Below are 144179 nucleotides of genomic sequence, written 5' to 3'. Positions count from 1 at the left end.
CTCCCCTCCAGCAACCCTCAGTTTGTTTCCTAGAGTTAAGAGTCTCTTGTGGTTTGCCTCTCTCCCTGATTTCATCTTGTTTTATTTTTTCTTTTCTTCCCCTAATATGCTATGCCCTTCATAGACTTTCCTTTATTACTGACATCCTACATTAGTGTGGCATCTTTATCACAATCAATGAACCAATAAGTATTAACCTATCATTAATTAAAGTCCATAGTTTATTCATATTTCCTGAGCTTTACTTAATGTCCTCTTTCTGTTCTGGGATCCCGTCTAGGATCCCACTTTACATCTAGGTGTCTTGTCTCCTTAGGCTCCCCTTGACTATGGCAGTGTCTCAGACTGTCCTTGTTTTTTGATGACCTTCACAGTTTTGAGGAGTACAGATCAGGACTATAAGGAGTCCCATTATTAGAATTTGTTTGATGTTTTTCTCATGATCAGACTGGGGCTGTAGACTTTTGAAAGGAAAGTCACAAATGGCTATTTTCATCATATCATGTTAAGGATACATCTCAATGTAATATATGACTGTTGGTCTTGACCTTGGACACCTGGCTAAAGCAGCGTTTGCTGGTTTTCTCTGCTGTAAAGTCGCTCTTTTTGTCTGCCTTCCTGACTCTTAGGTTTTGAAAAATCTTGTTCCCATGACTGAACTGTGCTACTTCTGTAAGCAAGTGGATGTTTGTGTAGACACAGCCAGCCTGGAAGGTCTGAATGGCCTTGCTGCCTGTTCAGCGGTGCAGCCGTCCAAATGTAGGCAAACAGGTTCACAGGCTGTTTGTGCTGAGAGCTTACCCACCCTGCAGCGGCGTCCACAGGGTATGACCCTCATCCACTGAGAAACAGAGTGCCTGCTGGAATGCCAGACACCTTCCCATGAGTAGCCAACATTTCCTATCTGCTTGAATTCTTATTTATAGCTCTTCCCAGTTTCATCAGTCATGAAATCATAGCCAGTATGAAGAAGAGCATGAACGCAGGAGCAGATAGCAGAGTCAAATCTTCACGTAGTCATCCAACATTCCCTACAGTGGGCACGACATTCTGCAGGGGTACTTTATCTGGATAGTTAAGCTACTTGCAATGAACACAGATCGTTCCTCTACAGAGTCACACACAACCGTTAACAGAGGGAGGGAATCCATTTAATACATGGCAGATGATGGAAGCCCTGAAAGTATAGCTTGAAAACCTACAAAAATAGTTTCATTGTCACTTACATGAAAAATCCAGAGGGACTTGCTCTGGGCTCTTGACACTTAGATTTAGGACTATGTTTTTGGCTGGATGTTTTCAATTAGAGACGAGGTAACAAGCTCGATCCAGATGATGGAGAGATGATGCCCACGGCCCTCCTCATTATATCTGGTGACACTTGAGGAGTCCTTTTGTGAAAACCCCCTTGAATTTAGCACATGAAAACTTCCGAAAAGAGAAAAATATGCACATCTCCTCATCAGATGACACTGAGGGGGATACAGTTATCTGGGTAATTGGAGGCTTTCTGCAATTATATAGAAATGAACTTTCTCGACTGGAAGCTTCAAATGTGCAGGACAGTGCAACTGGAGGGGTTGCCAGGTAGCAGAGGCGAGTGTGGTCCTGACTCTGGACTCCAGGGCACTGCTTTTTCTCTCTCCATCAAGTCACCCCTCTGGCTGCAGCCCTGGAGCATGAGGGCAGAGAGAAGGGAGGACAGAGCACGTGAAGGCAGAGGATGTCTGGCAGCAGTATTGGGTAGGTTGGGTCCAGGGGAGGCTATTCTGGGCGGCATTTGAAGGCACAGGTGGCAGATGACAAGCAGCATACAAAAGGCGTTGATTGGTAAGCACACTTAGACAGTTGGACAAGAGGAAATGGGTGTTTTTAGTAGAAGAGAGAAATATCCTGATGATCGATCATCATCACCAGTCATCGCAGTATGAGCAATCTGTCCAGGGCATTCTGCTCGGCAAAAGCTGTCATGTCCGTTTTCTCAAAGGATCTTTTTGAATGGGGATTTAAAATCGGTCACTTCCTCCACTTGAGTGACATAACTGTTAGGGACTGAATGCTTGCGTCTCCCCCAGTTCCTATGTTGAAGGCCTAACCACCAGTGTAGCTGTGTTTGGAAATGGAGCCCCTAAGGAAGCAATTGAGGTCAAATGAGATCTGATGGGATTAGTGTCTTTATAAGTGACACCAGACAGCTAGCTTTCTCTCTCTCTTGCTGCACACACACTGAAGAAAGGCCGAGTGAGGACACTGTGAGAAGGCGGCCATCTGCAGCCAGGAGGAGAGCCCTCACCGGAAACCGAGTTGGCCATCACCTTGATCTTGGACTTCCAGCCTCCAGAACTGTGGAAGGAAATGTCTGTTGTCTAAGTCGCCCTGGTCTATGATATTTAGTTACAGCAGCCAGAGCAGACTAAGACGGTAAGTTGTGGTCACAGAGTCATGTAGAGGCACGTGAGCCTTTCAGCCGGAGCTTCATGCATGCGTTGTACTTTGAGTGAAGGTGAGGAAGTAGACTCATAGACTTGCATCAAATTCCTTATAGTCGAATACTTGGCAGTTGCTAAGAAGTACTTCAGTGTCTTAGAAAAGAGCAAAACGAGCTTGCGTGGGGTTCCAGTTACTGTCTCTGGTCCACTCGCTAGGGTGACCAGCTTGTTCAGATTTGTCTGGCGTTAGCACTGAAGGTCTGAGCTCCCGGAAACCCTATATCCCTGACAAACCAGGTGGGTCTTTCACCCTGCCACACACCAATCTACCCTGGGCCTCTTCATTTTAATAACTTGGTTTATGAATAATCTGGAGTCATTTTAGCCTGAAATTAGTAACTGACTTTCAGAGTGCATTCCTGTCCCCCCTCTCCTAGGGCATTCTGATCAAGAAGTAGGCTGCAGACACCAGCTCCAGTGGGAATGGTCTTAACATTTCAAGGGTCAGATATTTTTCAGGGACCCTGTGTGAAACCTTGAAGGCCATTGCTAGCATTCATTGATCCAGTAACACCATTGTTCTGACCGGCTGACCAGACTGACTCTGGAGAAAGCAAAAATATTTGCAAAGCTGGGACTTGGGGCTGGAGAAATTGCACTAAAAATATCAGAAAGCCCCCAGACCTGTGGCTGAGTTAGCAAATCCCTGAAGAGGAGCTCCTGGGAAAAACTGCACTGCACGGGGCGGAAAGCTCAGAGAAGGACCTGCACCGACAGGCTGGCCAAAGGGCTCAGAGAACGAAGATACACTCCTGCAGGGGGAGTGGGGAAGGGTGGTCTCTTCCCATTTCTAGTAGAGTCTCCATCGGGACTGTCACTGCTCCTGTGACCCTAACAGCTTTGATCTCTGGGACAGGCAAAATGGACCCCTTGGATCTCCTTGAGGCTGTGGTATTTATTTATGTTTCCATCCTATCTGCAGACATGTATTACATGGGTTTCCTCTACTGTGTTTCCTCAGCTGCACTTCCATAATTTATTCTGCTAGGCCTGGCCTGGCCTTGACATACCAAGCCATTAACTTGAAATCAGAAAAGTTCTGTGAGGTCTCTAAATTCTTTCCTCTGATTATCAAGCCCTATGCTTGCTGAAAATAAAGTCACTGAGCTGAAAGAGGAAAAATAATTGGCCTAAATGGTCATGGAAAAAAGTTTAAACAGAAGATTTTCTTTCTCTCTCCACTTGCAATGATTTATTTGCATGGTTTTATGAGACTTTAATGAGGAAACCTTATCTATATGCCTGGTAATTATCAACCAAATTCCCATTTCCTGTCAGAAAATCCACAAAAAATAAAACAAAAATGGCGGAATTGGGAGAGCCTTTGGCCTCCGACCTCAGCATGGCTGAGGAATAACTTACTGCTACCCAGAGTATGTGACTAGGAAGCATGTCTGTGGCTTCTCTGACACACTACTGCTTAAACTAGATTGTCGCCTTCAACGTAGGAGACCTCAGTGCAAGGAAACTAAAAGGTCATGGATTACCCCCAAATACTGCCCCACGAGCTAGCTGATCTGACCAGGGGAAAGTACCGTCCCCCTCTCTGTGACTTAATATAATTTCTGGTCTGGGTCCAGTTCCTACTGCTGGATAATGAGGTCACACCTGAAGCAAAGGCCTGACAAGATGCTATGAACTTTGCATATTTTGAAAGTTGAGGGTTTTATTTTTGGGTTCGTGTGTGTGTGTGTGTGTGTGTGTGTGTGTGGTTTTTTGTTTGTTTTTTGCGGTGGTGGTGATGGTTTGCTATGAACTACAGCTCTTGCCTGTTACAACTTGGGTCACTCAGTGAGGTTACCAGGGCCACTGGCTTGAGACTTAGGCTTGGCTGACCCCCAGCATCTTGTGATTCAAGCAGAGAGCTTGTCGGGGGTGTGGCAAGTGTCTCTCAAACCTCTAGGACTGAAGGCACAAGAAGAGGAGTTCAAATGAGCTCCCCAGAAAGGAGGATGGTGAGAGTGTTAGTATGTTTTTAGAATTTTCGGGTGCCATGGCACCCAGAGCAGCCAGGAAGGCAGGACACATCTGAATCTTTATTTTCAGTTCTAGTTTAGTTAACAGGGTGAGAATATCTTCCTCTTACACTTTTCTCAAGGTGTAAAATTTGTCATGTTCCCAAATAACCTACAAATTTATCTCTTATTATTCTATCATTTGAAAAGAATTTTGTTAGCGTTTTAATCATATCTTTATTGGCATCTAGGCCAATGATAAAGAACCTGAATAAGAATGTAATGATTTGCTTTAAATTTAAATATATATATATATATATATATATATGTATATATAAATTTTTTTTTCAAGTCACTGTGGGTAGGACTGATTGGATAGGCTTGTGTCAGGTGCAAGGTCTACACCAGGGAGAAGGGAGATGGCGCCCATTTGCTCTTGGCCTCTCTAGAGCTGAAGCACCAACTCCCTCATCCCCTCCCTGGGCCCCCTCCCAGCCTTCCCTTTACCATCGGGATAGGTAGGAGCAGGACACCAGGAGATGGAGCTCCTGCATAGCACTCATGGTCACAAGCTTTGGCCATTGTTGGGTTTCCATTATCTTTTCAGTTATTAATTGATTTATGACCTTTGACTCACCACATTGGGGGAGGGGAGTTATTTATATCTGGCAGACTTTTTGGACCAATCAGTAAGCTGGGTCAGGTCTGTCTTGTTTCCTCTTTTCTCTGGAGGGGTCATTACGAACTGGTCACCCTGCTAAGACAGCAATGAAGAAGGGACTCTTGGCACACCAGTACTGTCCAGAAGGAGCACACTCCAAGATCATGGAATTCCATAAATTAAAACCCAGGCAGCATACTGACCTAAAACAGTGCAGTCCAATGGAAATATAATGTGAATAACTTAAATCATTTAAAAATTTCTAGTAAGGGGCACCTGGGTAGCTCAGTGGTTGAGTGTCTGTCTGCCTTGGGCTCAGGTTGTGATCCCAAGGTCCTGGGATCGAGTCCCTTATAGAACTCCCTGCATGAAGCCTCCTTCTCCCTCTGCCTGTGTCTCTGCCTCTCTCTCTCTGTGTGTCTCTCATGAATAAATAAAATCTTAAAAAAAAACTTCTAATAACCTCAAACCAGGCAAAATGGCTACTGCTTTCAGAATATTTTTCCATGAGCAGGTTACAAGAGAAGAAATAATATCCTCTTTCTGGCCAATTCAAGGATAATAGGAAAATAAATAATATAATTTGGCCCTGGGGGTGAGAGAAAGAACTTCTAGTAACCACGTTTAGAAAAGGAAAAAAGAAACAAGTGAAATTAATTTCAATAATATATTTTACTTGATACAGTATTTCTAAAACATTACTTTAGCATGTAATTAACAGCAAACATTAAATATTTTATATTCTTTCCTTTTGCACACTTTATTTTTTAAATTTAAATTCAATTAATTAACATATAATGTATTATTAGTTTCAGAAGTAGAATTTAGTGATTCATCAGTTGCATATAACACCCAGTGCTCCATGTGTGCTCCTTAATGTCCATCACCCCGTTTCCCCATCCCCTCACCCCCCTCCCCTCCAGTGACCTTCAGTTTGTTTCCTATGATTAGTCTTTATGGTTTATCTCCCTCTCTGATTTCATCTTGTTTTATTTTTTCCTCTCTTCCCCTGTGATCTTCTGTTGTATTTCTTAAATTCCACATATGAATGAAATCATATAAATGTCTTTCTCTGATTGACTTATTTTGCTTAGCATAATATCCTCACATCATTGCAAATGGCAAGATTTCATTTTTTTGATGGCTGAGTAATATTGATATACACACACACACGCACACATCACATCACATCTAATTTATCCATTCATCTGTTGATGGGCACCAGGGCTCTTTCCATAGTTTGATTATTGCGGCTATGGGATGCAAGTGCCCCTTCAGATCACTACCTTTGTATCTTTGGAATAAATACCTAGCAGTGCAATTGCCAGGTTGGAGGGTAGCTCTATTTTCAACTTTTTGAGGGACCTCCACACTGTTTTCCAGAGCGGCTGCACCAGCTTCCATTCCCACCAATAGTGTGAGAGAGTTCCCATTTCTCCTCATCCTCACCAACATCTGTCATTTTCCTGACTTACTAATCTTAGCCATTCTGACTGGTGTGAGGTGGTATCTCATTGTGATTTTGATTTGTATTTCCCTAATGCAAAGCGATGTTCAGCATTTTTTCATGGGCTGGTTGGCCATTTGTATGTCTTCTTTGGAGAAATGTTCATTCATGTCTTCTGCCAACTTCTTGATTAGATTATTTGTTTTTTTGGGTGTTGAATTTGGTAAATTCCTTCTCTTATTGTTTCCCTTATCTTTGGAGACGTGTCTAGCAAGACGTTGCTGCAGCTGAGATTACAGAGGTTGCTGCCTGTGTTCTCCTCTAGGATTTTGATGGGTTCTTGTCTCACATTTAGGTCTTTCATCCATTCCTGAGTCTATTTTTGTGTATGTGGTAAGGAAGGGTCCAGTTTCGTTGTTCTGCATGTGGATATTCAGTTTTCCCAACACCATTTGTTGAAGAGACTGTCTTTTTTTCCATTGGATATTCCTTCCTGCTGTATCAAGGATTGGTTGACCATAGAGTTGAGGGTCCATTTCTGGGATCTCTATTCTGTCCCATTGATCTTTGTATCTTTTTTTTTTTTTTTTGCTCCAGTACCATACTGTCTTGATTACAGCCTTATAATAGAGCCTAAAGTCTGTGATTGTGATGCCACCAGCTTTAGTTTTCTTTTTCAGCATTTTGCACACTTACAGCATGAATATAGACTATTTATCTACTCCAACAGACTACATCACCTCAGCCAGCTACCATTTGCTGCTCTGGGCACACAATCATCTGTATTTTTTAAAATTTTATTTATTTATTCATGAGAGAGAGATTTATTTATTAACGACACACACACACACAGAGAGAGAGAAAGAGAGAGAGAGAGAGAGAGAGAGAGAGAGAGAGAGAGACAGGCAGAGGGAGAAGCAGGCTCCATGGAGGGAGCCTAACGCGGGACTCAATCCCGGGACTCCAGGATCACACCCCAGGCAGAAGGCAGGCACTAAACCATGGAGTCACCCAGGGATCCCCACAAGTGTCTGTATTTAATAGTAGTGTGGTATTTGCCCCAGAAAGTTTTACTCCCCGTGTCCTCTCCACTGTCTACTCTGAAGCGAAATTTAGAACTTGGATAGCTCCGTCCCATCTCTGCCTTCAGAGGTGTCAAACCTTCAGACCGTAAAATTTAGACCAGTGATTCTCCAAGCTTGGGATGTATTAGAGTCAGCTAATTGAAGTGCAGGGTCCTGGGCAAGCTCCACATCAGCTGATGATCATTTCTGGAGTTAAGGCCTAGGAGTTTGCCTTTTCTCAAAATCGCTAGGTGATTCTCCTACACCCCAAAGTTTGAGAACCCAAGCACAGACCCTCGAACAATGCATGCTGTCTTATCCAGGAACATCTGGTTTTCCCCATTCAGACCAGGGGACAGCCCATGGGCATGCACATCCCAGGCCTGTGGAGCCTGCTCCAGAGGCTGCTGATGGTCTCTGGCCTGTACTTTATCAGCACTGTGCTCTCAGCCATTTGCATCCACTGACCTAACTAACACCTGCCACGATCGAGAAATGGTGCTGAGGTGTATTTTTAAGCCTCAAACCCCCCTTTTGAACTTCCTCCCTCTATTTTTGTGCACACTGAGAGCTATGTGTGTGTGACGCCTTCTGCATATACAGCCACTTTCCCCAGAGCCTTGAGGGTATTTATAAACACCTTCTCATAACCTTCACTGCAGCCCTGCAAAATGAATAACAAGTGAGATGGCCTTCATTTGGCAGGAGGGAAATTGAGGCATCTAACAGATAGTCAGCAAAGAAAATTGGGGTCTAGATCACTCTCTCTTTGGCAGCCATTCTTGTGCCTTCACTTCCTTGACCTCAGGCATCTGCTGTGGTCATTGAAACCCACTGGGAAATAATAGATCAGATAAAAGTGTTTTATGGGAGATGTGCCCTGTGCCAAGTTCCTGCCTCAGTTGAAGAGATGGGATTATTCTGTGCCCATGTTGGCAGACTTCAGGTGGGAGGTGAGTTCTTCCGTTTCACATTTATTTAAAATACTATGCCTTTTGGAAGGAAATAACCTATAGATCCCAATCCCCAGGAACCAAGTGATAAGCATTTGGAGTGAAAGCTGATATCTTACCCCACCTACATTCTCTTGCTCACCTACAAAGCTGACGGAGCGTTATAGTTCAGGGATGCAGCAGGCCCATGCAGAGCTCGGAGTCTCACACCACAGGGCTGCGTGTTGCATAACGTGGTCCCCGGCTAGCTCTGCCTATGGACTTAAGGGATCCTTCTGTCGAGAGAGACCAGTGTGTGCATAACTACCTCAGAGCAGGGCTCCCTTAGAAAAGATTTTGAATTGCTGCCTTTTGGCGGCCTCGTGATCTTCTTTCAAAACATACACTTTAATGTACTTATTTTTTAAAAGATTTTATTTATTCATGAGAGACACAGAGAGAGAGAGAGAAAGAGAGAGAGAGAGAGAGAGAGGCAGAGACACAGGCAGAGGGAGAAGCAGGCTCCATGCAGGGAGCCCGACGTGGGACTTGATCCCAGGACTCCAGGATCACTCCCTGGGAAGAAGGCAGACACTCAACCACTGAGCCACCCAGGTGTCCCAAATGTACTTATTTTTATATGTGGGCTTTCATAACATAATTTTGTTTGCTCTCTTTTTATTTTAGAGATCAATTTTTTTCAATCATTGGTTCATTATAAAACATTTATAAAATACAAAAAAGCATACAGAAGAAAATGAAAATCACCTACAGTACCCAGAAACAACTGCTGATACCTCGCGGAATTTTCTTTAGGTTTTTCCTTGCCCCCTTTTTTTTTTTCTGGTGTGCATTTGGGATGACATGAAACCGAATTTTCTTCAAGAAACACTGGTTTGATATGGTGGGAAGTGGTATTTTAAAAAACCACAACCTAGACACTAGGAATGTTGCTGGATATGTAAGTCTTTAGTATTCAGAGCTAGAAAAAAAATATTTTTTAAGATAAAATCGCTAAGACTTTTTACTGATACTTCAAATTGATATTCAGGATATGCAGGTTTTATTTAACCTCTTCTAGTTTTTATCTGCATCTCCTTTCTTCCACACAGAGAATCCTGGTTCTCAATACAGGAATGGAAGAGTTAGAATATCCCATATTGATTCATATGCCTTAAGCTCCATTACTTACATAGTAGTCTCAGAATAGCAATCCGAATATCCCACCGCCAGTAAGATGGTTGATAATAGCTAAATTAGGGGGAGAGAATATGCCCTCCAAATACCTTCCCCCCATTTGAAAACCACTATTCCACACCTACACTGTCAAAGCACATGGCCACAGCATGTGCATTATCCTTTTTGGATAGTAACTGTTACTTAATGTTCATTCCCAGGCCTATGTCAGTGTTCAGTGTTTCCCTGGCCATGTTGGTTGTTTGAAACATGTTCTCTAATGGATCCATCAAGAAAGACTCATGGGCTCAGTGTTGCCTAAATTCAGTCATAATGACAACAGTTCGAATCTCTCATACTTGAAAGTCAGTTTGGCTGGTTATAAAATCATTGGCTTACATGTTCTTTCCTTTAGTGTCACAAATATGTTAGTTTGTTTTCTTCTGCCCTGAGTTTTGTGTTTGAAAAGTCTTTTTCATTATAAATTACTTCCTCTTTTTTGCTTAGATAGCTAAAAAAAAAATTTTTTTTGGTCTTAAAATCCGGTATTTTCTGCTTTTGATATTCACAGTTCTGGTTGACACTCTCAGGTATGTGAAGTGTTCCTTCAGACTACGGTGTCAATTTTTCCTTAATTTATTTTCTTTAATTTGCTTTGTAGTTTAAAGATTTGTTCCATCCCTTTGCTTTCAGTTTCTTCTTAGATTCCTATTACTGTATGTTACATTCCTATTACATGTTTTTTACCTATCTTCAGTATTTTGTCACTTTCTCTTGAATCTTTTAATCTCTTAATTTAATTTTGATTTTTAAAAATTTCTCCTTTTACCTTTCTCTTACTTTAGGAATATTACCTGTTGTATTAACTTTTTGCTCCATCTAGTTTAGATTTCAGTTCTGAAATGATTTTTCCTTGTCTCTTATTCTTTAAGTTTAATCCTTTCTTAGTTTTTATAATTTGATTTATGTTGTTCTTTCATATCTCATATTGTTTTCTTCATGTATTTTAGCTCATCTTGAAATAGTAAGTAATGGTTTAGATCTGTTTTGTGATTAGACCTTTCTAACATATTTTCATTGATGGTTGCACTGTTATTCTGCTTGTATCATTTCAATATGGTATCTTAGTATGAAATTTGACTTTAATATTTCTCACTTTTTATATGAAATTGGTTTTTCTACATTTTAGGAGATGTGGTTCAGGATTATTTTTTAAATTTCATATGGTATCTTTTGTTGCTTCCATGTAATACTAAAAATATGGAGGCTTGCTTTCTTAGAATTCCTGGCTCTTTTTTCCTGCCCTACTTATCTGAACCTTCTATTTCCCTCATTTCTATTGTCCCTATCTTGCCAGATTCTGATTGAACTCTAAGCAGATTCTCCTCAGCTTTGAGCCTTGTCCTAGAAGTGAGCCTTGGCTCATCAGTTTCAAGGATTCATGGTAGATAGATTTCACTCCTTCCCTCCATTGGATTGGCCAAAACCTAGTCAGTCTCATCTGTTGACTTCAAATGGACATTTCTTGCTTTTCAGTGAATGACTATTTTAACCTTGTTCTTAGGTCCATCAGATGCTCCCTTGCTTCTGTCTCCTTCTTCCTTTGCAAACACTGGCATGATGCAGGTCTTAGAGGCATTAGTCATTTGTCCCCATCCACTTGAATCTTGGAGTTCCTGAAGATATTTTGTAACCTCATATTATTGTAAATGCCCATGGGTTGCTGATTTTGCTATCCAGTTGTCCTGCCTTGTTAATGTGGGGAATCAGAGGATGTAAAAAAGCAAACTGTCATCTGCCATCTTCATTTTCCCAGAATCCTTCTCAACCTAAAGAATAATTTTAAGGGATGCCTGGATAGCTCAGCAGTTGAGCGTCTGCCTTTAGCTCAGGTCGTGATCCCTAGGTCCTGGGATCTAGTCCTGCATCGTGCTTCCTGCAGGGAGTCTGCTTCTCCCTTTGCCTATGTCTCTGCCTCTCTCTGTGTGTCTCTCATGAATAAATAAAATCTTTAAAAAAAAGAAAAATTGTAAATGTGCTCAGAACTCCACTTCCACCTGTACTGTCTTGGTGCTCACCCATAAGCCACCATTTCATTTTCACATCTTTTAAGCAGCTTCCAGCCTTTTTGAGCTACCCACCTGGATTTTTGGTGAAGGTACCAATTACTGATTTTGCTACTACTCTGATTATAAAGTTGCACAGGTTTTGAGATGGTTGCTCATGTTCACATATGACACATGGGGAAAGAGCACTGGGAAATAATTAAGGATCAATATTGTGAAACTGAATGAAGGAAACCTCATTTGAAATGGAGTCATGGGACTAGCAGGGTGCACTTTCATGCACTATCACTCTTTGCAGCCCTTTACCTACCCAACAGGAAGAGACTGTAATTTACTACCCCAGCAGGTAAAGAAAGATTTTCTCTTTGCCCAGCAACAGCCCAGCCAATGAGAGACTGTCATAACTCAGCCAACGAGAAGCCACTCCAAACTTCCAGTTTACTCCAGTGAACTTTTTGTTTATAACAGCCCCTCCCAACTCCCCTTTCTCCTTTATAAAACAGTGTTCCCTTCCTTTGTTCTCTGGACTTGCCCATAGTTTTGCCATGGCTCACATGTCACAAAGTGGAACTCTATTCCTGGATGGACCCATTTTTGCTGGTAAAATAACTAAGTTTTATTTTATTTTTTATAAAGAGTTTATTCATTTATTTGAGAGAGAGGCAATAAGAGCACCAGTAGGGTGAAGGGCAGAGGGAGAAGCAGATTCTCCTTTGAGCAGGGAGCCTGATGCTGGGGCTCAATCCCAGGACCCTGGGATCATGATCTGAGCCAAAGGCAGAAGCTTAACTGACTGAGCCACCCAAGTGCCACCTAACAATTTTATTTTTAAGGTCAACAATGTACAGAAAACTGTGTAAGTGAGAAAAATAACAAGACAATTGTTAATTTAGGAAAAACACATGGCTATTGAGAGAAGAGATAATATAGCAAAGTAAACAATGTCGACACAATAATATTCTAAACACTGGTGATCACTGACTAAAACCTGTGAAAGAATCACAGGACAGGAAGGCAGGTACAGTGGGCCCAAGAATTCAATAGAAACTGTCTAAAAGCATAGAGATGGTGTTGTCAACATAATGGTTACAGATAGAATATGGAGATAAATATTAGAGAGAAAAAACTGCTGAAAGATCAATCCTAGGACTGTGAGCCTGGAATCAAGCCCAGAGGACTAAAAAAAGGACAAAGCACGGGGTTGCTGTTTTTCATTATCATCCCTTTTGCACCTTTTGATTTTTTAAACATGTGCATGCATGTACATGTTTGGCCTGTAGATATTTCTGATTAGGATTAGTTGCAAGCAATCCATAGGAGGCTCTGAGTAATCTGTGATCCACTGGAGGGAGAGTGTTCATCCTCATTGTGGCCTGGTTCAAAACTGAAGCCATTTTCCAGCTGATTTTGTTACTTTGATCTTTATTATAAAGCACTAAAGAACTTCCAGCATACTGACGGAGATGTATTTTTTGTAATATAGCAGAATACAATAAATTTCCTAGTCTAGATGGATTCTACTATTAAAATTAGGCCAACCATACAGGCTTCCTTGGGATCCTTAAAAGGCCCTAGTTTCTACTCACATTTTTCTTCTTTTATCGCATTTTTTCTTACTTTTGGGTGCTTTTTCATCTGTTGTGGAACATTAGAATCACTTGGTGATATTAAAAATTACCAGTACATGAGCCCCCTCCATACAAGAATCAGAATCTCCAGGGCTGGGGGCTGGACATCAATCCTTTAAAACAATTCCTCAAACCTGGGTGGCTAGGTTTGAGAACCTGTGGCCCAAATCAAAAACTTGAAAATTAAAAACTTGAATTTGGGGATCCCTGGGTGGCTCAGCAGTTTGGCGCCTGCCTTTGGCCCAGGGCACAATCCTGGAGTCCTGGGATTGAGTCCCACGTCGGGCTCCCGACATGGAGCCTGCTTCTCCCTCCTCCTGTGTCTCTGCTTCTCTCTCTCTCTCCTCTCTCTCTCTCTCTCTCATGAATAAATAAATAAATCTCTCTAAAAAAAACTTGAATTTGCCAAGGCTGTTACACAACGCACATCCGTAAGCATAGTATTCTGTCTTAGGAGCTTATAGAGGCTGTATAGTATGGGCTTTGGGGTCATCAGTGGCAGCTCCAGAAACAGGGTGAGAGATCTTGGGGTATCAGCGCATGGCAGGGGGTTCCTACGAGAAGGTCTGAAGCTATTTGCAAGACAAGCTCCCTTCTTTGCCTTGAGAGAGTGCCAGCGGAGACTGGTGATCTAGGGCAGGTTAAGTAAGCCAGTGCTTCTCCCCCAGAGTCATGCTGACTTGCATCTGTCTTTCCTAGCTGTGTGACCTTGGGCAAGTCATTTACTCTTTAGGCTCCTTGGTGGCCTACAATAAGCAAGGGACCTTGTGTATAAAATGCATTTATAAACCAGGCACCAAACAGGTAGGCAGGCACTGGTTTTAGAGTTGCAGATGCAGAGAGCAGCCTGGATCATGGAATGCTCAAATCTTCCATAAGCCATTTACCACTTCATGCAGATTCCCAACAATGGTCCGGGGAAATAATGTTTACTGCTCATTGACCCCAAATACCTTTTGCTTTGTTGAAATGGACTCTGATAAGCTTCCAGAGTTCCTTCTGCTCCTTCATTTAAGAACAGGCAAAATGGGTTCCTTGTCTCCTTTTTTCTACCCTTCCAATCCCCCCACCCCATCCCAGTCCTGTGCCTCAGGCCCTTGTCACTGACTGTGGGAGTGAAGGGGTGTTCTGGAACCCTCTTGTCCTCGGATGTAGCAGAAATTCAGCTCCTGCTTGTACCCTGACACCACTCTGAGGCCAGATGATCCTAAAGCAGCCGAAGGGCAGGAGAGAGAAGAGAGGTATAAACAAGACTGCCCAGGAGGGGGCTTCTTAAACACCCCTCCCCTCCCTCTGGAAGCTCTTCTCCACTTCCTCCTGCCACCCACTGCCCATTTCTCCGAAGCAAAGGCAAATCGGACCCAGAAGGCATTGGAAGGAGGAAACGGTAATTGGGATCCTTCCTCTTCTTCCATATGCTATGTCTTGGGTGTTCAAGGCTCTGAACTCCCTTCTGTTGTCTCCTCCAAGCCTAGGGAAGCGATAGTACAAGTGTGTTAGTCTTGTTGAAAAGTCAAATTAAACGTGGTGAAGACAGAGCTAATTTATCTTTTCTTCCTTTCTTCCCATCTGTTCCACTTCCTCTTGTTCATGGTTAAGAGGGGGCCTGCTGAAAAGCTGAAAGAGAAACGCCTGCCCTCTGGATCCCATGTCACATAGCTAGTCATTTGTCAAACCCTGCTCCTTTCTGCAAAACCTTCCTGCACCTGGCTCTTCCAAGCCCTCGCTGCTATGAGAAGCTCTGTCCAAACTCTGGGGTATCTTCTGATTAGAGTGTCCTACCTTCTTCACTCTGTACATTCCTTCCTTCTTTCATTCAATAATTCATTCATTTATTCATCAGACAATTATCAGCTATTTTGCGGTCGACCTCATGGGTGCTGCACACTTTGAGGGCTCCCAAAATGAGAAGACACAATCCCACTGTTCTGCTTCACTTACAGAGAAACTTGCAAAAAAATACCACACTACACTGTGACTTGCTTTGTAATAAATGAAACAATAAGAGGACATGAAGGTACAAAGGCCTCACAGAGAATCCAGGCCGTGAAAGGTAAGTATAAGTCCACTAGGGTGAGAAGGGGCGTGCTGGACAGAGGGCCAGTGTCAGAGTCACGGTGCTCAGCTGAGGATTTGATATGGAACACGGAGAGATGCAGGGAGACCCCTAAACCATGGGAGTGGTTTGGAAGCAAGGTTTGGAATTGAATTCTAGAGGAAGGAAAGACACAAGGGTGGTTTTTAACCAGGTGAGTTAACATGATCATCCTTGCTTTTGCTGAGGGTTAATTATACAGAGAAGGCAAAGAGCAGATCATAGAGGGGACGTCCAATGGGCGAGAGTAAGATGCCAAAGGAGGCAATGGATGAGGTGCCCTCAGGAGCACAAGCAAGTGAGCTTCTGGCCTCCAGCTCTCCGCTCTAGAGCAGATGCCTTCTTTCACTGTGTGGTTCCTGTTTTCTCTGAAATTCTCTCTATGCATTGCCTGTAGCAACCGAAACATTTCGTTCCACAGAACGGAGAATTCAACTCTGCTCAAAAATGGAAGAAATTAAATGATTACATTGTAAGTTCAGTGAGGACAGAAATGGTATCTTTTCTTCAGTGTGTTCCCAAACATTCACAGTACCTGGTATGAAAGAGGGGCTCATGAAATCTTTGATGAGCTGGATTGGCTCCAAAAGCAATATGAAGGGTATATTAGTGTCCCATGACCGCTGTAACAAACCACCACAAACTAGGTATCTTAACAGAAAGGCAGCCTCTTATAGTACAGAGGCTAGAAGTCTGAAATCAAGGTGTCAGCAGCGCCACGCTCCCTCTGAAGGCTCTCGGGGAGGATCCTTCCTGGCCTCTTCCAGTCACTGGTGGTTGCTAACAATCCTTGCTGTCCCTTGGCTTGTAGATACCAGCATTCCTGTCTCTGCATCTGCTGCCATGTGGCCTCTTCTCCATGTCTCTGGTTCTAAATTTCTCTCTTCCTACAAGAAAACCAGTCATCGGAGTAGGGTCCCCCTAATTCAGTATGACCTCATATTGCTTGATTCCATCTGTAAAACTCTATTTCCAGATAAGGTCACATTCATAGGTACCAGGGATTGGGGCTTGGACATATCTTTTTTTTTTCTCTGTTTTTGGAGTGAGGTGAACAGTTCAGTGCATAACAAAGGGTGTGGTATGTGCTATTCTTCTATGTCTAGCAGTCTGAACTTACTCGGAAGGGTCTCATTCTATGTGGGGCAGATTGTCCCCAAGGAAGCTTCAGAACTTCAAATAACTGTGTGACATAGTCAGTATGCTGTTTTTTTTTTTTTAATAGAGTCATCCATTCTTCAAAAGTCTGAGAACCTACTATGTGCCTGACTCTGTTACAGAATCTAGATATGCAGAGATGAATAAGCTGGACCAGGACTCTGCCCTGATGAACTAAAATTATTTGACTGTGTTTTAAACTTGCCAAGAGTATAACTCTGTTGGCAATTACATAACTAAAAAGTTTTTTTTTAAAGGAATGAAAATCATTATTTGGCCAAGAGTTAAACTATGACTCACAGTTGGGAGAATGTCATTTCATAGAACTATGCCGTATCTACAAGGGCTTCTGGCAAAAATGTGAAACCGATTTGGAGTGCCCCAAGTCCGATTGCAGCAGAGAGGCCAGGGAAGCCAGGTGGGCTCAAACAAGGGCAAAGTGAAGTGAGCTACCTGGAGCTCGTTTCCAAGGGCCAAGTTACAGGCAGTTCTGTGTGACCTCACCATGGATCAGGCCACACTGGGTCCTCCTGAATCACTTTGGTGACCTTCAGAATCACCAGAGCGATCCTCCTTAAGAGCCTGTCCCGGCCCAGTGAACGTGCTGGGTGGCAAAGAGAAGAAAAGTCCTAGCAGGTGTTTAGTGTTCAGGGAACTGACTCCAGAACTACTGTGGATTAGTCTCTGTGCTTTTGGGCTTGACGCATCATTTGCTTCCCTTTTTGTAGGCTGCAGAGCACTTACAGGTGCAGTGCCTTGGTGGGCCACTCTGTGTGATTCAAAGGTGTGGCACTATAAGCCAAATTGTTCAAATTACAAGAAAGGTGATGTTTCACTCTCCACCTACCAAACCCTGGGTCTACCTCAATTATATACAAAGTTAGGAAGCAGAAATGCTAATTATTAGGGTCCCCTCAAATCCTCACCTTCCAAAGAAGGAAGGGAGGGAGGGAGGAAGGAAAGAAAGAAAGAGGCAGGGAGGGAGGGAGGGAAGCTCTCTGCTTCCAGGAAAACTATAATCTAATGAGACAGAGAAGAAAAATGTAATTGTTTCCATATTTAGCATGCAAAACAAACTCATTCAAAATAGAATGTGTATGAATTCAAGGAAATAGAAATAAAGAGTAACTGTGAGGTGCAACATTTCTCAGTGCTAAAGGAAAAGCAAGATAAATAATGACTTAGGAAAAGTGGGGTTAGATAAGAATATCAGAGGTGAGATTAAAATGGTGAAGCAGGAGCTTTAAAAAGTACGTGTGATTTCTGTGTGGGGGGAAGGAGGGAGCAGTTATAAAAATGGGGGAAAATGCAATATAATGCAAAGTCATTTATACATTCAACAAATATCCATTGAATACCCATTGTGTGCCAGGCACTTTGCTGGGTGAATAAGATAGACACTGTCACTACCCTTCTCAATGGAAATTCCAGTGAAAAGCAATATTAAACAAGAACTTTAATTACTGTATGATTAGAATTTTGATCAGTATGACAAAGAACCACAGGGTGTGTTATGTGCAGCTAGTCTGTAGAGGGAAAGACCTCCTATAGCGGAGGTCTAGTCTAGTCAAAGGGAGTATGAGGAAACAACACTGTATTGCAAATCCACTGATGTGTAACCTCAAGCACAAAAAAATTCACATTTCTGGAGTGATTATTTTTTTAAAAATGTTTAGGTCCAACAGAATAATTTTCACATTTCTCTAAAAAGTCAATATGCTTTGCAATAAACAATTATGGGACAACTGGATATCCACAGGCAAAAAATGCATTAGCATCACTTCCTCACACCATAAACAAAAAATTAACTCAAAGTGGATCATAGACCTAAATATAAATTAAAACTGTAACACTCCTAGAATAAATTAAAGGAGTAAATCTTCACCATCTTGGGTCAGGCAAAGCCTTCTTGGATAGGTCATAAGAGCACAACTGATAAAAGGAAAAATAGATTAATTGGACTTTGTCAAAATTAAAAACTTGTGCCATGAAGGATACTATCAAAGTGAAAAGAAAATCCAAGGGATTGGAAAAATTTTTTTGCAAAATATATATCTGCTAGGCGACTTGCATCCGGAATATATCAAGAATTCTTACAACTCAATAATTAAAAAGCAAAAATCCAGTTTAAAAAACTGGACAAAGGATTTGAATGAATATTTCTTCAGCAAGGATTTGCAAATGGCTAATAGGCACATGAAAAGATACCCAACATTATTCAGCATTAGAGAAATGCAGATCAAAACCACAATGAGAGCTCACATCATGCCTGCTAAGATGGCTATAATAATAATAATAATAATAATAATAATAATAATAAAAGACATGATTCCAAGTGTTAGTGAGGATGTGGAGAAACTTGCACTCTCTTCTGCTGGTGGGAATGCAAAATGGTGCAGCCAATTTGGAGAATGGTCCGATAGTTCCTCAAAAGTTTAATATGGAGTTAGCATATGACCCTGCAATCCTACTCCAGGTATATTCTCCAAACAAATGCAAACATATGTCCACAAAAACTCCTACATGAATGTCCAGAGTACCAATGTTCATACTATTAAGTGAGAAAAAAACCCAATTGTCCATCAACTAAATAATGGATAAATAAAATGTACCCACTCCATACATGGAGTATTATTTGGAAATTAAAAAAAAACGAAGTACTGATTCATGCAAAAACGTTGAAAACCTTATGCTGAGTAAAAGAAGCCAGCCACAAAAGACAGCATAGTGTTATTCCATTTTAATGAAATACTTCAAATAAGCAAACCTGTAGAGACAGAATGTAACTTAGTGGTGGCCCAAGGTGGGTGGTGGTGGTGGAGTGGGTGGGTGGGTGGGCAGGAAATGGGGACTGACCCCCTAAATCTTGTGGATATAGAGTTCTTTAGGGGTGGTAAAAATGTTCTCAAATTGTGGTGATGGTTGCACAATTCTGTGACTCGACTCAAGCTGGTGACTTGTACACTTTAAGTGGATAAATTATATGAATTAAATTTTGGTAAAGCTATTATTCTAAAAGTAAATATGCTTAGTATATTCAAAATCTAATCTCCCTTCCTTCTTCCTTCTTTCCTTCCTTTTTTCCTTCCTTCCCCCCAACATCAAATTCATAAGCCTGGGACTGAATATGTTTAATCCATGGATCAAAGGATAATTATATCATCAATTGAGTATAAGAAAAGACAGCAAGCCAAAAATGAATCATTCTTTTAATTTGTGGAACTATAGACAGAATATCTGAGGTGTAAGCAGGTCTCCTTAATGAGATTTATTCTTTTTTTCATTCAACACATATTTATGGAACATTTATTAAACATTTGAAGCACTGCACTAGGTGCTATTTTATGATTTCAAAGCAACACACACAAAAGTACATTTTTCACAGCATACACCTGAGACCGAGTTTCACATGTTTTTTAACCAGTCTGTCAAGGCTACCACCTCCTTTCCTTCTAGCAAATAGTTTACAAGAGCTGACTTTGGTCTATCACAAATTGTTTAAAAAGATTAAACACACAACCACATTAGGAAATCTCTTGATATTTACAGAAATGCAAAAACACTTTTTTAGAAAATTCATAAAATATGTCTATGAGTTTGTTTGATAACACTCTTGGAAATCTTAGACTCATAGGAATGGGATGGAGAGAAGCCAAGTTTGCCCCTTTGGGTGCCTCTCTCCATCCCTGGGGCTTGCAGATCTGCTTTGGTTTAGAGAGAGCTGAAGCTTGACCCGGCTGGGACCAGTAGCCGATGCCAGTTCAATGGCCTCTGGAGAAACTGGTGGATTATGAAATTGCTGTCAGGAGACTCAAGTCTACCAAGGTCAAACCAGAACCCTTTTCACCTTCAAGCAAACCCAAACCTATAAGTGTTGCCCGAGGTCCCACCCAGATCCCCTGAATCCACATCTCTGGCAGCAGGTCAGATGATACCTATAATCCCAGAAGTTTGCAAACAGCCGTCGGTGACTGAACTCAGATCAATGTGCATTTCCAAGTTCTCTTTAAAAGTAGAAAGAGTTGGGACTCTCTAATCAGAGCTCTTTGAGACGAGAAGCAATTCCCTGGGCCTGTGCTAATTTATGCTTAGGTCTTCAGAACTTAATTGAATTGGGTTTTGGAAATTAGACACTGGGCAGGGAAAACTAGCCATTCATCTCATCTTTAAGGTAAGGATCATTCCTTTGGTTTATCTTCAGTATTTTCAGGTCAACCCAATTATCCTCCCCCTGGAATTAGCAGTGAAGTCACAAAATAATCCAGGAGAAAAGGCGTCTACATGTACGAGATTTTACTCCAAAGGAACAGAACACGTTTAGAGATAGAATTTTCCTGGGAAAAATAATGTAACTTTAAAATAAAGTTTTAAAACAAAAATCAAAGGGAAAACATTCTAGCCAAATAATTAGGCTGCTAAAATGTATGCATTACTTTAGAAAAAAAGTTTTTTTTTCTCCGCTTAGTGTCTGAATTTTCTTTATTCTTTACCAATATTCATGATTCCAAATGTATCTTACTCTTATTCATCTATTTAAGATTATTTATTAGGTACACTTTGTCAGACAAATATCTGAGATTTTGGTGTGTAACTTGAAGTTTTTAAAGATGAGTGAGGGGAAAAGGGTAGAACAGAGCAAGAAAGGCAAATGTAAGACCATATGCGTGTTTGTACTCTTTTGATTTTGATGATCCACTTTGAACTGAATCACTTGGATATTTTCTCTAGCGATCCTTCCTTCATAAGGGAGGAAGGTGGGCTCCACTGAATTCATCAGGACACCGTCCTTTCGGGAGAAAGGACACTTTGAACAATGGATGCCTTTCAACAGCCACTGCCCAATGTTCTGAGAGCACCAGTTTGCTTTCAGCCAAATAACAAAGACTGATTTGCCTTCTTTCTAATCGATTCGATGGTTTGTTGGCACTTATAAAACATATTACATAAATCCGTAGAAATCTTTTGTTATGACAAATTTGGTATATATATATATATATATATATATTTTTTTTTTTTTAAGTAGTGATTTTTTGCTCTCATGATTTAAGGTGCTGAGATGCTCCCAGCCTTCTCGGATCAGGGTGAGTGACGCTCATTTCTCAAGGCAAACACTATAAAAGGGCTTCATTATCCTGTGGGGACCCGATGTGCTGTGTCTTCCTGACAGTCTCTTTTGCAGCTGTGCCCCATTTAGTGCAAACTCACTGTTAATGCAACAATATGTGTATGTGACTCTGATCACTTAAACATGCAGTTATTCTTTGTTTCACCGCAAGATTTCCTACAGCAAATCTGGATGACTAAACTGAAAACATTCAAACTCCGGCTCAGTGGCTCTTAGGGGTTTCCAAAAAATGTAGGCCCCTGAGGTGGCACTTTGACCAAACTGTTTCCTAATCAGATGGCTAATTGGTTAGTGACCAAGGGTTCCATCGTGTTCTCCTCCTTCCCCACCCCACCCCCACTCCCACTATTTTCCTTGGGACTCTGGCTCCCGCAGGGTACGCTTTGCTGGGATTATTCAACAGGCCTTGCTCCAGGACTCCTGGTGCATAAAACTTATGTTTAATGGTTCACCATTCCAAGCAGAGAACGGAGACTTCTGCAAAACATGTCCACAAGTCATCAGCAAGATGTGTAATGACTATCCGACTGTAATGATAGGCCAGGTTTTGCTATAGGCTGTCTGTCTGGGGATCATTAGTCCACCCACACATGCAGGGCCTGCCATGTGCAAGGTCCCATGTTGTGACAGATTTGTGATAAGCCTCACAGAAGCCTGGGTCCACTGCAAAATTTTCTGCCCCTCAAGGCAAGGGAGAAATTTTTCTGCACTCAACACTGGGAGGGCACCCACATCTTTCCCCTTGTTCCATGAGTTCTTCAATCCTTAGTGCTTTTGATTGGTGGTCCAAGCTAAAATATGCCTTTTCTGGGACTTGATATAAAATGAAAAAACTCCATGAGCTGGACCACAAAGAGAAGACAGCTATTGTTTTTATATGGACTTCCTTTTTCTGGGATGGAAGGAACAGTACAGGATTGTGGCCATAGACCCCAAGGATGGCTCCTGAGAGTGGACCGGACACAGACGAGGGCCTGCTTTGTGCAAGGCAGGACAGAGAGGAGCCCAAGACTCCATGCAATATCCACTTACAGTCTTTTTGCCCCAGGGATAGGCTCCTACTCAGACAGTTCATCTGAGTAACTGCAGGAAAAGGATGCAGAAATGACATATAGTTAAACCAATGAAAAGCTAGAATTTTCCTTACCTCCAGAAAAAATAAAGCTTGGGGTTTTGGTGCTTTCTTTTCGTTCTTTTCTTTTTCTTTCTTTTTTTTAAGAAGTAAGGACTTTTATGTATGGAATCATCCAAGAACAGTATATTTACAATTTTTGTGGCCTTGATTGTGTTAATGAAGCTATTATTCAAATAGAACATGAAAACTGCCCCGCCGTGGAGGCACACTTGGCTGAGTGTTTGGAAACGACAATAGCAGCATCTATGCAAATAGTAGGAGGAGAATCAAGACCAGAACACAGCTGCTCGGTTGGACAGACGGAGCCGAGCTGGCCTGGTCTTTCAGCATGCACATCACCCTGGACCAGGACCCATTGTTGGGCAGGGGAGTGATGCCTGCCACGTTGCACATGACGTTGTAGACATCCACGGATTTGATTGGAGCAGCTCTGAAGTTGGATTTAAAATCTGCAAGGGAAAGTCAAGCAAACAAGTTGTCACAGCCACTTCCTGGGCAGAAAGGGGCTGAGTCACAGCACAGGGAATTACACTCGGGCTCCAGGCAGCTTTGGGACTAGAAATCAGCTCTGTCGATGGGGCATGGCCAAGTCATTGTGAACTTAGGAGGGTATCTAGAAGGGGTATAGCTTATAAAAGGAAGCTGCTATCTATGCCTCATGGAGATGAGTTTCTTTAAAAAGACAAATCAGCAGACTGACTGTCTTTGTGAGAAACTGTGGTCCCTTTCTGACAGCAGAGCTATCTCAGAGAGACAGAAGGGTCTCCATTTTTGCTGCTTATTCCTGCAGAGCACTGGAGAGCAAGTGTGGTCTCAGAAGGTTGACTGTCTTGCTGAGCTCCTCAAACCCCAATCACACGGTATGCTTATCTTCCAGGACATCTATCTAGCAACAACTGGTTGGCCAGGGGCCCCCATAGCCACTCAGAAACATTTCTTCATTTTCCTGCCACATCAAGGTCTCAGAGCTTTAATAGAACGTGAACCTGTAGGGTTTCCTCTGTGCTGCCTAACTCAGAAGCAAGAGCAGTGGTTTCTTAAATATGTCTGGAAAATCCACTGAATACTCCTTTAGAGTCTTTCACTGGCAGATAAAATAACTTAGCTGAGTGGAATGTTTTCCAGCAAACTGGTATTGGAGCTAGGGACCCAGATGAAGGCTCTGAGAGCTCTGGTGGACAAGAGTGTTGTGCTTCCACCCAGAGGCTGCTCCAGGGGTGATGCAGGAATATAAAGGTCAGGGCTAGCTGGTCACAGCACAGGAAGTACAGAGGGGTTTCAATCAAGAGAGTGCACCTTCGCCTTCTCTACAGGAGGCAGAGAAGGGTCTGGATGTGAAGTACTTGTCTATTCAAAGAGTGAGTATAAGAGGTTAGTAGTGTACATGGCAGTTTCCCTCATGGGCCCCAAACCAGAGTTCCATTGAGCTTGAATTCAAGGAGGAGAGTTTATCCATCAATAAAGGGCTCTGCATGTATTTTTAGTTCGTGCAAGACTTTGAAAGGAAAAGGGTAGTTTGGGGGCTGTAAAGCCCACTTTTATTTTCTACCTTAGAAAATAATCCTTTATAATTGCTTTGCTAAAATGATCACACATACTTTATTTAAAAAGCAAACAAGCGCCAATGGCGACATAATCCAGAAGTGCCAACACCAAATCCTGCTCTTATATTAACCCTGAAATTACAAATACAGAAAGTCATATTCAGAAAGCTGCCATAGAATATGTTAGATCCGGGGCAACTTCCCAAATGATGGGTTTTGTTCCCTTTGGAGAATTAATGTTGACTTTAGTATAAGAAATTAATAGGCTCTACCACCAGCCCACAGTCACCTACTTAGCTCGATAAGCTCAGGAAATGGGCATGAAAATGGTACCATTTTATTTTATTTTATTTTATTTTTTATTTTTTTAAAATGGTACCATTTTAAACCATAGTTCCAAGCGCACCACATTCACTCAATGACTGGTAGTTATTCTTATTAATAAGCGTGTAGAATAAACACCCAGCAAGGGCAAACTAGGGACTGAAAATATTCATTTAAATTATTTGGATGGTTCAATTCACTTTTGAGGCAGGAAGGATAAGGAATAAGGCAATATCACCTCATGGTAAAAACTAGTTAAAATCCAGAACCTCCCTGGAGAGGAGCTTTAGGACTGCCCCAGAATCCCAGTCCTTAATAGCAAGGCAATTACGATTAGGTAAGAACAGTGGTCAGACTTCCCCAGAGAAGAATCAGCTGTGGTATGAGAAATCCATGGAAAGGTTGTCCCAGGAAGGTGGAAGCAACTCCTCTCTCTCCTTCCTACTTGCCATGGACTTGGATGTGACGACCACACTGCCCCAGCACATGGTGACCAAGTCCTTGTGGGTGGGAGGGTGTGTGGTTGGCAGACAACAGTAAACCCAACATATCCTTCCCCAGCCCTCCAAATACCCATGTCTTTAACATATGGCAGGAAGAACTGAGATCAAGCTCTGCTGACAAAAAATTTTTTAAAAATTAGAAAAGATTTTACATTGAAAAGTACAGAAGTTAATCCTATGCACGTAAGCAGGAAGCAGAATTGGGTTTCTGTCCCACCCCATCTGGTTCATGACTTCCTATGCTGCAGCGCTGGGACTTTGGGCCCAATGACTAGAGGATCCAGGCTAGAATGAGAGCTTCTAGAAAATTCCTGCCCAGCGAAACAATACCAGATCCAGTTGCGGAGGACCTGGCCGAGCTCTGCTAACTCAAGGTGGCATTTTGCACCTGGGCTGGGAATCCAGGTTATTTCCATGAATTTAAATTTTGTGGATATTGAAACTGTTTCTCCTAAAGAGAAGAGGTTCTGCAAGCCCATGCCATGCCTGGCCACCTTGGGCTGCTTTCCGGGGGAGGCTTGCTAGCTCACAGGCAGCTCACTGAATCACACTCCTGCTGTCTTATCTTAAAATGTGGAGTTCTCCAGGGCAAGATTAGGTTGTTCAAATTAGAAACTGGGATTAACCAGAGAGAGGCTATCTTCCAGAATTATTTCCTTTTCTTTTTGCTGGACCAGACTTACTGACGTCTAAAGCTGTATCTGGGCAGCCGCAATGATGCCCAGCTTCCTCCCTAAGCGAGAAGCGCATATAATTAATCAGGAGGGATGTACCTTTATCTCAAAGTGCAGCTAGATAGCTATTAAAGGCCTCACTCTTAGATTTCCTTCTGAGTAAACAGGCAGTGTGTAAAGCTGTTCAATCTTTCATGAGAATTGGAGCCAGAAACGTGATGGTTTGTGGGAGGCTCTCAAGGCAGTATCTGCCTGGAAACGTTTTTGCAATTGGCCCAGACCATTTTCATCAGGGGTCATCTACCTGTCTATAAAAGACTAAGGCTTTTAGTTTTAAAGTAGCATATGATGGAGCCCTTTGTTGATGGACAAAGTTTCCCCTCTGAATTTAACTTTAAACTAATGTGGCTTTGGGTACTTTGTTTTAAAATTTTGGTTTGAGGCTAGATTTTCTTCCTCTTTATGCCTGAGACTCTTGTTTATAAACACTCCTTCAACTGACAACTGTTTGCATTCATGATCTCATTTCTCTCCTCTAAGGAAGAAGGAGGTGATGCTTTTGAATAGCGCCCTGAAGTTTAATGTTCTTCCGTATAAAGGCCAAGGCCCTGGAAGGTCTCCAACCTCATCTAACCAACAGTTGACCTCAACAAAGTCCTTAAGGCTCCGTCCCACATTATGTTTTTGAACTCTTTGGAGAATTAATGTTGAATTTAGAGGTTATATTAATTAATGCTGAATAAGAAGTTATATCTGACCTGAGGCTTGGTTGCCAGGGAGCACCTGCTAACTATCATTGCTTGATGGCAATCCACTTCAGCATCCTCTGAACTCTCTTAGACCAATGTTGTGAACCTAGTCAGCACTCTATAAATGCCTGCTGCTACTGTTCCTGATGCTTACTTACTTCAGGACTTGGGAACTTGGAGCACATGTGGGAAAGGATCTGGAGCAGTGTGTTCCCTAAGCTCAGGAGGCCAGGGGCTCCCAAGGAGAATGCAGAAATGGACACCCAATTGTTCTCAGCAGCTATTTTGTAGTAAATCACCCAAGGCAGATGGAATGAAAGGGGTTGACATGTATCTTTGTCTTGCTACATCAAAAAGAAGAGCAGACCTTCTAGGCATGACTACTAACCTATACTCTGAAAGGAAAGCATGGGCTTTCATGGGCTGAAACATTCCGATCTATGTTCAGAAAAACGGCATTTGGAATATGGATGTTGGGATAGTTTATTACATACAGTAAGGAGAGTGGACAAGTAGTAAGAGAGAAGACCAGCTTATGATCCTGTCAACTGATGGTTGCTAGCTGTTGACTGTCTCTCCCACATCTACTTTAAAAAAGAAAGAAGAAGAAAGAAAGAAGAAAGAAAAAAAGAAAGAAAGAAAGAAGAAAGAAAGAAAGAAAGAAAGAAAGAAAGAAAGAAAGAAAGAAAGAAAGAAAGAAAGAAGCATTTGGGTCATAGAATGATCTCCAGAGTGTTTGATAAATTTTTCCACAATGTGAATTTACAGTCCTCTGTCAGTTAAAGCAAATGACCAAATAGACCCTTTACATCTTCCCTCTATTCCAGCCTCAGAAGTTTATCTGGTCTAGGATGGCAGAGTAAATTTCCTTTCATCCAAGATACCCCTGGGCCTTCTGGCTCTTTCTCAAAGTCAGTCTCAAGGTCATTTTCTAGGCTAGCTTTGAGCACATCCCAGCTTCTGGTTGGGCCCTAAATTGAATGACCCCACTGAGGTGGGTGCTCTAGACAGGAACTGTGGAAGAGTCAGACCCTGTGAAGTGATCACGTCAACTCTGAGACTCACAGCTGTCAGCAACCTGGGGTATGATAAGCTTTCCTGGACATCAGATAGCTGTGAAATAACATTTTGATGAATTAAGTCAAAAATGAATCACAAACATGTGGAATACATTTTCTTCACTGCACTCAAGATTTAAAATTTACAAGGAAAAGTATTTGGCCACATTTGCCAAACCTAAGAAGCATTTGAAAGCAAGCCAGCCAGCCAGCCAAAGATGTTTCATGGAGACCAGCTGGGTTTGCTCAGCTTTGCTCATAAAGAGGGTCCATAAAGAAATCACCTCGGCCTTTATTAGTGCTATTGGCCCCTACCGGAGACACTTCCTTGGGAACAGAGGACAAAGAATTGGGTCATTTCTTGCCTACCGGGTCCAAAGGCCAGGAAGATGCCCCGCATGTCCATGAGCTCGTTGTCATAGCCGTGCCACCCATGCTGCCAGCCTTCCCTCCTGCCAGTGCTGTTCATCCAAAAAGGAAGTGTCTCTCGATTCTGAAACCAAGCAAGGCAGTTATGTCACACCGTGCCCCAACCATCATGAGGAGTGAGCATCTGGCCCAAACTACCCCCAATGTAAGGATTTCCTCCTCAGCATTCTCGACTGGGGTCATCCAACCTCAACTGGATCACTTCCTACTTAGGTAGCTCAGACCTCTGGAGGCAGCCCATGAAATTGCCAGAGAGCTCTGGTTATAAAGGTATTTTCTTACACGAAGCAGAACTGTACCTCGTAATCAGTTTTAAAGCCACTAAATATATCACGTTAGAGACAGAAGGGATGTTAAAGTGTATCTGTGGTACAGTGAAAAATATATTTGGCCTTTGTCCCAGGTTCCTGGCCCAGAGCTCTTAAAACCCTTGAAATTTCCAGAGTGATGGGGGTTTCTTCTGTTTATTCATAATGGGTCCCTTTTTCCCCTACCTGAGTGTATGTTAATGAGATGGCTGACTGGTGGCTCCAGAAGGTCACTGGAGGAACCAACCATGTGATGGAGACGTCCTCTGACCTCTAAGCCTGCTTTCAGTCTTGTGGCCCACGATGAAGTCACCCATGCCTAATGCAGTGAAACCCGCATAAAAACCCTGGAGCAACGTGGTTCGGGAAGCTTCTGGATCATTGGACAAACTGATGTGCTGGGAAGGCTGTGACCCCAAAGACAGCATGCATGCTCTGTGCCCCTCAGCCCCCATGCTTTGCCCTATGCCTCTCTTCCATTCGCTTCTTCCTGAGGTGTAGCCTCTGTAATAAAACTGACCATAAATAGAGCACATTTCAAACCTGAAAAGGCTCGTGAGAACCCTCCGGTCTGTAGCCAAGCCGGACACTTGTGTGGGTAGCCTGGGGACCCAGGAGCTGGCTGCTGAAGCGAGGACAGTCTGGTGGGCCCGAGCCCCCTAACACACAGGGCTGCTCTAACTCCAGGAGGTCTGTGTCAGAACCGAGCTGAATTGGAGGACACCCGACTGCTGTCAGAGACTTATTGGAAAACACGGTGTCTGATCTAACCACCTTGTTTTTCACACAAAACCTCGAAGCCCAGAGGCCTTTCTACCCACCCCATCCCACACCCATCTTTCCTTTTTTCTAGCTCCACCCTCAGGAGCAGCTCGGGATAAAGGAGTCTCCTGCTGTCCCCTTAGGCAAGCATTTGAAGAAGGCACTACTGTTCCTCTTCTCCAGGTCTTTTCCATCTTTGTTTCCACCAATAGTCTTCATTCGGGATGGGCTCCAGAACCATCACTGCCCCGTCACCCTCTTTCCTAAGGAACTCCATTTCCTTAGACTGCAGGTGCTTGCTTGTGCGACCGCCATGGGTCCCGAGGAGCCACCTGGACACATTCCTAGCCCTTCAGCACAGACTCTCACCATTCGTGCCAGATGTTCCAACCTCTGCTGAGCAGGGTGTGAGATCACAGACATTTCAGATGCAGGAAGCATCTATTGGTCATGCCCAATGCATGGCAGCAACAGTACCGGCAATTTGCAGGATGGCCCCTGAGAGTCATCATAGGGCCATCCGTTTAGTTCGCCAAGAGCCTGCCCTGACATTCACTTGATCGTCACCACATCCCAGTGTGGATGATGTCCTTTTCCCCCCTGTACAGTTGAAGGAACTAAGGCACAGAGAGGCTAAGGGACACCCCTAAAGCCACACAGCTGTTGAGAGGCAGGGCTGGGATTGGAACCCGGGGTGTGTGCGCGGGGGCTGTCTCCTGGTCCTTGTGCACCTTCCACGACCCCACAGCCGTAGGTCACTGCAGTGCTCCTGCCTGTCCCTTGCCTCTCCACTCACCGAGCAGTGGCCAGTTATAAAGTATGGAAGAGGGGCTTTAAAATCGGATTCCAGGGTGTTGCTCTCTGGTTCTGCAGGCTGGTTCTGATCGTGGGCAGCTTCTCCAAGCTGCAGCTTCCCTGCTGGATGTGATATTACCTGCCTCACAGAGGTTCTGGAGGAGGGCAGGACCGTGCTACAGGCCCCACATAATAGATGCTCAATAAATGGCTGCGGGATGGTCACCAGATGCTGCTGGCTGTGAGGCCAGGCCTCTGGTCCCGTGCAGCCGGGCAGTGATGGCTGTGGGGCCTGAGGTCCCCTTTGCTTATTTAGCTGTCATATCGCATCGCACAGCCATCCAGTCTCACCCCATAAATCGCTCCCTGGCGTTACCGCTTTCTAAATCACACTATTTCCCTGACTCTCCGTTTCCTGAATTTCCATCATCCCTGTCCCTCCTCCTCCAGCTGTAGCTTGTATTTTTCCATGGGAATGTTTGTATTAACTTACTGCATTTCTAAGCCGTTAGGCCATTTTTGTTCTTTATCTGTCTACGGTGATGATCACAACACATCCCAACTTAGCTTTGTCAGCTAATTGGAGGTGTCGCTTCCCCTCTCGGGCTCCGGGCAGTGATTCCTACAGCACCCAGTAGAACATTCTGCTCCTAAAGACAGCACTAATTGTGACCCCCGCAGGACACATGTGCCCCCATGACAAAGGGACAGATGAAAGGGAGACGGAGACGGATTACCTGGTTTATGAATTCCACAAATGAAACCCTCGGCCTGAAGGTAATGGGACTTTGTCAGATCACAGGTGAATGTGTTTGCTTTTATTAAAGTGACAAGTTGCTCCAGTGAAACAACAGTTCTTAACTGATTTTTAAAAGTAATAAACTGGCTGCTTATGTGAGAAGCTAAGCATCTCCCCTAAGTGACTGAATGGGTCGCATTTCGTGCACAGCATTAACCTCAAAATGGCATGTTGATTTTCTCTCCCTTTCCTCTCCTGGTGGCTCCCTTTCCTTTCCTGTCGTTGTACCCCACATTGTCATCCTCGGTGCATACAGATGAGGTCTTAGTGATGAATGTGGGTCCCAGACCTGTCAGCCTCCAGAGCTGAAATCCTCAGAAGAACTAACCCCACCCGGAGTCCACCAGGCCCAGGGATGCCACATAGTACCACCTAGTGACGTCCTGGGGAGGCGCCCAGACCCTTCAGACTTGGTCAGAGCTGAGACCGGGGCTGATGGGTGTGTGTGCGTGTGTCCGTGTGGAAGCCGGAGGACAGTGCTCCTAAGTTTGGGTCACTAAGAAAACTGGGCTCGTGGTAGGGTTGGGAGCCATTTCCTAGGGTTGCAGGAAACCCCAGACCCTCCTGCAGCAGGTGGTGGGAGGCCAAATAAGGGACCCACCTGGAAGGGGTAGCTCCCCTAGTACGGAGGTGAAGGAGGGAACCTGCTCTAGGAAAGCCATGTGGGAACAGGGTCTCGTTGGTGAGAGGAGCCCCCAGTGGGGGGATGCCCTTAACCACCCATGTCAGGAGGCAGTGATTGAAGAGCCTGCTCATTCGGTTCTGCAGTTAGTAGACACGCACGGAGCTCTGAATCTGTGTCCGGCTCTCTGCTAGGCTTTGGGCTGAGAGGCGCAGATGAGGAAGGCATTCCTTCACCTAAAAGAGCTTATCTTTGGTGAGGAAAAATGAAGGGTTATGGCTTCTGTGTGTTGGTTCCTGAGTGGGCTGGGACAGGCAGTGAGGTAGGATTAATCACTGGGGAGGCCTGCAGTGAAAATCCCTGTCCATGGGGTGGGCCAGCGTGCGTGGTGGGGGATCCCCTGTGAGAGGCCACCGAGTGGCTCCAACGGAGTGAGGGCAGGTCCCGAGGTGCCCTGGGAAGGGGACCCCTGGGAGCTCTGGTAGTGGGGAAGGCCTGGCACCGAGGAGGCCATGCCAGGCAGGGAGAGCTTGCACAACCTCATAACAGGATATGCATGGGAAGGGAGAAGCCATGGGACAGAAACCATTGGCAGGGGTGAGGAGGAGAGAAGACCTGGAGTCCTCCGGGCTCAGTGCCTGCATGAGGTGGTGCCCGTCAACAGGGTGACCAACCATCACGGTTGGCCCATAACCAAGGGGGCGCTAGGGACACGAAGCTTCCAGTTCTGAAACCAGGACAGTCCTACACCAACCAGGTCATGTTGGCCATTCTGCAGTGAACACTATCTTGGAAATTTAAATAAAATCTCCAGCAAGTGTAATTCATTCAGAACTGTCCCGGACCCCTCCTCTAGACACAAGGAGAAAGCAATGCTGGCACCTTCCTTTGATGAGCCACTAAACTAATTCATCATTTCTAACAGGAAGGAACCAGAAGTAGCTCCACATGAGGAAACACTGAGAAGCTTTCCTATTAGGTTTATATACCTGTGTTCTTGTTTTAGGGCCTGCCCTCCACCGCCAGCTCACCGTGGACAGGCCTACAGTCAGCGTGCTTGACTTTGGGAAGCCAGGGGATATTCATGAGACAAGGGTTAGAGTTTCTAGACTAGATCTTTGTCTCAGTCATCCTTAGAATTCAAAAAGGGAAAGAAAGAAAGAATGTTCACTGTTTAGCCCCAAATCAGCGAACGAGTTAATGAAGTTGGTTCAACACACGCCTGGAGGCGTCTCGGAGTTCGCCGAGATGGGGGATCCAGTCCTCGAGGGTGCTGAGCTGAGAGGTTGAGGGAGCACAGTCAGATATGGGGGTAGGGTTGGGACTGAGGGTTAAGGTAGACGAAGGGCAAGAAGAAGCAAGAGGCAGCTCGAACAATCTGTATCACTGGTTTCTGTTTGCTCGTGGCCCAGGTACTTGCTTTTGCAAGATCTCAAGGCATCTACTAGGTTTTTGTTGTTGCTGTTGTTTTACTGTTGCATTTTTGGAATGCGCTAGCATGTATACCTCTCCCCCCTTCCTTCTGATTTCCCCTCAGAGTACATCAGAAAGTGGTTGCTAAGCCCACAGAGAAAACTATTCCTGAGGAGACAGGAGGGCCTCCAGCTGCCAGGACAACATCTGGGCTCCAGCTCATGCCATGCACCGCGAAATCACTTCGTGTGGATGTGGAAAGCTGCCCTCTGGGATCTCCTCCCCGGCCAGTGGAGCTGTTGAGGGTTTCGTCTGGTTCCTCTTGCTCTGTTGGACTTCCTGTCCAGTCTCCCCGCACTGGAGGCCATGGTGGGCACCCCTGCCTTGAAACCTGGAGCGCTCACTGTCTACACTGCTGGATCCCAAGCCGGGGTATGCAGAGACTGCCCTGAGCTTGTCCTGGGCCCTACTTTTGGGTATTTGCATTCAGTTGGTGAGGGTGAGGCAGGGAATCTCTCTGTTTAATGATCTCTCCCCAGCTGATGCAGATGCTGGGAGACCCCTGGCAACCATTCACTCGGTACCCATCATGGGCTGTGTTCAATTATCGGTCCTTTTCTAAGGACACTTCTTATTTATCCTGGATTACCATGCTGGGTCCAAGTCTGTGTCTCAGGCCCTGAGACCCTGAAAGAATTCAGGGCCTTGGGGGGAGGGGGGCACAGAATCCATCATGCAGTTGGCTCACAGAGGACTATTTCCCACAGCAGGGGCTCCCCATAGCAGGGGGGTTCACTGGCTCATCCAGTCTCGTTGGCCAGTGCCTGTGGAGTACTGGGTGTTAAACTTTTTGACCATCACCCCTCTTTTCAACCGCTACAAGTACAATTCTTCCCGGGAAGTGGGGTCAGGCACCCAGGTTTGCCCCTTCCCTCTCTTGGTGAGGCATCTCACCAAATCTCCAGGGCTCTGGGGAACACAAGTGAAATCTGGTGAGATTAAAATAAATAAAATGTGAACACCTATCTAAATTAAATCTACTTTATTGTCCTAGGACACAGTTATAAGAGGAACCTCCCAGATCCTAGAAAATACAATATAAGCTTCTGACATGACCTCAGGCTGAAAGAGGCACCCAATAATGTCCAAGTCAGGGGTGGCTTCAGTTCAAACTCTTATGGCAGTGATGACAATTTGGCTGGCTCTGGTGGTTTCGCTGATAGGGTTAAGTCTGAGCGACGGTTCCTATTACAAACCCTTGCTTCTTAGACTTCCCCCATTGCTATCCTGAGTGGCTTCCTGTTGGCATGACTCCTCAGAACCCCATGGTAGTGGTGGTAGGGAACACCCCAGTGCAATGAGACGTCTCCCTAACGGTGTCTCCTTCCGTGTCTTGGGAGGCTGCTTTCCTAAAACAGAACCCAAATGCTCAGGCCTCAGGCCCTGTTCAGACCCCAAAAAGCCCTCTTGCCACACACAGACTAATCCCTTTGAATAAAAAATGTCAGAGAGCAAAACCAGCCAGGCTCAAGAGAAACAGAATTCCTTGGAGTACAGTGAACGGTTGGAGAGCACTGTGTGGATTGGGCTCCTTTTTTTTCTTTCTCCCCAGGATCACGTTTCCTGAAGTGTGCCAAGGGTGAGGAGGGGGTGTGTGTGCTCCCAGAAGACCCTAATCACCCCCAGAAAGTAAGCAGCTTCCAGCCCTCCACATCCGACTTCCTGAGGCTCAATTAGTTGGGCCTGGACAACACCACTCTAGCTGCCACTAAAACTCAGAAGCCACGTTTTCCAGACTGTCTTTATTTCTCCAAATATTTTGGGTCCAAGCCTAACTGCCATTCAACCACAGGTCTTAGAATTGAGCCTGGCATTTCATATCCTTTGCCAGTTTTCAAAATAAATCTTTCCCCTGGAGACAAATATTGGCCTCCCTTAGAAGCCTGGGCCTGGCTTAGCTGCGTTTCCCTCCACTCAGACAAGAGTCCAGAAGATCAAGAACGACCACCATGTTTCACGATCCTTCACCAGGCTGGGGCCCTATCCTCCCTTTCTGAGCACCGTGGTGTGAGGGGGGACACCGTGTAGGGGAGGCTCCAGGGAGGCCCCCTGAAGCAGGGGTAGGGGGGCAAGGGGGCTGGTGAGAGCTGGCCTCCCCCACACTCCTGGCCCCCAGCTGGAGCTAGGAGACCTGCCATCGCTTGGTTTGAACACCTCCTCCTTATTGAAATCTCTTCTCGGGCTGCCAGTAATGAGCCCCAAAGAAAGGCTTTCCTGACTCAACTTACCTCTGTGTACTTGGTCACTGATTGACAAACCCGCAAGGTGAACAATAGCCTGTTCATAAGTAACCCAGAATCAACTGTCTTGATATTTGCTAATTTGTTTATTAATTCACATACTGAGCCTCTGCCATGTATCAGGTTCCACAAGGAAAAAGAAGGCGGAGATGCCACAGGGCTGCCTGCAAGGAGCCTCCCCCCCAGGAAGGAAGAGTAAAAAAACAGATGAACAAACACAGTAGCATGAGAGGGAGGGATTCCAGCTTTCAGGAGAATTCCAGGATGGAGGAAATGGGGAGAGCTGGTGTTTCAAGGGAGGGATGGTGTTTGAGCTGGGCCCAAGGAAGGTGGTAGCCTAGAAGGAGAGGGCACCCCAGGGGTTCTGCATAATGCTACTAGAGCCCACGGATTGTTTTGGGTACAGGTATCCCCCAATTTTTGAAAGTTTGAGTTACACCACTTTGGTTTTGCAAAAGACCTACTATATCAGTAGCTAACTGAAAGAAATCCAAGGAGGATTTTCACTTTTATGGAAGAAAAGGGAAAAAAAGATGGTGCTTGGCCTTGGTTTTTTGTAGAGGCAGCGGGGCCCTGAGCAGGGGAGTGGCACCGACCAGCTCCTTCCCTGGAAACCACATTTAGCATGAAGCCACCAGAGCTCTGAGCTGTCTCTGTGAGCCTCTGTGCTTCAGCTTGATTTATTTTGTGTGTCCAAAGCAAGATGTGACCTAAGGTATCCGAAAAGCCTAAGAGAGGTGGCTTTCTGGGTCTGGGGATGCTCAAAAATTTTTTCAGATGAATTAATAATAACTGCTTCTTCACTTTGCACCATTTCTGCCCACAAAAGTTTTCAGAAGACCCTGGCTTCTGGGTGGGGTTGGGGGGAGCCGCATGTAGATGGAGGTGGAGGATGGAAGGATGCACTTGAGTTTGGCAGAAACTACCCTCAGCATTTCCCCCACTTTGCCATTTCCTGTGTTGTTCCTGACTACCCATATGCCAAGGACACGTAGCATCCCCGGGCCTCCCTCCTGAGGGTCCTTGGACCCCCCGCATTGGGGTGACGCCACGTCCAACCTCATTGAAGGTGCCCCTGGGGGAGTTATGAGTGTAGGGCATAGGTGAGTGAAACCTCAGGAGTGGGGAGTCAGGGGTGGCTCAGAAACTGTGTGGCCTTTGACGCCTGGCAAGTACAAGCAAAGAGGTTTCCAGAGGACAGTGACCAGGTCTTAGGGAGACAGAGGGGGTGGGGGCATCAGTTAGGCAGCCCTTGAAGAAAGGAGCCCAGCAGGTGTGATAGGCCAGGGCTCCACCTAAGGTGGCTTGGATTTTTCCACTCTTCGTGTTTAGTCGGTCCTCTGGGAATACGAGCACCTTGGATTGCTGCCCTGTCCATATACTAAAGAATGCAGGAGCAGAAGCAAACTGTGGGGAGCCACTGGCCAGGGAGCTTGCTTTTCTGTGACAGCAACAGCAGTCACACTGGGTAATTGTGCAATTCCAGGTGACAGATTCAATCTGCTTCCCTGTCTTTATCTTTTTCAGTGACAGCTCTCTAAGTGACCATTAAAAAAAATGAACTCAATTAAGTCTTCCCAGTAGAGCAGCTGCCTTAGAGTCTGCAAAACTTAAATTGGTAGCAAAAAGTTGGAGTTTATGTGGGAATGGCATTGTTGCCAAGGAAGCCAAATCTTGCATGTTGCAGAATGGAGGCCATAGAGAGGAAGAGAGTCTATTTTCTTGGCCTCAACCAGCACCAATCTGTCCTGACTCAGCCATTTTTCTTATCATGTCTAAATCAGAAAAAAAAAATTTTAATTAAAAAAAAAAAAGACTCCTCTGCTATCCAAACCCAGACCCACAGAGATTGCTTTCAGGGTTGAGAAGTTGGCCCTGCTGCAGACGCAAAGTGCAGTCGTGCACAGAAACATCCTCACATGTGCTGTGCACTGCTGTGCAGGCCACAGAGCCAAACACAGCGTTCTTTCACCATGTGGAGGACTTACAGCCCAGCTCTGAGCAGGAACAAAGATGCAGAACGGAGTCTTCCATTCTCTGCAGTCAAGTAAGTATAATCAACGACAGGAAGATATAAAAGAAAAAAGACCAAGGCAACAGGAAAGAAATGAACGCTCGTTTTTAGGATTTTCCAGAAGACAAAGAGATCATACCCAAAACTATATCAAGGTAGAATCAGAAATGATCATTTTGACCTGTGAGTCTTGAAAAACAAACAAAAAAAAGTCCACAGAATTTAAGGACAGGAGTGAAAGGATAAAGACATTCATTCAGTCTGGGGAACTAAGGTACAAAAAGGAGTAGCTGAAAGACATTTAATAAAAAAAAAAAAAAGAAAGACATCTAATGTCTTTCAGGACTCAGGGACAACCATGATTTTTCAGAAAAACACTTGTGTTTTTATGTTATAGACACTCTACATGACAGTAATGTCATCAATTGGGCTTCCCTCTTTGAACTGGCTGCTAGGAAGTTCAGAAGCACATCTGTGTTCCATGTCACGTTGTGGTGTGTTACCTTCAGGGCTGACAATGTCCTCCATGCACAGTCACTGAGAGGGACAGGGGCAGGGGGTGGGGTGGAGGGAGGGACTTGATTGTGACTGTTTTTGTTGACCAAAATCTTAAGAAGAAATTTTTCTTGATGGATTGATTACCTGCAGAAGGTAAAATGACTTTATGTTCCTGTCATTGACACAGTGGGGGAGGAGTCACTGCAAAGTTTCTAATGAACCAGGCATAATTAATGAAGATTAGTTTGATAGCACCTGTCATTAATAATTAAAGCGGAACGAGATAATGTTGACGGCCCCGATATTTAGCGGGTCAACGCTAATCTTTTCAGAATCTTGTTTTTTTACGTCCTATTTCTCTTCCTTCTGGTTTCTTTGTTGAAAAGCAAACCAAAACAAAACACTTCCTGCTTCAAATATTCAAAAAAATCACCCCAAATTTCCTTTTTTTTTTTTTGGAAATAATTATATATTTTTAAAAACTTTTCAAGTAATTGTCAATCGCTAGGCATTCTTCCTTTCTGTTCCAGTGGCTTCTGCCCTGCTTCTTAAGCCATACAGTTACCTGAGTAGCCCCTGTTAACTCACTGACTTCGTTCTGGGTCACACAAATGTGTGTCTGTGTGTTGTGTAATCACGTGAGACACACAAAAGCAACATGGTATAAGGTAGTTTATAATATGGTGTGCAATCAGCACGTGGCTGGCTCTCAGAAGACACATAATTCAGCAGGCTTCCTGCAGGAGAGCAGGTCCTTGGACCCTCGGTGTGTGGGGGGGGTGTTGGGAGGTCAGGGAGGAGGTGACGAGGCCCCATCATTCGGCTTTGTGAGTGGGCCACCCCGAGCTCGCCAGCACCTCTGTCCTCATTCTCCTATCACCTCCTCACCTTCGTGATCTAAGTTTCAGGGGCCCTATGTGCCTCATTCCCCAGCCTCTGTTTCACATTTGTCTTGTGACAATGGCACCCCGGTTCCACACTGCAGCATAGTGCTAGGTCTTAGGACCAAAGAGGACTCAAGGCAGGAATTTTCTAGCCACACTGCTGTTTCTGGATGAGACCTAAGGGGAGGCTGGCTAGCGAGGTGGGGGCAGAAGCAGATTACAGTAAAGTTAAAGAATCTTAAGCATCAGGGCTTCTCATTCTCAGGGGTTTCTCCTGAGTCCTTATACCTAATTTTATATTTGTAATTCCATATTCTTTTCTTTAAGAGAGACCCCACCAAATTTCATAATTGTCAGAGTCCCATAAAACCCATATCTGCCTCTTGATTCTGGGGTATATTTGCTCCCTAATAAAAGCAGGAGACAAACAAGAAGAAGCCACACCCCTTCCTTTCTGCTTTGGGGTGACCTGAAGGGGTGTGATGGCTGGGGCTGCAGCAGTCATCTCGTGACCCTGAGGCAAAAGCCAAAAGAACTGCAGGAGAGCTGACTGGGGGGCCTGATATGATTGATATGATTGAGCAGCTGGATGAACCAACCCAGGAACTGTCTATCTCCAGACTTCTAGTTATGTGAGCTAATAAACCTTTACTACTTAGGGCACATTTATTCAAGTGGTGTATGACTTACAACCGAGAGTATCTTGCTGATACACCCAGGTCCCCATCACTGTGCTTTAATCACTCGGAGCACCGTGCATCTCCTTGCTGGATGTGTTGCTGCCAAGATGCTTACCTTGCAGAAAGCACTCAGAGCTAGAGCAGCTTTCCTGGTGCCCACCCTACCCTGCCGGAGTGTTCAGGGCTCTTCCCACTGGAATGGAGATGGCACCTCATTAGTTGTGCAGTGTCTCTGGCTTTGGCACTCTTCCCACCCAAGACTACTTTCCCATAAATTACTCCAAATCACCTCACTCGCCCTCCCCACCATGAACCAGCTTCTCAGTACACTCGATTTCAGCTAAATATGAGAAAGGAAACACTAGATGCACATCATCATGCTAAGATGTGAGTGACAGGTAACTAGACTGACCCTCATCATCTCTTCGCTTTGAAAAACTCACAGTAATTCCACCAGAATTTCCTGCACTGAAAAAGTTTTAAAACGTAAGCCCTTCTGAATGACTTGGGGAAAGTTGGCTTTAGGGAATAAAGTCGTATAGGCACCTACCCAGGTGACGCAGTCGACTGCACGTGTGTTCAAAGGAAGCTATGAGCAAATCACTGTATATGAAAATGCTGTGAGCCTGGAATAATCTCACTCCAGGCAAACCCCAAACAGTGTGATAAAGTGAAGAAAGAAGCATGAGGAGGCAGAAGGACCTTCTTGGAAACTTACAGTCACACAGTGTGGAAGCCAAAGTCCAATGATAAGATGGGCCCCACTTGGCCTCAGGACTGTGCAGGCTGACAGCTTTGACCGGGTCTGTTCTGTTTCCTGAGTGACCAGATGCCCCTCTTTGAGAGCACACAGGAATGACTCAGTCCTCCTCAGGGCCTGGATTTCATGTCAGGGAACTCCCATTTTTCCACCCCTAGGTCCCTAGACTTCCACTCAGTTGCCTGATCCATATTTCTGTTGATCACCTGCCCTCTCTCTTGGGAATCATGCGAGCTCTAGGCCTTAGACCTCATTGGCATCAACCAGAGACCCCCATGTGCCAACACCTGCCATTCTCTGGTCTGTCTGTAAGCTCCTTGCAAACTCACATCTATGATAACCCGTGTCCTCTCCACAAACGTATTCTAGACAGGCCTTGACCACGGGTCCTCTGAAGGCCGGGCCCTCCTATGCTGGCCGGGGATCAGAAAAGTGGATCCAAGAGCCCAGCCCCAGGAGCCTGCAGTCCAGGCCAGCAGGCAGGAGCTGCTGGAGTCATTCGTGTGTGTGAGGCAACGAGGGTTTGGACCTCAAACGCAAGATGATCTCCTCTGTAAAACCAAGCTGGCTAACTGGGAACCTGGATCTCTGGAGTTGCGTTTGCCAAACATTTCTCTAAAAGGTGAAAACAGAGCTGAGCCTCTCCTTGATTTTCACTGCCCTAGAGCGATTGCTTTGGTTCACAGTAATTGTTCCACTTTAAACTGAATAGGTTACATTGTAAGCCTGGGTAATTGAGTTAAGGGCAGTTTGTTAAAATATAGAGACGGTGGAGCCATGAAGTCTAAGGTCTATGGTTTGTGTCTACAGAGTCACCTGACCAAGTCTTTTGAGTCTTTAAAAGTGGAAGGAATGCAACGGAGGATACCTAAGTGAAAACAAAATCTTTTAAGGGCAAAAGCCAAATAATTATTTATCCTGGGCTGTTTGATAGAATTGGTCTAATGAACATATTTGTCATAATTTTATGATTACCTCAGTTATGAACCATCCTTCATCAGCCACTAAAGTCAAAGGAGAGACAAATTTCCCTTTCTTGTAATAGAACCTGCTTGGTATGGCTTCTTTCTCGTAGACAGTCATGTGTTCCACTGTTCTCAATTTGTTGTACACCTGCGAAGAGAACAAGAGTGATCGGTTTTGCCTTCTCTTTCTTAACTACATGTGAATATTTGTTGGACCCGGAGGAGAGGGAGAACTTTACAGACCAAAGAGAGAAAGTTAGCGAAACACCTGATCGGTTTGACTCCATAAACATGAGAACCTTCCATATGTCTCAGAGAACAAGGTGGCTTCATCTCTGGGGGCTGAAGATCCACATACCCCATGACCTAACAAGTTAGCCCCGAGGGATCTAGTGAGAACCCTTCACATTGGTGCACCAGGAGGCATAGAGGGATCTATACTGCAGCCAGGAACAGCCCAGCAGCAGTGGAAGGAAAAAATAACCTGTGTGGTTCTGGGGTGGGATACTGCACAGCAACGAAGATGGACCAATTACAGAGCTACGGATCTCAGGGACCTCAGTTTGAGAAAAACAAATAAAGCAAGTTGTGGGAGAATACAGACAGGATGATTATTATTATTATGTGAAGTTCAAATAACTATAAAACTGAAGAACATATATGGTAAAACTATAAGGAGAATTATGGAGATGGTAACTTATAATTTAAGAGAGTAGCTTCCAACCTCTTAGATAGCTACTGAACAGAGGTGCCCCTTTTTACTTTACAATATTTTATAATAATTTGTCTACTCAGTAGCTAATAGACAAGATTACAAAAGCTTATCTATGCCAAAAACACTATAGTAAAATTAAAAGGCAAATGAGGAATAGGTCCGCCTGATGTTAAATACCACTAAGATCAAAGAAGAGGATTTGTTCTTTGACTTGACCTAGAGCCTGTCTTACCTATACCCGAATCTTAAAAGTACTAGTCGTTGTCTGCCATTCGTTACACTATCTTCATGATGAGGGTGTAAACTCCGCACAGATTTCCAGTATTTAGCAGCAGCTTAAATATTTATGGCTGACATTAAAATCAACTGGCTGATGTTGACTTGTTGGCCCTTTGCCAAATCAGGCACATATTCCTGGGTAGAACTGAATCTAAAATTGAGTTTTTCAACTCAAATCTGGAGAATAATTAGCCTTCAGGCTGTTTAATAGAGAGTTTCTGACGACCCCATGAGTTATGATTCCCATAGTTCTAAAGGAAAGTAGGATGCATTTGCAGAAAGATTTTGGATACGTGAAAAATCTGATGACACATACCAGGTCTCACAAACTGTTGTGTCCCTCACATGACAAACTGTCACCCAAACACAGCCCCCACTCTTGAATAATCCACCAACTGCTTCAGGCAACTGCCTGGCTTGAACCTCGCGCTGAAAGAAGCTCTTCCCAGCTCGTAAGCTGCTGATGCTCAAGCATTCTGGAGGCGGCACGTCCCTGAGCGCCAAATCGGAGATACAGATGGTCTTCCTTGCCAAGAAAACAGAACTTCTTTGCAAGAAGCCATTTTCTGTGGGACCTGCCAATGTGTAGAGTATTCCTCCTGGCTCCGAACTGAAGAATTTCACCTCCGCTTCCTGACCATGGAACTTGAGAAAAAGGAGCGTCCCCAGGAAATGGGGTAAGACTGGGGAGGAGTGGCATTGTTGGCAACTGTGTCTCTCAATCCCCAAACAGACAGATCTTAGACTTTTATATGGGAGTGGACAGGAGGAGGCTAAAAGGACAAGTGGAGAGGACCCCCTGCCTCCTGCATGCAGTGTCCATCAATACCAACAAGCATCCATCGTCAACCACATTGCTGCCATGAGGATAGATGGAGGCGCCAGGCCCAGCCTAGGCCTATTCTTGGCACCCTGTGGTTGGCCCCTCCACTGGCAGCTGTCTGAGCTTCCCCCAAGGAAGAGACTCATGTCCTGGTCTGGAGCATGAAGTTCTCTCTGGGAGTGGGCAGGAGCCCCAGATCTTACCCTGGAACATGATGAGGCAACATGGGGCAAAGCAGCTGGCCAAAGGCCCTGCTCCTTTCTCATTTTCTCATCATGATTTACCAAGTGTTACAGATAATTATGGTTTGGAGAGAAGAGTAAATAGAAGTCTAGCCATCTCAAGGTGCTGAGTTCCTGGAAGGCAGTGACTATAGGGAGCATTCTCTTGGGGATGCCCCCCGTCGATGGTGATCATTGTAATAAGTGGCATGTAGGTCATCCTTGAGGTGGGCCCATATGTGTGCTCGCTTCTGTGTGCTCTCTAGCAGCCCAGGAGGGTGGCTATGACGGCATTGCCCCTTGCATGGACCCAAGAGAAGCAAGGGACCGGGTCAGGGAGCTATGAGTTCCGAGTCTGTGATCAGGGTGGGATCTGCACCCAAGCAGCGTGGCTCCTTAGATAAGGAGCTGACCCATGGCACATGTGGCCTCAGCCTTTGTTCATTCATCACTTCCTATCTCCAGTTCCCTGATGGGACATATCAGAACAGATGATGCCCTGAACAGATCAGAAGGGTAGCTTTGTTCCAGAGAAAGAGCATTCTCTGTATGCATCCGATATCCCCCCTAGTTTTGCCTGAGAATTGCCGTGTTTGAGCCAATAATAAAATAAAATAGCCCTACCAAAGGGCTAAGAGCTCTACATGCCAAGCACCGCACATCCTTTATCTCCATTTAATTTCCACTAACATCCATGCAGTAGATACCATCATGCCCGTTTCAGAGAAGAGAAGACAGACACAGGAGGATGAGCAACTTGGCAGAGGTCAAGTGAGCGGCAAAGTAGGCCATCTGCCCCCAGAGGACCAGTTCCTGGCCAGCACTAAAACCACAGGGCCAAGGTCAGCTCCCTTCTTCACCCCCTTGCCCCCTTCCCCCCATCGTGGTGCTTCTTGCCTCAGAGTGTTTCCCAGGGGCTGGCCAGAGGCTCACAACAGGTCCTCGGTCCTTCACTTGCTGCAGGTCACTCAGGCTGATGTACTGGGTCAGCTCGATCACTTTGTCCATCCAGAAAATGTCAGTCATTCCGTGATCTGAGAAGATGATGACATTGAGGTGGTCCTGCAGCTCCCGCTCCTGTGGGAGGACAGAGGTCGTCAGGCCGGTGCCCAGACCAAGACGTGCTTACTCTGGAAAGTCTCGTAAAGAAGTGTTGTCAACCGTAAGTTATAGGGGAAAGGATCCTTTCTCAATCCTAGACTGAATCATCTACTTTTCTGCCCTGATGAGACCAGTTCAAAATCACCGCAGAAGCACTTTGAGGAGGGCAATGTGAAAGCACGCTCAGCTTTCTGGTAGAGCCAGAAATCGCCCCTCCTGGGCTTTATTTAGCCTTTCCAGCCACTTTCTCGGTTTTCATTTGCTTCAGCTCTTTCTGCAAACTTGTGTGGTAATATGGGAACTGTCACGTACCCATTTTACAGATTGGGAAACAAAGGCCAGGGAGGTTTTACCCTATCTGGATCATCCAGCACCAGGCACAGAACCCAGGTCTGGTTTGCATGCCCACTTGAGCCTGGTTAGCAGACTTACTGAAGTTATTTGGTGAAGACCTGGGCCATCTCGCCAGCCAGGCCAGGCAGTAATGCAGATCTGGCCATTTCAACCCTGCTGGCCTGCCTGTAAAACAAGGGGATCCCTTGGTGTCTGAAGAGGCCTTGTGTGAAGAAACCAGGCCCATCGCAGCCCGCCGCTGGCCTGGCCAGCTAACGACAGCAAGAAGGAAGGTGTTGGGGGGTATGGCAGTCAGGGAAATGGGAAGGAAGTAACGAGAGGGAAGAGCAGCCTGGTGGGCTTTGCTTTTAATTACCTGGATCCACTTGGTCATGTACTTCAGGACGGTGTCCACGGCCCTCAGGGCGTCCTTCCTCTGAGGCGAGGAGGGGCCGTAGTGGTGGCCTTCCACATCGATGCGCTCGTGGTATATGGCCGCCAGGTCGGCCCGGCCGCTCCTGGAAGGAGCAGGTGGAGAGACCAAGTCGAGGGAGGCCCCGCTGGTTCTCTCCCCCTCCCTCAGCGGTCCTCTGTGGAGGCCCCGGCGTCCCCAGACCCCTGGTCCTCGGGACAGGCAGAGCTGCCGCCTTAAAACAGACACAGGACAACTGCGTGGAGACAGCCCGGCCCTGAGGGCCCCACTCATGCATGTGGCACTTATTAATAGACACTATTACTAAGAGACACTTACTCTATGAGGACATTATTCCATGAAGGGCCAGCTCCAGTGTGGACGGAGTCAATCCTAACAGTGACCACACTTCCACGCGGCCCAGGGGGACCCTGGTTCTGGAAGATCTGTCTTTCTCGGCCACGGTGCTGATAATAGTGACAACGGCAGAGTACTAGCCACCCGAGCCCTTGACACTGGGTTAAGAATGCTCAGGAACTAGTGATCTGGACTGGAGTGAGGCCTAAGGCGTCGGGGAGGGGAGGCCAGTGCCAGGGAATGCACCTCCCTCCTTCGCACAGTGCTTGCCCCCGTCCCCCCCCACCCCCGCCCAAGCTCTCCCCACAACTGCTCCCAAAGCCCCAGAAGGGAACAATGATCATCATGATGACGATGCTAATGATGAGAGCAGTAAGGGTCAGCAGTAATGCAAAAGAAATTCAAGCTAATTCTTTTGTTTGGACTTTACAAGGGCTAATAATGAATACTCTTGCTGTCTTGCCTTATTTCTCTTGAACAGCTGTATTTTAAATGCACACATACACAAATGAGATGGCATGGTGTCTCCTGATGCGGCCGCCCCAACACTTGGAACATGAGCAATAAAAGACTATGTGTCGGGGTGCCTGGGTGGCTCGGCTGTTGAGTGTCTGCTTTCGGCTCAGGTCGTGATCCTGGGGTCCTGGGTCCCCCTGCATGGAGCCTGGTTCTCTCTCTGCCTGTGTCTCTGCCTCTCTGTGTGTCTCTCATGAATAAATAAATAAAATCTTAAAAAAAAAAAAAAGAATGTGTGTCCTCAGAGCCTGCTGTGCCTCGTGTCTTGCAATCCATGGAGGAGGAGAAAATCTCCTCTCCGTCATTCAGAGAGTGGGGTTTGCATGACCAGAGCTAAAACCAGCTCCTCCTCATCCTCCAGGTCTCAGGGGGAGATGTTGCCCCTTCGACGAAGTAATGCTCTTTCACGCTGAGCTGTAGTGGTCTGTTGAGGTTCCGTCCCCTCCTCTAAACCCTGAAGTTCTTTCGGAGGATGGCCATTCATCTTCCACTGTAGCTCAGCTGTAGCTTTTTGTATTTGGCATACAGTAGGAGGTCTATGACGGTCAGTTGAAAGTATACTAATAGTGCTCAATAAATGACATCGGGTCAAGCATGATATTGAAGGTTTTTTCATTCATTATTTAATCCTCACAGCAACCCTATAAGATAGGAACACACTGAACAGAGACCTCAATACGGTTGTCCGCACCACACAGTCGTCGAGAGATGGAGCCAGGACTCAAGCCCACGGTGGGCTGACTCCAAAACCCTGACCACAACCACTAAGAAAGACCTCAATGGCCCACACCAACAGGGCAGCATTTTGCTTAACCTTCTTGTGGGAATGGTCCTTATTCTCTGTTAAGAATCTCACCCTTCTTGACGGATAATGCTCCATGCCTGGGGGTTGGGCATGCCTGGAATGCAGAATACTGGAACCACCATGCAAAGGGTCCCTATAGAAAAGCATTTGTACATTTTGCAGATGGGGAAACAGATCAGAAAGGATTCTAGGACTTACTCAAGGCCTCACAGAGACATACCTAGACCTGACGTCATGAATCTCCAAGGTGAGAACATTTCTACGAGCCTTGGCTTTTGAAAGTCCGAATCTCTTCCATTGACTACACTGGGGAACAGTTTTCAGAAGATATTCCGAAGCCTGGAATCTTCCTTTGTTATGGTCATACTTGCCAAGAGGGCTTGCCCTTTAATGACGCTGTGATGTTCTTCTGTGCACCCTAAGGGGCATTTCTTTTATAGTTTCGAAAGCACATTGGTTTCAAGTTAAGCGAAATTGCTAATCAAGTGTTTTCTCTTTTTTAGAACAAAACAGGCCCTTCACTAACAAATACCATTAACCACCCTCCTCCACAGTGGAGACTGGGTTAGGTGTTTCTCACAAGTGATATTATCATTATTCATCCTCGCTAATGTGTGAATGACTAATCCATCTATAGACAGCAGAGGACAAAAAGTCCCTCCAGGGTCCCACAAGCCTGTGGGTGGTGGGTGAAAGTTCTCGCTAGGTAATGACATTTTCGTACACATCCCTAAACTTTTTTGAGGCCCATGTTCATTACACTGATAAACTAATGAACATAATGGAACCTTCCATAAAATCATTCCCTCAGATAAGTCTCAGCCTTTAGCTGCTTTATGCACTTGCATCTGTAGCTTCCCAGGTGTGCAGATTCACGCAGCATATCCTGTGTTCAAGGGTGCACGTTTCTGGGTAGGGCTTGCACGGGACGAAAACTTCACCAAAGGGTTGACTGTTGCATTAAAGCTCAAGGCAATGCTTGTAGGTCACTGCACTGTAGGCAGCCACTCGGCTGGTTTCTTTCAGGTTCTTCACCATGTTCACAGATCCCTGTGCGATCAAGAAGCCAGTATCACAGATTTACCCGACGGCTTTCTTTCAAGGAGCTGTCAACCCCAGGTGAGAGGAACACTGGATTTGGGATGCTGGCGATTCAGGGATTTATGCACATACTTTTGGAAAAGACTTCTAGGTTGGAGTTTCATCGATTCATTAGGAACGCGAGTCTTCAAGGGCTGAGAGCTCTCGCCTGCTTGGAGTTTAGCAGACAGATTCTTGGTCGCCAGCTGTTTTCCACATGGATCTGGTCTCCATCACAGGTCAGCTCATTTGTAATGGGGCGGTTGGGTGAGGAGCGATGGGTGGAAATGCCTGCAAACCTGTTGTTGGCCATTTATAATTTATAGCTTTAGGGGTCCAGGAACTGAGCCAAAAGGACATGTGGCTGTGGGCCAGTACTTAAGAGCTGCAAGGAGCCCCCAGCCCTAGGGTTTCAGAGATACCCAGGTCCCCCATCATCTTAGGTCCCCCATCATCTTAGGACGCTGTCCAGGTCTCTTTTCAGTGTAAAAGTCCATAACCTCACATACATTTTCTTTGCTGAAGTGAGTTGGAAAGAGAAGACTTAGGGAGAGATAAAGGAGGGGGGGCAATTCAAAGGGATGGTTGAAGTTATCAACTGTTAAGAAAAGTGATCCAACACTTAGAAATCAGGCCCAACAAACAGCTGCCTGTCATTCCTGCGTCCTACAAGAGCAGTGTCTAATAAACTTGCTTAGAGGTCACCAGACTTTATGACCAGCTCGAGCCCGGGCTGTGTAAACCTAGCTGTGAACCTGTAGGAAACGAGTCAGATGAAGGCTATTTTTGCCTGTTGGAGAAAGCAGTCCCAAAGATCATGGTCTGGTTGTCCTCTGAGTCTTGAAGCATTTCTACATCGCACGATAATCGTATGCCATCGTCCTGCATCATTTTTTTCCTTCGCAGGTGTGTTTCTCATATTCTCCACTTAGCCAGCCTGGTCATCCCCCGATTCCCTCAGCAATAAAGTAATTTGAACTTTGGCATAATTCTCATGTACCTATGTATTGAGTACATGACAGAAGCTTAATTTTGAAAATTATACTTTGATAGGGCACTGGGATTAGACAGATCTGGGTTCAAAGATGTGAATCTCGCTATACTGGAGACCTGGAGGTCTCAGAAGAACAGCAGAAATATCTGGAAGCCTCAGTTTGTCATGTGAAAAACCTCCACTGAGGGCTACGCTGCGTATTAAATGAGCTGATGTTTGTAATGTGCTTGACACACAGCAAAAGGGGGCAAAGGGAAGGAGATGACTTCCATCTTGCTCTTCCTTCCAGATGCCCCTGGATGGCTTTTGCCTTTGTACTGAGCCCCTTCCCTCAGAGTCCCCAGGGAAGATGGACAAAGGCCAGGGCATTTGAGCCAGCTGCTCCGTGGCCTGTGGAAAGAACCATCTCGTCATCCGTCCACTCCTTTATAGGCACCAGGAGTCACTGAGGTTCTGGGATCCTAAAGGAATTCCTTGGGAGCTATTTTCTGTAGCCTGGACCTTAACAATGGACAGCAGCTATGTCCTCTGCTCTCATGACCCAGTTGTTATTTGACCAACCCTTCAGAGAGGCTGCATCAGGCAGTCTGCTGGAGTAGCCTCCTGGCCCCTCCAGGCAGGCAGGGCTGCATGTGGCTGTCACCGCTCACGTGGCTGCTGCCCCTGCACCCTATGACCCCAGATGAGCTACTCATGCCCCTTTTCCCGCCTGCCGAAGTATGACGATCCTACACGCAGAACTTTCAGAAGGATGGATTAAGTGATGTGATCACAAACTGCCTTCCATTGCGGTGTGTGAGGGGGTGCTTCCTCGCTGCCCCCTCGCTGGCGCATAATGCCCCCGTGACCGGGGCTGTGTGCTGCTGAACACGTCAAACAGCAAGCACACCACAAAGGCCACCATTCAACCTCAGGCCCTCATGAGCCCCAGTCCCAGCACAGCCCCACAGGGGTGACTTGCAAAGGACCCATCTGCTACATCCTCTCCATCTGATTCAGTTTCAAGGCACCTTCGAGGTATGGGTGTAGACCAGGAGAGCTGTGAAGTTGACTCTGAAGTGTTCAGGCACCTCTCACTCAGAACTGGGCTCCGGCTCCGCCACCTACTAGTTGTGTGCGACCTGAGGCAGGGTACTTCAGTCTGGGAGAGTCGGTGGCCTCTTTGAAAGAGGGGGAGAATGACATCTGTGTAATTCGGTAGGTGTAAGAGCAAAGTAGGTCAGTGCAATAGCACCTTTGACACAATGCTAGCAGATGGGTGTTGAAGACATGAATTCTCTTCCCCTTCTTTCCTCTGTGCTAGAGGTTGTCTAAGTGCTAAGGTAGCATCAGCTGTGGATAAGAGTTGGGTCAATAAAGCTTTATGAGCCCTGGATGGCAAAGCCCGGATCAAACATGGAAGTTGGATTAGCTCTTCCCACAGAACGGTGCAGCTTCTTGGCTGAGCTGGGTCCTTTGCTGAAATGCTGTCCCTCGGTCAATCTGAACTGCCTTCTGTAAAAGCATGTCTATCCTGTACCCCCTTCTCTCTGTCTCTCAGACAAATAGCAGAGTGGACAAAGACACACTATATGTAGCACTGATATGGAGAAATGTGTGTGTGCGTGTGTACACACATGCACCTGCATGCTCATGTTTGCACATTTGTGTGAACTCTAAGCACTCTTGAAATTATAAACAGAAACTTGAGATAGATCTGAGCAGAAACCAAGAGGTAAGCTATGGAGTCTAACACTTGCTCCTTCTTTTGGAGGTGTCTGATAGAAAGATAAATAATTAATACATCTTTGCCTAAACACACGGACCAGGAGAATTCACAATTCCTTGGAGTCACATTCTTACATGAACAAGCTATTACATGCAAAGTGGCCTTGATTGTTCCAGACTGGGCAACCGTTGGCCCACAAATGTCCATCTTTTTTCTACTTTGTAAGAAGGTAATGAGACATGTTCTAGAAATGCATAGGTTAGGGCTGTCTGCCTGGCTCAGTTGGTTAAGTATCTGATTCTTGGTTTTGGCTCATGTCATGATGTCAGGGTTGTGAGATCAAGCCCCGTGTCGGGCTCTGCACTGTGTGTGTGGAGCCTGCTTAAGATTCTCTCCCTCCCTCTCCCTTGGCCTTTCCCCCTCTAAATTACTTAATTATTTATTTAATTAAAAATGCATAGGTTGGGCAGCCCCGGTGGCTCAGCGGTTTAGCGCCACCTTCAGTCCAGGGCGTGATCCTGGAGACCCCGGATCGAGTCCTACATCAGGCTCCCTGCATGAGCCTGCTCCTCCCTCTGCCTGTGTCTCTGCCTCTCTCTCTCTCTCTCTCTCATGAATAAATAAATAAAATCTTTTTAAAAATATATTTTAAAAATTAAAAAATGCATAGGTTCATTAAAGGAAGTGCCTTCTTTTTCTTTGCAAGAGAGCCTAAATCATCTTACTGCCTTCCAGAGGCAATAAGTATCATCTGGCCTATTACATTTCTTCTCTTTTTTCTCTCTCTCCAATTTTAAGCCCTGACTAGTTTTAGAGATGGTGGATCTCCATCTTTCCAACCACTATTCACGGGGGCTGTTTCTGGTGGCCCTGTTAACTTTGACAGTATGAAGACCCCACAAGACAATTGTACTGACCTGACTCCATCCTGCCCAGGCTCTTGCTGCCCAACTCCAGAAGCATTGTTCACATGGTAGATATGTGAATGCTACCCCCCTGGAGCTCAGGGCCATTTATGGAGACTGCAATGCGAATGGTGTCAATTGAGCAATGTGGTAGCACCCGATCACATCGGATAGAGGCCTAGCTCAGGGCCACTTTCCTGGGACGCCAATTCTTTGTAGCCTTTTCTGTCTAGGGGAGCCCAATGCCTTTGCTAAACACACACACATATACACACACACACAAAGATACACACATAAACACACGACCACCCCCACTACCATCTTCCCCTTTTCTAAGTGCTGAGCTCTAAGGTAAAGATATTATTCCCTCATGTCTTTTAGCTTTGTCATGTTGCTTGAAAATGGAAAAACAAAAACTTCTCGAGAAACAGAGAAATAGGAATAGGAACTTCTCTGGGAAACAAAGCCCAGCACTTCTTCCTCCAGCAATCTGATGTGCCTTAGGACAAGGAAGTCATTTTGGACGGGCCAGCCTGCAGGCCCAGGTTAACCTGAGCCTCTCATGACAGTGACTCTCCACCTGTTGAATCACTGGGTTGTATACAGTAAGGGACCATTCAGATGTCAAGGCAAGATGAATGCAAAAAGGATTACACTCCCCAATAGAGTGTTGGGTTATCTGGAAGTATTTGTATGACAACTATATTCTAAATATTCATATTTCACATGGCAACAGGCTGTCGGGGTGGCTATCATTTTGGATATGTTGCAAACAACATTGTATAGACACAGAGCTATTCCTCAGTTCTAGCTCTGCTCATCTGCTGTGTGCATAGTGCTCCTCTGCTTTCCACGAACTAGTTTGCAACACGATATTGCAGTTCATCATGCGTGTGGGTTGCCAGCACTTGTGGGCAAGGAAAAGCAAGCAGAGTAGGTAGGAGGCAGGATCATATAACACACGATTTACAAACCATATGTTGAAGAATATTTATTCAATGGTTAATAATATTTATTTAAAGTTCATTCCAGACCCTATCCCTTCTCTCTTCCCTCCAGAAAAAAAAAAAAAACTAAACTTTTAAGTTTGTTACATCCCCGTTTTTTAGTATTTCAAACCTGTTTCCTCTCCAATCTGTCAGAGCTTGGACCTTCCTATTCCTCAAACCCTCATCTTGGTAGGTCTCAAGAAGAGGAATTATTCTAAGAACTGAAGAAGGGAGGGATATTGTTTTCTCCTTGTACAGTCCTGTGGGGGTGATTGCTGTTCCCTGTGATGTTTGGGGTGGTGATGGCAAGAATGGGATTCATAATTGGTGAACCCTGTATCTGGGGCAATCTTAGCTACAAGCCAATTCATGTGGTTACTGCTGGCGAGTTGGACACAGTGCCTACAATACGCCAGCCCTTGGAGTCTGCCCAGATTGAAAGCAGGCTCTTTCTCCTGGGAGGAATAATGGTCCCTCCCTGGTCTGTACACTGATTACTACGGGCCTTCTGCCTTGATCCCATCCAGGAGATCCATGCGGCAGTCAAGGTGACTGCAAATCCAGCATCATCTTGGAAATGTGAGAGCCCCAACGTCTTTAGCCTCTTGGTGTTGATTACTCAGGTCAACCTTACCTGGTCTCCCATCTTGACTTCACATCTGGTGACTTCTGAGATTGACTTGAGGCTTTTGCCTGACCTTGCCTGTTGATCAGTTTCTCTGACAGACTCTCATGTACTATTTAAGACAACATTAATGATTTCTGCATTCTTAAAATTCTGTGTCATTGTTCTATGTGGGAGGAAGAAAAGGTTCTATGTTCTAACATGCTAATGTGTCTCATCCTTTACCAAGAAGAGGGTAGATAGGCAGTTTTTTCCAATTGACTTCACCACAGATCCCCCTCACTTTTTGCCAAATAATAACATTTTCTGAAATACAAGCATTCACTAAATCTTAATTACAGAGATGTTGACATACATATTGCTTCTCTATTGTCCATCAACATAAAGAAGAAAGTCTCAAAACCATGGGGACGTTCTTGCTCTCAATTCAACATTTACAAAGAGTGCCCCTACCTGAAATGACTCAGTCACAATTATTCTCTGGTAGCAGTTAACAGTCATCATGCAAAAGATTCATCACATCTCTGAGATTATTCCACCTGCACCATGCCTTCTTAATTCACTTTAGCATTTCCTATTGGTCCTGGAAACAATGGAGAACAATGGCATGGCTAAAACTTTGGGACACTTACTTGAGGGAGTCAAGAGCATCGCTGACTGCATTGGCAAAATTGATATCCGTTGGGACGTTTTTATATTCTAGGCAGTAAGTAGGTCTGACACCAAGAATCTCAACCTCACAGCCTAAGAAGAAAAAAGATGGGAAATGGTTACTTTCTTCAATAATTAAAGTAAGTTTTTGAACTTATTTCAGGAAGCAAACACCATTAGTCAAAATAAAATCTTTGTTCGTTTTCATGAACTAGAACTTCTTGCTGCCGGGTGGCATATTTTAACCGTAGTTTTGTTTAACTGAAGCAGAAGTTCACAATGTTGTTCTTGTGTGACACTGGCATCCCATGACAAGGACTAGCAAAAATTGGTTAATGTTTGTCTTTCCCAATTTGAAGCAAAACTAATTCATACACAGAAAGGTCTCAATCAAATTTTTTTCTCGTTGATTTTTCATAACTGCTAAGTCTTTTAGTGTGTCTTTGTCTACTCTAAATTCAAGTATTAGGTAGTATCTGATTTATCCTGGAACAACAAAATAAATATTTCAGTAATCTAACTGAACTTAGAAATACTGCACTAAATTAGCAATCCTAAAAATCACTGAATTAAAGCAAGGATTCTGAGACATGACCTTGCCTCTCCCAAAATGAAGTAAAATAATTTTTAAAAAGATTTTATTTATTTATTGTAGAGATAGAGAGCATGTGAGCAGGGGGAAAAGTAGAGGATGAGGGGCAAGCAAAATGTGCTGAGCACAGACCCTGACGTGAGGCTCAATCCCATGAGCCTGAGGTCATGACCTGAGATGAAATCAAGTCAGAAGCCTAATTGACTGAGCCACCCAGGTGCCCCAAAATGAAGTAAAAGAATTAAGTGCATTCAGATGTTAGGAGCTGCTATGGCCTCAGCTTCTCTGCCTCAGACCTAGACAAGTAGAAATAGTTGCTCTGAGGAAGAGACACCCAAACCTACTATCAAAATATAGGGCAGCAGAGGGATGAGCAAGTGTTAATTTAAGTTAGCTAATATTATTGGGGACGTACTATCCCTGTGTTTAGACATAGTGGGAACAAAAAACTAATCCCTGTGTTTAGACATAGTGGGAACAAAAATATATCAGTCAGAGTCTCTACCCTGGAGCATCCCAGAGTCTAGTCTAATGGGAGGAGACATTTGGGAAGAAAGTGTAATATGTGAAGTCTAAAATGAGGTGAAAACCTACTGGTATTGGAAGTCAAATGAGGGACATTTACTTCAGGGATTATTTCTTCCTGGAAACCTTCCTTGAATCCCTAGGTTGGGCTCAGCCTTATAGACTGCATTTGGCCAATGTGTCAGGGGATGGAGGTAGGAAGGAAGGGATGTCCCAAGCAAAGAGAGTAGGAGAAGCAAAAGTTCAGAGATGAGAAACAAGGTTAGTGTGGGGAACTAAACACAAAATAAAGTTCTGGACAAGGGACGTCAAAAGATAAGATAGTGAGGATTCTTGTAAGCCTAGGGAAAATGATTTCTCAAGGTAGAGGTACATAAAGTAGACAAGTTGGGAGTGACGGGGAAAGGACTGTCCCAGTCAGGAAACACATGAACTCCACTCCTGGGTACATCTGCTTGTCCATTACAGTTCATTTATAAGAAGGTGGGGCAGCCTCCAAGAATTCCTTACTCCAGCATACCATAGCAAATCTGAGTGTTCCATGGGAGAGTCCATTTCTCTGCCTGGTATCTTGGGAGAACCAGGGCTATCTAGGACAATTAATACAGGCATAGAAGGCAGGTAGCTCCCCTTCCAAGGCTTGCTTGCTGAGTAAGATGATTAGGCTAGATGACCCAAGAGTAAATCCTGTCCATGAGTTCTTGAAAAAGACTCATTCTGGTAAGAAATGCCAGTGGGATCTTGACTTTAGATATCTGTGTTTCATCTGTTGGAGGTTATTTGTGAATGTTTATTATTCTTGCAAAGCTGTTTATTCAACAATGCATGAAGGCCATTCTCTGTATCTACTCTCTGCTCAGTGTCAGCATTCAGAAGCAAATAAGACACCACCTATCTTTCAAAACTTTAATGGCTTATACAGCATGGTGGGGTATCTGCTTCTGGCATATCTGATATGTAGGTATTATGTTTGCAAGTAATGGAATTTTGATCATGGTTTTGGCAGATCAAAGAAACTGCACACTTTTTCATACTTGCACCTTAATATCAAATGATAAGTATTTTTGTATAATAAACAAGAATTATATTTGTTAATATTATCAATTATATATTCTTTTAATCTTTTTATTGGATTAAAATGAATCTGGATTTAACACTGGCATAGCAATATAGTTCACCTGAGAAATTTACCCTTTCCTCAAGTTGAAGGAGGATACAAGTAACTTTTTTATTGATAGTTACATGTAGAATTCTATAGTAAAGATAGAACATGTGGCAAAGTAGATCCATTTTTTAATTTTTATTTTTTATTCTTAAAAATTACTCATTCAATTTTAACTCATTCCAGAACCATAGCAGCATGTACTAAAGGGTAGGGGTAGGACAAAAGAACTGAGAGAAATTTTCCCCAAGTACACAGACCCTTTACTGAGCACAAGGCAACAGCTCATCAAAGGCTAGGGACAGAATATCAGGTGGAGAGGGAACTTCCAAGCTGCAGAAAGTTGAGGGCAATGCTGGAGAGAAAAAGAACTCAGTGATTCAAAAAGTAGGCAGCTTACATTTTCTATGTAAAGAACAGAGAATTCCCCATTGGACAAATTCCAAGGCCTTCACTGTTGATAAAGGAATCATCCTTATCTTCCTTCATGACATTTGAAATTAGTGGCAAAATAAATTTAACTAAAGCTTCAAAAAACCCCAGACCCAGCTTAACTACAGATTAGATTGACTTAGCCTCCACCATAAAGGACTGATATAGGAAGAGGTGTGAACTTTTCTCAGAGAAAATATCATTTGCTACATTGTCTACTGTTCTTTGTCACATAATATTCAGCATATAATAAGAAATCATGAGATGGAAAAAGAAAGAAATCATGAGATGTACTAAAAAGCAATAAAATATGCCTCATAATTAAGAGAAGAATATTCAACAGAATCAGATCCCCAAATGACACAAATGTTGACCAGAAAGGGTAAACATAAAAGAAATTTCTTTAAGAGATTATTAACCATTTAAAGCAAAATTTAAAACAATATATTATGGGATTTACAATATATGTGTAAGTAAAATAGATAATAAGAATATAAAGAATGTATAAGTGGACAAATGGCATTATAAAATTTATAAGCTCTAACTTTGTTGTGAAGTAATGTAATATTGTTTCAGGGCAGAATATGAAAAAGTTAAGGATGCATGTTGGTATAGCTAGAGTAATCCATAGTCATAGGAAAAAACTCAATAAAATCTGAAATCAATAGAGAAAATATAGTAAAATTATAAAAGTATTCAATTAATGGAAAAGAAAACAGGAAATGAGCAACAGAAGAATAAGAACAGCTAAGACAAATTAAAAAAATAATACAAAGATGGTAGGCTTAAATCCAACCATACCAATAATTACGTCAAATGTAAATGAACTAAACACTTTACTTAAAAGGCAGAGATAGTCAGACTGAATAAAAAATTAAGACCCAAATATTTACTATCTAAAAGAGAAAAAATTTAAAATGTAAATACACTGACTGGTTAAAAAGAGATGGAAGAAAGTTATACCATGCAACAATAAATATAAGCAGTTGGTATGGTTATACATCAAAATAGATTTTATAAAATATTGAATGGTAGTGAAGATAAGCAACTAGAACTTCTATAATTTTCTGATGAGAGAGTAAAATCATATAGTCACTTTATAAAATTGTTCACCAGTTTCCTATAAAGTCGAATATACATTACCCAGGAACCAGCAATTTCACCCCCTAGGTATTTACACAAGAGGAATGAAAACATATATCCACAAAAAAACTTGTACAAAAATGTTCATAGTAGCCTTTGTTATAATAACTTCAAACTGGAAATAACCCAAATATGCATAAATAGGAGAATGGAAAAACAATTTTTGGTATATTTACGCTGTGAAGTACTACTCAACAGTGGAAACCAGTAAACTACTGATACATGCCACACAGGGAGTGTGGCATCTTACAATGAACAAAAAAGGCAGATGCAGAAGAATATATTATGGTGTCATTCCATTTATATGAAGCCTGAGAATAGACAAAATGAATCTATAACAATGTAAATCGGAACATATTTGCTTCTGGGGATGGGAATGGTTGACTGAAAGGAGGAATGACTATGGAAAAAATTTTTATCTTGGTTTGGGTGGTGGTTACAGAGGTGCATGCAATTTTGAAAATGCGCCAAACTATTCTCTTATGACCTATCCATTTTATTGTATGTAAATCCTATCTCAAAAATTAAAATAATAAAACTTAATCGAATACCTTTGATATACATAACATTGTATTAAGATGTTGAATCATGATGGTATTATTCAAAGATTAATAATAATAATAATCTATTATCAACTGGCTACTATGTACCAGTGTTAATACACTTTATTTGGTATAAACTTTATGAATCCTGTATGCCAATAGTGCCTCCATTTTACACACAAGGAACTGAGTTATAAAATTAATGAGATTTCCCCATTGTCACAGGGCAAGTGCAAGAAAGAGTTGACATTTGATTCTGGTTTTATCTGACTCCGAAACTTTAGGTATTAGTTTAATTTTTTTAAATTTTTTTTATGATAGTCACAGAGAGAGAGAGAGAGAGAGGCAGAGACATAGGCAGAGGGAGAAGCAGGCTCCATGCACCGGGAGCCCGATGTGGGATTCGACCCTGGGTCTCCAGGATCGCGCCCTGGGCCAAAGGCAGGCACCAAACTGCTGCGCCACCCAGGGATCCCCTAGGTATTAGTTTAAAATGGTATCTGGCAATTTCAGACTCACGAGGACAGAAATGCCTTCCATACCATAAAAATCTACTCAAGCTTGCTGAGAAATATGTCAAAATAAAAGAATCCAAGAATGAAGATGAGGTTTTAAAATAAATAGCAGTAAACATTGAAATGTAGCTAGCTATGTGAAAGTATTTTATTGAAAAATGAAGTGCATGTTTAAAATGTTTAATATAATAAGCTGGATCTAAAGTTCCAAATTATTTCAACAAAAATTGGAGGAGAGTGCCATGGAAGGAAAGTAAAGCAATTTCATTGTTGTTATGGGAAAAGGATGGTTGTGTCATTCTAGACACTGATTGCAATAGACAAAGATTGGAATATTAAGATTGGAAGTTGTATATGCATAACTTCCAAATCACTAAAAGAATAAAAAGAAGCATATAAATTAATCTAATATCAAAATAGATGAAAAGTGAAAAGGATTTAAAAAGGAAATATCCAGGAAAGCACTAACATTGAAAACATAATACAAGAGAAAACCAATTATATTACTTTCAAAATAAATGTGAATGGATCAAACTCTGAAAGAATGTGAAGGTGAGACAAACAAAATCCAACTATAAACTACTTTAAAAATCTACACTTGAAATAAAATGACACAGAAAGGTTTGATATAAATGAGTGGACAAAACCCACCCCCTAAACCAAAAAAACACCTGTAAGTTAGTTTCAAAAACCTAAAATAGCTACAAATCCATATTAACAGTTAAGATGTGTTTGTTAAGAGGAGATATCTTAAAAGTTCTCCTCTTAAATAATAATTTGTAAAATATTTAAAAAAAATAAAATAAAAATAAATAAATAAAGAAAGAATAATTTGTAACTATGTGTGGTGACGGACATTAACTAGACTTATTGTGATAATCATTTTACCATATATATGTATAAAATTATTCTGTTGGATACCTGAAATGAACACAATTTTAATATAATTTTATTTCAATAAAAAATAAAAATAAAAGAGAATGGATATGATTGTTTATATACCATTAATATACACAACACATGCACAGTAGTCTTAGGAAAATAAAGTGCAAAATTGCAATCTTGGTGGAAGATTTCAATGACAGCTTAAAAAATAAAGAATAAATGATATATAAGATATAGCCATATACAGAAGATTTTAATGTTAGTATCAATAAGCTGGATTCAATAGATATTGAAAATTTTATCTTATTATTATAGAATACTCAATATTATCAACCCTAACAGAAAAACTTGACCATATTCTGGTCCACAAAGAAAATCTCAGTAACTTCCAAAAAGCTGAAATTTTATAGACCACCATGCAATATTATCTGACCACAGGCAATAAAATTAGGAATTAATCATAACAGCTAACTAAAAATAAATAAAACTCCTTATAAATGAAAAAGGAAACCCTTATGTAACTTGATGTAAAGAGGAAATGAAACTTTCACTGACGTGCTAGATACTAACTACCCTGAAAATTCTACTTTTCAGAACTTCACCAGATGCATTTTCATTTAGGTCGGAAGCAAATCAGAAATGCTGCCATCCCTACCGCAATTTATTACTGCTATAAAATTTCTTATCAAGGCAGCTAACAAGAAATGGAAATTTAAAAAATGAGTGCTGGAAACCAGAAGCCATGCCTGAAGAGTTCCTCTGCAGGAGCATTTAAAAAACTTTTTGTCTGTAACTCATGGCAAAATACTCACATTGCTTCATGACATAGCACAGAATTTACACGCTTATGGCAGAAACAAAAGTTTCACCAAACTATGAACATTGCACGCTAATACTCTTACTCTATTCTATTATGTTTTTTTAAAAAAAATACTGATTAACAAGCCATAAATTGGTTTCACTGTACACTATGGATCACTACTGGTTTCCAGTTGGAAAACACCAATATGAGCCATATGCCTGGGGGTGAATCCCTGAGTCCCTCCCATCCTTTGAGAATAACGTAGTTAGGTGATATTCACACAATTTTTATTGTATGCATGCTTCACCTTGCAGACCACTTCTACAAACAGATTCTAAGAAAGTTGTGTACATAAGCATCTTTATTACACTGCTATTTATAAAATAAAGTAGTAATTTAAATATTTGGCAATAGTGGCGTGGTTGAATTAGATGCAGGCATTAAAATCATCATGTCCTCTGTATGCATAAGCATAATATTTCAGGTGAGAGGCTAGTAAGTAGTATGTAAAGGGTGATCTCATTTTTTTTTAATTTTTTTATTGGAGTTCAATTTGCCAACATATAGCATAATACCCAGTGCTCATCCCGCAAAGTGCCCCCCTCAGTGCCCATCACCCAGTCACCCCAACCCCCCCCCGCCCACTTCCCCTTCCATTACCCCTTGTTCATTTCCCAGAGTTAGGTGTCTCTCATGTTTTGGGGTGATCTCATTTTTATAAATATTTAAAGCCTATTTGTTTCCGGAGAAGAATGGAAATAAATGTAACATGAATCGAGGAAATGAATAGAAGAAAACGAATTTAAGAAAAGGCAAATTTTTTGGCTGGGTTGGTAGACATTTTTGGGCTGAGCTGAAGTCATTCTGAACCCCCTCCTCCCTTTCCATCCCTTACTGTAGAAGGAGGAAAGCTCTCTTACTTCCCCAGAGTCTCTTGTGGCTAAGAATGGTCATATGACCCAAGGAGCACGAGCTCTGCTGAGGAGCTAAGGGTGGGAAGCATTGCTTCCTTATGAAAGATAAAGTGTTTTGCTGGCACTGCCTCTTTCTGTCTTTTCCAGTTTGGAATGCAGCTTGTGAAGGTGTGATCCCTGAACCCCCAGCAGCCATCTTGAAACCATGAGGTAACATGTATGAAGATAAAAAAGTAAATATGCCAAACTGTAGCCAAAGGATACAACAGATCAGGGTTTTTAAAATGTGGTTGTTAAGCAGATGAACCTCATAAAGCACTTCTTGTAATGTGATGCAAAGATTCCCATGTGTGTATCCATTGTTCACTATTAGCTAGATTTTCTATTACTTGCAGCAGACAATTCCTAACTGATTTAAAAGGATTGTGGTTGATTTTTAATTCTTACTATTATTTATTGAATTGAACCAAGTTTACTCAAATATCTTATTTTTTAGGAAACCAAAAATGTATTTTTTACTGATAACTTTCCATTTCTCACATACAGATTAAGACACAGAAGTTTTATTGTATTACTATCCAGTTTTTAAAAATTACAAATAATGCTGACATAAACATTCTTGTAGATGTCCTTTAATGCACTTAGGTATGCATTTCTGTTGGAATATATGTAGGGGTAGAATTACTAGATTTAGGGTATGCATATGTCCAACTTTTTTATATAAATCCAAAGAGCTTTTAAAAGCTGTTTTTATTAGTTTGTTTCTATCAGAACTTTATGAGATTTCCAGTTTCTCCCTCCTTGTCATCACTTGGATTTGTCAGTTTTATTAATGAACCATTTTCCATTTTGGTGGGTGTGTAGAATTATCTCACTGCAGTTTTATTTTGCATTTTTCTAATAAATAATAATGTCAAGTATTTTTAGCTATGTTTACTGACCACTGGGATACCTGGTTATGTAAAGTGTTGGCTCAAATCTTCTAGAGTTTTCTATTGAGTTGGCTATTTTTTGTAGGAGTTGTTCATATATTCCAGATATGAACTTCTTGTTATACCTGCATTTACTCTCTAATTTTTTTGCCCTTAATGGTGTCTTTTCAAGAAGTTCCCAATATTCAAGAAATTCTCAAGAAGTTCTACTTTCTTAGTCATTTTTCTATATTGTAATGCTATTTTTTTTCCTGTTTAAGAAAAGTTTTTCTTACCTGAGATCATGAGGATATTATATTCACCTATGTTTTCTTCTAGAAACTTTGTGTTTTACATTCTGCATTTAGATCTACAGTCCACCTGGAATTACCCAGAACTAATTTTTATGGATAGTGTTAGATAGGAGTCTGGATATATACATATATATATACATACACACACACACACACACACGTACACATTCATACACCTTCAATAGGCCTCATAAGTTTTTTAAAAGATTTTCCTTCATTACTGCTCTAAAGTGTCACCCTTGTCATAAACCAGATACTATAAGTCTGTTAATAAACTAGGGGCTGGGCGGCCTGGGTGGCTCAGCGGTTTAGCGTCACCTTCAGCCCAGGGCATGATCCCAGGATCAAGTCCCACGTCAGGCTCCCTTCATGGAGCCTGCTTCTCCCTCTGCCTGTGTCTCTGCCAATCTCTCTCTGTCTCTCATTAATTAATTAATTTTTTAAAAGAAAGAATAAACGAGGGGCACCAAGGTGGAGCAGTCACTTACGCATCCAACTCTTGGTTTCCCTCAGGTCATGATCTATCTCAGGGTCATGAGATTAAGGGCGGATAGGGCTCTGTGCTCAGCATGGAGTCTGCTTCAGATTCTCTCTCCCTCTCCCCCTGTCCCTCCCACTCATGCTCTCTCTCAAATAAATAAATAAATGAGTCTTTAAAAAAAATATCTAAGCTTTACTCTTAGTCTATGTGTCTGCTCTTGTATAAATACCATTTTGTGTTCATTGTTGTAGTTTCAAAATGTCTATATTCAATGGAATAAATCTTACAGTTTTACTCATCTGACTCAAGATTGTTTTTGCTATTCTTGATTCTGCATTTCCATATCAATTTTAGAATTGACCTGTCAATTCACACACATAATTCACACACACACACACACACACACACACACACACACACTGCTGGAATTTTGATTGGAATTACACTGAATCTAGAGATCAACTTTGGGAAAGTTGACAGAATATTAAGACTCCCAGCTCATTAACATAATATACTCCTCCACTTTTTAGGCTCTTTTTATATTTCTCTAAATAATTTTCTTTTTTTTCCTGTAAATAATTTTCTAAGTAAAGTTCTCAAGCCATTTTTGTTAGATTTATTCCGTTATTTTTTTGGTTTTTGATCCTATTGTAAATGATATTGGTTTTTAAATCTCATTTTCTGTTTTTTTCTTCCTAGTAAATACAAATACAATTGTTTTAAAATATTGACTTTAATCAAAAGACTTATTAACTCTAAAAGTGACTTCTTTTGATTCTTGCAGAGTCGTTTAGAATAATGGCAATTTTTTTCCTTCTTTTTGTTTTATTTTTACTCCTGCCCTCCCCATTCATATCCGCCACCTGGATAGGACCTCTAAATCTAATTTCAAATATAAATTATGGTAGGAGGCATCCTTATCTCATTCCTGAACCCATTTACTATCAACTATTATGTTTACTGTAGAGTTTTTGGTAGATTTTTTTTTCAGATTAAGGAGGTATTTTACTAGTTACTCAGAGTTCATTCTTATAAATTCCATTTTCATTTACTAAGAGTTTTTTTATGAATGGTTGTTGATATTTATCAAATAGTGTTTATGTGTCTATGAAAATGATCATTTTTTTTACTTTTATTCTGTTACTGTTGAGTTACATTGTTAGATTTTAAAATATTAAACCTCTCTTTTATTCTTGTAATAAACCCAATTTGGTTGGCATCTATTATACTATTTACGTATTGATTAATTTAACTTACAAATATTTTGTTCAGAGTTTTTACATCTATGTTCATGAAAAAGGTTGTCCTGTAATTTGACTTTCTCTTAATATCTTTGCCATATTTTAGTATCAAGCTTATGCTGACTTCATTATGTATGTGATTTATCATTATACATTCTCTGAAAGAGTTTGTGTAAGACTGATGTTACTTTTACATGCTAGAAAACTTCATTAGTAGAGGCCTCTAATAGTGGGGCATTCTGCTAGGAAAGATTTTTAAAGATTTACTTTAAAAATAGATATAGAAGTATTCCAATTTTGGGGATGCCTAGATGGCTCAGCGGTTGAGTGTCTGCCTTCGGCTCAAGGAGTGATCCCAGGATCTGGGGATCGAGTCCCACATTAGGCTCCCTGTGAGGAGTCTGCTTCTCCCTCTGCCTATGTCTCTGCCTCTCTCATAAATAAATAAAAAATCTTTTTTAAAAAAGTATTCCAATTTTCTGTTTCTTTTTGTTCATTCGGTAACTTTTCTCCAGAAATCTATTTCATTTACATTGTCAAATACATTGGCATAACATTTTTAATAGTATTATTTTACTGGCTTTTTAATGTCTGTGGGTTCTAAGTTCATGCCCCCTTTTCCACTTTATTATTGGTTATTTGTGTCTTTTTTTTTCTTGATAAGCTTTGTCAAGGTTTCATCCATTTTATTAGTTTTTTTCTTTTAAAAAACTATTTTTATTTATTTATTTATTTATTTTAAGAGAGTGCATGAGCTAGAGAGAGGAGCAGAGGCAGAGGGACAAGCGGCCTCTGTGCTGAGCACTGAGCCCAATGTGGGGCTTGATCCCATGAACCTGAGATCATGACCTGAGCCGAAATCAAGAGTTGGACACTTAACTTACTGAGCCACCCAGGTACCCCTAGTATTTTTCTAAGAACAAGTATGGGTTTGTTAACGCTTTCTTTGGTATGTTTGGTTTCTACTTCATTTATGCTCTTATTATTAGTATTGCCTTTTTTCCATTTGGTGGAATTTTATTTGCTTTGAAATGGAGACTTAGATTATTGATTTTCAGCCATTGTTTTTATCCAATATATGCATGTATGAGTATTGATTTCCTTTCAGGCATGAGTTTAGTTGCATCCCACTTATCCTCCTACATTATATGTAGTGTTTTCACTAACCTTCCATTCAAGCTATTTTCTAAATTTCCACAGTAACTTCTTCTCTGAACCATGAATTATTTAGAAGTCTCTGGTTATTTTCCAAATATATGAGGATTTAAAGTTTTCTTTCTATTATTGACTGTACTTTAATTACACTGTGGTTAGAGAACACATTCTGTATGATTTCACACTTTTTCAATTTGTTGAGAAATGCTTTATGACTAACATATGGTCATTTTTTACAAATGTTCCATGTGCACTTAAGAATAATTTATCAGTTGTTGGGTGCAATGTTCTATTAATGTCAATTAGGTCAATTATGTTAATTATGTAGTATAAATTTTCTGTACCCTTCAATTTTTTTTGTTCTTTTATTTTATCAGTTACTGAAAAGAGGTCTGGAAATCAGAATTCTAATATCTATTGTGAATTTACCTATTACTCCTTTCGTTCTCTCAATTTTTGCTTTATTTATTTTGAGATTGTACAATCAGGAGCATTACAATTTAGAATGGTTACATTTTCTTGGTGTATTGAACCTTATATCAACAAAAAGTATCCTTTTTTATTTTAAAATAGTCTGGATTTTTAGTATACATTGCCTGATATTAGTGTGGCTGTACCACCTCTCTCTTGGTTAGTTTTTTGGGTAATATTTCTTTTTAAAATGTTATTACTTAAAATTTTTCTGCATACTTACATTTAATGTATGTCTTTTATAAGTATCATATATTAGTTTTTGTTTTTGTCCTGATGATCCCCTGATGATATTTTTAATGTAAATGTCTATGAAAGTTTAACAGAGACAAAAAATGAATGAATCATACTTGCACAGGTCAGTGAATTCCTATAAAGTGAATGCAGCTGTGTAACCAACACATAGATCAGGAGAGAGAACATTACTCTCACAGAGAGGCACCTTACAGTCCCTGTTCTCCCAAATGTAAACACTATTCTAACAATGTGGATTAGTTTCACCTGCTTTTGAACTTTATGCAAATAGAATAACTCAGATTAACTAAAATAATAAAATATTAGAAAAAAGTAAACTTTTACCTCAGTAATGTATTTACTGATATCTGTTTCAATCAGCCATCTAACTAAATGTCATGTATTCATCAATTGATAGTTTTTCTCTCTTTTCTTGATTTCTTTTGGACTAAGTATGTATTATTATTGTTGTTCCATTTTTCAACCTTTATTAGCTTGCTATGCATATATTTTAAGTAATATCTTCTTGGCATAGGGCCCTAGATATGACCAAAAAAATTGAAATATTGATCTATTGAAGTCTAATATAAATTTGCATTTCTGTGCAAATACAAAGATGTTTGAATACTTTAGAAAGATACAAAGATACTGGAATACTTAAACTCTGAATTTTACATTTCTCCCACCTTCTGTGCTTCTGTTGCCATGTATTTAAATTCTCTATGGATTTTTAAATAATCCAAACATTATTATTAAATATTATTATTATTATTAATTTACTTTTACCTACCTATTTACCCTTTCTGTTGTTCCTCATTCTTTCCTCCTTCTCTGTGCTTCCATCTGTGACCATTTTCTTTCTGCCTAAAGAATTTAGTATTTCCTTTACTCTAAACCTGTTGGCAATAAATTCTCTGTTTTCTGTCTCTAGAAAAAGTCATTTTCGGTCTTCATTTTTGAAGGTTATTTTCAATGGATATAGAATTTAGGGTTAATCTTTTTTTTTTTTTTATCACTTTGAGGACCATTCCATTGCCTTTCTGGATTCCAATTTTCCTGTTGGAAAGTAAGCTGTCAGTCTTATTATATACCCTTTGAAAAGTTTTCCCTGGCAATTTTTTTCTTTTAATTCAGAATTTTAATTATGTACATAAATAGCAACATGAGAACCAGGAGTTCTAATGCTGGACATTATCTCTAGGTGAAAGGATTTCTGATTAGTCCACTGGTAGTATGGTATCACCCAAGATAACAAAGAAGCCTGGTATAGTTTTTCCTGAAGAAGAAAGCCAATTTACTACATTCAGTACTGACTTCTCTGCCATTTTTCTGTAGAAAATGCATGGAGTTTCCAATATTTACCTATAACTGATTAAAATGGGCAGAGCATGAAGCATTCTACTTATTTCCAGGTGAATTCTTCACATTTCCTGGCTTTTGAAAGTTCTCCTTCCACAAATCTTCTACGACTATGTATCCTCGTAAACCCAAGTCATATAATTTCTCCCCACTGACCTGGACAAATACGATGGCTTGTTGTGGATAACAAAGAGAGGCAGCTAGTCCCATGAACCCAGGTGGATACACCAGCTTCTTTATTTTTGACCCTTTAGCCAAAAGAAGTCCAACAATGCCAGCAAAACCAATAACACCAAGTCTTGGAAAAAATCCAGGAGGTGCATTTTGTAGATATTCATAGCTGTCTAACCCCCATTGAACCAAGCTCTGCATCTTGGGCTTTGTTTGTGAGTACATTTCCTGACACCAACTCATATATGGCTCGCAATAATGTCGGTGATGTGAAATGCTTTCTTCAAGCTGGGTCCTTGGCTCCTCCACATATTTAGATTGACCCTCAGGAACCGAGTAGAGTGAAAGCTCATTAACCTTCACAGAAGTTTTGTGAGGCGAGTCCCTTTTACATGACGCATAGACTTTAAAGGTGAGCAGACTCAGGCTGGCTGGCCCCACAGACCTCCGAATTACCTTGAACATGTTGCTGGCAGAGGTGGCTCTGGCCTCCCTGGCAATTTTTAAGATTTTTCTCATTACCTGTGATTTTCAGTAGTTCTTTTTTAAAAAGATTTTATTGATTTATTCATGAGAAACAGAGAGACAGAGAGGTAGAGGCACAGGAAGAGGGAGAAGCAGGCTCCGTGCAAGGAGCCCAACGTGGGACTCAATCCTGGGTCTCCAGGATCATGCCCTGGGCCAAAGGTGGCACTAAATCAGGTTGCCCTGATTTTCGGTAGTTCTGACATTCACAATATACGTTCCTGTGTTTCATAGAATTTCTTGTATCTGATTTGATATCTCATGTCTGTTTTGGAAATTCCTCAAGCATCTCTCAAGTATTACTTGTGTCTCATTCTCTCTCTCTAATTCATCTGTAGCCTTTTTCACCATACCCAATATGTCTCTTATATTCTTTTCACCTTTTCCATTCTTTTGCCCCTCTGTACTTAAGCTGGATAGCTGTCTTCAGTTCTAGAATTCACTTTTTAAAAAAAAAAATTCTAGTTAGTTAGTTCAAGTCTCCATTTTATCATTTAGTTATTTTATCATGACTCCTTAAAGTACATGTCTGATATGTGGATCATTAGTGGGTTTGAGTTTACCATCTGCTTTTTTTCCTCCTGATTTTTCAGTCAAGACTTATCATCTGTTTATTTCTCCTGAATTTTCAGTCAGGCCTTGTTTCATTGTATTCTGGTTAAATAATTGAATATCGTGTATTATATATGAAAAATTATAGATATCACTTGCCCCTCCATAGTTGTTAATCTTCTTCTAGAGAGCAAATGGTTTGCTTTCAATGGGCACCTAGGCTATGGGCAGACCCTCTCAATTCACAGTGGGTTATGATGATTCAAAACTCACTTCTGTATTTATGAAGGCTTCAGTCCTCAAAAAGTATACTTCCTTTGCCCATGTCTAGCTCATTCTTATTGTTAGAATGTTGCCCTTTATTGTTCAACTAAAGGTCTGGGATATTTACTAGGTCTCTTCTCCTTGGTGGACTATGAACTCCAATTTTTGTCATTTCTCCCATTCTATAAGTCTATCAAAAGCTCAGTTCAGTTTATTAGCCTCTCAACTGCTTTTGAGATCAGTATTTCACTGGAGAGGAGACATGATACCAATTGTCAGATATACCTCATTTTCTAGGTCTTGATATGTCTCTGATCCATTATGTACATGCACATTCACACATAGTCCAGCAGCTTTTCTGGTTTTTGCTGGAGAGAAGAGTTATTTCAAATACAACTTAGCTTGTCATTCTACCAAGAGAAACATCAAATCTCAATAAATAAATTTTAAACATAAAAAGTTACATTTTCTTAGAAACATCTTATAATGAAAAGAATAGGGATGCTTTTAAAAATCAATTCATATATCTGATGAATATGTGTGATCTTTAGAATAAGGCAAATTCAGAATCCATCCTATTCCTATTTATTAAACCTCAGTGCTAAGAGAGTTGTTCACATAAATAGGTAGATGGAGATAGAAGTAATTTGTTGTATCAATATCATTTAATTCTTTGAACTGCTTCTTTGAATGCCAAGATTCACATAGTGATCTATCATCATAAATTTTTAAATGATGTTTCAGCTGACAACTCAATTAAGTTTTTCCTAAATAACTTAAAAGTAAGCAGAGGAAAATACTTGCTTGTTTAATAAAGTTTTGTAATTTTATCACCAGATGTATTCACATACTCAACACCACCTACACCAATATTTTGAACTGTCCCTTTCTTTGGTATCTAAAGGCTTTCATCTGTCAGAGCAATGCACTTTAGTAAGGTTCCAGATGGCTGAGGGGTATTCCTTTCTTATGTAAAGTATGGAAAGGGCATGTTTTTAGTCAAGACAATATGTGCAATGCGCATGAACATTAAGGATCTTATAATTGATTTCCTCAAAAGAAATCTTGCTTTTGTAAATCCCAGGGAACCAAGTCTGAAGACCCCTGAACTGTGAAACCAGGCAGCAATAGCTCTAGTCTATAGGAACTGTAATGTTCAGAAAGCAGTTGGGCATGAAGTGGGGAGGGGTGGGTTGGGGGTGACGTATGACTGATGGATGTATAATTTATTCTCCTGTAGTTGTCCCACAACTGAAGCTCTGTGAGCAAAGAGAGAGAAAGAAACTTCACAGCAGAGCAAATGAGGGCATTATCATTTGTTATCTACTCAGGTCATCAGAGATCCAGATGATGGAGTGAAAGGATCATATCTCAGTCCATCAGAGATGCTCTGAATCCAAGCCCTGCAAACACAGTTAATTTTGATAGAAACTATATACCTCCCTGTGCCCCTGAGAAGGAATTAAACCAGTACCCAGGTGGACAGAAACTGGGACAAGTGTAATCCTTCTGCTCTGTCCACCAGAATGGTTTCCCCTTAGTGAGATCTCAAAAGGCAGACACATCTACCATACCTCTAATCCTATAACCCACAATGAATAAATGACTGGCAAAGGAAATAGCTAGCAAGAGATGATAGCCACAATGCAGTGGAACATGAAATTAATGAAACTGGTGGTGTTAGAGAGAACAAGGTTAATTATTCCTAGGTGAATTAGTGTTTAGTGAATTGTTTTGTTTTCTTTAGTCTTTATCTGATGGAAATCAGCAGATTGGGGGTGGTGATGGGAGGTGTTGTGTGGATCCCACGAGATCTGTAATCAGGGGTCTGAGGGCCCTTTCCAGATCTATCACAGGCCCAATTTGTGAAAGAGGGTGTGTTGCTCAACCTCTGAGTCTGCTGTCTTCAGGCCATTTCCATGGCTTCAGGAGGAGCATGGAACCTAGTCGGCTAAGGTCGCTGCAGGTCACCTCAATAAGACTGAGGAAAACAGGATTCCTGGATCTCTGTATAGGGATTTGTGGGGAAACAAAGGCAATGGCCTGAATCTCACAGTTTAAAAGATCAGCTGGGAACTCTGGAGTAAGATTTTAGTTTCACAAACACCATGAGGGCATGTTTTGGTTTTACTCCATCTTGTTTCCTCCCCATTCCCAGGGAACTTTGAAAGGAACTGCCTTAATTACGGTTCACTTTTAAGACCTCATCTTATCTCATCTTGTCTAGAAACCACCTTCCTGCTGGATATTCCAACCTCACACTGGATGAGTATCCTCTTCTACAACCTAATAAAAATATCTTTTGTCAGAGGGAACCTAATGAACAAAGAGGGTCACCACTAAGCCCACACTTGATTTTTTTAAAAAGACATTTCTTTTAAAAACACTTAACTAAAATAATAATAATAATAATAATAATAATAATAAAAACACTTAACTACCATCCAACAGAAACTTATTTGAACATACCTATGTTGTTACAACAACATTTGACTGCCATGGACCAAAATGTTATCAAAATTAATATGCAAATCTATGATGTCTATTATGTTAGCAATGCTCCCATGGACATGGCATCCTTGCACGACTCACAGCTTTCAGAGCCCTTCATGGAAGCCTCACATCAAACCCCTTTATTTTACAAAGAAATCAAGTTTACAAAGAATTATTTAACAAAGAATCTCAGATGGGAGAAGTGAATGTCCCAAGGTCTCCTGGCCGGCTAGTAATCAACTCTCCCAGCTGTGTTACTTTTCTACTATGCACACTGCTTTCCTGACTGATCCTTGCTCCCTGGTAACTCTCTCTAAGGACCACCAAGTTGAGCCCATAAAAAAATCACATTTCTCCAACTTCCAAGAGCACAGGTCTCGCCTTCCAAGTACAGCTCAGCTTGCCAACTTTGACACATCTTGTAACAATAACCCCTGTGAGCTGCATTTTATGTGATATGAGGCAGGTGTACAACTGTTGAATACATGTCTCAAGAGAGCTTATTAAAACAGCTAAGCCAATTAACTCTCTTAGAAACATGTAACCTTTTCCAGGAAAATACATCTGAGGCACAGGAGCTTGTGGGAACAAGTCCTTAGGGAAAGTGTGGCCTTTGATCTCAGAGACCCTTTCCTCAGGGTTGGCCTGGCCCACAGAGCTAGGACACCTCTGGTGATGGCTCTCTTCTGATGTAGGGAGGAGGTGGTGGGCTGGCCAGAGCACAAGATGCCACTGAAGACTGCTTTTGTGTGCAGGAGCAGAAAGCAAGCCCAGGAGACAAATGAGACAAGAAACAACTCACCCATTAGAACAGATTCCAAAAACTCAACTAAAAATGACTCACTGGGCATAAAAAGTGACTGATGGGAAACCAAGGTGAGAAGGAATATATGCCTAACCCTAGCTAAGTTTCCGTGTTAGGAAGGCAGTGGGGAAACCACAGCAAAGCCTAATGAAGCCAAAGGTGAAGCTTTAATCTCTGCATCTACTAGTTAGCTTTAGATGGGGAAAATCTCCAGCCCAGGGTTAAGGACAGCACTTCCCCCAAGTGGAACCAGGTGAGAAATGAATGACCGCTCCTGGAATGATCCCCCTGGGTGCCCCCTCATACAAGTTATCAGCAGTGTCTCTGGGTCTGGCACATGCTTCAAGATTATCTAAATCTTGCAATTGATTACATGATTACAGTGACATACTCCCCTCAAAGGAAGCCATCTTGACTTCCACACCACGTGGTATTCCCAAAGTCTTTTTCTCTGAGTAGGTGGTTTCCTGGTATTTAGATCATAGCAGACTAGATCTACTTAAGAGGCAAGATGCTAATGAGTCCTCTATTGCAGACCTCAGCCCTATCAGCTAGGTTGCTAGAACTCTAGCACCTATTCGGGGATCCCTCATCCCCCCACTCCCAAATCTGAGCTGTGGTCTCCAAGTCTCACAAACAGCTCTTTCTCCCCATATATATGGAGGAACTTTGGTCTCTTAAACATCTGAGATGGTTCTGAGCCACTACTGGGAATATCTGGGACCAGAACTGAGTGCTGTGTGGAGGCCCTGCAAAGTCACTTCTCTGCAGTCCTTGGGCAAACAGCCTGTGGCCAGTCCAATGGCCACACAGCCCAGCATTAGGCTCTACCTCTGCATGTGGTCCTGTGTATGCTAATCCTGTCCATGGTTCCTGTCCCCCAGCCCTAAGACATTGAACAGGCAGGCTCTGTCTTTTTCTCTGATGACCCAGTGGTCAGTCCCCTCTGTCTACCCCTTTCCTGGATACACGCTCCTCCTGTTCCTTACTGGCCTGATGACCTGTCCCAGAATTCTCTTAGTGATTTAAAGTAGGGCTTGTATTTCACTCTATGGTGTTTGCTTCAAATGTATATTTGAATTCTTAATGTCACCTTGCAGCTTTATTTTGGGCTAAGAGTGACCTGGATCAGAGGGCTCCCTCTTGGTGACTTAAAATGGGTACAAACTGAAGATCCCTTTTTAGAATTTTGGGGGACAGGAGGTATATAACAGTGACTCAACATGGTCAGATTCTCTACGTGTCTTATCTCATGTCACATGCCAACAATGGTGCGTATGGTCGTTCCTGTGGGATAGATAACAGAACTGGAGCACAGAGAGATTAAGTGACTGTCCCCAGGTCCCACAGTGAGGGAGGAGCTGAATTGGTCTAGAGCTCCATTCTGGCTCTTTATAAATTTCTGTGAGGTTTCCCAAGTGCTTCAGTGAAGTGCTGGAAACACCACAGGAAGGTTAGGAAGGGCCTGAGTTCCCCGCACACAAAGAACTCTGGTGGGGTCAACACGCTGCCTCTTTGTCCCAACACAGCAAAATCCCTTTGGCAAATAGCCTGCAGCCCACAGACCCCCCTGGAGGAAGGCATAGCAGATGTGGCTGGGCCAACCTGACCACTTAGAGAACTTTGGAACCAGCAAAGACTGCAGCACAGATCCAGGAGGAATGCTACAGGACTGTTCTTAGCCACCAAAAATTAAGACTCTAGCAATCTCTACTGAAGGCTTGTTTAATACAGGAGCACTAATGTTGGGCCCTTTCTTCACTTTGCCAGGTCCCCTCCCTCCGAATCCCCTCTGGCTCTGCTCTGGGCAGTTGGGCTGGCAAGCCTGGGAGGGACAGTGGCTGCCCCAGCAGCACAAGACCCTCCCCAGCCTGGGCCAAAGCTCAGGTACCAGGCAGGGGACCTGGCATGGGACCTGGAGTCAGACAACCCCACCGGCAGCCCCACTCACTGGCTTCTTGGCTGCATGTTCTCTCTGGAACTTCCATTTCCTTCACTAAAGCAGGGATAAGAGCAGTCATTTCTCATGACTGTCCTGAGGATTTAATAAAGAGATGTGTGTGAAGTGCATGGTTCACTTTAGATGCTCAACCCACCCCGTTTCTTTTCCTTGCCAGCATTAGAGAAGGCCAAGGTGTCTTGATTTCAAACATCCCAGAGAAGACTGGCCCTGGAGGGTTCCCTAGTCATGACTAGGGCAGGTAAAGAGGATTCCCATGACAGTTTAACTAATCTGGGAACAGTGAGAAGGGCCAGGGACCGCACATCGGGTGGCAGGCACCAGACAAACAGCCGAGGGTCTTAGGGCAGTGGCTTTCAGCTCTGGCTGCACAGGAGAGTCAGTTGGGGGAACTTTTGCACACATTGATACAGGGGCCTTCACCCCAAACCAGTTGCCCTGGAACCTCTGAGCGTGCAGCCTGCGCACTGGTATTTTATAACAGCCTCATGTGGTTCTTACCTGCACCCAGGGTGGAGAATCTCTTCTGAGGAGGGAGAAACAAGGACAGAAACTTAAAAAATATAATTGCCTCTTAGCAGGCAAGAAAAGAGGACCCCACAGGGAGTACAGAGGATCGTTGGAGGCCACCTGCAGGAGCTGGTACTTGAGGTGGGCATCCTACTGAATAAGGAGTTCCGATTGCACTCTGCTAACCCCAGGAAAGAACCCTGGACTCAGACACTGCCCAGATTGGGAAGGGGGAGGGGGTGCAGCTTTCTCCCGGCGTTCTCTGGTAAGACCCCTGCAGGAAGAAGGGTCCTCCCTGGGGCAGCCAAGCCTGCCCAGACACTTGAGGCCAGAGTCCAATGCCTGAGCTGATGCAGAGAGCGAGTGGGGGTGGTGAGGCTCTGCAGAGCTTCCGAGCCTCCCACACCAGCATCAGCTCGGGCCAGATGCAGCTCTCCCTGAGAATTAACCCTGACCCCAAACAAGCTCTGGAGCTGGCGAAATGCCAAAATCAGCCCAGAGAGAGGCCACTGATCCTGATCCTGCAGCACGAAACTTTCTTCCTCATTGGGTCCTACCCAATAATTCCCATAGTTCCTTTAAACTAGCAAGACACCGGGAGCTGTTAGAATAAAATACTGTCTACCCTGAGATACCCCATCATTAACCTCAGCTGAAATCTCTCCATGGGATCAGCTGGCAGCAGGGGCACCGAGAGAATGGGAGGCAGGTGGTACACAGGGCGGGCCGGGGCTCAGGGACCTGTGTGGCTGGCGTGTCGCTTAGGAGGCCAGACGGGTGGGGTGCAACGGTGAGCCCTGAGCCCCCCGGAGACAGAGGGTGAACGCCCAGCCCTTCCAAGTCCTAATGATGGCAGGAACAGGAGCCCTGAAAATCCAGTTCCCTTGTTCTGAGTTGCAATAATCCAGAGCCTTGCTTCTGGCACATTTGCCTCCTCACTTAGTCTAATAAATGTGGGGGGTAATGTCTGTCTCTCACATTTCCCTTCTTATCTTCTTTTTCGTCCTCCCCCCTTCCCTTCTGCTTTGGTCTGTTTGGGGTACGGTAATAAAATGCCATTGACTGGGTGGTTTAACCAACAAACATCTTTTTCTCTCATTTAGTTCTGGGAGATGGGAAGTTCAAGACCCATCTATCCTAACAGATTCGGTGTCTGATGAGGCACCTCTTCCTGGTTTGCAGAAGGTCACCTTCTAACCGAGCGGTGAGAGAGGGCTCTGGTCTCTTCCTCATCCTCTAAGGGCACTAATCCCAGCATGGAAGCCCGATCCTCATGACCTCATCTCAACCTAATTGCCTCCCAAAGGCCCTACCCCCAAATACCATCACACTGTGGAGGAGAGTTCCAAGATACAAAATCTGGAGGGACATATTTCTGTCCCCAACAGTGTCTACATCTTTATTTGGAGAGTCAACTGCTGGTCAGGAATACCCATTTTGGACTTTGTGTGAGCAAAAAATACATTTCTATTGGGCTAAGCCACTGAGACTTTAGGGTTTATCTCTTTCGGCAACTGACATTAACTTACTAATATACCCTGTCCCTTGGACTCAAATCCCTTGAGCTGCCATATAAGGTACTTAAAAATCTGGCCATTTCTAGTTTTACATCTCTTCACTCCCACCATAGTCAACCAGCTGCCACCTTGTTTTTCTCCGCAGCTCTGCAAAGATGACATGCCCTAGCTTGCTTTGTCTTTGAGCCACAGATGGCAGTCCTTTCCTCTGCCTCGAATGCTCCTAGAAATCCGTCCTACGTTGCTCATCCGATACCCTGTGTCTAGTATAATCAGAGCATCAGCCATAGTGGATGGTAATTGCCGATCTCTCATCTGCCTCCCAACCCGAGGAAATGTGCCTTGTTTCTCGTTAGCAGATATCAACTCTTAATGGAGTTCAAAGCAGTCACTAACCAGAAAAAAAAAAAAAAAGTGTTGGGTTTTTTCATCATCTTTTCCTGTTTAACTGAAAATTGCCTTTGTGAGAGAAGTCATGCCAAATGTTATGATTTGTATATTTTGTTTTCCTTCAAAACCAATTCTAGATGAAGTATAATAATCACTGTGACTACTACCTTCCAGACTCTCTTGCAATAGATAGAAATTAAAGGGCACCCTGAGTTATTAATAATAATTATTATTAGTCTAAATTAGAAAATGTTAAAGAGGGACGCCTGGGTGGCTTAGCGGTTGAGCGTCTTCCTTCGGCTCAGGGCCTGATCTCTGGTCAATGGATCAAGTCCCACATCGGGGCTTCCTGTGAGAAGTCTGCTTCTCCCTCTGCCTATGTCTCTGCCTCTGTGTGTGTGTCTCTCATGAATAAATAAATAAAAATCTTAAAAAAAAAAAAAAGAAAAGAAAAATGTTAAAGAGGTGAAACTCCTACAAAGTTCAGAGCTTGCCTGTGCCACCCTCCCACACACACTGATAATGAATCCAGATGCCTTTTGCAGTCCCTGTAATATCTTTCAACAGTGAGCACTGGTGATGGCCACTCCCATCTTGAAACCGTTTTATTCCTTTGGTTTCTGTAATGAGTGTGTGCCAACAGATTTTAACTGAGTCACTTTTTCAGTGACACCTTTCCCTGCTCTCCCAGATGAGATCAAGTCCTTTATTAGAGGCCTTTATAAGGGACATCACTGCTCTTTATTACACATTCTACTCTTCTGTTTGTAATCCTGCTTCTCAAGCCACTCCTTCTTTGTTCCCTTTGCAGGCTCCCCTCCTCATGATCATTAATTTCCTCAAGGCTGTGTCTGGAACCCTCTCTTCTTTTCAGGTCTGCTGTCTCCCTAGGTGAGCTGCTGCTCCATGACCCCTGACACCACAGCCACGAACCACACCTCTGTACCACCAGCTCTCTCCTCTGGGCTCCTGTCGTGCCCATTCATCCCACGTCTCCGGGTCAATTTAGGGTCAGTGTTCCTCTGCCCCAAACCACTCCACCACCCACACAGTTCTGTCAACCTAAAACCAGGTGTCGGAAACCCTGGGTGGCGCAGCGGTTTGGTGCCTGCCTTTGGCCCAGGGCGCGATCCTGGAGACCCAGGATTGAATCCCACATCGGGCTCCCGGTGCATGGAGCCTGCTTCTCCCTCTGCCTGTGTCTCTGCCTCTCTCTTTCTCTCTCTCTCTCTCTCTGCTCTGTGTGACTATCATAAATAAATAAAAAATTAAAAAAAATAAATAAAATAAAACCAGGTGTCATGCCTGCCAATGCTCAACCCAATTCATCACCAAGTCCTGGCAATTTTAATTCCTAAATATGTCCCCAATCATTCCATTTCTCATCATTTCTGTTACCCTGGTCTAAGTTATTCTCATCTCCTTCCTAAGTCCATACAATAACTTCCCGACTATTCCATCCTCTCTGGGTGCCACATTCCATTCTCCATGGAGTAGCCAGAGTGGTCTTGTCAAAATGCAAGTATGACTCTGCATCCCTCCTCCTGGAAGCCTTCCAGTGACTTCTTATTCCTCTCGGGATGGGAATAAATTCTCCATCTTGGCCCACAGAACTTGGCCCACCTCAGCTTCTCTCCTCCTCATCCACACCTCATCCATCCTTCCCTCTCAGCTTCTTGAGCCTGCTGCTTCTGTTCCCTCAGCCTGGGTACTCCTTCCCACCAACTCCCCAACTTACCCAAGATGTCAACTCTTGTCACCCTCTCAGATGAAGCCAAATTCCCTATTAGATGATGTCATAATGCAATATACTTTTCATTATTATACTTTGAACAAGTGGATTTCTACATTTATTTGGGCAAGTATAAGATTATCATCTGTCTCCTCCATGGGATGGTGAGTTCCTGGAGGGAGGGGGAATAGAATGAGGAGAGCTTGTATCTGCTTTTGCTCATAATTGTTTCCTAAGAGCTGATTTCAGGGCCCAGAGTCACTCCCTTTTAACTTGTTTTATGAAGAGACAGAGTTGCCACGACTTGTGAAGAATAGAAGTTCATCCCTGGATTTCTCTTTAAGGCTTTCTAATTACCATAATGGATGCTGATGAGAAACTGTGAGCTCTTTTGGCCAAGACGCCAGCCTGTGAGAGGAGATTGCAGGTAGTTGGACAACTATGAAAACTTTCCAGCACTGGAGGAACTGTTCCTGCAGGCAGCAGTCCAGATAGGCAACACACCTCCTCAGTTTCTCTGCAGCAGAAATCGTTGCCACCTAGAAGTCCTGCAGAATGCTTTTGAAGATCACTTCTTTGAGACAGCCTCCAACTGGAAATGAGAATTCATACTTTTTCTTGCTAACGCAGACAGAAACACCAGTGTTGCAGACCTTACCATATTTCCTGACAAACGAAGGAAATGACTCAAGGTGAATTCAACCCAAAGAGTCTTAGAGAATTTTGACCCAAGCCCCTTCCAACCAGACAAGATTAATTATAGGAGCATGAGTTTTACTTGGTACTTCAGTGATTCTTAACACATGTTTCTATCACATTAAAAAAATCAAATCAATTAGATATAGATTAGATATATGTGTATTGTTATGTCAGAGACCATTTGCCAATCCTTATCATTGTAGTTTCTTATATTAAAAGAGCACAGGGACACCTAGGTGGCTCAGCGGTTGAGCGTCTGCCTCCGGCTCAGGGTGTGATCCTGGAGTCCCGGGATTGAGTCCCACATCGGGCTCCCTGCATGGAGCCTCCCTCTGCCTATGTCTCTCTCTCTCTCTCTCTCTCTCTCTCTCTCTCTCTGTATGTGTGTGTGTGTGTGTGTCTCTCATGAATAAATAAAAATCTAAAAAATAAATAAGCAAGAATTATGAATGTTGTATGCATGGGTGTGTTCTTCTGCAAAAGGGATCCATAGTATTGATAAGTTTCCTAACAAGGCCTTGAATCAGCTGTAAGAATCAGCAAACTACATAGCAGGGCCTCTTTGGGTTCTAAAATTACATACATCTTAAATCCTAATGCTCAACTGGTGATATTATTAGAAAATTCAGTGAAACTCTGGATCCTTTGCACTTGCAATGTCAAATATTTGTCTGAAAAAAATCTTCAGGTTTTATCCAGATATTTGGAGTCCTGTTCATAGAGCCAAAGAACTGAGCCATACATAATGTTAACTCAGACATTTGTATAATTGATGCTGGGCCCCTAATTGTCCCCGTGCCTGAGTGTAGGCATCTAAATTCAGCCAAGCTGAAGGCTGTCAGGAACCCACCGTGGCAAGAATGGGGAAGATGCTGTGAACAATCCACAATTCTTAATCAATAGCCAGTGCATGTCCCCTTATGCAGATGAAATTGCCTTGCTTGTAACAACCAAAACTTGACAGGATCTAAGTTAGATACCCACCCATAAAATCCCCAACTAGCCCACCTCTGAAAAGTATGGAAGGGAAAACTAGGTGGAAATGTGTCTTTCCCCATACAGAAAGTGTCCTATCTAACTGAACACCTGCACAGGACAGAAAGAGATCAGTGGAAGAGCCCAGACCCACACCCAACACTATCTAGGGCCATATGAATGGTTGCTCCCAAGTCTCCCTGAGTGCTTGACTGCAGGGAGTTCACACTGCAAAACACATGATAAAAGACCCTGAACTCAGAGTCTTCAAACCCTCCAAAGAGTTTTAACCAAAGACTCCTAAAAAGTTTCTAATTTTTGTTCCTTTTTTGTTTTTCATGATAACCGTAAGAATAAACGTTAAAACCACTGCCACTGTGTATGACAGCACCAACTGTCCAAGGACCTCAAACTCTGTTTCCATACAGTATCTTACTTATCTTCCCATCTCCCTTCATTTTTCCTCCTCGGTCCTACTCTGCTTTGGGTTGCCCTTAATATGAAGTGAATATTGGAGCCTCTTCGATCGCAAACCATAGGAATGGAATAGGGGATAAAATTAGCGAACAACAAGCACTCAGCTCTTATTCTTGGCAGAGCACTGCTAGGCCCCAGCCATGCGGTTACTGGATGATCTCTTTGGGCTTCCCAAAGAAATACTTGATTTAGGGCCTGGGATCATTTCCCATGGTACAATTCTCCTTGCAAAGTTCAATGGCACCATTGGGTGGGGTAATAAAGGGTCTGTTAACAATATTAAATTTCTCGAGCCATGAGGTGGACTATTTTGGACTCTTCACCACTGATGAATTTTTCCGTCTGCTGCTTTATCTACCTGACAGGAAAACTTGAACTACTGCCATTTCTAAATTGCACTTCTAAATATTGACTTCACGGCGAGACTCAAAGTGTCATAACACAGCTCACTGGAGCAATGAAGATTTTCCAGGCCTCATCCAGAGGTCTGTACAATGTCCTGTGGGAAGTGGAGAAGGAAAAGGAGGATTTGAGAAGAAAAATAAAATCAAGTCATGTTTAGAAGAAATGCCACCGCACTTCACTTAATCTCGCAGAGATAAATGAACACTCAGTGGGCTGTTAGCTCTGGAGGGGCTGGAGGGGCCAGAGTGGAGGGAGAAAGGATAGCAGTGACCATTAATCCCCCATCTGTCAGCCAGTAAGAATGGAGGGTGCAAGAGTACTCCTGGCTGGGTTGGGTGGCAGGGCCTTCAGAGGCACTTAGCTCTTAGAGATCCTTCTAAACTAGATGCCTAGAAGGACTGGACAGTGTCTGAGATACAAGAGACTTTTCATCCAATTTCTATTAAGACTTCATCATGACCAGATCTTTAGCTAATCTTCATTTAGGTCACTGAAGAATTCTAGGAGACTTTCTTTTTAGCTTCTTTCCTCCCAACAGTTAACACTACAAACTGATCTTAAGGCATATTTGTCACATCACATTAGCTGTTAAACTGTGAATCAAAAGAAGCAATTGGGCCTTTCTTGCCCTTAAGGAGCTATTTTGGAGGAGAACATGATATTTTACATGCAAATTAGCTTTGAGATTTTTTTCTTATATATACTCAGGGATATATAACTTCAAGTTGTTTAGTATCATGAAGGAGCCAGATCCTTCAGGATGAGATATAGAATAATGCTCTGTAACGCTGCAGAGAGAGGACTAAAATATGGCAGCTGTTGCCCTTCAGGACCATTGCCTACCTTCATGTGCAATGGTATCTACTGCTATCTGAAAGGCCACCGATAGGAGGTCATGTGTAGAGGAGGCAACACGTGGGGAGCTAGGGAGAGATGATGAGGGTTGTGCTCTTCAGAGCATGAAAGGCTCAAGTTCTAAGATAGAAAGTTAAATTAACCAGCCACCGTAAGATGTAAGATGTCCCTTATAGCACTGGGGCAACACGCATCTTGATGGTCCTTGGATTTTTCTAAGGTGGTCCCTAAGGAAGCATGCCCAATCTGTTCCTTCTCCTAGGCCTATGCCTGTGGGCCCTTGCATTTGTTGATAAAGATTTCTGAGAATGACCTCAACATGCATCCTTTGGCTTGAGACCTCATCATATTGGGCGGAACCATGAGCTCGGCTCCTTTAGCAAATCTGATCAGCTTGGCTCGTGGACTGACTTCTTTTCTTGATCTCATGTCCAACTCTGAAAAGTTGAGTCTCCATCTGAAGCAATGAAGTCCTCTTAAACCCTCCCCTTGCTTGAAATCAGGTCAGCTGAGGTAGTAGCTATGGGCAGAACCCCAGGTGTCTTCGGAAGAAACTCCAGTACTCTCCCTGACATTCTATCTGCCAGCAGAGCCAGCCTGTGTCTAATTGTTCTTTTACCTAGTTTTGAATTTATGCAGCCTGCTCTGGCCTTCACGGACTCACCTATGGGTGCTAGTCTCTGCTCTGTGGCAATTTTCCCCAGCATGACTGTGGGTCGGTTTTCCATGGTCTCCATCTGTCTGTGTTCTATGCTCCTCCAAGAGCTGGCACAGCCTTGAGTGCCCTGAGCAGCTCCCCATGTGACCATCTCCAACCAGCTTCCTCCAAAACCCTGCTGAAGGCCCACGCCTTCAGTGTGGGCCATCTGTGATTCAGCCTCGGCTTACTCATCCTTCTCTCTGCTCTCCCCGACCCCCACCTGCCACCTTCCCCCACAACCCACCACACTCTCACAACTTTATCAGGCTGCTGCTGTCCTCTAACCCAGGGAAGTGAGCTCCCCCACCCCCACCGCTGCCTCTCCCCATTAAATCCCTTCATTTCTTCTAGGCCTCTCCTGACATCTTCTTCCATCATGGCAATCAGCAGTATTACACCATTAAGAATTTGGAAAGAAGTGTGTCTAAAGCCGTGTACATAGGGAAGTCATATTACCCGCTTACCTGAAGAATGAATTCCATCAATGGGAAGACAACTGTAAGTTGATTATTTTGTTATCACTGAATCCTCTCATCCTTAGTGAAAGATTTTTGACTGCCAAGACAAGAGTATTCTGAAGACTTCTCACAGCAGCCAGGGTAGTTTGCATGATGACTTACCTCATTGCAGTAAGTAATTTAGTTTCTCATTGATCTATGATGTACAGGAGGAATATTAATACAAAGAGAATTCACTTAATGCAGTACCAAAAAGTTGTAAGTGCTTTGAATCCTCTTTTCAACTTGCAGGGGAGCTCAAAATCTATAGAAATAGTATGCCAAATTCTTTTGTAAAGCAGAGAAGCAACACATAATTTATCTCTTTTGGATATCCAAAATTTTGCACATGAAAAAGCATGATATACTACAGCAATATTGCTGAAGCAAGGAAATCAGGAAACAGCATTGTGTCTGGTCTAATGCTAGAGAGCTCAAAACAAAAGTTTAAAACACATGCCTGTAAGACATATTTCCTGTAAAGATCCCATTTTCCAAAACTTGGCTTGGTCTTTGAACATGAAAACTACATCATTTGTTTTCAGAGACTCCACAGTGTTTGAGATTTGAGAGGCTGGAAGGGCCTGGATGTCAACACACTCACCTGGCCAGTAATACATGTAGACTTTCCTTTTGGCCTTGGTCAGAGTGACCCACAGAGGTTCTGATCCATTCCACCAGAGAGGCATCAGGCTGTCTCTGTTGACGCCAATGTCAAATGACTTGTTGGTGTTAGGGTCCCACATGTAGTTCCCAATCATCTGATGGACCTCACAATGGCGGCCTGTGTTGATGAGAACACAAGGCTGTCAATTTATTGTTCTAGTCTTTTTATATTTTATCTTTTGGTAAAAGCCATTTTCTCTTTTCTGCTTATAAAAGCCATTCATGCGCAGTTAGGAAGTACAGAATAGCACAAAAATTCACTTTTAATTTTTTTTTATCATAGATGTTTCTTCCCTCTTAGATTGTACCACAAAGACAATCAGATGAGAAGTCTAATAATTTGAGGATGGGGTCATTTTGTGTGAAGTTCATTTGCCAATCTATTCTAAGTTATCCTGAGGATGTTGTGCACAAAATCTGACCCATTGTTCATGGCTCAAAATCTAAATATGAACCAGTATGGAAATTGTAGATTCCCGTGGAGCTTGGATTAGGTCTCACCCCAGAGCACCCCTTTGAAACCCTCCTCCCATAAAGTCCTCCATAAAGTCATGAATCTAGATGCTTTGGAGTTTATTTCCTTGTGTTCCTGGATAAGAGGAGTTATTGCTTCAGCTCAGAACAATGATAGAATCTACGACATTTGGAACAGAATGGTGAGAAATAGATTCAACTTTGAAAAACAAAGCAAGAAAACAGCCCTCCAAATGGAGTGTTATATAGAAATGAGGATTGCTTCTGTTGGGCACAGCTTAGTCCCAGAAGAGAAGCCAGAAGTGAAAGACGCAAGTGCTTGGACTCTTTTGAAACGCTAGGCTTAAATTATTTATTTTGGAGCAATCTGCTACATCTTTAAAGTAAAAATAACACAAACATTGGCAAGTGCATCAAAAATTGCTGCAATTTTCGTGAGCGTCATTTGGCATCAGGATGAAACATGCTTCACTGAGCTCACTAACTATGCTTAATCAAAGTGACTTTTTTCGTTTGTTCGCTATTGTTCTTTCTTCTTGAACACCTCTACCTCACCCCCAACACACACAACAAATTTATTTTTAAACAAAAACAAAGAGAAACCATAAAATACAGTTTTGAAAATTTGGAGACCCAAAATATTATAAAGGAAAAACCTTTTATTTCACAGCAGAAACCCCGGCCTCCTACAAATCATGCTTTGAATTTAAAGCCCAGAGATCCAAAAATAAAAATGAATCCCCAAGGATGCAGGGTTAGCTTTTTGACTCTGACCAAAGGTGTCACATGTGGACTGACAAAATTAAAAAATAAAATAAAATAAAATAAAAACTTTGAACGATTTCTCCAATGGTTAAGGAACTTAGTTACATTTATTTCTTCAACTGACGTGTATTCAATGCTTCTCTGGGTTCTACATTGTGATAGGCATAAAGATTCAAAATAAATTGGATAGTCCCCAACCTCAAGTACCTTGTAATATAATACTTAACAGAGGTTCCTTTGCATAAAAGAGACAGGCTTCCTTGGGACAGGACTAAGAAGGGGACCAGGTTGCCACCTTAACTTGAGAACTGTAAGGATTCTCACCCACTCTTTTGAGAACAAATCCTAATATGTTCTAACTCATTAAAAGTAGGGGCATACTTCTTATTGTTTGATTATGTTATTTTAGGCTATCAAAGTTTAATAATATCAAGGTGAATCCTGTCTTGAGTAAAACTTCTACCTGCTTTCTTTATTCAAAATACTGTGTCTTGGGGATCCCTGGGTGGCGCAGCAGTTTGGCACCTGCCTTTGGCCCAGGGCGTGATCCTGGAGACCTGGGATCGAATCCCACGTCAGGCTCCCAGTGCATGGAGCCTGCTTCTCCCTCTGCCTGTGTCTCTGCCTCTCTCTCTCTCTCTCTCTTTCTCTCTGTGACTATCATAAATAAATGAAAAAAAAAATAAAGATGAAGCTCTTGAGAGACAAAAATAAGTCAAAGAATTTAAAAAAAAATACTGTGTCTTCACTGGGTGTTATTGTGTACGTTGGTAAATTGAACACCAATAAAAATTAATTTATTAAAAAAAAAACCAAAATACTGTGTCTTGTATCTAAAACATTTTTTATTACCCTACAAATCCTCACCCTTTTCACAAGGCAAGATAATCATGGTAATATTCACTGGGAAATGTGTCCTTTCCAGTCTTTCCCTGTAGATGTTCTTTAATGTCCTCTTAATAGCAGATGTATCTTATCTGGAGCTGGTGTCACAGACACTGGGCAAGGGTGCAAAATTGAAAAGGGTTTGGGATGCATTACCAAAGTCGGTAAACCAAGAAGTTTCTAGATGAATCACAGGAAAGGGCTGGAAAGGCTCAGAATATCAGATATGAGAATAATGGGGAGAGATACCAAGTAGGAAGGGTATAGGAATCTGCTTTTATCTGAAACTGTTTTGGCTATTTTATTTATTTTTTTTAATTTTTTTTTAAATTTTTATTTATTTATGATAGTCACAGAGAAAAAAAGAGAGAGGCAGAGACATAGGCAGAGGGAGAAGCAGGCTCCATGCACCGGGAGCCCGACGTGGGATTCGATCCCGGGTCTCCAGGATCGTGCCCTGGGCCAAAGGCAGGCGCCAAACCGCTGCGCCACACAGGGATCCCTGTTTTGGCTATTTTAGAAGAGATGCCTGAAACCCAAATCTAACCAGGCCTCATGTGATGCAGTTTCCGCGAGGTGATACTTCAAAGAAGGATGAAGCAACTGAAAATAATTTAAAAAAGAAAGAAAAAAGTAAATAATTTTTTAAGTACTTATAAATTGTATACCTCAGAAATCCCACAATATCATTTGATAAAATGTTTTTCTTCTTTTCAACACTCACACCCAACTGTCTAGATCCTAGAGGGTGCAAACTCTCTCACCCTCTTTTGCTCTCTGGGTAAAAAATTATAAGGAGCCTCCTGTGGATTGTAGAGCTGTCTTATGACTGGATTGTGGACGATGTGTTTGTGAGAGAGAGAGACTGAGAGAGACAGAGAGAGAACATTCTTCCAGAGAATTTCTGTTAAAATTAAATTCTCCATCTCTTACACATATTTTTTTTTTGAAACATCCATAGGGCTTCACTGAGGAGAGACAGGATCTACGTGTGTAGTTAACACACAATTCTGACATATTTTAAATTTTTAAATGATGAAATCCTGTTTCCTGTGGTTATCTGAGTCCCTTAGCTTTTTTCCTGATGGATCTTTTCTTCTTCCCATTATGTAAGATGTAGCATTAGCCTTGGTACTCCCTTTACACAACAATTGAATCTGTGGTGCCCTCTGACTCAAGTGAGCTCTGATAACTTTAATATGACATTCTTTAGGGAAGTATCTTTAAGACAAAGACCCCAAAGGTAGCTGTGGTTCCTCCTCTCATCTAGCACACCAGCTGGTCTAGGCTGGCCCAGAGTGGCTCATCTATTCTAAAGGACGCTCAGACATATGGAGATCAACACTTCTCCAAAGGCTGGAAGTGATATATTGGAACGAAGAGGTTCCTGTTCACTTCCTGTAAGTGAATGGTACCTAAAGAAGATCCTGGGATCAGTACTTCTTTCTAGGTGAGTTAAAGGGTTTCCAAGTGTAGACTGGAGCTCTTCCAACAAGGTTAACCTCAGACCCCTGTTTAGCAAAGTAGGTTTTATTCTTTTGGTAGACTGGGGCCTTGAGTTAAGGTGGCAGGGTGTATTCTTCAAAGGCTTAATCACAGATGCTGTGTTAGTCCCCAGGGGCATCCCTTTGTTTGAGGAAGCGTTGTCTTTCATGGAAGCCAGCAGGAGGATGTATGCTCCCTATCTCATGTCTGCTCTGAATCTTCTCTCCCAGATGAGCTGATTTCTTTCCATGAATATATTAAGGCTGGCAGTCTATACTTGTAACAGTCTAAGTCCACTTTTACTCAAGCTGGTTTCCTTACCTACCCTGTCTCTCTCTTGTTCTTTCATTTTTATTGCCTCAGCAAATGCGGTGGCTGTAAAAACAGAACAGAACAAAACACAATGTACTGGCTTCTGCAGCCCACAAGCTCTCATCTCCATATTTCTGCCTGACCCATATCTATTTTTATACATCTGCAACTCTTCTTGATTTTCCTCTGGTTTAGGCTTTCCAAACAGAGCTTTTCTATAGTTTGATTATTTGGACCCTTTCCTCAAGACTTCAACAGAAACTTTCCTGACATGGACACAAACCACAAATCTCAGGTGGTTTTCAAGTATGGTGTAAAGAAAGTCTACTTCTGTTCATCCTCTCCTCCAAATGACAGCCAGGTGGGGCTTTAAAACCCAGAAGGTGTAGTACTCACTCTAAAAATGGGGACAGCTCCCGGTACAAAAATTTCCAAAAGCAGTTGAATATTTTTTTCATTTTACCTCCTGTAGAGTTTATAAACTTGTTAACACAAAATGTGGCAATCAATCTGATACCTGAAGGCTGTGGACTGCTTTTAAAAATTAATTTCAGAGAGAGAATTTAGTGATTCATCAGTTGCATATAATACACAGGGCTCATTCCATTAAGTGTCCTCCATAGGACCTGTGAACTCTTGAAGCCCATCCATAGATGCCACCTCAGTTTAAGAGCTGCTGCATTTGACTAGGAGCTGCTAGTGGCTACTCTGGCCAGTGGCAAGCACAGGGGCTACTGCCTGCCTTTCTCAGAGGATGCTCATGGAATAGTTTCAATACCTAGAACCACTGTATGAGAGGAACAGGACAAGAAACCTTCATTTTTTATTCCCCAAAGTCTTAGTCAAGTGTGTTCTGATGTAATGACCATCACCAGAAGTTTCTTAGCAAATACTCATAATCTTCTGCACCTGTTATATGTTTCCAAACATCTCAGCAATGGCTGGCCTTCACATCAAATGGGATGATTACAGATCGCTCCATTTTACCTATAACTGATGGACATCTATAGGGTTGCTGCTACTTAGTCTTTAACTGGTCTTAATTTGTTCTCATTATTTTCAAATAGTTAATGTTAATTCTTTTTATAGTTCCTTATTTCATTTATTCTCTTTTTTTTCATTCATCCAACGTGTATTTATCACACATTTATATGCCAGGCATTTAAAGACCACAAGCTAAGATCTCTGTCTTTGAAGTGCTCATGGCTTGGTAGAGGCAACATTGTGGTTTAATGATTAAGGGGGCAGATGTTGGAGGCAGACTGCATAGATGTGATTCCAAGCTCTACTATTTACTATCTGCGTGACCTTGGACAAGTAGCTTAGACTCTCTGAAGCTTAATTTTCTCATCAGAATAATGAGCGTGATAATAATTATTGTGACATATACATACAAATATGCTGTTCTTCCTTTGCATGGTACTGTAGAACCATAAAAATGACCATGCACAAAAATAAAGAGAAATAAAACCAAGTAGATCACTAAGGAAAGTCAACAAACCGTGACAGAAGTGAGCAAGAGAAGAAAGGAACAGAGAAGAGTTAAAGAAACAACTATAACACAATTAACAAAATGGCAATAAGTATATATCTATCAATAATTACTTTGAATATAAAAGTACTAAATGCTCCAATCAAAAGACATTGGGGTGACAAAATGGATTTAAAAAAGCAAGACACATCTATTTACTGCCTAAAAAATATCCAGTTCAGACCTAAAGACCCAGGCAGATTGAAAGTGAAAGTGATGGAAAAGCATTTTTCATGCAAATCAAAGTGAAAAGAAAGTTGAGGTAGCAGCACTTATATCAGACAAAATAGACTTTAAAACAAAGACTCTAACAAGAGACCAAGAAGGACTACTAGATAATCATAAAGAGAACAATTCAACAATAAGATATAACAATTATAAATATTTATTCATTCAACATGGGAGCACCAAATACACAAAGTAGCTAATAACAAACCGAGAAAGTAATTGACAGTAATACAATAATAGTAGGGGACTTTAACACCTCACTTACATCAATGGATGGATAATCCAAACAGAAAAATCAACAAGAAAACAGTGGCTTTGAATGACATATTGGAAGAGATGGATCTAACAGATATATTCAGAACATTCCATCCTAAAACAGCAGAATATACATTATTTTCAAGTGCACATGGAACATTCTCCAGGATAAATCACGTTTTAGGCTACAAAACAAGTCTCAGCAAATTGAAAAAGATCAGTCATACTATGCATTTTTTCCAACCACAATGCTATGAAACTAGGAATCAACCATAAGAAAAATTCTAGAAAGACCACAAATACATGGAAGTTAAATAACATGCTATTAAATAATGAATGGGTCAACTGAGAAATAAAAAATGAAATAAAAAATATATGAGGACTAATGAAAACAAAAACGCATGGTCCACAATCTTTGGGATGCAGCAAAAGCTGTTCTAAGAGGGAAGCTTATAGCAAATACAGGTCTACCTTAAGAAGCAAGGAAAATCTCAAGTAAATAACCAAATCTTACACCTAAAAGAGCTAGAAAAAGAAGAAAAAACAAAATCCAAAACTAGTGAAAGGAAGCAAATAATAAGGATTACAGCAGAAATAGATGAAATAGAAACTAAAAAACCAATAGAACAGATCAATTAAACCAGGAACTGATTCTTTAAAAAGATCAACAAAATAGATAAATCTTTAACCAGACTCATCAAAAAGGGGGTGGGGCTCAAATAAACAAAATCAGAAATGAAAGAGGAGAAATAACCCACACCACAGATATACAAAAGATTATAAGAGAATGTCATGAAAAATTATATGCCAACAAATTGGACAACCCAGAAGAAATGCATTCATTCCTAGAAACATATAACCTCCCAAAATTGAATCAGGAAGAAGTTAAACATTTAAACAGACAAATTACCAGCAATGAAATTGAATCACAAAAAAACTTCCCAAAAACAAAAGTCCTAGACCAGACAGCTTTACAGATGAATTCTACTAAACATTTAAAGAAGAGTTAATACCTATTATTCTCAAATTATTCCAAAAAATAGAAGAGGAAGGAAAGCTTCTAACTTCATTCGATGAGGCCAGCATTACTCTGATACCAAAATCATATAAAAACACTGCAAAAAAAAGAACTATAGACCAATATCTCTGATGAACATAGATGCAAAAATTCTCAACAAAAAAATAGCAAACTGAATCCAACGACACATTAAAAAAATCATTCAACACTATCAAGTTGGATTTATTCCCAGGATACAAGGGTGGTCCAATATTTGCAAATCGATCAACATAATACTTCATATTAATTAAAAAAAGGATAAGAACCAGGTGATCCTTTCAATAGGTACAGAAAAAGCATTTGAACGAAGTACAACCATTCATGATAAAAACCCTCAACAAACTGGGTTTAGAGGGAACATAACTGAACATAATAAAGGCCATATATGAAAAAGCCACAGCTAATATTGTACTTAATGGTAAAACACTGAGAACCTTTCCTGTAAGATCAGGAACAAGACAAGGATGTCCACTCTCACCACCTTCATTCAATATAATACTGGAAATTCTAGCCACAATAATCAGGCAACAAAAATAAATAAAACACAACCAAATTGATAAGGAAGAAGTAAAACTTACACTCTTCTCAGATGACGAGATACATAAAAACCCTAAAGACTCCACCAAGAAAAAATTAGAACTGATAAATGAATTCAGTAAGTTTCACAGGATACAGAAATCCGTTGCATTTCTATAAAGTAATAATGAACCAGCAGAAAGAGAAGTTAGGAAAATAATCCCATTTATAATTGCACCAAAAATAATAAAATACCTAAGAATAAACTTAACCAAGGAGATCTGAGGACTGTAAAGTAGTGATGAAAGAAATTCAAGACAATACAAACAAATGAAAAAATATCCCATGCTCATGGATTGAAAGGACAAATATTATTAAAATGTCCATACTCCGAAAGAAATCTAAATATTTAATGCAATCCCTATCAAAATACCAGCAGCATTTGTCACAGAACACAAATAATCCTAAAATTTGTATAGAATCACAAAAAAACCCTGAGTAGCCAAAGCCGTCTTGAAAAAGAAGAACAAAACTGGAAGTCTCACATTCCCAGATTTCAAGATATACTATAAAGCTGAGCAATCAAGACAGTATGGTACTGGCACAAAAATAGACACATGGATCAAGGGAACAGAATAAAGAGCTTATAAATAAACCCATCATTATATGGTCAATTAATATTCAACAAAGGAGGAAAGAATATGCAATGGGAAAAAGATAGTCTCTTTAATAAATGGTGCTGGGAAAACTAGACAGCTACATGCAAAAGAGTGAAAGTGGACCGCTTTCTTATACTATACACAAAATAAACTCAAAATAGATTAAGGACTTAAATGTGAGACCTAAAACCATAAAAATCCAAAAGAGAGCACAGGCAGTAATTTCTTTGACATTGCCCATAGCAACATTTTTCTAGATATGTCTCCTGAGGCAAAGGAAACAAAAGCAAAAATAAACTATTGGGACCACATCAAAATTAAAAGTTTCTGCACAGCAAAGGAAAAAATCAACAAAATAAAGACAACTTACTGAATGGGAGAAGATCTATGCAAAGGACATATCCAATAAAGGGTTAGTATCCAAAATGTATAAAGAACTTCTATAACTCAACACCAGGAAGACAAATAATTTAATTTAAAAATGAGCAGAAGACAGGAACAGACACTTCTCCAAAGAAGACATACAGATGGCCAACAAGCACATGAAAAGATATTCAACATCACTCATTATCAAGGAAATGCAAATCAAAAGCACAATGAGACATCACCTCACATCTGTGAGAATGTCTAAAATCAAAAAGACAAGAAACAACGTGTGTTGGCGAGGATGTGAAGAAAAAGGAACCCTTGTGCACTGTTGATAGGAATGCAAACTGGGGAAGCCACTGTGAAAATAATACAGAGGTTTCTTTAAAAATTAAAAATAGAGCTATCCATATTATCCAGTAATTCCACTACTGGGTATTTACCCAAAGAATATGAAAGTACTAATTCAAAGAGATATATGTACCCCTATGTTGATGACAGCATTATTTACAATAGCCAAACTATGGAGGCAGCCCAAGTGTCTATCAATTGATGAATGGAGAAATGAAGAAAATAGGAAAATCAATACTCATTAGCACATTGTAATTTTAAACATTAGAAATATTGACAAAGACTCTTATTTCTCAGTAAAAATAAAACTTATCAGACTGGTTTGAAGAGTGCTTGTCTACTTTTTCCCAAGATACAACATGATCCAAGCAAGCATATTTTCCTTGTCTTAGCAAACTGTCCTACCATTTCTAAGTTTGGATCAGCTTCAAACATTTTATCCTTTGTGCTTTCAATGTCATGAAATATCTCTGAGAATTCTTTTAATGTGAAGATTTCTGCTAGTGTCACTTTAGGACATCTTCATCCTTCTCATCACAGATGAGATCGACATCTTCATTTATGTCATTAAGATCACCTTCGCTAAGTTCCTCTGGCTGCACGGTGACCGTCTCTGATGGTGCTGATGTCCAAATCCCCCAATCAACTATTTCCCCTGTGATTCCATTTATTTGTGGTTCTGATCCTGCAAAGTTATTTGGATGATGCAGCACGTTTCTGTCACATTGTATGCGTATTACTTGCTTCCACGAGGCATGGATGTTTTCGGCTACATGTTTAGGTCATATTTCTTCCAAAACCTAGCTAAAAAAAACTGCATGATCCCCCACTGTAGCATCAAAAGCCTGGCCAAGAAAAGCCCATCTAAGAAAATAGGCTTTTGAGCAGCCCCAGGGGCAGAGTGGTTTAGCACTGCCTGCAGCCTGAGGCATGATCCTGGAGACCCAGATAGAGTTCCACGTCAGGCTCCCCGCATGGAGCCTGCCTCTCCCTCTGCCTGTGTCTCTGCCTCTGTCTCTCTTTCTTTGTGTGTCTCTATGAATAAATAAAATCTTTTAAAAAATTAAGAAAATAGGCTTTTAAAAATTGAAATAGCCTAGATCTATTTGCCAGATCATTAAAAATGTTTTTGGAGTAAAAAGCACATTTTCACATCTTTGTTGAAGTGTTGAAGAGAATTAGGGTGGCCTGGAGCATTATACGGCACCAGTAATACATTAAAGTTCAATTAAATGGGTTTATCGCTGGGAGGCAAGGAGGCAACACAATTACATGTTTTGCTGTCTGTGCCTGCACTAAGTAACATGGGTGACAACCAATTACCAACAGACTTTGAAAGAAGTGATGCGATTGGTCACTGGTCATGATGCACATTCGTTATTTACATAGTGATCTGTGGACTGAAGAGCCCGCAGTGAATTATACTTTATGCTACAACAGCTACAATTATGGCTGCCATATTTATTGTAGTTAATATGGGGTGGCAACTGAAGTTAGAATCCTGTTGCTGGGGAACTGGTATTATTTAACTAAAGTGTGGTAATTAGATTTTGTGTTTACTCAAACTGAACTAAGAGAGGAGTGTGTTTGTGTACACACAGACATATGTGCTTACACATACATATGCACATACATATACATATATACATATACACAGCACACAGTAAGCACTGTTAACATCAACTTTTATTGCTATTATTAGGAGAATCACAGAAACAAATATAATCCAAAGATCAACTGGAGCCTCCTTTCTCTTGAGGTCTCCACATGACTTGCTCCAACCCTATTTCCACCAAGATTCTTGTACATAACTTCAGACACTTCCACCTCTAGACTCGTGCTTCCATAATACATGGTACCCCAGAAATGAAGCTCAGTCATTTACTACATTGCATTACATTTCTACAAAGAAACTCCACACACAAAATATTCCCAAAATATCCCTCCTTGGCCCCTCATGGTAAAGGTCCCAGCCTTGTCCACCTCACTGACTCTCCCCTTCTCCATTCTCTGCTCCACAGCACCTACTGGCCAAATTTCTCTCCAGACTTCAGTTTTCTCAAAAGTAATTCAGTCCTCCAGAGTTCCTGTTCAACTCCCAAATTTGCATACTCATTAGCACATAGAATGCTGGAAAAAAGGAAGGAAGGAAGGAAGGAAGGAAGGAAGGAAGGAAGGAAGGAAGGAAGGGAGAAAGGAAAGAAGGAAAAAGAAAATCAAGTGTTTCTTAAAACAGGAGCCACCCACTTTAGAAGGCCATTGTAGTTAGAGTTGCCAGGTTTATTTTAGGAAAAAAAAAGAAAAAGAAAAAAAGGAAAAGACAAAGATGTCAGATTCCCAGTTAAATTTGAAGTTTAGATAACCATGAATTTCTTTTTCCCCTGTGTGTCCCAATATTCCATGGAACATACTTCTGCTAAAATATTATCTGTTGGTTATCTAAAATTCAAATGTGGCCAGGAAACCCTGTATTTCACCTGGCAGCTCTAACTGTCATGCTGAGAAGCACCCTCTCCGCTTCTACCTCATGGTCACGATGAAGCACGAGAAGTGGGCTGAGGGGTACACAGGGAACCCGGGAGGAACATAGAATGAGGGGAGGCCAACTCATCCTGGATGAGTCAGAGAAAGCTTCTTGAGGAGGTGGGATTTGAAAGCTAAGGAAGACTTTTCAGACACAAAATCTAGTGCACCCAGAGGTGAGGGCAAGCCCAAAATGATGAAGAGATGAGAGAGGGGGATATTTCTCATTCAGGTAAAACAGAGTTCCACTTTCCATCACTCAGCTTCACTCCCTTAAAGGATGAGATGCTCGTAATGATATGCTGTGCTGGTACAGTTCAAGACAGTTGTGGCTTGACTCAGTGTAAGTCCTGGCAGTGTAAACAGATGGTACAGTTTCCTGAGAGGGGCTATTTACCAAAAGGGGTGGCAAGTGTTTGGGAGATCCAATAAAAGGTGGTGATGCAACCCAAGATTATGTGTGGCAGGAGCCAGCACCCCCCCCCAAACCCCCACTCCACTCAGGCTTGAAGAGCAAGGAGAGGAGCTTGGCCAACGCTGAACCAGGGAGTCAGAACCAATCTCCCGAATTCAATCTCCTCCCTCTGTCCAGCTGAGGCCATCCAGGAGGTCAGCCTCCTGGGATTTCAGGAGGACTAGGAAGAGGAGGAGTCGGGCAAATAGACAAATAGAGAAGACACAGTACAAAAGCCAAGGAAAACCATAAGGCACATATTTTTCAAGAAAATCATACTGACCACTTGAGTAGGATCTTTAAGTATTAGGGACCACCCCAGCCTGATGTCACCAGCACAGGGCCATGTTGAGTAGTTTATGGTTCCCGCATACATCTCAGAAATGGAGGAGACCACAGATGACTTCCTGGTCTAATCCTCTATCTATAAATTCAGAGGTAAGAGACTTCTCTGCATTATGCACATATTAAGTGTGAAAGAGTCAGTATTTGCTCAAGGCCACAGTGCTGACAAGTGGTTCGTGGGGTGTAGGGGCAAACAGAACAAAAGCAACATGAACCTTGATCCTGTCTTTCAGTATGACTTGCTTTGCTCTTCACTTTTCAGGACTACAATAGAGTTGGTGGTTCTATCTGTATTCTGGAACATAAATTTATGCTGATTTCAAGAGAAGACTTCTTGCCTTTTTTTTTAACCATTGATTTATGTCTGTAAATAAACATGCAGAAAACAACCACATAGCCTATTATATCAGTAAGCACTCTGGTCCCACAGCCACCAAGGAACCAATAGAGGAATGTCTCTATTCTACAAAAGCTTTCTTCATTCTGATGTACAATTGCCCTTACAAAGTAATATGAATCTTTAATTTCTAAAGTCATCTATGATATTCTTCTGGGGGTCCACCTGTGTTTCCACTGGATGAATGGGGCTGTGTCTAATCATTATTAAAATAGCTCATTGAAAAGTGAAAAATGAAGTTACATGCTAGGCCCATCAGTTTAGTCAAAAGATTTTCGACTAACTGGACATCATCATGAGCAGAAATCATGAAGCAGAGGCCAGAGAGGTGGGCAGGCCTCAGGGGCCACTGGTTGGAAATATCTGTCACAACCATGTGTGATGGGTACACTGAGCCAGGCTGAGGACAATCTGTCCACCCTGGGAGATGATGGGTACGGTGGAGTGATAACAGGCATGTAGTGAGGAACACCACAGTTTGGGCTAAGGGGTCTCCTCCCTTTTGAGCTATGGGAATTGAGGCAAATCCTTCACTTCTCGGAGCCTCAGTTTTTCCATCTCTAAAATGGAAATAATAGTACTTTCCTGGCTGGATTGTGATATTAAAAATAAAAAAACTGTCAACAGATATACAATGTTTGCTATGTTTCAAGTATTGTTCTAGGTTCAGGTGTTACAGGTTGAATTGTGTCCTCCCACAAAATATATGTTCAAGTCCTAATCTCTAGTACCTCAAGAAGTAACCTTATCTAGATAGAAATTGGGTCTTTACAGAGGAAAATCAAATTAAAAACAAGGTCATTAGAGTTGGCCTAACTCAATTATGACCAATATCTTTATTTAAAAAGGGGAAGTTTGGATTCAGAGGCAGACATACACAGAGGGAAGATGCTGTGAAGACATGGGGAGAAGGTGGCCATCTACAAGCCAAGGAGCTCCAAGAGCTACCAGTAGCTAGAAGAGGCAAGGAAGGACCCTTCCCTGGAGCTTTTAGGGGGTGTATGACCCTGCCAACACCTTGATTTTTGACTGCAGGCATCCAGAACTGTGAGACAATCAATTCGTATTGTTCTAAGGCACCCACTGTGTGGTGCTTTGTTGTAGCAGCTCCAGGAAACTAACATAGCATTTAATATTGACAATCACTTCGGGGATAAGTACTATTGTTGGCCCTCTTTACAGATGAAGTAACTGAGGCCCAGAAAGGCAACTTTCCTGAAGTCTCTCAACAGCAGGTATAGTGCAGCCAGGTTTCAATTCAGGGGGCCTGGATCCAGGGTCCTTGCTCTTAACTAGTATGATCTACTAACACTAGTTCACCGGTGTACGAACTAGCACTCAATACAACCCGCAGTATTTACTAAGCCCATAAGGAGGACACTGCTGCTGCTGCTGCTGCTCTGCTGCTGCTGTTGGGCTTGCTATTATATAATCTGGAAAGCTTCTACCCTCAAGGACGGGATGGCTTCAGGGGACTGTGAGCCTGTCCAGGTATAAGGTTGCAAGGCTTCAGCCTACTTAGGAAGTACCTTAACTGGGGCAATGCATGGGTGGGCTAGAGGCCAAGTTAGACTCTCCCAGGAGGGCTTATCACCTGAAGGCCAAAGGTCTGTACCGATTTGACAGGTAATAAGCTTAGTAGTAAGACTGATCAGTTTAGTAGTAAGACGAGTTCTTGGCCACCTCCTATGTGTCTGGAACGAAGTATTCTTTGCTTCCATCTTAGTCTTCAACGTAACTCTAAGCGATGGGTACAATTATCCTCATTTGTACATGGAGATATAAGGCTGGAAGTGCCCACACAGCTGATAAGAGGGTAGAGCCCAATTGAAAGCCAGATCCCCCTGATTCAGTGTCCTCATGCTTCCCAGCACCCACTGGGCTGTTTATCAACCTATCAGGACTTGGTCATTGTAATAGAAATTGCCTCATAATCCTGGTTTGCTTCTGAGACTCTCACCAAGGTAACCACACAGAGGTGCACAGATCTCCAGAAAGCCAGACACTTTCACCTTTAGAGTCGACTATCATGCACAAACATTACCACAAATATCTCTAAAGAAGGGAATGCTTCCAGACAGGGGGATACTAATGAAGCAGATAGCGATCATACATTCCCTCTCCCCCTGGAAAAAGTACAGCTGTGAAAAGAGAGGCTCCCAAAGCTCCGAATTCTGGGAGCCTCAAGTTAATGGGTGCATTTTAAAGACTGAATGTATATACAACACCTCAAATTGATGTGGGCTCCAAGAAGTAACCGTAGCCCTGATTCAGAGCCAGGCAACCTGAGAATGTTAGAAGTCGGATTTCCTACTACTAGACCTCTCAGTACTTCCCGTTGAGCATTTGGAGGCTCTAAAGATTAGTTTAGACCTCATTTAGATTGGTGAACTTTCAAATAACTACTTGATACCCAAGAGACTTAAAGGAAATAACAAGGTATTACTCAAAGCACCTAACTTACAAGTTGAAATTTGTTTTAAGGATCATCTCTGTTGGGAAATATATCTTCTTTTCTTAACTTGTTCAAAGACAGTGTTTGGTATGTTAAAGTAGGGGTTTCCAATGAAATATGCAAGGTCAAGGTGAAAGAAAAGCTCAAAATTTGCACATCTTTAAATGTAACTACTGATCTACGTGCCAGACACAGTCATGATTAGATTCTGAGTCACAAATATTGCAAGACCGAGATAACAGGCTTTGATTATAGTGTGAAGTGTAGGGACTGTAACAAAAATAACCCCAAATGTTAAAAAGGAGAGATAGTTTTTATTAGAGACATTCACACTCATAGTTGTGAGGTCACTGGACTCAAAAAAAAATGCACGGTTTTATTTTTCTGGCATGTACTAGATTGGTGCCATTATTTAACAACCAGGATACAGGAAAAGAAACACAACTTATTTTCCTGCATAAGGGCAAAAATGTTGATCTTGAAGCTTTTATTTTAAACACTTTTTATTAAAAAATAAAATAAACACTTTTTATTTCTGGAGAGCTAATTTTTATCAAAGCTCAAAGAAATTTCCAAACAAGTTAATCTATCCTCACCTCTGTGCAAAGTTAGGAACAAGCCTGAGTTAATTATTACATTAAGATGGAATCTCTTTTGAGACACAGTCCCATTTTACTGAGAATTTCTAGGGACTTCTAGAGATGGAAGGTATTCAAAGGGAGGAACTTCTTATTCCTGGTCCTTATTCTTGCATATATGAATGAAATTCAGCCAATACCTTTAACCTGATATCCCTTGTGATAAAGCCTCCATCCTGCCCCCCCACACACACACACTGAAGTACCCTCCTCTCCCCCAGGGACATAAGATTGGCCACATTCTTCACACAACTTGGGGTAGTTACTTTGGTGTAACACAAGCTCCAGCCCCCTCCCATCCTGTCCACCTGCAAGTGTTTACTTCCTCTCCTCTAACCCAGGACAGTTTTTACCAGGGAAGGGGAGTGTTCTAATTCCCACCTGTGGCTGGAGCAGGGGTGGGGGGCAAGGATGGAGAGTTCAACTCAGTTAAAAAAAAAAAAAAAACCCACATTCTCCACTCCAGCTTTTCAATTGGTGTAGAATCTGGGATGACTGATGAGTGATCTCCAACAACAGGGACCAGGCATCAAAATATTATTGGATCAACCATCAAGTCCAGAAACTGATAAAGAATTATCAAATTCAGCTGTTCAGGACTGTGAGGTTATCAGCAATGTCAATGGCTCAATCTAGTGTGGACCAAACAATCTATAAAAATAAAAACCATTCCTGCAGAAGGGGAGGTGGGTGGGGGGTACTGGGGTAGCTGGGTGATGGGCACGGAGGAGGGCACTTGATGGGATGAGTACTGGGTATCATACTATATGTTGGCAAATTGAAATTGTTGGCAATTTTCAGTTAAAAAACTGAAAAAAAATAAAAACCATTCCATCATTCCACCCCACTCCTGCCTTTTTTTTTTTTTTTTTTTTTTTTTTTTGGTAGGAAGCAAATGGAAGAAAACTGACTTCTGTCAGTGTGATTAGTTTTGCTTGTCTTTGCTAGAATGTGTGAGGTATGATGCTGGCCTGTCCCAGGTCATGACCCTGGCCACGTGTGGCCATGGAGAAGTGAGACCAGCTCCCCAAGCCATGGGAGGGAAAACCAGGTTAGGTCACCACTGTAGCCACACTCACCTGCTCTGATCAACAAGCAGTAGCAATCAGCATGTAAACGGATGGCTTTGGAGTTGACACCACGCCTCACCTAATGATTTGTGTATATAATTCTCCTTGGGTGCTCTTAGCATACATAAAATGTGTTGAAAGATAATTTGCCTTACGGATGAAGGAGTAACTCAAGTGAGCAATTCATCACTTGGCTAGGTGTGAGAAGGAGCTTTTTGATGTACTGATAGTTTGTTTCCCAGTCCAAGGAGTCCACACCACCCAAGAGAGGAGCTTCTTTAGCTAAAAGTAGAAGCTCGGGCAGGATGAGAACTGGCAGGAGCTGAGGACCTATGAGAAGCATGTGGCCTGGGGAAAGCGTGCTGGAGCCCAACAGACCCAAGTCAGAATCCTCCCCCTGCTGTGGGAGCTCACACAAGCCATTTAACTTTAATGAGCCTTCATTTCTTCATCTGAAAAATGGAGATAATCATCCTTTCTTGTAGAGTTAGATACCTGGAGGCACATAGCAGGCATGAAGTAGGTGCACATCACCTAAATCCCCTTTAAAGGGCGATGCTCTCAAGCAGCACGCAGGGGTGAACGGCCTCTAGGGAGGGATGAGGCTGGGCAGCCTCTTATTTCGTGTTTGCACACGTGAGATCAAAGATTTGAAGGGAACAGAAAAGAAAAGAAAAAAGAAAGAAAAGAAAAGAAGCACTGCCACCTATGAGCCTTGCTCGGGAAGGGCTGGCCCCACCGCAGGTCCAGGAGGCCCGAGAGAACCTGACAAGCCTGGCCCGACAGCGCCCTCTGCTGGCGGCCGCAAGCGAGATGCGAGATGATGCGAAGAGCCTCGCACCTGTGCGGGCCTCGCGTTTCCGAGGAGTCTCGGGGCCTGAAGGCACCCCAGGATCCTGATCGCCGCCCGTGAAGATGCCACACAAGCCAAGGATCCGGGTTCCGAGGCCAGCAGCGAGGCCTGGGGGGCCGGGGCGCCGCGCACCCAGGGGAGCCCCTTCAGTCCCTGCGACCAGAGGGCAGCGCCCAACCGTGCAGAGCAGGTTGGGGGGGTGAGGGGGTCGCCCTGTCCGAACCTTACTCACCCGAATTCTCCCGTCGAGTTTCCGCGGCCTCAGCCACCCCGCCCCCCATCCTAATCTTTGTTTTGTTTCCCTTTCTTTTTTTTTAGAAGTTGCTTCTATTCAGTATTTTATTACCCTACCCTTTGTCACCCTCCTCTTCCTTTCTCTTTAAGGTCAGTGATTTTTCACCCCAATTCGTAAGGGTCACTGCAGTGAGCATTGAACTTCCCTAGCACCCCTCTGTCCTAGGAGCAGCCTCCTGCCCCTTGGGAAATGCCTCCCCCCAACCCACGGTCCATTCTGCAGCTTACATGAGCAGACCTCTCCCCCCTACAGTGAGTGGGGACAGGGTGGCCCCCTCTGCCAGGCTGGCTGCAGTGACACTTGTTCCGGGGCCCGAGCCGCGCAGGTCAGAGCCCTGTCCCTGCATTCCCCAGGCTGGAGGGAACCTGTTCCCTTGGGTGACCAAGCCGGGCAGAAGTATCCCCAGTGTAAAGCTGTGTCCCCTGGGAGGGCAGCCTCAGGCTGCAGGAGGGACAGATGTGGGCAGCGGGGAGGGAGCCCCAGAGGTGGAGGTGGGCACTGAGTCCTCCAGGGTTTGTCCTGAGCGGGCTCCCAGCAACAGCTTTCCTTTTGTCTGCAGCAGCGGGCTTGGGTTGCCGTCACTTGGGTCCTTCACTATTTTCCAGGATTCACCTTCCTGCAGCCATCACACAGGCTTGGTGGGCATTTCTGGACGCTTTGCCCTCCTCACTCTGAGCTCAGGGCAAAGGGCAATGCCTCAGGATGCCTTATTTATTTTTTGAAGATTTTATTTATTTATTCATGAGAGACCCAGAGAGAGAGGCAGAGACACAGGCAGAGGGAGAAGCAGACTCCCTCTGGGGAACCTGATACAGGACTTGATCCCAGGACCCCGGGATCACACCCTGAACTGAAGGCAGACGCTCAACCACTGAGCCACCCAGGTGCCCCCTCAGGATGCTTTACAGTGAGGTCCTGGACCTGGGCAGCACGTGGCTCTGAGCACCAGGCCCCAGCACGTGGCCTAGCTCCTCTCCTCAGGCTACTCACCCATGGCAAATCTCACAGTCTAATTTGCATTAAAAGTGCTTATCAGCTGGGGCACCTGGGTGGCTTAGTCCATTAAGCATCTGCCTTTGGCTCAGGTCGTGATCCCAGGGTCCTGGGATCTCAGGGTCCTGGGATCGAGGCCTGCATCAGGCTCCCTGGCTTGGTGGGGAATCTGCCCCTGCTCGTGTGCACTCTCTCTTTAAAATAAATAAATATTTATTTATAAATATATTTTTATATATATCATACATATATATAAATGTTTTTAAGAATCTTTTTTAAAAATTATTATGGGTTAAGGGTGAGTTTATCTCTTCTGAAGAGCATAGACAAAATTTAAAAGTTCTCTTTTATGGGAATTTTTGAATATATGAAAAAACTAGGATAAACAACAATAAAGAGTATCCTGCCTTCATTTCATGTTTCCCTTCTCCCACTGTAATATCTGAAGAGCAAGTCCCAGACATCATAACTTAAATCTTAAATATGTCTATTTCTTTCATTGAAGAACTTTAAAAAAAATGACAGTATTGTTTCACACCCAATGAAATGAATAATTCTTCAGTATCACCTGTTACTCGGTCCATGTTCAGATTTTCCTAATTATCTCAAAAAATACCTGTGCAGTTAATTTCTTTGAATCAGGGTCCAAACAAAACCACATGTGTTGGTTATGGCTGTTAGTCTTCTTTAACCTACGAGGGTTCTCCTCTATTTTATTTATTTGTTATTTATTCTCCATTTTTTTTAATTGAGAAAACTGGGTCTTTTGTCCTGAAAAATGTCTCATATTACAGATTTGTCCTATTATATCCTTGTGGTGTTATTAACATTTTCCTTTATCTCCTATATTTCTTGATAACTACTGGTTCAGTCTAGAGCTTTGACTAGATTCAGATTCAATTTTTTTTTTTTTAAGGCAAGGATCCATCATCATTAGGACTGCCTGATTCGAGCAACAACCACTGACGATCATCACCTACAATCATTCTTTTTATAAGGGTTGCAAAATCCCTCCCTTCCCAGATGAAGGAATTTTCTGGGGACAGGTTCTTTTCAGGATTTCTGTTGAGCCTATATATGCCTTACACTCAAGTGGGTGGATGCATCAGGTATCTATTGCTGTGTAACAAATGATTTCAAACCTTAGGTTATTTAAAACAACAATCATTTATTCAGCTCACAAATCTACAATTTGGGCAGAAGTCAGAAGGGAAACTGCTCTGCTGTATGTAGCATGAGCAGGGGCAGCTCATCAGAATGATGGACACCTGGGGGCTGGAACTATAGGAAGGCAATGGATGCTGGCCATGGCCTGAGCTGGAGATGCCACACCATTGTAGCCCTTCCACATGGCTGCTTGGCTCCTTCAATGTATGGCAGCTGGTCTTAAGGGTGAGAAACCCAAGAGAGCAAGGAAGAAAGAGTTGATATTTGTATGACCCAGACCCAGAAGTCACACAGCACCATTTCTCTTGTGCTTTATTATCAAAGCTATCACTAAGGTCCATCTAGGTTCAAAAAGAGGGAATACATGGAATGTCTTAGAGATATACTGGTTTAAATACCCATTTCTGGAGTATTTATCTTCAGGACACACTGTTAGGTACTGTGAAAAGTAGATGAGTAGGACATGATCCCAGTATTGAAGATCTACCCGGGAACACATTTGGTTGGTCAAGTCTGAGGGTCCCCGCAGCTTATAATTCTCTTAACTCTGAAGAAAGGAGATGACAGGGACACCTGGGTGGCTCAGTGGTCGAGCATCTGCCTTCGGCTCAGGGTGTGATGCCAGGGTCCGGGATGGAGTCCTGCATCGGGCTGCCTGCATGGAGCCTGTATCTCCCTCTGTCTATGTCTCTGCCTCTCTCTCTCTCTCTCTCTCTCTCTCTCTCTCTGTCATGAATAAACAAATAAAATAATATAAAAAGAAGAAAGAAAGGAGATGACAGAGGCTCAGACTCTCATGAAATTATAACCGAGTTAGAAATTAGGACAAATCAGGAGGAAGGGGCAAGACTGAAAGAAATACCTCTACTGGATAGTGAAAGAGGGAACTCTTAGAAGAGTCCCTAAATACTCTTTTTTGAAATAAAATATGGTATCAGTCAATCATAGAATCATTTATAAGACAATAGAAGAGATCTTAAAGCTTTAATCCTATGCCAAGCTAATGAAATATATAAGATACTATATGCCTGCAGCATACCTAATACTAACCAATGAGAACCATATGAGAACAGAAGCTTCTACTATGTGCCAAGTACTATGCTGAGAGGTTTCCAGAATTATCTCACCTCATCTTCACATTAGCCTTATGTAACAGAGAGTTTACAGATGAGAACCGTGGCCCAGATAGTGAAGTAAGTTATGTAAGTTCCTCTGCCAGGATTGGAACTAATCTATATTTAATTTGCACCCTAAAGTATCTTAAAATATTATTTTGTAATGAAGTATATGCACTTGAGTTTACTGTTCATGTTCTCGGGTACCATGGGACTTTCCCAGGCAACATGAAGGGGGAAAGGTGGTGACATTAGCATGGCATGCAACTGCACGGGTGCTAGGTCCATGCAGCCCCACACTACACCCTGGTTCCACCATCACCCAGCTGGTCACTTGGGGGCCTCTCAGTTTCTTCATCTTTGAAATAAAGGAATTGTAATCCATATACCCGCTAACTGTATTTCTATGCACTCACTGGAAATAATCTACTCCCACAAAAGCATTAAGAAACAATGTACCCTTTACTGAAGATTTCCTAACAATACACTGTGCACAGCACTTACTCCAAACCCCCATGAGATACAGTGCTCCAGTCTTTCCTCTCGCCTGGCAGCTCCCAGGACCTGTCTCTATCTTCCCCCTTACTCCACAGTGATTGGTTTTGGTTCCTGACTCCATCCCACCCAGATCTATCCCTTGTTCCCTAGGTCTCTCTGGCAAAGGCCTTTAGCTTGTTCTGAGTCCCAGTTTCCAAACCTGCAAACCCACATCCATCTCTGTTTGAGTAAACGAGGATCTGCTCCCCTTCAAAATCAGTGGAGGACTATAAATCACATGTTCCTTTTTTTCCTCTTACAGGGGATGATGGAGCGATAATTCATGTAAGTGAATCACATGATAATCATTGGATTAAAGGTAACTATTATAGTCATAATAGCCCTGCTCTCTTCCCTTCTACACCACCACTAGTTGATGCCAAAGGTAAATGGCAGAAAAGCCCTTCCTTTGGGGCTACCGCTGCAGAAGAGGGCATTTTATCACACCGTTGGGAAAAATCAAAGCCACCACTGGAATGAGAATCTCCAAGAACACATTAGGAAAAGTTGAGTCAATATCCCAAGGTTCTGTGTTTGTTAAGTGTCAGAGCTCAAATCCAGCTCCGAGAGTGTGACTCCAGAGCCAGCACTCATGGCCAACAGAGTGAGTCTTTTCCAAGCATCATCTTCACCATCACAGCTAACAGTTACCCCAAACTAAGTCTGTGCCAAATAGGATACAAGGTGCATCACCAGAATTATTATTTTCTTAATCCTCACACCAACCCTGTGAAGTAGACACATCATCATCTTCTTTTTATCTAGGTGAGCAGATGGAGAGATGGTAAGTGGCCCACTCAAGATGACTAGGGGACAGATATAAGCATGCACATAGGCCATCTGACTTGGGTTATGGCTCTTGAGCAGTATACCATGCTGCCTTTCCATGGGTCACAGGGAACACATCTCCTTCCACATGGGACTGCAACAGGGGAAGGGCTTGGTAAGGATCAGAGCTCTAGGTACCAGCTGTATGGTGGGGTGATCTATACTGGATGTTGTTACCTTGGATACCCTTGGGCTGGTGGGGCCTGATGAAAAGCCTGTTGGAGTTGACTGAGACTTTTTCAAAGTGACTTAGTAAGAAAATTTCATCATAAGAATTAAGAGTACTATGGAAACATAAAAACCTAAGTGATAGCTATCTGCACACCATCTTTACCACCCAGGCCCAGATGGTCATCATGGCAGGGGAAATGTGGGCAAGAAGAAGGAATCTGGCTTTGAGAGACTCAGTCTTCAGCTACAACATGAGGCTCAGCTTTCTCATCACTAGAATGGGACTAAAAGAATCGTGCCTTTTTGCACCAGACTAAGAAATCCAAAGGATACATGAGTTAACAAATATGAAATTTTTGAGAGCTCTTTGGAAGAAAGGTGCCAGAGAAACATGATGTGATATTTGTGTGAAATATGTGTATGATATGCTTGTATATATTATTGCACTAAGAGATTTATGCTTCCTACTGGTGCTGGACCCACTAGATTGTCAGATTAATGGAAAGTAACCAGAATATATTATTTTATTAGGCAGATATTGAATATGTAGAAATATGTAATTGCCTTAAATTTTAGACTGCCAGCTATTGTTGCCGACTGCTGCACAGCCAATGAAATAGATCGAACTTGAACATTATGAGTATAGATACTTTCCACCACTGACAGATATGTGAGGAACACTGATGTGAAGGTTGGCTGGTTAGATACTCTGAAGGGCTCTCCCTCTACAAGAGAACTACAGTATATAAATAACTAGTTCCTAGATAGAATACACCACACCACACAGTGTTTAAAATTTTGCTAAGCTCATAAGTAGTCCCAGATCTTTCCTGGAGAACAATTGGATATATTCTTTCAAGGAAAGTCCCAATTTAAGTCCTCAGATTCCCCACAGACTAAGTTCAATCAAATATGAGCTTAAAAAAAAAAAAAAACAAACACACAGAGAAATAAAACATGTGGCACAGGCAGGTAGTTCTCAACAAATGTCTTTTGTCTTTCTTCCATAAGGAATAATTGTTGCTGGGAAGCAAATGCCCAGCCAGCAATGATAGTTTCCAGCCATGCTTGCATCTACATGGAGCCATGAGTACGCTTTGGCCAACAGAAAGAACGCAGAAGTGGTAAAAACCATTTTTAGGCCCGGCCCATAGAGACTGCCTCTGTGATCCTCTGTAGTCTCTACCTATCCACTAGAAGGATGTTGGTCAAGGTAATGAGGCCACATGCTGAATATGGCACAGCCTTCCTCAGTCAAGGTCCCCTAATGAGTGCATGGAAGCAAGGCCCAACTCAATCCACCAACCTGACATTATGTGAGCAAGAAAAAAGATTCAGAATGTTAAATCACTGAGATTTTGGAGTTAAAATGTGCAGAAGTCAGTTTGACTTTAACTAATTAGTCATTGTGAGAGTCAGCAGGAACAACTCAAATTTAGCACAGGGGATTTAAAAGTTTGGGATTACCATATATAGAATATAAAATGAGATTTACAGCGTGTTTAATAAAAGAGAATCAAAATTATCAAGGAACAAAAGAGTATCAAAAATAACCAGGCAGGCATTTTAAACATTAAAAATATAATCATTTAAGTTAAAATTTTGGTGGTCAGCTCAATAGCAGAATAAACAGTTAAAAATTATCTAATGGGAAGATATAATTTACAAAAATTTACTAATAGGAAGATGCAATTGAATGACCCAGAAGTTAGCATATAAGGGAGAGATTAAAATATTACATAAAACCTGGAGTGGCTTTGAATGGTGGCTCCTCAAAAGACATGTCTCCCCAGAACCTGTGGATATGACCTTATTGGAGAAAAGGATCTTAACACATGTCATGAAGTTAGGGAAGCTGAGATGAGATCATCCTGGATCATCCACAGGTCTTTACAAGAAGAGGAGAACACACACACACATACACACACACACACACACACACACATCTAGGAGAAGGCCATGGAAGGATGGAGACAGGGATCAGTGATGAATCTACAAGCCAAGGGATTCTGGTAGCACCAGAGGCCAGGAGGGAAGGATGGGCAGATTCTCCTTCCGAGCCTTTAGAAGGAACCAACCCTGCCAATATCTTGATTTGGACTCTGGCCTCAGGAGCTGTGAGAGAATCCAGTTCTGTGGTTTAAAGCCACCTTGTTTGTTTGATTTGTTTCAGGGATAGGAAGAGTGGAATGAGAGATTCTAATTTACATCTGACAAGAGACCCAGTAGGAAGACTAGGGAGACGGGAGGAAGGTCAATATTATAAGAGATGATGGCTGATAATTTTCTGAACTAATGAAATATCTGAATCCTTGGTAATCACAGCATATAGAAAAGTAGGTTAAATTGTAACATCAAGATTCATACCAAAACAAACCACTGAGATTGCAGAACATCCCTTTCTTCAAAGTATATACTTGAGAGTAGAATTAACTGGTCATGGGTAGAGTCTGCCCCAAATAGTCATGGTTTATACCTGTTGTTCCATAGTAATGATTCTTAGCAACTTTTTCATTCTCAAAAGTGTCCTGATCACCTAGATTTTGAATGTCACCCAGTCCCCCCATAAAGAACAAACGGGATCTACAGCAAAACTGACAAAGTATCCAGTGAACCCAAGGGTAAAGCCTGTGGGAACACCCCAACCAATGCTACAAAGAACCACATGGTCTCAGCATCTCTGTGGCAGCAGCAGCATGAGGTTGGATGTGACCCTCTTTTAGAATAAGGCCAAAACCTTGAGACCCTTTTACACATATCACCATCTTCCAACGTTGCCCTGATTTGGATTTTTAAAAATTGTAGTATTCTTACCAGAGAAAAAGGTTTATTTGAATCTAACTATGAAGAAAAATCAGACAAATTCAAAACACTGCCAGTTTATAAAATATCTGGCTGGACTTTTCAAGAATGTTAACACTATAAAAGTCCAAACAAAACAAAAAGGCAAGGATAATATTCTTAGTGAGAACAAAAATCATGGCAACCAAATGTACTGTTTGAAACTTGATTAGAATTATAATTTCAAAAAAGCTAAAAAAGGACATTTTTTGGGCAATTGAAAAAATGTGAAAATAACCATGATGATATAGAAGAACATTCTGAACATACTGAATTATTTAGAAGTGTCATGAGGTCTGCAACTTACTTGCAACTGGTTCAACAACAACAACAAAACAAAACAGAAACCTGTATTTCTCAAGTGAGAATAAAGCAAATGTGTCAAATATTAACAATTAGAGAACCAAGTGAAGGGCACATAAATATTTCCTAATTCCATTATACTCTCAGGATCTTCTTAGCTTGAAGATTTTTTATTATAAAAATCTTGGAAATATCCAGATGATGGAATTCTATTCAGCAATACAAAGGAACAAACCATGGATACATGCTACAAATGTGAATGAACCCCAAAGATATTCAGCTCAGTAAAAGAAGCAAGACCCAAGAGACTCCATTGAATGACTCCATTTATGTGAAGTATCCATTAAGAGGCAAAGTTAAAAAGTCTTAAAGTAGATTAGTGGTTGTCTGGGGTAGAGCAGTGACAAATGGGAGTTAACAACAAATGTGCATGAGGGGTTAGACCACCAAGATGAGAAAACAGAACAAGAAGAACTAGGACCAAACTCTGAGGAACCTCAGTGTGAAGGAATTGGCCCCAAAAAGGAGTCAGTGTAAGTTACTAAAAGGTGAGATTGAGAGGAGAGAGGAAATTCAGAACACACGGAGATAATTTCTAGAAGGCAGGCATGGTCAAAAGGTAAAACGCCACATAGAGATGCTGAAAGGATCTTGCTATAAGAAGGTCTTGGGTGAACTCAGGACGAGCAGAGCTGTGGTAGAAAGGTGACATCGAAAGTCACACTGAACTTCATATACTTGCCCAACCCTGGTCTGAGCTGAAGCCTCCTACCAGTCTCGCTGCTTCCACTCTCACCCAAGTTGGCTCCTCAACCCCACACCCCAGTAGCCAGAGTGATCTTTCTAAAATGAAAGGTGTATCACACTGCCCTTCTACTCAAAATCCTCCAGAGGCATTCCCTGTACTCAGGATAAGATCCAAAGTCTACACTGTGACCTGCAGAAACCTGACATGGCTTTGAGTTAGCTCAGGTCCTTCCAGAAGGAGACACCAAGCCAAGGCTAGATGGGAGGAAGGTACACATGAGATGTACTGGGGAAAGCATCTATGACAGATGCAGAGGGAGACGCAGGAGTAGGCAGGAAAGGGCTGACATTTGTGAGAGGAGACGGAGAAGGACAGGGTTGGGTAGAAAAGACCTCACAATTCTAAGAAATTTGGGCCAGACTGATGGGGGGGGCCTTCAACCAAAGTCACCAGTAGTGGAATGGGTCTGCCCTCAGCACCCCCACCCTTGCTCAGTCACAGGTCAGGATCAGCCTGGGGGAAGCGGTGCTGCAGCACCTACATAGTGGTGGCCTGTGGGTTCACTGTAAAATTTAGAAATCGAAGTGGCGCATTTTCATGGCTGCTGCACCACTTGTTACTTTTCAGACCTCGCCTGCCAGCTCCCCATCACTCACTTCCAATACCCCCAGCATGTGCCGGCCTCAGGTCTTCTATCCTTGCTGGTCCCTCTACCAGGAATACTTTGCCCTCAGATAGCTAGACGGGCCCCCTTACTTACTTACTTTAGGTCTCTGCTCAAAGTCCATCTAATCAGAGGGGCATTTCCAGACCACCCTGTAAAATGGCACTCTCATCATTCCTGATGCACCTAACCTTCTTTAACTTTTCCCATAGAATTTACTGCCACCTGACATTATTTATAACCCATTTGTTTGTTTGTGGTACTTCACAGGAAGAGATGTCTCTCAAGGGTAGAAACTTTGCCTTGTTTTGTTGATGGGTATCCCCAGCGCCTACAAGAGTATATCTCTGGGTTCGTGGAAGGCACTGGATACTTTCTGAATGAATGATAAGTGAATGATGAGCACCTTTTATGTCCACATAGCTAGAGGTCTGAGAATATTTATGTAATGAATGAATGAGTCGGGCACTGTTCCCGGAGGTGGAGATAGAGCCCTGAATGAGACAAAGTCCCTGACGTCATAGAGCATACATTCTGTAAGAAAAACCAGATGAAGATGAAGAAGAAGAAAGAAGAAAGAAGAAGAGAAGAAGAAGAAGAAGAAGAAGAAGAAGAAGAAGAAGAAGAAGAAGAAGAAGAAGAAGAAGAAGAAGAAGAAGAAGAAGAAGAAGAAGAAGAAGAAGAAGAAGAAGAAGAAGAAAGAAGAAGAAGAAGAAGAAGAAGAAGAGAAGAAGAAGAAGAAGAAGAAGAGAAAAAAGAAAAAAGAAAAGAGAAAAGAAAGACTGATGACTGCATGCTGGCATCTAATAGTTCATTTATGAAAGCAGAGGTATCTTGAAAAGTTCATCTTAAGTTAACTTTAAAGGAGGAAGCTTTTACAGGAGGCTATCCCGGGAAAGAATGGAACATGGCTCATGGGTTGAACAAGCCCAGTGGTCTTTGTTTTTATCCATGAGTTTATATTTTAGTTCTAGAAGTCAAGCATTGGCTTACATTCTACCCCAAGCCTTTCCCAGGGGTATCTCCTTAAGAAAATGTTAACTGAGCTTGGCCTCTGTGAGCTAAATTCCGAGACTTACAAAGCAAATGTTTTCTTAAAGTACTGATCCAGTTCTACTCAACAAAATCAAACATTATCTGAGGTTTCTGCTCCAAATAAAAGAAGTCGTTTTCACTCCTCCCAATATTATCTAAAGATCTGGGAACCAATGCTCTATGTGTGTCATCAGTCGGTACATGATGAGAAGCTTCCATACGAGCTGCACCTTGGCCTTGCCACTCTGTGTTTGCTGCTGGTCGCTAGGCATCCTCTCCATCAGACCACAGACGGACATCTCATGTAAGACGTAACAAGGGTTCAGAAGAAGCCACCCGTGAAAACTGAAGCCAAGTAGCTCCAGAGCTCTGAAAATGTATGAACAATGTGACGTCAAGGAGTAGCAATTATGATGAGAAAAGATTAGGGAAAATACACGCTGCCAATTAAACGGTAGAGATATTTCAAAATAAAGACATCAAACCACAAATGTCAGATTCATTCTTAATCCCCCAGGTGCACTCATAAAGCCATTTTTGCATCTCATTTTATTCCTTATGTGATCGGAGAGGTAATGATTGCCCCGTAGAAGTCAACCTCTGGCCTCGTGATCACTTGGACTTGAAATTCAATCAGTCTAGAAAGATGGATAGGAACCAAAATGACAGATATGGTGATCAAGCAAACAAATATATTTGCCATTCTTTCAAAACTTAATTTCCTGGGTTTTCCATTTGTAACCCAGCAGGGTGGCCACCTAGCCTTTCAGGCTGTCTCAGGGGCTAAGGCTTGGACTGAAGAGCTCTGTGTGCCCAGCCAGCCGGTGGCTGTGCTGGGAAAGTGGATTGGGGGTGAGAAAAGAAACAGTGCCACATGGTCACACTGGGGGCTGCTTTTTTTTCCCTTGGCCGTCCCTCTCTTCACTGCCATGACTCTACGTGGGGGTTATTCTAGTGAAACCAGAAGGGTATGGAGTCCATTAGATATTTCCCCAAAAAGAATTAAACTCTATTCCTCTGGGAAATGGTAGTGAAGGATGTGATTTTAAATAGAAATTTCTGGCCTAGGTTTCTAATAATCCCCCAAATCCTACCTCAAGCCAGGCCATTTTCCTTCTTCTTAAAATCATAACGCTGAATCTTAACAGGGCAAGGGGTATGTGTAAAAATTAAATTCATGCTTTGGAAAGTAAATGTATGGACAGATGGCTTCAAATGCTAACCATAGCTGCAGTTCCAGCTCGGCTCCTTAGGGATGGCAGTGAAGAGGGGACGCCAGGACAAATAACATCACCTTTCCCTTGACAGGAACCAGGATCGGAAAGTTTAAGGGGAAGCCCACCGGAACTGATCCCAACAACAGGGAAGAAAGAGCACCTTGCCATGGCATTGGGATTCCCTTCCTTGGAGCCCTCAACAACCTCATTTTTTTTTTTTTTTTTTTTTTTTTAGAAAACCAAGAAGGATTTTTGAGGCCACAAAGTTGAGACAATTGCCATGGCCCAGACTAGACCCACATCTCCTGCTTCCAGTTCATGGCTCCCTTCACACAAATCTCTTCAAGAGAGAAGAGAAACGACCAGGCCAACACCCAACATTGGCTTATTTATATGGACAGGAAGGGACTCGTGTGAGGGGAGAAGTGGTCAGATTTGGCAATGAACTGAAAAAATATAAAATATGGCTAAGTCAGATACAAAGCAATCCTGCTCTGGCAGAAGCACTGCCTTTTTATTTCGTGTTATTAAGAAATTCTTATTCTCCTGCTGACCACAAAACCACCTGGAAGGGGAAGCTGGACTAAAAAGCAGGATACCTTCTACCTCACACCATGTTGCCCGAGGGAACTATTGTTTCTGAGAACTTTTCCAGACTTTCCATTATAAATGTCTCAAACTCCCAAACCTGTAATCTCTTGGGAATACAAAAGAAGTCATTTTAAATCACCAGAGCACTGACTGACTCACCAAGTTGGAATTTAGTGAAAAGGCAAACCATAAGAGTTTGAGTGTCTACTTGCCTCTGAAAATATTTGAATTTGTAAGATATTTAATAGCACCCATTTCTGCTTTGTATTTCGAAGACCCATCCTGCATTGGGTGTGGACTGGCCTGGGGGAGAAGAGGGCAAAGAGGATCGTAGAGCTGTGTCGAGGGGATCTTTACCATTTCTGCTTGGATCTTTCATCTGCTGTAGGACTGAGGATGTCCCCCAAGACAGACGGGCAGCAGGACCTCCCTTTCTGTTAAGAGTGGGGGTGCGGTAGGGAAGAGAGAAACTGGCCTAGCGTTTAAGATAAAGCTGTTTCCAAGTAACTTTAAAACAAATACAAAGAGGCATTTACTGAGTTCCTTCTGAGTGTCAGGGAGCATGAGTGGGATGTGGGGCAACTCGGACCCCTCCTCATTGAGGGGCTGCCATGGCCTCCCAGGGCCCCAGAACCAAGTGTAATTAGAAGCAAGAGTCCAGAGATGCATCTTGGTGGTCTGGGTCAGGATCCCAGATGTGGTTTATCAAAAGGGGCCTGTTTAAACCATTCCTCACAACTGTTCAGCCTCGGCCATTTGAGATAAGTAGCTAAGTGTCTGAGGTTGAATCCTCTCTTTTATACTCAACCCCAGAAGCGCTTATTGTTCACATTGTCCATTGAGACTCACAAAGGAGGGTTTAAAAACATAGTTGCCCATGAGGTCCCATAGTCTGGAGGAAGCCTGGAAGGGCAGTGACTCACGCACTATGGGTGTCCGTGCATGCAGCCATACACCATGCGTGTAACACAACCACGAGATCACTGTCTGAGGGACAGACACTTAGACGGCCACACAAGATGACACTGTCCTGAGAGTCACTTCCTTGAGAGCAGGAAAGGAGAGGCAGCATGATGTCAGGGGAGGAACATGGGATTTGGACTCATGGTTCTGCTGTTTATGGGCTTTACAAGTAATTTACTACTTCACAGCCTTGAGTTCCTCATCCATGAAATGGGCATAACTGTGCCTACTGTATGATGTAGTATGAAAGCATCTAGCACTGAGCGCTACAGATATAAAGACATATAAATACCGTAGACATCTGGGAAATGTACATTCTGCTCCCTGCTTGACTGAATCTGGAAGACAATAGGAGTGCTGTAGGGATATAGGCCATCCATTGTCTTCTCTCCCAACCAGAGGCAGCATGGTGAAAACTCTGAGTGATGGAGGAGGGGGTAGAAGTCCTCTGTTCTGGTCCTATTTACTCACTTCCTGGCTAGGTGACCCCAGACAAGTTGCTTACTCTCTCTCAACTTAAGTTCTCTCAAAGTTCTATCTGCAAAAATGCCCTTATATAACTCCCAATGTGATGATAAAGATCAATCGAAGGCATCAAGGTAAGAAAAGAAGTATTGTCTTTATTTGCAGGAAACATGATCTTGTATATTCTTATATGCAGAGAATCCAAAGGAATCCACAAAATACTATTAGGACTGATACACAAATTCAGGAAGGTAGCCTCATATGAGATCAACACCCAAACCAACCAGGTTTTCATATACTGCAAAAATGAAATTAAGAAAATAATTCCATTCACAACAATATCAAAAACAATAATGTGCTTTTAGAAAGATCTAACAAAAGAAGTGCAAAACTTATGCATGGAAAACTATCAAACATGGCTGAAAGGGTTTGGTATGTGAATAAATGGAAACACATCCCACGTTTACAGATCAGAAGACATTATGTGGTTGAGGTGGCAATGCTTCCTAAATTGTTCTAGATTAAACACAATCCCTATAAAAATCCTAGCTGAGTTTCTTTCTTTTTTTTTTTTCTTTAGAAGTTGATAAACTCATCCTAAAACTCTTTGGGAAATACAAGTGACAAAGAATAGCCAACACAATCTTTTTTTTTTGTAAGATTTTATTTATTTATTCATGAGAGACACACAGAGTGGAGCAGAAACTTAGGCAGAGGGAGAAGCAGTCTTCCTACAGGGAGCCTGATGTAGGACTCAATCCCAGAACCCCAGGATCATGACCTGAGCTGAAGGCAGACACTCAACCACTGAGCCACCCAGGCACCCCACAATCTTTAAAAATAAGCACAAAGTTGGGAGGAAAAATCACATCCTGATTTCAAAACTTACTACAAAGCTAAGTAATCATAACAGTATGGTCCTGGTACAAGAAGGGGCATATAGAATGGAGAGTCCAAGAATAAATGCTAACATTCATAAGTCAACTGCTTTTCCACAAGTGTCAAGAAAATTCAGTGGGAAAGGAATACTCTTTTTGACAAATGCTTCGGTGTGACTACCTCATGTGATACACTAAGATTAACTCAAAATGGATCACAAACCTAAATGTTACAGCTAAAAGTACAAAACTCTTAAAAGAAAACACAGGAATAAATCTTCATGATGTGTTGGCTTAAGCAGCTATTTCTTACATATGATACGAAAAGTACAAGTGACAAAAGAAAAACATCAATGAATAAAACGTCATTAAATGCTCTTACATTTGAAGCCACTCCAGTGAGAAAGTGAAAAAATACCCCAATTCCTAAGAGAAAGAGATTTGCAAGTCATATATCCTCTAAGAAGTGTATATCGAAAATGTATGAAGAACTCCTACAACTAATAAGAGAAACAGATAACCCAATTTTTAAAAATGGATAATATAATTTGAATAGACATTCCTCCCAAGAAGTTATCAAATAGCCACTAAGTGTGTTATGTCAAGCATTATTAGTCATTAGGGACATGCAACTCAAAACCACAATGAAATACCACTTCTCACCCACTAGAGTGGTGATAATGAAAAAAGACAATGACAAATGTTATTGAGAATGTAGAGAAATGGGACCCCCCCCAAATATCGCTAGTGAGAATGTAAAGTGATGCAGCCATTTTGAAAACCAGTTTGGCAGTTTCTCAAAATATTAAACATAGAATCGCCATATGACTCAGCAATTCTACTCCTAAGTTACCTACCCAGAAGAAATGACAACACATGTCTACACAGAGACTTTGTACATGAATATTTGTAGTGACGCTATTCACAACAGCCAAAAAGTGGAAACAACCCCAATGTTCATCAGCTGGTGAATGGATAAATGCAATGCGGGTCTATCTGTATAACAGAATACTCCTTGCCAGTGGAAAGGAATGATGTACTACTATGACATGGATGAACCTCAAAATCATTACGAGTAGTAAAAGATGCCAGACACACAAAAAAACACCTATCGTATAGTTCCATTTATAGCAAATGTCTAGAAAAAGCTAAACTTTAGGGAAAGAAGGTCGATTAGTGGTTGCCTAACATGGTTCTGGAGATAGGAATGTGGAGCGACTATAGGGTACAATGTTTTGTTGTGGGGTGACAGAAATACTCTAAAATTATATTGTGATGATAGTTGCACACCTCAGTAAATATAGTAAAAATCATTGAATTGCACATTATAAATGGGTTGATTTTATAGTATGAAAAGTATACTTCAATAAAACTATAATAATAATTTTAAAAGATCAGGTGAGATCACAACTGTATAGACCCATAAATCAGCATATCGAGACTAGGTTAGATCCTTCAGGTTCCCAGTGACACAGGTAAACACCAGCTCCCAAATCTTCCAAATACACAATTCACCTACAAAGCATTGCCCTCCTTTCCATCTCCCTACTGGTCTCCAAACCCTGCTATGTGCAAGTCCTCTAATCCAATGACTTCTTATTTCTTCTTTTCTCCAATAATTCTGTATAAATTCTGTCTCCTATTGAAAGTTTTTTTCCTTAATTACTTTGACCCTGTTTGACTCCTGCTGATTTTCATTTTGGGCCTTTGCTAGGACAGTCTGTGATAGGTCTGTATTTCTTCTTTGTCTCCTTTCTTCTTCTGTCTTTCTTCTCTACTTCGTGTCCCCCTAAATGCAAGCAAGGTCCGTCAAGGTTTCATCTTGACCTCTTTTCCTTCTCTTGCCATAATCTTCCCAGGGGGCCTCATCTACTCACATAATATCCCACTTCTCTGAGGATAACTCTGAAATCTTTATCCCTAAACCATCGTGACTAGTCAAGAAATCACCACCCAGCTATCTTGCAAGTGCCCAAGGTATGAGAATATAAACAACTGACTTAGATACTGCGTTGAGATATTTTCCTGAAATATGAACTAGCCTGTTTTCTTCCTATACATTTCCCTCCATTGTGTTTCAAGCAGGCATCCAGCCCCTTTTGTCTTTGGAGTGGTCTGTGTTTCTGGAACAACAGCTGATATTGCCTGCTGGACACACTCCTTCCTTTGGGACATTTTATCATCTCAAATTGAGATCACTTGAACACATTGTGAATGTGTCTCGGAAGGGTAGAGGAAGAAGGAAGACATACTCGCCTTCAAGGGAGGCAGGGAAGAGAGAAAGGCAGGATGGGCTACATAATTTACAGGGCCTAGTGCAACATGACAGTGTGGGATCCCTTGTTCACAAATTATTAGGAATTTTGAAATGGTGACAGCAGAGCATGAAAGCAAGCACAGGGTCCCTATAAGCATGGAGCCCAATGTGACTGCATAGGTCACATACCCATGAAATCATTCCTGGTAGAAAATTTTCCTCCATACCAGGGAGGGATAAGAAGGATTTACTGGTCCAACGAGAGCAGAAAATGATGCACTTCTTGGTGACAGAACTTCATGGGGAGGATTGTCATCTGAGAGACATAATAGGGGAGGCTAGAGTCAAGGCACAAGGTTTTCTAGCTCAAAGCAGCAGAGCCTACTCACTGAAGCACTGTGGATTGACATGTGGACATTTGGTGAGAACCAGAATAGACCAATGACAAGGGCTGTTGTCCTCAATGCCTTAGGACTATATACAACCTAGGACCTTTGCATAACCCTAGACAAAGTAGAAAATCACCCCACTATCCACCCAGTAGTGACTGTGACTGAAATTCCACTGAGCCCAGTGGAATGGGAGCCAGAGTCATATTTAGGATTTTTTTTTAATTGTGGTAAAATACACATAATATAAAATTCACCATTTTAACCATTTTTAAGTGTTCAGTAGCATTAAGCCCATTCATGTTATTGTGCAATCATCATCATTATCCACCTCCAGAACTTTTCTTATCCCAAACTGAAACTCTGTCCCACTAACCACTAACTTCCCATTCCTCCCAGGCCCTACTTACTACCATTCTATTTCCTGCCTCTATGAATTTGACTACCCTAGGTACCTCATATAAGTGGAATCCTACAATACCTGTCCTTCTGCGTGGCTTATTTGACTTAGTATGTTTTCAGGTTCACCCACAGATTTCAATTTTTGGGAGGAGGTGGTCAGACATAGGAGATTTACTTATTTGGGGGTTAAATTATAAATTTCTATTTTTAATTTTTTTCAAATTTTTATTTAAATTCTAGTTAGTTAACATATAGTGTAATATTGTTTGCAGGAGTAGAATTTAGTGATTCATCACTTGCACAGGTTTTTTTCTTTTTTTAAAGAAAATAAAGACATGCACTGTTTTTTATACATTCAAGGTTGTGAACTTGGATCAACTTTACACACAGATTAATTCATTAACATTACCATAAAACTAGCTTGAATTCTTATCTGATCCTGAGACTTTTTTCTCTCTGCTCCTCCACATCCAACCAGTCTTACCCATTCATTCTCCACAAAGTCTAGCAAATCCTTGACCTCAGCTTCATTCTGCCTTTGAAGACCTGACTTCCAGGTGAGTTCTCACCCCAGACATGGGCCTGGATGGCCTCCCTCAGACCCACGCTGCTCAGTAAAGTTACAGTAAGGGTCTCAAAGCCCAGTCCTGCTCTCCACATGCTCCTCATCATTCCCACCTCTGCCCCTTGACTTGTGGGAGACCATCCACCCTGAAGGCCCTTCCTCCAGGTTTCAACCTGTCTGAATCGAATCCCTCAGGCTTTATTGAAATATCAGCACCTCAGCAAGCCTTCCCTCTTCATCTACACACTCTGAGAAATGGTCTGTGTTTCTCCTGTGCCTATTCTATTCTGTCCTGTGATTATATTTATTTCAACACATGTTTATGCTCCTGCTTACTCGCAAGTTCATCCAAGACAGAGGGTCAAGTCCTAGTCATCTTTAGAACAGCAACTTATATAGAACAGTAAGTGTTCAACATACTCTTGCACAGAGAGCAGTCATATATGAATGTATTGTATGCATGTATGTCCACATCATATGCTGTTGTAGTTGCCAAATTCTGTGGTTCAGACAGCAAGCAGTAAAGGAGTTGGCAAATAGACCTCAAAGCACCATCCAGCTCTCCAAGGTTACTACTCTCTGCAGGTCAAGGCCTTTCAGAGGAAAGACATCTTATTTTGGCTTGAAAGACAGAGGTGGAGAGAAGCTGGCATCTGGGTGGAGTGGAGGCTTGGAGGCTCCAGGGAGGATGGGAGCAGAACCCTTCCAGAAGTAGTAAGTAGTATAAGCAAAAGGAAGGACCCAGAGATTCCAGAGAGGCCTCCAACAAAAATAGGGAGGTGACAAGGGAGAGGTGAAGAGATCATTCTCCAGAATTCCATTCCAACAGGGATTTCACAACTGGCCGACAGGATCCTGAAGGGTAGGGACTAATCTGATGTCCAGTGAGAGAACCTCCTGAGGTGAATCTTCAAGACACCCACACAGCTGGCCACTCATTTCAAAATAACAAACAGGTGGTTGGGATTTGGTAAAGTTGTTTTTCCCCCATCTAATTATTTTAGCTTTTAGCTACATGTTGAAGTACATGCTGACACAGTCTGAGAGCGAATTCTTTGGAATGTGATTTTCTTATCTGTTCCATCAGAACTTGGGGAGGTTATGTAAGGTTATTTATATCCTGCTGTAAAGGATAGCAGCCAGCCTTCAATGATCATCCGTGGCACCTGGAAGTAGGGAGGATGGCTGAGCTGAGTCCAAACACCACCCCCAGTCTTCTAGGTGGTTTCACCTCCTCCTTGATCAGATCTTTGATGGAATCTACATGGAAAGCTTTGAATCTCATTCCATTTCAGTTTATACATTTTGGGAGATGTTAATAAGGGGAAGAAAAGAAGCAAAAGCGACCCAGGCAGGGAAGCCCCGCTGTGAAAGAAAGGTGGGCCCAGAGCAAAGCCAAGAGTTCAGCCAGAGAAGTCCATGGGACCAATAAGCAGGAAGGGTTGCAAGGGACCAATAAGCAGGCATCTGTTCCTGTGCATTGGAGGGACACCAGACCCCAGCCCACCTTGGTGCCCTGTACTCAGTGAGGCTCTGCACTTACCTAGCTGCTGGGCCTGAATCTTAGGCCTGAGTCTCTTGTTCTGCACAAAGAGACAAATAAATGCACTAGCATTTCTAAGGCTACTTCTGCTTTTTACATTTGGTAATTCTGGTTTGGGATATAGTGGGTTTTGTTACATATTTGGGTTTTGTTACGTATTCCCAAGCTCATTCACATAGTTTTAACGTTACATTTTACACGGATGAATGTATGCTAAAATGGACTCTGAATGTACAGGGAGGGGTGTTATGGTTTGGGACGAGGCCAGCTGGCTAAGCTGCAGAGGAAGGGGCTAGACTGGGAGTAAGAGGAGCAAGGGATCAGATCCACCCACAGAGCCCAGCAAAAAACACAATGGCCCTGGGTACTGGGGAGTCAATATGACAGGCTGAAAGTGGCAATGGTGTTGCTTTGGGCCCTGGGGAGGAGAAGCACATCCAGTGTGAAGATGAAGAGGGGAAGCTTAGAAGCCTATGGAATATGGCCAAAAGGAATCCAGAATCCAGTGAGATCAACACAGGTGCATGCATGCATCAGTGGTTTGTTAAGAACAGTGGAACCTTAGTAGATGAGGTTCAGCAACCAAACTCTTGAGTCTACAAAAAGGATAGATAACATAAGGCTTCCACCATGGGGTTGGACAGAAGTCCAGTTACTGGCTGAACCAACAAGATCCAACAAACATGAATTGAGTGTCCCCTCTGAGCAAGCCCTGGGCCCCGATGCAGAAACAGACTGCTAACACTCCACTGCCTTTGAGCAAGTGTAGACCAAAAGCAGGATGGATTGCTGTGTGGACTGGCTTGGTCTGCCGGGGTAGCGGGAGGCCTTCAGAGGCTAGACACAAGCGGAGCCTGACAGGCTGTCCTTAGTCCTGCTCCTCAGAGGGGCGGTGGCAGCTCCCATGAGGTGACAGTGTTGCAGGAAGGATGATCACAGCGGCCTTAACCATGGGTATTGACCATGGATCCTGGCTGGTTGTTGTTTGCAAGCCTGCAATGCAGACTGAGAAAACCAAACCAAACCACAAAACACTGCTTTATACTAGGATAGAAAACATCTTTTTAAAAACCTTTTTAGTGTGAATATATTTCTCTAAGTCACAAAGGCAGTGCAATGGGCCAAATGTTTGCCTCCCTGAAAAATTCATATATTGAAGTCTAATTTCCAATGTGATATTATTAGGAGGCTGGGCCTCTGGGAGGTGCTCGGGTCACAAGGATGGGGCCCTCATGAATGAAATTAGTGCCCTTATAAAAGGGATCCCAGAGAACTCTCTCCCCTTCTTTGTGCCTTGTGAGGATCCAATGAGAAAATGGTCATTTGCAACACATAACCAGACCACTGGAACCAGACCACACTGGGGTGCTGATCACAGACTTCCAGCCCCCAGAACTGTGAAAAATAAATTTCTGTTGTTCATAAGCTGTCTAACCTATGGTTCTTTGTTACAGCATCCTGAAGTAAACAGGAGGCTTTGTCAATGTTAAATTCAAATGTCTGCTTACTCAACTAGAGATGAGCAAGTCCCATTGGATATGGATATATTTTTCATTTAATATTTTGAACAGAGAAATCATATTGTTCAAAAGACAGGCAATAAGACATCTCCCCTCCCATCTTCACTCTCATCTCACTCTAAGAGTGAACCATGGTTCTAGTTTCTTATGTAATTTTAAAGATATGATTTTCCTCCAATTGGCAAAAACTCTTGGCTGGCGCCTGATGACCTTGAATGGTGGTGTCTTCCAGTGGGCACTGCTTGTTGCCTCCTGCCTCCTGGTGGGGCCTGCCCAGACAGAGGGTGGGAGAGAGGGTTTGTGACCAGAGACTGGGAGAACATGTGTGTAAAGTTTTTAAAATCACTGACCACCCATACACAGTGCGTGGCCTGGCTGCTGGGAACATCTCAGGGTGAGTGGCTTGGGGGCCTTCTGCAGGAGTGTAGACCCTGGTAACTTCTCTGAGGTGCCCTCATGGCCTGACGGGTCTAGCCTTACATCTGCCCTCTTTGGTGGACTCATGGTGGGTTGTCTTGCTGGTCAGGGGTGTGGCCTAGAGGGGGTCAACCTCCTTTACCAATGAGAGCTCACCAAAGCCCAGAAAGGGAGCTCACATGGCCAGTGGGGGTAGGCCCAACAGGACAACCCTTTAATAGGCTTTCCTTACCTATCCCCCTACAGGGCCAGGGGCTGGCACAGGCTGGGAGCACTTTTAGCCTGGTCTATGGTCTGCTAGTGAATGACTAGAAGCCTAATATTTGAGGGTTTTTTTCTCAAACACCTATGTTTCTCTAAGGCTTTTGCCTTCAACCATTTAAGCAAAATGTTTTCTCAAGTCCATCTGAGAAAGCCAAATTCTTATACATATAGATAACTTTTCAGAGAAAACTAGATGTGCTGCAGAGCCAGTGGGCTAATTTATATGCCTTGTGTGCAGAATCTGGAAGAAGGGCCAAGGCCCAGGGACCCTCTCAGGCAAACTCTATTGGTGGCTCACGCACTACATCCATAGACCTGGGGACCTCCATCTGTGCCTCTCACCCTCCCCTCAGGCCAGGGTCCTTGTCAGGGGCCATGAGCAGCCTGTGGGGTTAACTACAGACAACTTTCTTCAAATCTGTAGAAGAGGTCAAGGGGGACTCACTGTGATCATAACAGGAGAAGGATGCAGAATGTCATTGAGAACCCCACTCGATCACCCTTTCCCTCTGCCCCACCGCCACCCCTGAGGATCTCCTTTGAGCCACATGACTATTCCCAGCACCTAGAAAAGAGCACTTAGAACATTCCCAGCATATAGCTGGCACCCATTCAGTGCACAGTTAACCCCAGGGCTCCTCTTTCCCAGGCCTCTCATCTTAAAGCTGTGGGAACTCAGGACTAGGAAGATGATATGACTTTGCCAATGTCCAGGAGGGTCATGGCAGAGTCAGAAGAAACCTGGCCCCCTGCCTTCCCTGCTGAGCTCTATCTGGTCCACCAGCACTTCCTAACTTGCTTCCCATCAAGTATTTTCGTTGAATAATGTGAGATGAACACAGAAGGCTGCTCATACCGAGCAGGGGACCTGACCCCTTGGCACACCTGCAACCCATTCGTGGCCCACAGCACCCGGCTTGGGACACTCTGCCACAGACATTTCCATGCACTCTCATGGTGACCCCACTTGTCGTCCTGCCACACAGCTGGCAACCACAGAAGCTCTCGCCCTTAAAGGCAGACATCCAGGGGGAGTTACTTCATCAAGGGGTAAAATATCTGTAGTAACCCCAACCAGAAGTCTGTTCACGATCTCAGCCTGAGAAGCCCTTTGTCCAAGTAAGACTGATCCACCTGGTTCCATGACCTGTCTACCAGACCCTTTCTCCCTGCTATGGAAATGGCTGAAGGTAAGAGTAGGTTATGATCGAGCACAATATCCAACAAGAGCCAAATGCTACACACAGGATCCAGAAGAGCCCCAGACCTGCCCCAGGTCCCCGCCTGGGAGAGATGGTGGACACAATGGCCCTATTCATGGAAGAGGACTCTGAAACTTGAGTATGTGTTATTTAAAATGTCTCTGAAATCAATGTTAGCACACTGACTCAGGCTCCCTCCAAAATAATTTTAAATGTCCTTGAACCCATTTTTGGCACATCACTCATGATGAGGCAGGTACTGAGAGCGGCATGGTTCAACCAAACTCCCAGAAGCCTTGGCAGGAGGAATATGGTCCTATCAATCAACACTGGGGTGAGAGGAAGGAGGGGGGAAGAGCAGCCATGGTTTGAGGACTGTGGGGGTGAACCTTCTGGAAAAGGGTTTGCTGTTATTATAATCAAAAGCTTTCACCACATTTTTAAGCTTTACCCACTACCCTAACCATTCCCTTCTTCGGGGAGTAAGGTTCCAGCAGCTGAATGCCATCTAACAAGAACTCCCTCTCATCACCATGGAAGCCAAGAGAAACACATTTTTTGAAAAGTGGCACTTTGCTGTAGAGAGGTCTGCTGATGGGAGCTTAAATAATGACGTGCCAGGAAAGATTATTTTTGTAAATTCCTGGAACACACGTTTTGCTCTGGGCATGAGCCGGTTAGTGCTCTTCATGCTTCTGTTGCCCCGTACTTTACCTAGCCAGCCTGCTTCTGGGCTGTAGGCAGTCTGATCAGGACCCCTTATACACGCTGTAGTTTTAAGTTGAAACATGGAAAGATATGGTTAGGTGTCCCTGGGAAGTAAGGGAGAAAATGTAGACAAAGTTCATGCAGATAGGAAGATAGATTTAACTGTCTATCTGTGAGAAATCTCCACCAGGCTGGGCCCAGCAGAGAGATAAGAAGTCCATTCACTGGGGGTCCCCTGGGATCCGCAGGAGCATTTTCTATTACTCTCATGGTTATTCCACATGTTTCTGGAACTCTCCTTGAGGACACTGTCTCTGATCCCCTATAGGGCCAACTCTAGGTGAATATCCTACTCCAACTTGAAATCTATTCTGATAAAATTTACTTCCCCCAAATAGGCCTCCAAACTTTCCCATCTCTGGTTTCTGCTCACAGGAGCTCCCCACTCTGAATACCTTCTGGTCTTGAATTAGATCTGGGCTCCCTTCCTCTTAACTCCTCCTACCCTCTCAGTGCCCTACTGGCATCAGCAAGTGCTGCCTCCTTCAACTCCTCCCTTAAAGCCCAACACAAAGAATAGATGCTTGAATGTTTGGAGTGGAAAAGGAAGAAAGGAGGAGCTTCCTGGTTATTTTCAAGTTAGCTTTCAAAAGCATCCTATCAATTGCATGTCTTTTTTTTTTTTTCTTAAGCAAATCCATCTCTCTCTAGCCCTTCAACCCACACCCAAGGGGTGAGTGGGTTTAGCGCCCCTTCACCTGCCTTGTTATGCTTCTCTGATTTGTCTACACTACAGCCCTCACATCTCACAGGCTTAAAAGATTTTTTTTTTCTTAAGATCTGGCCCAAAACCCATCTCCTGCCAAAAATCTGTCCACTCATCTTTCGACATTTAGTTCTAGATCCACCTTCTACGTGGAAATGTTCAAGCCCATTGTAAGTCCCAATAATACTTCCCTCCCCTGCATTGCAGGCACTGATCTCTATGCCATTCCTTTTCATTAAGGCCCATGAGCTTTCCATAAAATGCAACAAATACCCATTTTGTGTGCATTAATGTTCAAGATCATTCCTACCCCTCCTGCCCCCACTCTGAGAGGATTATGCATCCCTAATATATGCATCCCTACCGGCATCAAGCTTGGCAATATAATTTGCTTTGGCCAATGGAGTGAGTGGGTTGACTTGTGCTACCTTGAGCCCAGGTTCTAAACATCACCACCTCATTCTGACATTTCTCCTTTTCCCTCAGCCATGTGAGCAGCACATCCCATATAGAAGTTGCTCTTCTAGCCCGGGTCTCAAAATAAAGAGGAAATGGGGCAGAGCTAATCCTTAAAGTCCATGTACACAAGTGAGAGATAAACCTTGGTTGTAAGCCTTGATACAGCTTGTCACTACAACATAATTTAGCCTAATCTTAGTGATAAAGTGTGTAACAGGTTCAGTTTTTGTAAATGGTGGCTTTACACGAGGTGCCTCATTCTGTCCTCCAACAGGCCGGCTGGGTTAGTTTTCCTTTCTCCATTATTACTCGTCTCTCCATTATCCAATGACAGATAATGTGGAAACTCAAAAGAACTTGTTCAAATCCTGAAAGTTCAGAGATGACAGAGCAGATGAAATTAGGTCTTCTGGGGCAAATTCTCAGCTCTTTCCACTTGGCCATGTCAGGGGTTGAATGGTGTTCCCCAAGAACATGCTGAAGTCCTATCTCGTAATACCTGTGAGTGTGACTTTATTTGGAAACAAGGTCTTTGTAAGTGTATTCAAGGTAAAATGAAGTCATTAGGATGAGGCCTACTCCAATATCACTGGTGTCCTTGGAAGAAGAGACACAGAGACACCCAGGGAGAACACTACATGACAACAGAGGCAGAGGCTAGAGGGAGACATCAAGGCATCTACAGGCCAGGGAACACCAAGGATTGCTGGCAACACCAGAAGCTAAGAGAAAAGCATGGAAGAGATTCTCCCCTAGAGTCTTCCGAGAGAGCATGGCTCTGGCCAACACCTTGATATCAGATCACCAGCTTCCAGAAGCATGAAGGAATAAATTCCTGTTCTTTTAAGCCACCCCAATCTGTTGTCATTTGTTACAGCAGCCCTAGGAAATTGATGCACCATGACTAACTCAATTTGGAGGCAGAAACCACCAGAAACTCTCAGTAAGTTGGGGGATAGAAGAGGTCTGTCTAAAAATACCTCATTCCTCCCTCAGCCGACTTGTGTCACCATCCCGACTGTATTTGTTCCCAAGAGCTGTCCTGACAGAGTACCACAGACCAGGTAGCTTACACAACAGAAATTTATTTTTCACAATTCTGAAGGCTAGATGTCTGAGATCAAAGTGTCGTCAGAGTTGGCCTTTTCTATGGCCTCTCTCCTTGGCCTCTAGATGGCTGTCTTCTCCCCGTGTCTTCACATGGTCTTCCCTCTGGGCCTGTCTGTGTCCTAATCTCTTCTTGCAAGGATATCAGTCATATTGGATTAGGGCCCACCCTAATGAGCCCATTTTCATTTAATTATCTTTTTAAAGACACTCATTGCCAAATGAGGCATTGAGGGTTAGGACTTCAAGATATAAACTTGCAGGGTCAGGGGGACACAATTCAGCCCACAATGCTACCTCATGTTTTCAAATGTCTGAAGAACCTCTCATGATGCCTGTGTTCACAGCCTGGTCACTTAAGCAATCTGGGATGGAGGCTCAGAATATAAAGATGGCCCTACCAGCCCTTTCAGTTGCCAGACCCATCCCAGGGTCCAATAGCCAGGATCACATGTAACTTGGCCTTCACTGTCCTCTTACAGATGTTTAAGTGGTTCTGAACCATTTGCTTTATTCATGATTTACTGTTGTCTCTGCTTTCCTGGCTTCAGCTACCTTGGTGGACATCAGGTTCTCTCTTTGGCTATGCTGATGATTAGTTTTCTGGCTAAATCTCCTCATTACCCCAGGCCTTTGATCCTCTACTTTGGCCAACCCCTCCTCATGGGTGGCTCTCCTTGTAATCCTCTTGCTGCCTCCAACCTTACAGTCAAAATTTAAAACAAAATTGATGACATATTTCGAGATATATAAGATTATTAGACATAACTAGTAATCAGTTCTCCTAAATGGCTGTTAATTACTTTCATAAAGCAAAACATAATTTCAGGTGTTTTTCCTTCTTACTAGTTTAGGCATATCTAGAACCGAAATAATAATTGACAAGTTCTCTGAAACTCTGAATGCTTTAATCATTTATTGTAATACTGCTTCACAACAATGAATTTTATCTGAAGAAGGCAGATAAATAATCCATGGTGCAGAGATGAAATATAAGGAGAGGGAGAAAGGAGAGAATGATGGAGTCAGGTGGGCTCTTCAAGTAGTGGGCGGGGAAGGCAGATCACTGCAGTGACTTTGGGAATGAAATCTGAAAAAAGAGGTGGAGCAAACCTTGGGTATTTCTGGGGAAAAGCATTCCAGCCAGAGGGAACAGCAAGTTCAAGCGTCCTGAGGTGGCCATGTGCCTGGAACAGGTGAGGAAGCAAGGAGGAGAGGGTCAGGAATGAGGCCGGAAAGGGACTGGATGGCCATATGGGACCATTTCTGAAAGAACTTCAGATTTTACGGGGTGAAAGCAGGATCTACTCGAGGGTCTTCATGGAGGAGCCACATGATCAGATGCATGTTGCAAGGATGACTCTGGTTGTCTGTGGAGCCAGACAGAAGGTAGAGAGGGTGGAGGGAGCTCTGGGCAACCAAAAGAGCAGGCTCTAGAGATGGAGTAGGAGCAGTACAGGCTTTGCCATTGACCTTGAAAGTCCAGCCCTCTCAGGCTGTGGGAGAAAGGGAGGGAAGGAAGATGTGGAGCAATAAGGGAAAGGCCCAAGGAACGGTGGGTAAAGCCAGAGGAAACCGAGGGAGCTGTCAGGAAGGGGGAGCATGGCCTGGCCAAGCACTGTGCCTGGGCCGGAAATGGAGGCCTGAGGATTGACACTTGACCACTAGGAGGTCTTTGGTGAAAATGAAAGTGGAATTGGGTTTTGTACAAGAGAGAAAGAGAGGAGAAGTAGCGGGCATACCAAATATCATGCATGCAAGGCGGCTTCTAAATCGAGGGAAGCTAACACGCTGGGGCCAATATCCCTGAGCAGATGCTGCTGTTGAGGGAAGGGGAGGAGAGGCAGCCCCGGAGGCCGCGTCCACACTGCTTTTGCTGTGGGGCTGTAAAGGTCCACGGCAAGCCCACCAACTAAAACCTGAATTCCCCAGAAGCTTGAGGATGTGGACTTTTTACAAAATGTGATTTCTCGAGTACTTTCTGCATTAACTTGTGTTGGTCCAAGTGACAGCCGGTTTTAATTTAAATCAGCTATTTTCACAAAAGCAGGGAGAAGCGTACCTTATCCTGCAATCTCTTACTCCAGAATGTTGGATCCTTGATATCTGGAAAGAATTTGTTTCTGTGTAATTTCTAGGAGTGCAACAGGAAACACATTGGCACAAATGTTAATTCTAATGCTTGATATCCTAGGTTTTGCTTTGATTCCAGTAGATCAATAAACACCTTTATTCAGACTCTTATTGCCTCCTGGACTGGTCTTGAGGAGACTTGTGTCCCTGGGTCCTAGGTCCTGTGTGTGACCTCCTGGCCACTCCAGAACTGGGGTCAGAGCCCTGCTAATTACTGTGAGAATCTGGCTTCTGACACCTGCTCTCCAATCTTGTTACTGAAATTCTTTGGTGTCTGGAGTGAGGCACCCAACCTCCCTATACTTTATTTACTAGTTTTAGGTTTTAAATGTTGAACTGATAATAACGTATCGCAGAACAAACTAATTTCAGCATATGTTTGTCTCTTGGTAGATTACTTTCAATAAAGATTAAATTCTAGACCAGCTTTGCCACTACTCAGGACGTTTCTGGACCGCTTTCCCCAAATGCTTAATCAGAAGTGTTCAAGAATTACAAACAAATGTTGCCCTTGGCCTTGACAAAATGATGCCAAGTTCTACTTCCTCAAAAATATCCAACACTTTCTCTTAACCCATGCTCTGGATTAAACACATCACTGCTTTTCATCCATGGATTTTATGTTAAACTTTATTAAAATGTGGATTTACCTCAGAGAGAATAACTTTGCAACAAGAACCACAGTAAGAGAGATTAAAACAGAAAGCAAAGCAGTGGTTGTGTTTACACTGTGGTTGTGTTTTAACTAAAATTAAGTTGATCCACACACAGCTCTTCGGAAAGGTAAGATATAACGATATGCATGCCATGCTCGTAGCTCTTTATTCCAGCTCAGAGTCCACCTCCTTCAAAATGCTTCGTGTTGCTCCTAGGAAGAAAATTCTCCTCCCTTCTGGCCTTCTGTAGCATATTAGGAAAGTATCCTCTGGTCCTTTGTGTATTTTTTTTTGCTAGATAGGGCTGCATAACAAAATACCACAGACTGGCTAGCCAAACAATATTTCTAGAGGCTAGAAATCCAAGGTCTAGGTGCCAGCAGGTTTGGTTTCTGGTGAGACCCCTCTCCTTGGCTTGCAGATTGCGCTTTCTCACTGTGTCCTCACGTATGGCCTTTTCTCTGTGTACATTTATCCTGGTATTTCTCCCTCTTTTGAAAAGACATCAGTCATATTGGATTATTACACCCCCCGCCCCTCAAACAGCCTCACTTCAACTCACCTCCTCAAAGACCATATCTTCACATGCATTACATTCTGAGCTACTAGGGGTTGGGACTCCCATACATAAATTTTGGAGGGAAACAATTCAGCCCTTTTCATTCATTTTAGAATAATATTATGTATCTGATGTGTCTCTCCTCCTCAACTTGATTGTGGGCTTCCTGGATGAAAGGCCTTGTTTTAAGATTCTGTGTGACCCTACCAATCTGTTATTTAATAGATCTTCTTGATCACTATTGGAATTTTGTTCATATTTGTCCTGATATCAATATATATTTTGAAGGAGAAAAAAGAATCAGCCACAGTGGCTTCATGGCAATGACTGGGCTAGATGGTTTCCCAGGCTCCTTACGCATCCCACAACTGTTCATTCCCCGTTACCATCCATGTGGTTTCCCAAAAAATTCTCCCTCTAGAGTTTCAGTCGTTTGGTGAATTTCTTCTATTTAGACCTCCCAAGAGGTGCCAGTCCTAACTTTTTCAAATTCTCCATGCACTTCTTATTTTCATATCTGCATCTGGCCTGACTTGGGACCTGACTTGGGACATGGAAGTGAACAGGCTCAGGGCAGTGCAGCGGGCTGCCCAAAGTTGTCCAACACCATCCTGATCCCGAGAGGACCCCAACCAAGCTTTCCCAATCCCAAGGCCGATAACCTAATATTCTTCATTATGCAAAGATAAGAACGCCAAAGGCTTTATGTCTTGTGGGCAGTAATTTATGTAACGAAGTGAGATCATAGTCTCTCTTAGAAATCCCAATGAACCTTATAACAGTATATCTTTTAGTACCAAAGGGATCCAGCATACTTCTTTTGTCGATTCATAAAATGCTCAAATGCTCAAACCATATGTTTAAGTACAACTCCCAATGGATATATCCTTCCTTAAATGAAAACAGAGAAATTTTTCAGCATCAGGTAGAAAAATAAGCATGGATACTGGGAGGAATAGTCTAAATGTAGCCCCAAGTCAGTTCCAGGGCAGTGGAGATGATACCAGCTTCATAGCTTGGCACCTCCCAGCCCCCAGTCCCGTTCAAAGGCATATGTTCATTCAATAGGTACAAGACAAACCCAAAGATATGTGTACTTGAACATGAGCCTTGCTAGACACCTTCTGTGTACAATATTGCTTTCATAGAGGCACCTGGGTGACTCAATAGGTTAGGCATCGAACTCTTGGTTTCAGTTCAGGTCATGATCTCAGGGTGGTGAGATCGAGTCCTGTTTGGGGCTCCATGCTCAGCTCAGAGTCTCCTTGAGATTGTCTCTCCTTATCCCTCCTGTTGACGCACTTTCTCTCTCTCTCTCTTAAATAAATAATCTCTTTAAAAATTGCTTGTATAAAACTGAGACCATCTACGTAAGCAAGCCTTTCAAATAATACATTTTATCATCTAAAAATATTTAGGCATAACACATATGGAGCTCTTGTGGTTTCCTTGGGCCAGGCTCAGTTTGAAAGTGAAGGTGAGATCTTTGCCGAACACTCATGGGTGTGCGTGTCCCACCATGGAAAGGGCTCTTCTGTCATGAGTAGACAAGTGAAAACACCCCTAGCCTGAGAAGAAGGTGTGTCTCTGCATGACTGAGGCTTTGTGCCAATTATTCCTTGTGCCAATATCAGGAATGTGGGTCTGACAAACAAAAGACCATGTCACTGGCTTGGCTTTCTCTGTAGAGGCTGTAACGGCCCCCTTTTCCTCATTGGAGCCTGACTTTCTAAAATGGATTTTGTTCATTTTCCACTCTGATGGAGAAAAACTGCACGTGGCAGTTTATGAATTGGATCTCCCAGCAAGGCTCTGAAAGACAACTGGAGTAGGGGTGGTCTGTATGTGTGACAGTCCCAGGACAGAACTGAAGTCAGGCTGTGACACACAATGACATCTATGTGTGACCCAGCAGCCAGCAAACCGACTCCCTGCAAGGGGAGAAGCATGCCAAGTGAGGACGAGAGGACTTTTGTTCATCCTCTTTATCTTACAGATGCTGGTTGTTTGTCTGTTGGGGGAAATTAAAAATAAGCAAATAAATTCCTTGCTTGTGTGCCGTCTGGATTTTTTTTCTCCCCATGCTTTCATTTTGAATCCTCCAAAGTATCTTCCTCCCTTAATTTTATGGCATTATTATGTACACATGTATCCAGTATCCATGCATGAAGTCAGAGATATCAATTTGTCTTTCCAGACTCCTTTGGGTTTGCCGCTGTGTAGAGATCCATAATGAGATACAAGAGTTCCCACCCCCTTCCCGTTAACATAATTTATAGAGTTTTCCCTGTGCTCAGAGCACGGAGCTAAGTCCTGCATAAGCAGCAATAACAGTGCATTCTTAACAGCCTCCCTGGAAGGTTTGCTAAATTCTTTCTGAGAGCCTCTTGCTGGCCCTCACAAAGGTTAGCTAAAAAATAAACTGGAAGCTGGGAATCCAACTGTGAGAGCAGAAAGTACATTCTATTGCACAGATAGAGGACTGAGTTTGTACAATCACATTTGGCATTCCGGCGAACCCTGATGAAGATCATTTTTAGGCAAAAATCAACTTCCCAAACCCAAGCATGCTCTGGGTTGGCTAGGTTTTTGTTTTGTTTTGTTTTAATAGATCCTAAAAGTTAAAGATGGGAATCTGAACTGCAAAGCAATTTTTTTTTCATCTCCCCATCATTTTACCTGACCCAAGAAGACAAAAGAGGGGCAAGTGGCATTGCTAACCTACAGATTCTCTCCACGTAATCCAAGAATCCTATGTGTGATTTTCATAGTCGAGCACATTGATAAACACCTCCCGGATGACAGATGAGTGCGGAGCAAAAGGGACAGAGGGAATTTGGTACAAACACACGAAGACCTGTTGACTTTCTACCTTGAACTGAGAAAGTATGGCATTACCTCGAATTTTTATCTGTGGCACAAATAACTACTTTTAAAATCACCTATTCATGTGGTTCTCCGTTCCTCCGCACCAGGGCAGGACCTTGGCATAGCTTTTGGAGACTCACACGACTGTGAAAAAAGAAGTCTCAGCCAAGAACTTTGGTGTCCCAAAGGATGAGGGCAACCTGAACATTTAAATAAGCTCCTCAATGCCAGGAGCTAACTGCTCCCTGTTGGACTCCAGCCCACACCCCCACCACCTCCCCAGGCGTCCACCCAGTGGAGGATCCAGTACTCACCAGTCATTAGGGTGTAGTAATTGGGGTAAGAGAGACTGGGAAAGTCAGGTGTCAAGTAATCCACTTTCACTCCCCTGCTCACGATCTCTTTGAAACCAGGCAAGGACTCCAGGGCCTCATCACTGATGTAGTCCGAGCGAAAACCATCCAGCAGAAACACCAGGAGCTTCCGGCCCCCTGTGGCTGGCTGCGCCAGGCTGAGCACAAGGACCAGCAGGAGGGCTCCGAGCTTCAGGGCCATGCTGCCAGGAGCCTGCCCACCCGGCTGGCACAGCCTTCCCCTTGCAAAGGCTGAGGATGGGGAATCTGGAGCTCTTCTCTCTTCTAGGGGCTGGACCTTGACTGGCTGGCCTTCCCCAGCCAAGTTCACTTTCAGGATTTAAAGGTACAGCACCCCCTATTAAAAAGCACTGATGCTTGCCTTTTACTGGAGAGCCCAGAGCCCCCACTCCTCCGGAGAGCCTGGGTCCACAGACAACCCAGAATCCACACCAGGGGACAGAGGGCACCTTATGATTTGGGATGAGAGTTCCAGAAATACAGGCACCCGCAGAGAGGTGGAATTTTAGAAGATGACACACGTCCACACTAACTTCACAGCCAAACTAACCAAAGGGTGGAGCCAAGGAAAGGGACAATCTTTTAATTTGCAGCTGTCCCACGTCTCTGCCCAATTTAAACCCTCTTACTGACTTTTCTCATTCGCAGTTTAGTCACACGAACCTCCTAATTCGGTCTATAAACAAGAGATGATAAAATTAGGTGGGCACCTTAGTGAACTTTTCGGCCTTGCCTCTGTCGCCAGGGCGTTTAAGAACAAATTACTTGTCTCTGTCTCAGCCACTTGTTTTGTTTTTCCCATGCAACTATATACAGTCTTTATTGTCCTATTTTTCAAGTTGCCGGTGTCCAAACCCATCTGCAGGAGGAGGCGGTTCTCAGCCGAGCTACAGAGCTAGAGAGTTGAACAACAGGAGGTCACTACTGGCAGACTGGTCCGAGGTAGCATTGCCCCAGGAGGGCAGCCAGGAGGCAGAGAGGCAGAGGAGGAGATTTGCGATGAAGACACAGATATAACCAAGTGGGTTTCACCATGAGAAGGATTAGGCAAAGGAGGTGCTCAGGGGCTGGCCAGGAGGTCTGTGAGGTGCAGCAAGGCAAGGGGGGGTGGCGAGGAGACCAAGCCCTACGTCCAGATTGCTGGGGTTCCCCAGGGTGGGTCTTTCATTTGGCAGAAAATTTAAAGTAAAGGCTTATAAAATGAGCATGGCCCATAGCAAGAGCTTGACAAAAGCTAGCTATTATTAGCATTATAACAGTGCTCAGAGCCCTGCGGAAAACGGCAAGGCCCAGGGCAAAGCTCTACAGGGACCGACAGCAGCCAGACACCAACCACCTGAACCTTGGTCAATTCTAAAATGCCTCCCCCTTGGGATGAGCACTGGGTGTTATGCTATATGTTGGCAAATTGAACTAAAAATATAATAATAATAATAATAATAATAATAATAATAAATAAATAAAAATAAAAATAAGATGCATCCCCCTGGCCTCGCTCCATGCCCTCTCTTCTCCTGCGTTACTGCATTTAGAGTCAGGCTGAGATCACCAGTCACTTTCTAGACTGTGTAGCACATCAGCCAAATTGCCATTCCTGCCTCAGTGGACTTAGACAAGGATCAGACTTCTTTTTTCCAATAAAAGTAATGCTTTTCTACAATTAGAAAAATAAGGGAGCTTTTCCTTAATGTTTGTTGGTTTGAAGACACAATGTCATTCTTATTTCTTTGAGCCATGAGTTATTACCATTATTCTAAGCAAAAAACAGGAGAAAAAGAAAAAGGAAGGGAGGGAGGGAGGGAGGGAGGGAGGGAGGGAGGGAGGGAGGGAAGAAGGGAAGAAAGGAAGGAAGGAAGGAAAAACCACAAGGAGGGAGAAAAGGCGGGAAAGGTGCTGATGAACTGGTGGGCTGCCCTGGCAGTGATTACACACATGAAACGAAGACTAGTGAGCTAGCTGCCAGGTCCTGAGCAGTTCTGGGTTTTAGACTGCGGAGGTGGTGTAACACTACAAGCCTACATGATTTGACTTTGGGGGAGGAGGAGCCTGGGCTCACTTGGAGAAAAGTTAAGGAGTCCAAATTTTTAAGGATGAGTATACATGGGATATGAACTTTCCTCTCCCACTATATGGAGGCACAACCCAAAATATGGCTTCCTGAGTGTCCACCAGGCCCTCAGAGGTTCCCAAGGCTCTACTGACAGTGCTGTGACATGTCTGGGTGGGGTCACTGCTCATGTGGCTTATGTTGTTTTACAATGATCTTATTGTTTTATGATAATGTTTAGACAGTTTCTCTGAAGTTTTGGGTCAGTAAATTATTATAAGTAAGCACCTTTAATATATATACCAACATACAAAAAAAAAAAAAAAGAATGAAAACATATGGGATGGAATTCAACCCAAATCCCAGCATTGCAAGATCCCTTGGTGGCTCAGTGATTTAGCGCCTGCCTTCAGCCCAGGGCATAATCCTGGAGTCCTGGGATTGAGTCCCGCATCGGGCTCCCTGTATGGAGACTGCTTCTCCCTCTGCCTGTGTCTCTGCCTCTCTCTCTCTCTCTCTCTCTCTCGTCTGCTCTCTGTGTGTGTGTGTGTGTCTCATGAATAAATAAAATCTTAAAAAAAAAAAATCCCAGCATTGCCTACAGTAAAACTCCTCCTAATCTTTTACCCTCTGGCCTAGAAAAGGTTGGAAGTAAAAGCCGAAAAGCAATAGATCAGAAAATGTGATTAATATTAACCACCCAAAGTCTTGTGGTCCAAAGTCTATGTGTCTGTAATCTGGAGGAGCTTGTTTGGGTGTGGTTATCATCACCTATATTTAAGAAGAGTATTTCTTACTACCTGTTTTTCAAAGGTTGACAATGCTATAAGGTCATTGCCCACAATACTTCAACTCAGACAATGCAGAAAAATGAAATGGCAAATTTCCTCCAAAATTTGGAACCACCTTTGTGTTGAAAGCTGCTCCAGGTCTTGCTAATGGCATGCATGAGCTCTCTCAGGAGTGTGCTGCTTAGACCTGTCAGCACTCTGGGACCTCACCTCTGTGGAGAGGCAGGAGACATGGAAGAAAATAAACCAAGGCTTGCAGAAAGAAGACAGGATTCCATGGCCTGGATTCCGGCATTATGCAATTGTGTGATCTTAAGAAAGTTACCTTCCCATTCTTCAGTTTTCTCCTCTGAAAAGTGAATTTCTGAATTCTCCTCTGAAATTCAGGTCCTTTCCAGCTAAGGACCTGAATACCCATTTTTCTAGAGAAAACATCCAAATGGCCAACAAGCACATAGAGAGATGCTTAATGGGAGAAATGCAAATCAAAACCACAATGGTATATCCTCTCAGACCTGTCAGAATGGCTAGCATCAGAAAGACGAAAAATAACAAGTGTTGGTAAAGATATGGAGAAGGAAATAAAATCACTATCCCAAAGAGATAACTGCATCTCCATGTCTACTGCAGTATTACTTACAATAACCAATATATGGAAACAACCTAAGTGTCCATCTATGAACGAAAGTAGAAAGAAGATGAGGTGTACACATACACAATAAGATATTATTTACCATGAGAGAGAAGGAAATCCTGCCATTTGCAACAATATGGATGGACCTTGAGGTTATTATACTAAGAAAAATAAATCAGGCAAAGAAAGACAGATAACTCTATGTTCTCACTTTTGTGTGGAATCGAAAAAAAACCAAAATCATAGAAGTAGACAGTGGAATGGTGGTTGCTGGGGACTGAGGAATGGGGGAGATGGGGAGATGTTGGTCAAAGAGTACAAACTTCCAGTTATGAGAAGAATAAGTTCCAGGATCTAATTACAGTATGGTGACTATAATTAACCAAATACTTGAAAGTTGTTAAGAGAGTAGATCTTTAACATTACCACCACCACAAAACAAACAAACAAAAAACCCACAAACACAAAAGCAAAAAACCCAAACAGTAATTATGTAAGGTGATGGAGGTGTTAACTAACCTTACTGTGGTAATCATTTTGTAATATATATGTGTATTGAATCAAAAGAGAGAGAGAGCGCGCGCGACTCTGGCAAGTATGAGAGTTAAACGTGAAAAGGACTCCAAGGTGGCATTAAATAAAGTGCATACAATAATCATCCTATTTGTGCCTACCAGAAAAGTAGTCTTTGTACACTTTTTAAATGGAAAAGTTCTCCAAGAACAAACTCCCTCTAAAAAAGGCAGCTGAATAAGCAGGATCACACGAATACTAAGTAGTATATCTAGAAACTATTAGCCTGATTCTTCATCTCATGCTTTTTGCTGTTTCAAAGTGGGGGAGCTGGGATCCTCTCTTTACTACTGTCGGCAGCCCCCGAGTGGCAATCACTGTTTGCCTCGACGGGGCCTGCGGTGGTGGACCTCCAGGCTCACTTCTCTAGAGCACAGATAAAGGCTGAACACACCCCACCAAAATTCCAGCCAGTAAGACTGGGTTAACATGTAGCTTTTAAAGTTCCTCTTTAAAAAAAATAAATAAAAATAAAGTTCCTCTTTTGATTCTGGTCAAAAGCCAGGCTTGGGAAGCACTGCGGATGGTGACCAGCAGCAGTGGACAAACCTGAGCAAGGTGATGTCACTATCAGATTTTGTATTTTAGAAAGCAGGCTCCCAAAGCCCTGTGGAGGCAAAAACAGTGTTGGTGAGAGCAAGGATGACAATATCCACCTTCCTTGATATTAAGAACTTTAAACACAATAACTCATTCAGACTTCCTGATAATTTTGTAAGGTAGGTATTTATACCTCTGTGATACGAAAGAAATCAAGGCTCAGAGAAGCCTAATGTCAAATAGCCTGATGTCAGAATTGAAATTCAAGCCCAGGTGTCTTTTTATAGTATCATATTTTGGGGATGATACATTCAATTTTTGAAATGAAGAAGAGGAATCAAAGCCTGTGTAAAAGACAAAAATAATAAATTCTAAGTGTCTTTTATTTATCTTGATTGAACTGAGAAGGGGAAATAGAAAATCACCATTAGAACACTACAGATGTAACTGTTACAGGTAACACCCACTGACTTAGTGGGGGAAAGTAAGGAAGTGTTCAAAAGAACGAAAGCATGGGGTGTGTCAAAGGAACACAGGAGCCAGCCAACCTGCAAATGCTCCCAGTGGCCAAAGCCAGAACAATCTGAATCATGAACTAAGCAATGTAAGATTGGAATATTAACCCAAAGTACAAAATAAATATATAAGTCCATCCTGGTATAAATGGATACTTGAATAAGCAAGTAAATAGGGAAGAAGTGACAAATATTTCTTATAAAAGAATTCCAAATAATACATGTTGATACCCTCACTCCAGGAGGTGGAACTTGATCCCTACTTCCTCTCCATCAAGGTTAGGCCAGACCTAGAGACTCACTTCCCAAGAACAGAGTAGGGAAAGGGAAAAGTAACTGTGCAATGGAGAAATCTGGCAAACATGACATTACCCAAGTGATGGAGCTTAATATCACCAGTGATGAATGTGGACATCATGTACCCCCATGATCTCATAAGATGAGCTAGACACTTTGCTCTGTAAGATGTTCTCTCCAAAAATCTGTAACCCCAGTCTAATCATGAGCAAAACACCAGATAAACCCAGATTGGGGGAGGTTTCTACAGGATAACTGTTAAGTACCCTTAAGAATGTCAAGATCATGAAAAACAAGGGAAGACCAAGACACAGTCACAAACCAGAGGTAGTTGAAGCAACATGACAACTAAATGTAATATGACATAGGACCTGGATGGGATCCTGGAACAGAAAGAGACATTGAGGGAAAATTGGTACCTCCAAATAAAGTCGCTTAGTTAACAGCATTGTACCAATGTTAGTTTTGATAACTATACTCTGGTTACATACAATGCTGACCTTACCTGAGGGCTTCTGGGAACACTGTTATTTTTGCAACTTTTCAATAGGTCCAAAAATTTTCAAAATAAAAAGTTAAAAAATTAAATTGAAACTAGAAACTTGGTCATCAATAACAGGAATCTTGAGAAGATAAAAATGCTTTTGAGAACACCAAGCAATGGGAGTAACAACTGCCCTTTGTTTGGGAGCTAGGAGGGAAAGTTACCTCAGATATAGGCATACTACTACCAGTCAATCCACACTGACTCTGCATCTTGTCATGGTAACATTTCTAAGGCCTCTTACCGAAACAAGGCAAAAAGATTGTCTATCGTATCAAAAGATTTGTTTTAGTGGTTCCAATAAGAAGAAGCTTATAATCCTGTTACCAAAAAAGTCTGCTAAGAGAAATCATGGTTCTGCACTATACTAGTGTGTGGACGCTGGTGCTAGCTAGACCCCACTGATGCCTAGAGAAGCTCTCATGCACCTGTTTGTAAGGGATATAGGTACGTGGGTGTTTATTGCACCAACGTCTGTAATGGTAAAAAATTAGAAACAATCCAAATGTCACTAGCAAGAGTATGAATACGTGATGTCAATATTCATATAATAGAACACGATACAGATTTTCAAAAGAATGATCTACAGGAATACCCACATTCCCTCATCCCCAACTGCACTTCCACTTTCCATGGTTTGTCACCTATGGTCACCAGTGATCAGGATGCAGATGATCCTCCTTCTGAAATAGTGTCAGAAGGTCAGTAGTAGCCTAGCCTGAAGCCGTGTCACAACACTTACCTCATTCACCTCGCTTTGTCTCATCAGGAAGGCATGTTATGGTCCTCCAGCATCATAGAAAGAAGGATGAGTATAGGACAGTAAGATATTTTAAGAGAGCGAGACCACATTCACACAACTTTTATCACAGCATGTTATAATTGTTCTGTTTCATTGTTGGTTATTATTGTTAATCTCTTACTGTGCCTAATTTATAAATTAAACTTTATCAAATGTGTGTATATATAGGAAAGAACGTAGTATATACATAGAGTTCAGAACTATCTGTGGTTGGTTCTGGAACATACCTCCCTCGGATAAGCAGGAAACGAGTGTAGACTTAAATGTCTAGTTCTTGGATAGATCTCAAGAACAATGCTGAATGGGAAAAAACAAGCTGCAGGTGGATACAAACAATATAAAATATTAACATGAAAACATGCAGCACAATATGTAATAGTACCAACATCAAGGAAATTATAAATACCAAAATCAGGATTGAGGTTTCCTCTGGAAAGAGAGAGGAGAATGAAATTGGAGAGAGGTACACTGGAGGTTTCAACTTTGTCTGGAATGTTCTATTTATTTAAAAAACAAAACAAAAACCTGAGGCTTATAGATTTGTGACAAAATGCTGCAATTTCACAAATGTGAAGGTTGGTACAGGGGTGTCATTTACATTATGCTCTCAGATTTTTCTGTAGGCCAGAAACTCAGTATAACTTAAAAAAAATCAGCAGGTCTTGGTGATTAATTGAACATGTGGGTGGTAAGAGAGAAGGAGAGGCCCTGGATGAGTCCCAAGGTTCTGCCTTAGATGACAGAGTGGTACCATTTGTCAGGATCGGTACTGTAGGAGAATTGCCATCTTTAAGCAATCACCTAGTCATATAAATCAGAAAAAAAAGAGAGAAGTTAACCTAATTCAAACCATGATCCAAGGTAACAAAGGAACTTTATCTTCAAAATAGAACTAGGGAAGTGATCTCAGCACACCCGTCAAGAATGAGCAATTCTGAGTCCTGGCTCAAATACTCTTGTACAAATGACCTAATGTTCTCTCTTTATGTCTTTGCGGGATAAATAGAAATCATCATGTATGCAGAGGGAAGTAAAATGAATTATTTAATAATTATGCATCACTTGAATATAAAAACTCACTTAAAACCAATTGAAACTGCTCAGTGTTTTCTTTTTTTAAAAGAAACTGGAGAAATGGTTAGTCAAAGCAGTAAGTGTGTTTGAGTTTATATTAGTTGTGTGAAATATGAAAGGACAATGCAGTAGCATGGACGCTGAAAACATCTTGACAAAATGTTGCTGTCAGATGGGAATAACTGTTCTGAAAAAAGGAATTAGAACTATGGAATTACAGAACTGTAAACATGGAAGGGATTGCAGAAATAATCCAACTGTAATCTCTTCATTTTGGAGAAGAGAAAGCTGAGTGTCAAATAGGTATAGAAAATTGCCTATGAAAAAAAAAGAAAGAAAATTGCCTATGTGAATGCAAAGGGAAATAATGGTAGAGTTGTCTCTCATATTAATGCTTTTTTAGATTTCAACTTTATTTATTCTGTGTCTCCTTCCACTCCAACTCCCTTTTATTGTTTATTTGTCTGTCATATCTATTACTTCTTTCAATGGGTCAAGTCCACAGTCCCTTATTTGAAACGCTTAGGGCCAGCTATGTTTTGAAATTGAGGTATTTTTCTGATTTGAAAAGGTAATGTGGTGCATATACAGTATATTATATAAGCACCTGCAGCATCTGAGACATCACCCAATAGAGTCTGTTAGCATTTGTACAGAAAATGTATATACATTCACACCAAGTGGGATAAATGAAAACCATAAGTAGCTTCACATTATATCAAGGTGAATGTATGCCACTCAGCGAGTTTAGGTAAGATCAGGATTCTCCCTGAGTAAGTTATTAAAATCTTTAAGTTTTCAGAGCTTTTTGAATACCAGAATTGTGGACAGGGGCATAAACTTGATGTTGTGGAGAAAACTTGAAATGTTATGAAGTAAGGATATATACTTTGCTTCTAGTCCGTGGGACTTGGTGAGGCCTTGTCAGTATACAGTATTGTTAGAAAGACAGAAAGGACAGGCCTTCCCTAGGTCCTAATAAAATGCCCAATGCCATGAGAAGGTGCCTAGAAACTAGCATGAGGGAGGAATGAGTGCCAATTTGGAAAGCCATGAACATGTATGTGATGGCCAATTAGGATGCAATCAGCAACTACTTTTGCTCTACAGGATACTAGTTCTAATCCTAGCAATAGACATTTGTTCTCTTGGACAGACTAAGCCCCTTGGAAGTATTCTCTTCTACATAGTCTTGCCCAGTCCCCAGCCCCTACTGTAGGGCAGCCTTTTTATTAGCCAGTTTTGTGTCAGTTGACTCTTCCATATAACCTAACCACAGCTGATTGGTCAAGGGTGGGCCCTTGACTCAAGGGAAGCTGGTCTAACAGTGTGTAGACCTCACAGGATACCATGAACATGGCCGTAAGATTCTCTCCTCTGGGAACTGGTGCTTGGATCAGCACCAGAGACATATGTAAGCTGAAGAAATGAAGATGCAGAAACTATTAAATAAGCAGAGGAATCAAGGTGGTAGAGAGGAACAAATGAAGAAAGAGAAACAGATGTGGGAAATACTGTATGCCCAGGAAGACAGAAGTAGGACGTAGCCAGTCCTACTTGCACCTTGGATCCTTACTAGCTCCATTTTGACTCCGCAGTATCCTTCCAATGAACACCATTTTCATAAGGGGGTCTGCATGGGACTCTGATCTTTGCACCAACAACCACCACTAAGGCTACAAGCTGCCAGGTAGGTCACACAAAGTAACTCTTTCCAGTCCAGGGTCTTACTAGTAGGGTCCAAAAAGAAATTTCCAGTTTTCTTCCTTGAAAAACCCTAGAGAATATCAATTATGTACCTGCCTGAACTAGTTCAAGTGGAGCCAGAAATGGCCCAGATCACCCAGGGATATGTTCTCTACGCCTATGTTTATTCAGGCAGAAGGGCTTGATCTTATTCTTGGTTTGAACCAAGCTCTCCCCTTGTTGCAAGGGGCTGACCCAAAATGTCCAACTATTGGGAGTCCCTTTTCTCAAGATATCCATGGATTAAAGCAATTTGCAAAAATGCATTTATTAGGGTTTATCTCATTAAAAAAAGAGACTATTTTGAACACCAAATGCTATCATTACACAAAATGTGCACAGCACTTTTATGTTATATAAGAGCTAGATACGCATATCATAGTGAATGTATAGTCCAAGTCAATGTATGAATTTTAATTTTGGTTATAGAAGTAAATAAAACCTTTAAAGAGTCTGATGGTGATGTCATTTCTAGGAATATGATGAACTATATACCAGGATTGACTTGCTTGCTGAAAGCGACCAAAAAAAAAAAAATACCAAGTGATTTCTTTAAAATATTTGTAAAATGTATTAATAATCTCCAAAGAAAGAAAAGAA

The 144179-nt window shown here is 42.6% G+C and overlaps 2 protein-coding genes across 2 annotated transcripts; both read right to left on the bottom strand.

Annotated features, from left to right (window-relative positions):
• Positions 1–22800: 22800 nt before the first annotated feature.
• Positions 22801–134206, bottom strand: ENPP6 (ectonucleotide pyrophosphatase/phosphodiesterase 6). Its single transcript, XM_055315710.1, has 8 exons — positions 133957–134206; positions 83336–83515; positions 53508–53619; positions 44861–45002; positions 43948–44127; positions 41023–41160; positions 28153–28276; positions 22801–23380 (listed from the first exon to the last, which is right to left on the bottom strand). Exons 1-8 carry the CDS (start codon positions 134195–134197, stop codon positions 23175–23177), a joined length of 1323 nt encoding a protein of 440 aa, XP_055171685.1. The 5' UTR covers positions 134198–134206; the 3' UTR covers positions 22801–23174.
• On the bottom strand, positions 66975–67951 carry LOC129503560 (MICOS complex subunit MIC26-like). Its single transcript, XM_055315709.1, has one exon. The coding sequence runs from the start codon at positions 67892–67894 to the stop codon at positions 67244–67246; it is 651 nt and encodes a 216-aa protein (XP_055171684.1). The 5' UTR covers positions 67895–67951; the 3' UTR covers positions 66975–67243.
• Positions 134207–144179: the final 9973 nt, after the last annotated feature.

The sequence above is a fragment of the Nyctereutes procyonoides genome, unplaced genomic scaffold (genome assembly GCF_905146905.1).
Source record: "Nyctereutes procyonoides isolate TBG_1078 unplaced genomic scaffold, NYPRO_anot_genome, whole genome shotgun sequence".
NCBI classification, from domain to species: Eukaryota; Metazoa; Chordata; class Mammalia; order Carnivora; family Canidae; genus Nyctereutes; species Nyctereutes procyonoides.
Note: the sequence above shows the minus strand (reverse complement) of the source record. Positions and strands in the feature narration are given on the sequence as shown.

Excerpts from the sequence above, each read along its gene's own strand:
- LOC129503560 (XM_055315709.1), bottom strand. The coding sequence starts at position 67,894 with ATGAGAAAAATCTTAAAAATTGCCAGGGAGGCCAGAGCCACCTCTGCC.
- ENPP6 (XM_055315710.1), bottom strand. The coding sequence starts at position 134,197 with ATGGCCCTGAAGCTCGGAGCCCTCCTGCTGGTCCTTGTGCTCAGCCTG. Across the intron at positions 45,003-53,507 it reads GATGCTCTTGACTCCCTCAA|GAGCGGCCGGGCCGACCTGG; the intron begins GTAAGTGTCCCA and ends TGCTCCTTCCAG. Across the intron at positions 28,277-41,022 it reads AAGGATGGTTCATAACTGAG|AATCGAGAGACACTTCCTTT; the intron begins GTAATCATAAAA and ends GCTTGGTTTCAG.